This window comes from Carcharhinus amblyrhynchos, chromosome 7, assembly GCF_965287045.1.
Source record: "Carcharhinus amblyrhynchos chromosome 7, sCarAmb.v2.hapA, whole genome shotgun sequence".
Taxonomy (NCBI): domain Eukaryota; kingdom Metazoa; phylum Chordata; class Chondrichthyes; order Carcharhiniformes; family Carcharhinidae; genus Carcharhinus; species Carcharhinus amblyrhynchos.
Genome location: NC_137330.1, coordinates 87,827,148 through 87,949,043, shown reverse-complemented (window position 1 = coordinate 87,949,043; position 121,896 = coordinate 87,827,148). Strand labels below are relative to the sequence as shown.

The 121,896-nt window shown below is 42.2% G+C and overlaps 1 protein-coding gene across 5 annotated transcripts; it reads right to left on the bottom strand.

The window, feature by feature from the left end:
• Window positions 1–8,944: 8,944 nt before the first annotated feature.
• On the bottom strand, window positions 8,945–95,760 carry sgk1 (serum/glucocorticoid regulated kinase 1). 5 transcript variants are annotated; one of them, XM_080192736.1, is made up of 16 exons: window positions 95,636–95,760; window positions 86,533–86,748; window positions 66,700–66,900; window positions 43,201–43,273; window positions 14,124–14,202; window positions 13,668–13,740; window positions 13,513–13,562; window positions 13,331–13,388; window positions 13,146–13,229; window positions 12,850–12,981; window positions 12,456–12,568; window positions 11,714–11,837; window positions 11,054–11,149; window positions 10,806–10,961; window positions 10,358–10,447; window positions 8,945–10,198 (listed from the first exon to the last, which is right to left on the bottom strand). In XM_080192736.1, exons 1-16 carry the CDS (start codon window positions 95,702–95,704, stop codon window positions 10,031–10,033), a joined length of 1,782 nt encoding a protein of 593 aa, XP_080048862.1. In that variant the 5' UTR covers window positions 95,705–95,760; the 3' UTR covers window positions 8,945–10,030. The 5 variants fall into 5 exon arrangements, with proteins under 5 accessions (XP_080048862.1, XP_080048863.1, XP_080048860.1 ...); XM_080192737.1 differs by lacking the exon at window positions 86,533–86,748 and having other exon boundaries at window positions 95,636–95,731; XM_080192734.1 differs by lacking the exons at window positions 43,201–43,273; window positions 66,700–66,900; window positions 86,533–86,748; window positions 95,636–95,760 and adding an exon at window positions 16,394–16,639.
• Window positions 95,761–121,896: the final 26,136 nt, after the last annotated feature.

Below are 121,896 nucleotides of genomic sequence, written 5' to 3'. Positions count from 1 at the left end.
GTGGTGGAGGCAGGCAGCTTTCAAAAGGGGATTTCATCATTCTCCAAAATGGAACGTTTAACAGCGTTATGTGGAAAAAGCAGAGGAGTGGCACCAGATCATTTCCTCCTTCAGAGGGCCAGAACAGGCATGACAAGCTGGGTGGCCTCCTTCTTTTCTATGTAGGAGCATAGAAGATAGGAGCAGGAGGAGGCCATTTGGCCCTTCGAGCCTGCTCCACCATTCATTACAACCATGGCTGATCATCCAACTCAATAGCCTATCCTGGTTTCTCCCTATAAACTTTGATCCCGTTCACCCCAAGTGCTATATCTGGCCATCTCTTGAATCTGTCGCCAATCTATAATTTAAGGAAACTGAGAGCAATGGAGGTAGAGCAGGAAGGTGAATCTTATTGAATGAGCGAACATGTTCGAGGGATCAAAAGACCCACTCCTGTCTCTATTTGTCGTGTTCTCAAGTTCTCCTGCTCACCAATCCATCCTCACACCCTCCCCTCAGTATATTCATTGAAAGGGACATCCTGTTGCATGAGTGGCTGAATGGCTGTCAGTCAAATAGTTTTTATTTGCAAGATTTTTTTAGTACCCTTTTTGTCTTTTTCTCTGTGTTGCTTACAGTGGAATCTAAGACATTAATCTTTGATTTCTGAAGGCTTTATTCAGGGCAATCCTAGGGGGTTGGAAGTTAGTGCTGCAGGTACTAAGTTTGCCCCCCTGACACTCATCTCTAAAAGGGTAAACCTTTTAGAACTGAGATAAGGAGCAATATTTTCACCCAGAGAATGTGTGGAATTCACTACCACAGAAAGTAGTTAAGGACAAACATTGTGTGATTTCAAGAATAAATTAGATATAGCCCTTGGGGTTAAAGGGATCAAGGCACATGGAGGAAGGGGAGATCAAGATATTGAATTCAATGATCAGCCATGATCAAAATGCATGACAGAGCAGACTCGAAGGGCTGAATGGCCTACCCCTGCTTCTAGTTTCTATGTCCCCATCTGCTCCATTTGTGCACTGCTACCTCACCATGCAAGGGACCCGGGTTCAATTCCGGCCTCAGATGACTGTCTGTTTCAAGGCTGTACGTTTTCCCTGTGTCTGGTTGGGTTTCCTCCGGGTGCTCCACTTTCCTCCCACAATCCAAAGATGTGTGAGTTAAGTTGATTGGCCACGCTAAATTGCCACTTGGTGTCAGGGAGTTTGGGGGAGTAAATGCATGGAGTTAAGGGGATAGGGCCTGGGCAGGATTGTTGTTGGTGCAGACTCAATGACCAAGTGACCTCTTTCTGCACTATAGGGATTTTATGATTCTATTTGATGGAACTGCGCTCACCAATGAAGCCTACCATGTCCTGAGGATTGTGGAGGGGTAAATGACAAGAACTGTCCTGTCAAGAGATGAAATGAACCAGTAGGCACAATTTTCTTACTTTCTCCCTTTTTCTAAACACCCAACCTTATACTAGGATATAATTCCGTGACAACCTTTTGCACTCTTCATACATATCCAAACACTCATCATTGGTAGTTGATGTGATCATAAGAGCCAACCTTATCTTGTCATCACAGGATGCCTTTTAGGGAAAGAAACCTCTTGTCCGTAGCTGCCCTGGTCTGTGGATGACTTCAGGTGCACACCGACATAATTACTTCTTAACTGAGAGATATTGAATGGCCCAGGAAGCCACCCAATTTTTTCAACCCCTGTTCAGCAGCTAAAAAAGCTACATCATCAACCTCTCAGGACAGCCAAGCGTGGACAATAAAAGTTAGTCACCCACATCCAAGAATGAATTTTTAATAACCTATAAGAGTGAATTTGATTTTTGGTGGTAGAGTAATACTGGTGATAGCAAAACTGTTTTCCATGTTTCCCAGTATTGAGTTGGCTGCTGATTCACTATCACACATATTCGGCTACAAGGATATACAACACAGAAAAAAGCCACTTCGCCCAACCAAGCCTTGTCAGTATTTATCGTATCATAGAATCCCTACAGTACAGAAGGAAGCCATTTGGCCCAATGAGACTGTACCGACCACAATTCCACCCAGGCCCTATTCCGGTAATCCTCATCTACTCTGCTAACCCCCTGACACTAGGGTCAATTTAGCATGGCCAATCAACCTAACTCACACATCTTTGGCGTATGGAAGGAAACCAGAGCACCCAGAGGAAACGCATGCACGCAGGCAGGGGGAGAAAGTGCAAACTTCATACAGGTAGTCACCCTAGGCTGGAATTGAACCTGGGTCCCTAGCACTCTGAGGCAGCAATGCTAACCACTGCACCATCATGTAACCCACTTGAGTTTCCTCTCATTGTTCCTTATTTAAATCTAACAGTGTAACCCTTGATTCCCCTCCCTCTCATATGCTTGTCTGGCTTTCGTTTTAATATATCCATACTATTCGCCTCAGTCACTTCCTGTCTTAGCCAGTTCTATATTCCTGATTTTCTCTGAGTTCTATATTAGATTTGTGTGACTATCTTCAATGACATCTAGTTTTGCTCTTTCCCACAAGAGCATACAGTCTCTTCAAATTGTCACTATCGAAACCTTTCATAATTTTAAATATCTCTACCATGTTACTCCACAGCCCTTTGTTTCCAAGAGTGACCTGCTAGTCATTTCCTGATATGTAACCCACACATTCCTGGTATCATCCTTGTAAATCTACTTTGCACCCTCTCCAATATTTCTGTACCCTTTTCATAATATGGTGAATACAGCACCCTGAGTATGGTCTACCCAAGGTTTGATACACGATTAGCATTCCCTACTTTTCAATTCTATCCCACTCAAATTAAAACCTTGGATGGAATGTTACGGCCCCGCCTGCCAGCAGGATCTTCCAGTCCCACAGAAGTCAATGGAATTATAAATGGTTCAGAACTTTTTCCAGTCCTGCCACTACCCCATAATGTTCCGTCCTTAGTTTGCTTTTCTGAATGGCATAACTAATAATAATTTGTGCATTTGGAATTTTTGTTCCTCTATCCCAACAAACTTGTGCTTTCTGAACAATAAGTAACCTCACTATTCTTCCTACCAACATGTACTATCTCATACATTTATCTGTGTTGAACTTCAATGGCCAATTATTTGTCATTTTGGCTGGTTTATTAATGCCCTCCTATAATTTCATAGAATTATAGCATCCCTTCACTGCAGAAGAAGGCCATTTGGCCCATCAAGACTACATTTGTTGTACTCCTCCTTAGTATCCTTGACTATACTCCTCCCCTCAGTTCGATGTCATTTGAAAATGTAGAGATTGTATTTTTGCTTCTGAAGTTCAAATCATTCATGTAAATCGTGGCCCCAGCTCTGATCCTTGTGGGACACCATTTTATAAGAATATAAGACCTAAGAGCAGAAGTAGGCCATCTGGCCCCTCGCGCCTGCTCTGCCATTCAATAAGATCATAACTGACCTTTTCGTGGACTCAGCTCCACTTACTGCCTGCTCACCATAACCCTTAATTCCTTTACTGTTCAAAAATGTATCTATCCTTGCCTTAAAATCATTCAATGAGGTTGTCTCAACCGCTTCACTGGGCAGGGAATTCCACAGATTCATTACCCTTTGTTTGAAGAAGTTCCTCCTCAACTCAGTCCTAAATCTGCTTCCCCTTATTTTGAGGCCAACTTCTGGCCTTCTTATATAGGTCCATTTGCTCCTCCATTCTGCTTTCCTTCTTGAAGCCTACTAGCAACTTTGTTAATTAAATGTTTAAATCTGCTTCTTGTCCCCTGACTCCACAGGCTCTAACTTCATTCAGTAGTCTATTAGGGGGCACCATCCAAATCTGTTCCATCTGGATGTTGTCAGATAGTGTTCAGAAGTCACTACCTAGCCGAGAAATGTTGCGGCACTCATTCCTGCTGCTAATTCCTCTAATTTATAAATTTCCTATTTCTGTGCAATCGTGATATAAATTCAACATTTCAGGAGATTTTTCTTGTTGTATCTGGAAGAACAATTTCCTACATCTAAAAGCAGAGGAGGAAACATTTATAATTAATTTTGTTATCTTTTGACTATCGGCCAGTGGCTCTGACATCCATCATTATAAGAACATAAGAACATAAGAAATAGGAGCAGGAGTAGGCCATCCAGCCCTTCGAGCCTGCCCCGCCATTCAATAAGATCATGGCTGATCTGTCGCTGCTCAGTTCCACTTTCCTGTCCTCTCCCCATAACCCTTAATCCCCTCTCCTATCAAAAACCCATCAACCCGCGTCTTAAAAATATTTAGCGAGGCAGCCTCCACCACTTCAACGGGCAGAGAATTCCAGAGATTCACCACCCTTTGAGTGAAGAAGTTCCTCCTCAACTCTGTTCTAAACCACCCCCCCTTTATCTTGAGGCTGTGCCCCCTAGTCCTACTGTCCTTTCTGAGCGGGAAGAGCCTCTCCACCTCTATCCTATCCATCCCATTCATCATCTTATATGTCTCAATGAGATCTCCCCTCATTCTTCTAAACTCTAACGAGTACAAGCCTAGTTTATTCAGCCTCTCCTCATAGCTCAACCCCCTCAACTCCGGTATCAGCCTAGTAAACCTCCTCTGCACTCCCTCCAAGGCCAAAATATCCTTGCGTAAGTGCGGCGACCAAAACTGCACACAGTACTCCAGCTGCGGCCTCACCAATGCCCTATACAGCTGCAGCAAGACCTCCCTACTTTTATATTCAATCCCCCTCGCTATGAAGGCCAGCATCCCATTCGCCTTCCTGACCACCTGCTGCACCTGCAAGCTGGGTTTTTGCGACTCATGCACAAGGACCCCGAGGTCCCTCTGCACCGTCGCCTGCTGCAGTTTTTTGCCACGTAAGTAATAGTCCTTCCTACCATAATTCCTACCAAAGTGGACCACCTCGCACTTGCCAACATTAAATTCCATTTGCCAGTTCCTGGCCCATTCGCCCAGCCTATCTAGATCCTTCTGCAGACTCTCCACACCCTCTGCGCAATTTGCCGTTCCACCAATCTTGGTGTCATCAGCAAATTTCGACACCATACACTCGGTTCCCTCCTCCAGATCATCTATATAAATGGTAAATAGCTGAGGCCCCAGCACCGACCCCTGGGGCAGTCCACTAGTCACCAACCGCCAATCCGAATAGCACCCATTAACCCCCACTCTCTGCCTCCTATTTGACAACCAATCCTCTATCCACGCTAACACCCTACCACCAACTCCATGCCCCCTAACCTTCTGCAATAACCTCTTGTGAGGTACCTTGTCAAATGCCTTATGCTGTGCTTCGAAAGGCTAGTCAGGGCATGAATCAATTCCAGCCTCCCAGACTCCCTAGGTCCACTACAGTTTGCCTACCACCATAACAGGTCCAAAGCAGAGGCCATCTCCCTGGCCCTGCACTCAACCCTGGAGCACCTAGATAAAAAGGGCACCTATGTCAGGCTCCAATTTATTGACTATAGCCCAGCCTTCAACACCATTATTCCCATGAAACTCTCCAAGCTCTGTGGCCTGGGCCTCATCACCTCCCTCTGCGACTGGTTCCTGAACTTCCTAACTCACAGACCGCAATCAGTAAGATAGGCAACAACATCTCCTTCACGATCATCCTCAACACCGGTGCCCCACAAAGTTGTGTTCTGATCTTCCTCTTATACCCCTTATACACCTATGACTGTGTGGCCAAATTTCCCTCCAATTCGATTTTGAAGTTTGCTGATGACACCACCGCAGTGGGTCGGATCTCAAACAATGACAAGACAGAATATAGGAATGAGATGGAGAATCTGGTGAACTGGTGCGGCAACTCTCCCTCAATGTCAACAAAACAAAGGAGATTGTCATCGACTTCAGGAAGCGTAAAGGAGAACATGCCCCTGTCTACATCAACGGGGATAAAGTAGAAAGGGTCAAAAGCTTCAAGTTTTAGGCATCCAGATCACCAACAACCTGTTTTGGTCCCCCCATGCTGATACTATAGTTAAGAAAGGCCACCAACGCCTCTACTTTCTCAGAAGACTAAGGAAATTTGGCATGTCAGCTATGACTCTCAGCAACTTCTACAGATGCATCACAGGAAGTATTCTTTCTAGTTGTATCACAGCTTGGTATGGCTCCTGCTCTGCCCAAGACTGCAAGGATCTACAAAAGGACATGAATGTAGCCCAATCCATCACGCAAACCAAACTCCCATCCATTGACTCTGTCTACACTTTCCGCTGCCTCAGCAAAACAGCCAGCATAATTAAGGACCCCACTCACCCTGGCCATTCTCACTTCCACCTTCTTCCTTCAGGAAAAAGATACAAAAGTCTGAGGTCACGTACCAACCAACTCAAGAACAGTTTCTTCCTTGCTGCCGTCAGATTTTTGAATGGACTTACCTTGCATTAAGTTAATCTTTCTCCACATCGTAGCAATGACTGTAACACTACATTCTGCATTCTCTCATCTCCTTCTCTATGAACGATATGCTTTGTATGTATAGCATGCAAGAAACAATACTTCTCACTGTACGTTAATACATGTGACAATAATAAATCAAATTAAATCAAATTCTACATATAATGTTGCTCCCCATCTATTGTTAGCAACACTGTCCATCCTGTTAATAAAATGTTTTAGTTGCATTGGCCTGTCCTCCTTAGTGTAATCTCATTAAGTGACTCTGTACAAATGATTTATTATTGGAAGGGATCTGTTATTATTTTCCAGTGTAAGATGCTGAAATAAGTTATGAGATTAAAGCTCAGCACAGAACTAATAAGGACCTTTCTTGAGGTGGAGCCTATTGAATAAAGAAGTTATTTTAAAACAAAATAATATTGAAATGTATCCCTTTTTACGTTAGCTACCAGTCTAAGTATTATTGCTTTTTCCTGTTGCAAGTAACAAGCCAATTTCCTAAACTCACACTTACCTGATGGTAAGTTTTAATGGACTTATCCAAATTTCAGATTCAAGTATAGAGTTTTCTGCAGTATGCAAACCTTTTTCTTTTCTCCATTTTCACACCTCTGAGAGGCAGATCTATTGAAACCTTACACGTTTCTCAAATAATCAAAAAAATGATTATGCCTTCATGATACTCTTGGAACTCTGACTTATTCTAACTCTGATCTCTTTTGTAACTCTCAGTTGCCTCACTCCACCTTGGCTGTGTTCTCGCCTAAATCCTTTCTTTCTTTGTCACAAGTAAGGCTTACATTAACACTTCAATGAAGTTACTATGAATGTGGTGGTACAGTGGTTAGCACTGCTGCCTCACAGCACCAGGGACTGGGTTCAGTTCTGGCTTGGTTCACCGTCTGTGTGAAGTCTGTACATTCCCCTCATGTCTGCATGTGTTTCTTCTGGATACTCCAGGTTCCTCCCACAGTTGAAAAAAATGTGCTGGTTAAAACTCTCCCTCAGTGTACCCAAACAGGCACCAGAGTGTGGCAACTAGAGGATTTTCACAGTAACTTCTTAAACTCTGTTCTCCTCTATCGAAACCCTCATTAAACCGATTGTGTGGCCTGGCTTTCAGTTATTCCTCCCAATATCTCCTTCTTTATTCTGTGTCAATTTTTGCTTGAAAATCTTTTTGTAAAGTACCTTGGAATGTTATTTATACACTAATGGCACTAACAAAATGCAGACTATTGTATAACAAAGAAAGATTGAGGTAGCTGTGAATGTTATCAATGTAATGGATATAGCCTCCTGTACCCACAAAGAGTATGACCCAGTTCTTTCCTATAGTGTTGCAGCAGAGAAGTCATTCAAATATCTTCCACACAAGTTTCTGGAGCTAAACATGATATGAGTTGAACTAGATGTATTTCTTGGACCCTGACACAAAATATCCATTATCTCATTTCACCAATATAATTTACACTGAGGGTGTAAATTATGGACAAAGGAGAAACACAGAAGTGTGGAGAAAGTGTTGAAAGTTATTATGAAAGCCTGGAAAAGGCCCAGTTTATACAATGTGTGCTGTAGTGTGAAAGAATTGCATGATAAAACATTGGAGTTTTTGAGACATAGATTCCATCATAAGGTATGACTTGCATTTATAAAGTACCATTCACATCCATATGACCCAAAACTCTTTATAACAAATCAAGTACTTTTGAAATGCAGCACTGTCATAATGCAGGAAATAATATGCTATTGATGGCATGAGTGTGCTACTGTCAATAGTAAACTAAAGAGCAAACTGCTTCTCAATAAAGCATCAGTGTGGTGCTATGGCTCGTTCATTGATGGTGATTTGCTCAATTTACTTTGAGGTGGCCTTAGCACCTCACTAAACCTAATAAAAGGGCAGTTCAGAGCTCCAGCAATACCTAGAATCCAAAAACTCTTGAATTTCAATTGCAGAGACATGGAAAATTAACCTTTATCTTCCACTGAAAATCAACCATAATCACTAGTAACATACTGAGGAAGGTAAAAAGTACTGAGATTGTGGATTCTACTGTGTTAATGGCAAGGAAAATGAAGAAATGCCTGAAAAATGTTGGGAAGTTTAACAGATCTTCCATTGACTCATGATAAAGTGTGAATTTGGTGTCCAGTTAACTTGTCTTTGACTATGGCCAGGATTTTACGGCCTCGCTCGAGTCCAACAGAGAATTCTGTTCATACGGGGTGGTGGTTGCCTGGAATGTGCTGCCTAGTCAGGTGATGGAGGCAGATACATTAGCCATGTTTAAATTTATCTGGGTGGACAGATGAACAGATGAGGAATAGAGGGATACAAGTGTTTGGTCTCGATAGGATGTCATTGGCGCAGGCTTGGAGAGCCAAAGGGCCTCCTCCTGTGCTGTATTGTCCTTTGTTTTGCAAGCCTTGCCCTGACTCTGGGGCAGGTGTGCTGGTAAAATTCCAGTCTATGTCTCTATTGAAATTTGCAAAGCAGCAGTGCATTATTTTTGACTTAGTTACAAAACTTGGAGTAATTTATTTTTAAAATAGTTGCACATTTATTGCAAACTCAACCTTAGTTCAGGAATGTGTATATTTCAAAACAAATTAAAATTATAATCTATTATACAGAAAAAAACATTTACATTACTGGCAATGTCTTAAATATACACATTAAAACTAGTGCAGCAACAGATCACAACACACAGATTTCTTTACATATGCACAGCTAAAATGAGACGACCATTAAAATCTGGAATGTGATAGAAACAAAAAACAAAGTTACTTTATACATATGGGATTACTAGCACACAGAAGCCAGTTGGTAGTTTTAAGACAGACTGCACAATGGGGCATTTTGGTCCTAGAAACAAAAATTTATAGTTCTATCTATAGCAGCAATGCTTCAAGCATATTGTAGTGAACTATCTTAGGGATTAATTATATGTGTGTGTCTGTGTGTGTTTATGTGTGTGTGTGTGCGTGTGTGTGTATATATGTGTATGAGAGAGTGTATTGAAAAGGTGAGTTAAATTATACACAGATGGTATTGCAACATTTCATCTCACGGATGATGAATATATCCCACAGTGTAGTGCCTACTGTGTCGATCAAAATCTCTCCAGTCAATGTTTAAACCTCAGAGCAATCATCAAGTCCAATGGCCAAATTAAGCCACACATACTATTGTTCACATTTCTATATGTTGCATCACAATTCTTGCATGTGACCAATCCAATGCCTACAACCTTGCTGACAGCAAAAGGCATAAGTAGGTGAAACCACAGTCCTCAGACGATCATCCTTTTCTAGTCAGGTTTAAATTACAGATCTTCAGATGGTGGATGGATGACAAAAAGTTCTTTTCTCCGTCCCTTTGATTAATGGACTTTCTTCTGGCGTGCAGCAGCAGCACAGCACTACGGCTGCCGTCTCCCAGACCCACACGAGCAATAAATGCTCCTCGAACATTTCAGCACCACTTCAGAAATGGAGTTGAAGGCCAGGCAGCTGCCAATGAGATGTATTGTTTTCCTTCCAGCCAAGTCCCATTTCTTGGTAAACCGAACGCGGCGCTCAGTTAAGGTAAGCCCAATGAGACAATTCAGTTTAGTGATTCACTACAGGAAGGAGTCCATGGGCGGAGCATATGAAAATCCTAGGAAAGCTTCTGATGCTTCCTTAACACTGGCAGTAATCAGAGCATTATCGGGTGATCTGCCAATTGAGTTTGGAACTGGCTCCTCTGTGAACTCTGGGTCAAAGTGCTGCAGGTCAGAAGGTCCACTCTAAAAAAAAATTGTAATTCCAGTTTAGATTTTTGCTGTAATTTTAGACATAATTCCTCGAATAAAGAAAGGAGAGAAACAAAGGTGGGCTGCTTTGTTTGTGTTAACTGCACAAATTGGCTATTGTGAAGCAATTGTGTAAAGTAATGATTAACTTACCACATTTGGGTTAAATGGAGGTGTTAGCTTCTTGGCATTTAGATCAGCCCAGTTTATTGGGCTAAAGAAGATGTGAGCCTTGATATCCAACTGTAGAAAGAGGAATTATGGTCAAATGAAAAAGGACTTTAACTGATAAAAAAAGATTGATTTGCAAATGGTACTTAGGTAGTTCAACAATTAGGTTTAAGATGTAGGAACACAGTAACTGGTCATGTTTATACATAAAAAGAGTATATTTTGTTCAAATGGTCTATTGTGTGTACTTAAACAGTGATCCGAATGCATATATTAATAATTTTCCCAAATATTCATGACCTCAGTACAGAATATTTCAGAAATGCAAGGTTTGAGGCGTCTTAATTTTATCAATGTATTTACATTATACAAGCAACTACTCCATACAGTAGAAGGCAATAGGCAAAACTATTTAATCCTGTTTACTTACAAAGTCCTCCTTTGCACCCAGGCGTTTTGTTCTGTCTTTTTGCAGTAAGCCCTCCAACAGGTCTCTGGCAGCATTGGAGATGTTTGGTTTCAAAAGTAGTGGCTTGTTTACAATATTATCGTACATCTCAGCAGTGTTCCTGCTATAGAAGGGTGGCTGTATTAAAGCAAAAGATTCACAATTTAGAATAATATATTTGATGCTTTAAATTAAAGAAACATTTAGACTGCTTGTTTAGAAATGCTTACCAATCCATACAACATCTCGTAGAGAACTGCACCCAGGCACCACCAGTCAACTGTTCGGTCATAGGGCTGTTTATGTAAAACTTCAGGGGCCAAGTACTGTAACAGAATAAATTAAGAGACAATTTAAATCACACAGTGAGAAACAAACTCTGATACAGTAGACAACACTTTATAAAAATGTGATTATTGATACTATTATTGTTCATTGAAAAGTGCTACTTTACGTTGCACTTACTAGAGTTGGTTCTAAAAGGCTTGGTTCAGTGTATATTCTACATCCCAGACAGAAGCAAAAACAATGTACACTCAGGATTATCTGAGTACAGCTGTTGAAGCAGATCTTTCCTAATAGCTGGGGAGGATCCATGCATGGCATCAATAGGCTAACTCGATCAAGGTAGGCTGAGCGTTCAATGTGACCACAGCCAGAGAGAAATAAAACAAAAGGATCTGCTGCCTCTAGAGGCACTGAGGAACAGTGGTTCTTCAGAGGCGCATCTCTCTCTCTGATGGGACCAACATCAACTTGTTTACGTGACATGCAACTTCCAAAGTCAGCTGTGGTTCTGTGTGCTTCATGGTTTAAAATGTTTTCTGAAGGGGATAATGACTGGCCAGCAATAGAATGTAGAAAGGATTCAAGATAAATGCTTGACTTACCTCAGGTGTGCCACAGAAAGTGCATGTTGTGCCATTCGATTCGATGTTCTCTTTGCATAGGCCAAAATCAGTCAGAACTATGTGTCCTTGGCGATCAAGTAAAATATTCTCAGGCTTTAAATCTCTGTAAGATTTAAAAAAAAAACACAAGGGAGAGTTACTTCACAATCCACTCAAATCTACATCCAACACACAACACAAGAAACTATAAAGGGTCATGAACGAAGCCCAGCCCATCACGCAAACCAGCCTCCCATTCATTGACTCCATCTATGCTTCCCGCTGTCCAGGAAAAACAGTGAGTCTAAGGACCCCGTGCACCCCAGACATACTCTTTTCCACCTTCTTCCGTCAGGAAAAAGGTACAGAAGTCTGAGATCATGTACCCACCTATTGAAGACCAGAACAGTTTCTTCTCTGCTGCTATCAGACTTTGGAATGAATCTACTTTATATTAAGTTGATCTTTCTCGACACCCTAGCTAAGACTGCAACACTACATTCTGCACCCTCACCTTACCTCCACTATGTACTCTATGAACATAATGCTTTGTCTGTATAGCATGCAAGAAACAATACTTCTCACTATATACTAATACACGTGACAATAAAGCAAATTTCAGTAGTTTTGGTGTAGCACGATTTAAAAATTCTGCACTTTAATTTTGTTCCTTCTTCAGATTTTTAAGTAGCAGTTTACAGTTTAATCAAGCGGTTGGTTTCCTTAGTCGAGTCTCACTAACCTGTAAACAATGTTAAGAGAATGGAGGTAACCCAGAGCACTGGCAATCTCAGCTGCATAAAAGCGAGCTCGTGGTTCCAGGAAGCAACGCTCTCGTTGGAGGTGATAAAACAACTGTAAGCAGAGAGCAAACCAACAAATAAATAAACTAAAATCAATCGGAAAGCAAGCACAGCACCCATTTTTAAACTGTTACACAGCAATAGTAAAATGAAATGTCCTGTCAGAGACTCCCACCCTCCCCCAGGCCCAACTTTACATCTCTCACTCAGCAGCTAATTACAGTGCCGTCCGTGTCCGCTCCCAAATCTCCCCCTCTTACAATAAATAAGCCTTTCACCCGCTCTTACTTGGGACAGGAAACCCAATCCCGCAGTTAATCCCCTGCGATTTACCTCGCCTCCATTGATGTAGTCCAGGACAAAGTAGAGTTTGTCGGCCGTCTGAAAGGAGTAGTAGAGCCCCACCAGGAAAGGGTGTTTCACATTCTTCAGCAAGACATTACGCTCCGACATGATGTGCTTTTCCTGCAATGGGAGGGGAGAGTAAAAAGGGCTAAGTGAGTGACAAAACTCAAGAATATACGTTCATGTCAGAAAAAAGGCAAGCTTGATAACCTAATGTCAGTACAGCAGGAAGTTACAGAAAAAAGATTGATTTTTTAAAAAATTTAAGTAGTGTAAATTATTACCTCTTTCTTTTTCAAGATGGCCTTTTTCTGTAAAACTTTCACAGCATAGAATTGGTCATCAGCTTTGTGTTTTGCAAGTAGGACCTGTCCAAAAAAAGCCACATATTTAGAGAAACACATTAACCAGAAGGAAAGATGATTTTACAGTTTGCAATCGGAATATAGAACAATGTATAAACTGTTACCTTTCCAAAACTTCCTTTTCCAATGACCTTTAGGAAGTTGAAGTCACTTGGCTTGGCCCTAAGGATCAGAGAGTAAGACAAGTTAAAATGGAACAACATTCCTTGGGTGAAATTCACTCCAAGTAAACAGCAAAACAAAATCATTGTTTAAAGATCACTCACTAAAAATGAATGACACTCACTGTGGGTTAGAGGAAGGACCTAGGTTAATCTGTGCTGTTGTAGGGCTGGGCTGCAGGAGAAATCACAGGAAAAAAAAAGGCAAGTTAGTAGAGCTTGTGTGAAGAGTTTGGTTTTAAAAAGGGAATAATTAAATGCTGCTATCTTAGATACTCACTGGAGGAGACGCGCTTTCCCCATTCGCTTCCGTTTCTTTGGGACTGACATGTAACATAGCCGGGACTTCTGAGCTGTTTGAAAAGGGAGGGAAAAAATTTACAACCTGTTAGAAACGGAGGCCTGAAGTGGTTTCCAGAACCTGTCCACAAGCCGGTAACCCTGTTCTGAATCAGACTGTGATCCCAGTGAACACAGGGCTTTGTTCGAAGGGAAGAAATTAGCCGGCGATGTCTCGGCGCAGACAGACGCGCTATTGTGCCAGGATTACAAACTGGGGAAGGTGGACAGGCTCTGCTCAAAACCCAACAAATTCACCCCCTCCTCCCAATCCTGCCCCATTATCACCCTTAAAAAACGGCTGCGTCTCCAGCTGTGGTGACCGGCAGCTCCTGTACACTCTGCCCGGTGATCATGCACTAAGTAGTGAGTCAAAGTTAAAGCAGGGCATACTTACTGTCTACAGGAGTAGGACTGAGAGGCTGCTATTTTCTGGATAAGATCGTTTAGTCCCATTCGCCTTTGTTTCATGAAAGCTGCAAAAACAAAACACTCGATAAGGAGTCTTGGAAGGAACAACTCAATAAATTAAAATTACAAGACTCAAACAAGTCCCAAAAAAGTGCAATCGCCTTGATGCAGCTTTACAAGTTAAGAAGTAATTTATCGCCAGCACTTAAATCTCCACGATGAGCGATTTATAAAAGAAAATGCTAGCTGAGGAATTTTAAAATCTGAACATATACGATTGCAACTTGCAGCCTTTTGACATTATATATTTTTCTTGTGAAGTGATAAGATAAGTTACCAGTAAGTATCGCGACCACCCCTCTCATTTTGGAGTAGGTGACAGTAGATCCTGAGGAGCTGGATTTAACAGTCATGTTATCAAGTTGGTCACTTGATTAGAAATTGCAGCTTTGGGTGTCTGATAGTCCCTGTATTGTCCCTCGTACGATCCGTGCCCGGTAAGTGATTGCAAAAAAAAAGCACTGAGGGCGCTCTCTCTTGGATATCTATATATACACACACACAGAGGCAGGAGAGAGGGCTGGTGGGGGCGGTGGTATGTGAGTAATGCCGGGCGGTCCTGAGCTCCCTGAATCAGCCTGTCACTCTCATTTACCCTGGCTCTGCCGGAACGCCAGCGTCACACTATCCAAACAGCAGCAAGCAGCCAGTGCTTCGTCTAACCACTGGGGCGCATTCTCACCTGCCCCACTATCAGATCACATCACAGTACCCATATGGGCAGCTTTTCATCTGATGGGAACAGCTCCGGGCGAATTTAGTTAAATTTGCATACTTGTGTTATATACACGCGAGTCCTTCAGTAGTACTTAGCCACAAAATCAAACTTCAGGGACATCGGCATTAGGAGCAGACGTGGGCAAATTCAACCCATCTAACCTGCTCTGTCATTCAATCAGATCACAGGATCCCTACAGTGCAGAAGGCGGCCATTCGGCCCACCGAGTCTGTACCGACCACAATCCCACCCAGGCCCTATTCCCGTAACTCCACATATTTATCCTGCTAATCCCCTGACATTAGGGTCAATTTATCATGGCCAGTCAACCTAACCCGCACATCTTTGGACTGTGGGAGGAAACTGGAGCACTCTAAGGAAAACCTTGCAGACACGGGGAGAATGTGCAAACTCCACACAGACAGTGAGCCGAGGCCAGAATTGAACCCGGGTCCCTGGTGCTATGAGGCAGTAGTGCTAACCACTGTGTCACCCCTTAGCCACTTGATTGGGATCATGGCTGATCTCTCCCTGGTCTCAAATCCACCTCCCTACCTGTTCCCCTTATCCCTTTATCTTTTTAATATTAAAATATATCTATCTTCTTCTTGAAACCATTCAAGCTTTGCTGGAGTCTTTGTGTGTGTGTGTGTTGCAACTTTAGCTACCACACAAAAGTTCAGATGAGTTTAATCATTTCAGTTTCAACACAATTCAACCAAGCTGCTTTCTAGCTGAGAGATGAGTCACCAGCCCACCAGTAATGATGGGAGAATGCTTCATTTCACAACTTGGAAAGGATTTCTCATTGCAAATAAAAGCTGTTAGTGATTTTCTGTTTCCTACACCAACTAGTCAAATGATGACTCGGATCTGCTCCCACTCTACTTGCTGTGCGAGGTGGGGAGGGAATGCCAATCTTTCACCAACTAAAATGGAATAATTTAAAATACAAGCCGGTATCTCAGATAAATCGGCGTCAAACTGAGGTTCAGGGAGCGAGGAGGCTTGCATTCTGCATTCATTCAAACTGCAAAGCGCACCTATCACCGTAACTAAACCCTTGGGACGGGTTTTACTAAGGAGTTAAGCGGTCAAATTCTAGGAGGAGAAAAGATCAATTCGGCAAATCACGCGTGCCAAGCAAATATTTCTTTCCGCAACTTTCTCCCCTGCTGACTTTCGACGTGGCAATGTGGATTGGTCACTGGCTCAGTCTCTCTCTCTGCATCCCCCCCCCCCATACACTGAAACAACACAAACAGCTCCTTCACACAGCCAGCCCAAAACACCCACCCGGGGAAGTGTGTAACCGACCCCGGCTACAGATAGATGCTGCTCGGGTTTCACAAAGCGAGTCCTTCTTCCTCCGCCCCCACCTCCCCTCTCCTCCCCCGGCCATGGCCAAGGATCGCCTCTTACAGTCACAGTTAGAGAGTACAGTGGTCAACTCACCCCAGCAGGGAAAGATATCTAACCTGTGAAAGAAATCTTCTCTGTTTTCATGGTCGCCTGCACTTGTCAAGACTTGTGGAGCCAAACCATCCACTGACAACTGACGGAGAGTTCGCTGGCACAAAAGGGTTTAATTTATAGGCGAGGTGTATTTAATTAAACGATTTACATAGATAACTTATCACTGTGCGTGGCTTATAAATTCCACAACGTAAAGGGGCTGATTGCTTTACTAATGATTAAAAGCTTGGCTCTGGAATTATATGTACTTGACTTCCACTTGGCAATTATTGTTGCTTTTCTAAAAAAAACCCCACAAGTTAACGGTTGTTAGCAGACCCTGCTTTCAGTCTGACTCTTTTTACTTTGAGGAGGAAGTGAACTAACAGTGATTGAGGTGTGTGTATGCATGTCAGCAGTCACCACAGACAGGAGTTTCTGGTGGCGCCTGGACTCTCTCCTCTTCCTGGACATTGGGCACCGAGGCAATTGCGTGGACGGGACTTGTTGAGACTGCTTCCAAGGGACCGGATACCCCTAGGGCGGAGGAGGCGCCCCTTGCTAATTCCTGACATCCACCTCAGGTTTCCTCCAAGGAAGACAGTCCGGACAGAACTGGTGCTAAGTTCGGAGCAACAGTTTGTAAACTGCAGCTATCTTGTCTTCTTGTGCCTCCCCAGTGTCCGGTGCTAGGACTCCACATTGTGTAAACCAATGCAGAATGTTTCTGTGATCAAGCATTCAAAGCAAAGAACTTGAATATACACACTGGTTCTTTATTGAGCCAGAGCAGTTAGTCACAGGAAATACTTGCATCTGCTTGGCAGTACGATATGCAGCAGTCAACTAGCTCCCCAGTAAATGAAGTGGAAATAATTTCTTGATAACTGCTTTAATGAGATGAGATTCATCTCCTGTGAACATCGTTTACAATGGTTCTTGCCACAAACATGAAATAAAATCATTGCATTAATTAAAGATATATTTTTAATAAAGAGATAACAAAAAAAATTAGATCGTCTGATCGCAGTGAACAAGCAGAATAGAATAAATCACCCAGGTTTGAGTTCTGGAATTGTTATATCATTGGAATCATTGGGCTCTAGGTCATAAGCTGCTATATTATCTTGTAATCACTGCAAGGCTTCTGCTTTCTGTACTTCTAAAAACACCTCGAGAAGTTCTCCTATATTTCATTGAAATAGTTGAAGTGTAGAAATGAACAGTAGTATTTGTTTAGCAGAGGCAATGATGATGGTATGCTGGCACAGTGGTTAGTACCATTCAATTCCAGCCTTGGGTGACTGTGTGGAATTTGTACATTTTCCTTGTGTCTGTGTGGGTTTCCTCCAGATGCCCCGGTTTCTCCCAAAAATGTATAGGTTAGGTGGATTGGCCATGTTAAATGAGCAGGATTATTGGGATAGGGTGGAGGGGAGAACTCCCCTCCCCTCCATATGGCTCTTTGCTCTTTGGAGAGTCGGTGCAGACTCGATGAACCAGATGACCTTCTTTAGTACTGTAGGGATCCTGTGATTGTATGATGCCTTTAAGTTCCTCTTGTTACTTACAACCCAGCATTCATGTAGAACCAGATTGGTTCTTTACCTTTAAGTATGAAAATAATAAAGGAATGTAAGAAGGGATATAGGCTTTTGAACCCCCTTCCACCATTAAAAAAGATCATGGGAGTTGGATGATCTGCCATTAACCTCATGTATCTGTCTTTGGCCCACATCCCCTAACGTATTTGATTAATAAAAAGCTATCAATCTCAATTTTAAAATTACCTATTGATGTGGCATCAATTGCTCTCAGCAGAACATTCCAAACTTCTATCGCCCAGTGTATCAATTCCTTTCCTAATTTCACCCCTGAAAGGTATGGCTCTAATTTTGAAATCATGTGCCTTAGTCCTAGACTCCCAAGACACTGCAAATAGTTTAGGTAGAGAGAAACTATCTCCCTTAATATCATGAAAACTTTGATCAAATCACCCCTTAATCTCCTAAACTGCAGGGAATGCAGCCCAAGTGTGTACCATCTCTCCTTGTAATTCATCATCCCGGTAAATCCAGGCTGCAGATTCTCCAGGGCCAATGTATCCTTGCTTAGCAATGTCACACAGCCTGCTTACCTTACTCTAGGTGTGGGCTAACCAGGCTGTTGTATAGGTGAAGCATGATTTCTACCCTCTTGTATTCTAATCTCTTCGATATAAAGGCAGGCATTCCATTCATCTTTCTGATTATATTCTCTACTGGACCTCCAAGTTTCTTTGGACTTCTACTGTTTCTAGCTTTTCACTTTATTTCATTATGTTCTACAGGGTTGTATATTCATTGTATTCTGCAAGGTTGTATATTCCATTATATTCCACAGGGTTTGAACAATTTCAATAACGCTGCGGAAAGTGGATCTCATCCCAGACCTGTAGAATGTCATGTGGCTTTGTATGCAGAATATTTTGGACACTATCTATGCACACAGCTTCTTCCTGGTTCTAGAGAAAGTTGGAAATTCAAGGAATGTTACTTATTCCAGGGCTAATAAACCAGGAAAAGCTTGAATAATTGATTTGCCCAGTGGCATGCTGCAACTTGAAAGCCAATCTAACCTGCGTTACCTGCTGTGATTCTATAGGGGGAGTGAAAGAGAAAGGGAACCGTTGTACTAAACCGTTTCCAGCAGGTTTTATTGTTGGCAACAGATGTCCCTCAGTGATGGTAACAATTACATTTTTTTTAAATGAGCGTTATGTTATTTTATATTGCAACTTGTATTGCTGTGTTTTATTTGCTGTGTTTTACAAAGAAACTCTAAACCTTGGCTCATTGAATCATAGAATCCTTGCAGTGCAGAAGGAGGCCATTTGGCCTATCGAGTCTGCACTGACCACAATCCTACCCAGGTCCTATCCCCGTCACCCTCACATATTCAACCTGCTAATTCCCTTTACACTAAGAGGCAATTTAGAATGGCCAATTACCCTAACCCACATATCTTTGGCATGTGGGAGGAAACTGGTGCAGTCAGAGGAAACCCACGCAGACACAAGGAGAATGTGCAAACTACACACAGACAGTGAGCCAAGGCTAGAATTGAACCTGGGTCCCTGGCACTGAGGCAGCACTGTGCCACTATGCAGCCCATAATTAGATTAAAATAAATAAAGCTACCTGGGAGTGGTTAACAGTAATCTCATTCAATTGATTCCATTAGCTAAATGAGTGAAAGTTCCTTAGGTGGCTTTAGTGGGTAAATGCATCACCCTTTATGGTAAAACAAAAATCAAGGTAGCGTAAACAACAAATGAGATGAGTGATCAGCTAATCTGTTTTCTTTTATTCTTTCAAGAGATGTGGTCATATCACTGGCAGGGCCAGCATTTGTTGCCCATCCCTAATTGCCCTTCACTAAGTGGCTTACCATTTCAGGGTTAGTCATATTACTATGGGTCTGGAGTCATATGTAGGTAAAGGTGACAGATTTCCATCCCCAAAGAACATTAACGAACCAGGTGGGACTTTAATGGTTTCATGGTCTCCATTACAGAGACAAGCATTTTTATATTCCAGATTTATCAAACAAATTTAAATTTCACCAGCCCCATCATGATGGGATCTCAGCATGTCTCCAGAGCGTCAAACTCAACCTTTGGGTTACTAGTCCAGTGACATTACCAATGCAATCTTCCCTGAATGACATTCAGCGAGAGCAAAACACTAGTCAGGACACCAGGGAGAGCTTTTTCTGCCTAGATCCTGTATTTACATTCATAGTGAGCTTAAATTCATTATCTCTATCTCAGACAGGAGAATATTATCAACAGAATCAAGACAACACTTCATATCCTGAACCATTTAGACTGGAATGATTTAGCTTCCTGAGGATTTAGCCAAACTCAGTTAGAGCTTTAGAGTGGGTGCTAAAAAGGGCAAAGAAAAACTTGGATTATCCTGTGACACCTTGTCGGAAGTGAATGCATATGGATTGTGACTGGGAACAAAATCAAGCTGAACTTGGATGATTCAAAATGCTCATTCCTCAGGCTCAAATAAAGAAGGGCCACCCGATCATACTTTCTCCGCCCAGAACTTTACCCCAAAACCAACCACTATTTTCAAGAGAAAAGAAAGCAAGAGGAGAATATTTGGAGAGAAGTTTCAAGAGAAATGTAATCCCTGAAGCCCAAATGAAATTACAGTCTTCGTACGACTCATATCAGTTAATCTTTTACCATATATTCTGTAGAGTTTATGCTGATTGTTCTTTTTATGTTAGCACTGAGTGTCATAGACACAGATTGACAACGTGTTCCATTAAGTTAATGAGTGATGACATGGAATAGCCTTCTAAAGAAATCAGTCTATTTTTCACTAAGTTGCGGAACACCCATAGAAAGCATTGAACAGAAGACTTTTAGAATGATAAGATTCAATTTTACCCAATAAACTCTTATGTTTGGCCCAATCCAAGGGAGAAGCTTATCAAATAGTAAATTAAGATTAGTTTCCACAAAATAGCACAATGGTTATCTTTCTAATAGCACTTTGTGGATTTTTCATTATCATCAGCAAAACCTTGACAATGGAGTTTGTCCTCAATGTTCTTGTCCTAATTGGTTAAGCATGTTTCTCTCATTTTTAAATTCAATATTTTGGCTAGTTTTTACTTTTGTTATTCATCAATTATATTCCTTCTCTCTGATTTCATTTCTCTCCCATCAAAGTGGCACAGTGGCTGGCATTGCTGTCTCACAGAGGCAGGGATCCAGGTTCAATTCCGGTGTTGGGTGACTATCTATGTTTGCTCCAAGTGCTCCGGTTTCCTCCCACAGAGCAAAGATGTGGCATTTTTGTTGATTGGCTATGCTTATTTGCCCTTAGTGTCAGGGAGATTAGCAGGGCAAACACGTGGGGTTTGGGGATAGGGCCTGGATAGGTGCAGACTTAATGGGCTGAATGGCCACTTTCTGCATTGTAGGGATTCTATGGTTCTACAATGGTCCAGCAGGAAGAAAGCTGTTTCAAAGACCATTGATGATTTGTCATGACAATTCCTCACCTGCTCTGGTGTTTCCATAAAAATCCCTTCTCAAGGGCAGTTAGCGATGGGCAATAAATGCTGGCCTTGCCAATGATGCTCACATCCCAACAGCAAGTAAACAAAATCTGTTATGCAACAAGCACATTAAAAAAAACATTAAAAAATAACAAACTAGCCCCCAACTATTTGCAATGTTCCCTGTACCCTAAAAACACAGTGCACTGACAAGGTTCCATGGATCTTTGCCTGCTCCCTTCATTTCCATGTGTATGAGTGCAGACTGAAAACAATTAATATTGTAATAAATTAAACTATTCTTCAGTGGGGTTATCAAATTATATAGCATACACTTGTACCACAAGCAGATAAACTGTTGAATGCAGATTTTACTGCCAGTGGTCAGTGAGTGGGACCCAAACTCACCTGCATTTACTCTATAGTGTTCCTCTGCCCAATTACAAGACTAATTCTGCATTCAGTTGGCATTTCTGCCAAATATCCTCTATGTACAATAGTCTCAAATGTTTACATTGATTCTTATTGTTGCGTGACCCAAGTATGCAACAGCATGCCTCTGGAGTGCTTGCTGTGTTTTATTAAAAACACAAGCTCAGACCAAGATGTGTGACAGATAGTAGACAAAATCCTCTGCTTTCCAGCAACAATGTGCATTTATATAGCACCTTTAACAGAAAAGCAGCACACTAGAGCACTCCATCGAGTTACAATTACAATAGGTAAATAATAGATTATCCTTCAACTAACATCATTAAAATTATTCCTTCAGCATGTTGTTGATCTGAAAACATTTCTTCAATGGTCTTTAAGGGATACCAGCAGTGACCTCTCTGGGAAGACTGGCAGCAGTGATCAGTCTGGACGTGGTGGGGTAGCGGTGGCTGGCAAAATCCTGCTTTCTCAGCTTTACATTCGGGTAGGTGCATTTTAAATATCTACTTCATTGATTGTGGCCTGCAGCAGTCTCTATGGGGGTTATTTGGAGACCTGAGTGCAACCAGCATTGGCCGGGTGCTGCGTACTGATTTCGTGATTTTCACAAAAATAATGGACAGCACACTTCTGACTCCACTTCTTGGGGGAGGTGGTGGCATAACGGTATTGTCACTGACTAGTAATCCAGAGACCCAGGATAATGTTCTGTGGGACCCAGGTTCAAATCCCACCATGGCAGATGGTGGAATTTGAATTCAGTAAAAACCTGGAATTAAAAATCTAATGATGACCATCAAACCATTGTCAATTATCACAAAAACCCATCTGGTTCACCAATGTCCTTTAGGGAAGGAAATTTGTTGTGCTTACCTGGTCTGGCCCACATGTGACTCCAGAATCACAGCAATGTAGTTGACTTTCAAATGCTCTCAGGGATGGGCAATAAATGCTGGTCCAGCCAGCAATGCCTACGTCCCATGAACAAATAATATAAAAATCATATCAAGCACGCCTCTTCCTAACCACCAAACTGGCAGCTGAGGATGCCACTTAGTGTCCGAAGAATGGGAAATAAATGGATAAATTTGTAGATCCAAAATTTATGTTTTTATTTTAAACAGTAGAGCCTCACCTTTCAGTTCAATTCTGTACCTTATGATTAGCCAATGTAATTCCTGATATTTTTAACTGAACATTTATTGGCAGCAAATTAAACTTGAGAACTTAAACTATAAGTCAATCCCTTGTTTTACATGCTGCTGACTCCAGATTGTAATTTGGAACTGCCGCACTTGTATTCAGGTCACAGGAAATGCTAGTACAGAGGCGATTTGACCAACCATACATTTGATTCGTTTACACCCTTTAGATCAAAGTGAAATTATGTGAAATAATGTCCCTTCCCTTAATATGCCTGATCAAGCGCACAGCCTAGGCTGGCACCACAGCGTGGTGCCACAGAGTTGCTACATTGTTGAAGGTGTCGACATTTGAATGTGCTCTTAAATTGACACCCCCCCCCATCCTCTCAGTTGGATGTTAAAAACACATCTCTAAACACCGTGGCCTGGGCCTCAGCACCTCCCTCTGCAACTAGACCCTGAACTTCCTAACTCACAGACCACAATCAGTAAGGATAGGCAGCAACACCTCCTCCATGATAATCCTCAACACAAGGCTGTGTTCTCAGCCCCCTACTATACTCCGTGTACACCTATGACAGTGTGGCCAAATTCCCTTCCAATTCAATTTTCAAGTTTGCTGATGACACCACCATTGGTGTCCAACTATAGTGGGTAGGATCTCAAACAATGATGAGACAGAGTACAGGAATGAGATGGAGAATCTGGTGAACTGATGTGGCAACAATAATCTTTCCCTCAATGTCAACAAAACGAAAGCGATTGTCATCGACTTCAGGAAGCATAAAGGAGAACATGCCCCTGTCTACATTAATGGGACGAAGTAGAAAGAGTTGAGAGCTCCAAATTTTTAGGTGTCCCGATCATCAAAAACCTATCCTGGTCCCTCCATGCTGACATTATAGTTAACAGAGCCCACCAACTCCTCTACTTTCTCAGAAGTCTAAGGAAATATTTCATGTCAGCTATGACTCTCACCAGCTTTTACAGATGCACCATAGAAAGCATTCTTTCTGGTTGTATCACAGCTCAGTTTGGCTCCTGCTCTGCCCAAGACTGCAAGAAACTACAAAGGTTCATGAATATAGCCCAATCCATCACGCAAACTAGTCTTCCATCCATTGACTCTGTCTACACTTCTCTCTGCCTCGGCAAAGCAGCCAGCATAATTAAGGACCTCACGCACTCCAGACATTCTCACTTCCACCTTTTTCTTTTGGGAAAAGAGATACTAAAGTCTGAGGTCACGTACCAACCAACTCAAGAACAGCTTCTTCCTTGCTGCTGTCAGACTTTTGAATGGACTTACTTTGCATTAAGTTGATCTTTCTCTACACCTTAACTATGACTGTAATACTACATTCTGTACTCTCTCGCTTCCTTCTCTATCAATGGTATGTTTTGTCTGTATAGCGCGCAAGAAACAATACTTTTCACTGTATGTTAATACATGTGACAATAATAAATCAAATCAAGAAAATCTAAAGTAAATAAAGGAAAGAAGCAGGGAAAACTGAACAGGAGGAATGAGGGAATTGATATAGTTTATTGCCTGGACATTTGTTTCTGGAGTTCAGAGGAGCTGGACACACCCTGGGCTGGAAGGAAAATTCTATTATCCTGGTTAAAATGAATGCTGAGAAAATATACAATGTGGAGAATTGAAAGAGGGGGAAAGAGAACTGTGGTGCTGTTCCAGTGGGGGACATTATCTACCCCAATCCACTTGGTTTCGGCTCACGTAATTTGTCCAACAAATTGCACTTTGGGGCTAGCTGCTTCCCATGCCTGCATTCATAATTTTGAAAAGTAACTTTGGGCCTGTGCCGTGGCATTTCTGGGCTGTTCTAGCAATTCTCACTTTGAGTACATTGCTTGGTATCAAGGTCAGCTGAAGCATGGGCTCTGTTAGCCTATTGAACGTTCGAAGAAGTAGAAAAATTGTCTTTCCATTCTCTAATAAACACCCTCAGTTCCTTGAGGGGTACCGTCAAGTTTAAGACTATTTTTCCAGTTCAATTGGTGTCTGGTGCCCTTCTCAGAATGGCCAGAGCTGCTAAAGCTTCCACCCCCTCATCAAGGCAAGTGGCTCTGATTCATAATGACAGATTCCAGCATCTAAACTGAATATTCTAATGACCCCATCCCTGGGATTTGGAAAGGGATCAGCATCAAGTCAGAAAATAAATGGATGGAGGTCCTGGCCACTCTTCATTTTCTACGCTGTCAAATATCCACTCTGGGCAATTTCATACTGCTAGCTGGCTGAAATATACACACTTTATAAGAACCAAGCATTTTTATTTAGCAATTTTATTAGATAATGAAGAAAAAAAATAATCTGGCATATGTCCAAAGCTTCCATATGATATGGGAAAGTGTTAATGTGTCTATGAGACATGGGAAAGTGTCTGACCTGCCCATAGAGTGTGGGAAAGTGACGTATTGGCGAAGTGTGAGAATGTGTCTAAGAAAGTCTGTGGGTTGTGGGAAAATAAGTGTCTGCCGTGTATGTAGGGCACAGAGTATGCTGGCTGATTCAAGTTTCACATTCTCTGTCAAGCAACGAATCAAAATCACCAGACATCAATAAAAAGCTCTCACCTCCTAATTCGCTTAAACAATTCAACCAATGACCCAAGCAGCCAATCAGAAGTCTGAAGAAAGAATTCCAAGCTTTCCAATCCACCCTATTAAACACTTTACAAGTTTGGAACAATATCAGCTAATAATATTATATCCAATTATTTCATGTGGAAGGCACAGTGACACAATGGTTAGTACTGCTGCCTCATTGTGCCAGGGCCTGGGTTCGATCCTCAGTTTAGGTCACTGTATGTGCAGAGTTTATACATGCTCTCCATGTCTGCGTGGGTTTCCTCCGGGTGCTCTGGTTTCTTCCACAGTCCAAAAGATGTGCTGGTTAGGTGGATTGGCCATGCTAAATTCTCCCTCATTTTCCTTGATTGGTTGGCGCAACATCGAGGCCGAAGGGCCTGTACTGCACTGTTCTATGTTTTATGTTCTATGTTCTGAACAGGCGTCAGAGTATGGCGACTAGGGGATTTTCACAGTAGCTTCTTTGCAGTGTTAATGTAAACCCACTTGTAACTAATAAATAAACTTTAGCTTTAACTTTTCTTTTTCGAAACTTGTTTAGAAAATTTGAATCTTTGACAAAAATAACTCACAGCTTACCTTCCTGCACCTTGCCCTTGGATGTGCCTCCCTGAACTCAGTGACTGAGGATTATCATCTGCACCAACACACATATACTCTGGGAGCTGAGCTTTTGCTCCCTTCTATGTCTCTGATCTCAGTGTAACTCCAGCCCTATTTATGTACAAAATTTTGGACTTCCACACAAATTCTCCTATCCATGCCATCACAATCACTATAGTTGCTCTCTCTAGTCTACCAGAACACCCAGTGCAGCTGCTCCCTTTGATTCTTATAGAGCAGCTCATTCACCTGTACGTTTGACATCTCTCTCTGTTGCCAGTGTAGCTTCTCAATTCCTTGCCCTGAAAATGTATTCATTGTAAAGAAGTAATCATATCAATGTGACACTGATTTCTAGTCAATCTGCTTTTATATTGCCAGCTCCTGCAAAATTGTTTCCACTCCTTAAACTAGTGCTCATAGACTCCGATACCCTGTGTTTCTACGCTCCAGTTCCCTCAGTTGTCTGTTTGGCCCAAATGCTTATAGATTCCAGTTACACCAAGTACCTGTAAAGTGCAATCCACCCCATGTTCACATACTGTAACCTGATCACCATTCTTCAAAATAATCCGTCCATCACTCCAGTCCCCAAATTTCAAATCATTGCAGATCCTAAACTGTAGCAACTGGAGATACGTTCATACCAATACAAATATTCCCAGCCTTTCCCTGAATAATCACTGATCCAAAATTTCAGTCTCCTTCTTGCTCAATGTCTCACAGCTGATCTCTCCACACTGCCCAACACTGATAGTTGAACCTGGTTATGTGTCCCCAGTTGTCAGATACAAGTTTTACCACACCCCACCTCCCTTCTGATGCCAAAGTCCCCAATCTGCCTAGCATTCTCTGAGATTGCACAATACACACCCATGATTCTGACTTGTCACCCTCTGTCTCAGCCTCCTGGCCTTTACACAGTACCATTTCCCTCCCTTCCCCACCTCCATCCTAACCACTGCTTTTAACCCATCACTTTCTATCTTGCCAGCATGTCCATTCCACCCCCACAGATTTTCCACACCATATTCCAACCAGCAAATTGCTGATCTCTGTCTTACAATAAACAGTAAGCTCTCACAAAGTCAGGAGATAGTTAAAGAGCAGAACAAGGTATTATGAGTTATGTGGAAGGGATGAGACCCACAGCAAATGTCAGACATAGACAAAGCGTGAGAAAAGGAATGTACAGTGAATGGACAGATAGATACACACACCATGTGTGACACTCAGCAGAGAGCGAATCATGAAAAACAAACACTGAGACAACTAAAGCGCTTTTCTATTTAAAAATCACAGTGAAACAAATGAAAAACATAATTCTTCCTGACTGCATTCAGAAATATAAATGATCTGGTTTTCCTACTGCATTGGAGATGTACTTTCTCTTGGCTCCTTGAATATGTGTGTGAGTTCTCTGGATGTGATTATTATCTGCAAAGCCACATTTACTACCCATTATGAGCGGTGAGATTTCTTCTTGAATGGCTGAGGTGCATGTGGTACAGTAGAAGAGTGGTTATGTTGTTGGGATACTAATCCAGAGGTCCAAATTAATGATCAAATTCCAATATGATAGGTAGGAATTTTAAATTCAATTAATATAGGTTCTGAAATTTTAAAAATGCAGCATCAATGCTGGTGATTTAGATTGTCTTAACAGCTCATTTGGTTCACAGATGCCTGTTTAGGAAAGAAAATCTGCCATCCTTACCTGACCTGGCTGACATGTGGTTCTAGATCCACAGCAATATGGTTGATTTTAAAGTGACAAAGCAAACTATGCAGTTATTTGGGGATGGAAAACAAATACTGGCCTTCCCATTAACATTCACATTGCATAAATGAATTGAAAAAGCTGCACTAGGTATTGGGTTGATGAAGGTTGGCACAGTGATTAGCACTGCTGCCTCATAGTGCCAGGTACCTGGCTTCGATTCCCAGCTTGGGTCACTGTCTGTGCAGAGACTGCACGTTCTCCCCATGTCTGCATGGGTTTCCTTTGGGTGCTCCGGTTTCTTCCCACAATCCGAAAGACGTGCTGGTTAGGTGCATTGGCCATGTTAAATTCTCTCTGTGTACCCAAACAGGTGCCGGAATGTGGTGACTAGGGGATTTTCACAGTAAGTTCATTGCAATGTTAATGTCAGCCTATTTGTGACACTAACGAATAAAGTTAAACTAACTGGAGTCATTTGGGGACAAGGGTTTGGATTTTTGGTCAAGTACCCCACTGCCAGGGTCAAATCAAGGTCCCAACACCTCACTGTAGACAACAGTTACCTGACATTAATTGGCTGATCGAGGCAAAATCAGTCATCAAAAGTTTGTCATCCAATTAAGCCATGCCAAAGGAGCTGTAACCTGGCATTGTGGATGAAGGGAGTGAGAGGATGCTTCTATTCTCTCTCATGGAGGCCCTCTCAGCAAATTTACAAAATCTGAAATAAAGCTGCAGGACCACCATTAGGAGATCGGACCCCCACCCACCCTCCACCCCACAACCCCCACCCCCTCACCCTGGCATAAATTTACATGCCAGCCTGTTTCCATTCCTGCTGGTGGATTGGGATGAAAATGCTGCGCTTGCTAAAAGCAGCAGGTTTCCTTCACTAAAGGAGACTTTCCCATTCTGTGGCACACGCCACAATCAGCACTAACCATGCTAGACTTTTGTTGATAACTGAATGCATGGGATTTGAACTCACGTCATTCGACTTGTCAGCAGGCCGAGTCGCAGCAGAGATAGTGCCGCCTCCTTGAATGATACATTTTCCATGGGCAGGTGGAACTGCTCAACTCAAATAGGTGGGTGCTTTGTTGAAATATTGGGATATGTCTGTGTCCTGAAAGCTGCTTTCTCCTGTTGCGGTGTTCAGGAAATCCAGGTAAACAGGACCCATTTGAAATGGAGCATTCAGTTACTAGGCCGAAAAATATATCACAGAAGTAATGCAGCAACTTAAAGGTCAGAACCTTTTTCTCTTTTCACCTTAGTGGCATGTGAAGCTTTTTGTAAGTTGCAGCAAGTTGTTTCTATCCCCCCCTCAGCTCCATTCCTCACACCAATGGGTTTGCCAGTGTTTGGAAGAGGAGGAGCATGGAAAGATGCCAGACATGTCAGCCTGTGTCACAACAAACACCCTCTGCCTGCTGGCACCCACACCTGCTTGCAGACATACACTCAAACACAGTTTTCCATCTTCGTACTCTGCTGTTTGTGAGAAGGCAAGTCAGGTTACTCACAGGCCGCCGCAGCCTGATTAGCCGCACCTACCAAAATACCAGTAGCCGCTGGCACAACACATCTACTTGACAAATATCCAGTGTGAACTATGGCTTCAGGTTCTGGGTCAGCAGTGAGGGGGCTGCAGCGCTCTGCCATCTACTACAGGTACTCCTGTTACTACCATGCAGCATTAGGGTTGATACATCCAATGAAAGTAAGTCTTTGCTGCAGCCTCTTAAATGCTTCCTGTACCCTTTATTCTAGGTCAGCTCCAACCTTTACATATGGCTCCATGTAGTGGCACAAGAGAACTGTTCTCCTGCTAATCATGGGGCCGCATGGTGTCACAGTGGTTAGCACTGCTGCCTCACAGTGCCAGGGACCTGGGTTCAGGTCCAGCCTTGGGTCACTATCTGTGTGGAGTTTGCATGTTCTGCCCATCTGAGGTTTCCTCCGGGCACTCCGGTTTCCTCCCACACTCCCAAAATTGTGCAAGATAGGTGGATTGGCCATGCTAAATTACGCCTTAGTGTCCCACAAAGTGTAGGTTATATGGAATAGCCATGGTAAATGCATGAGTTTAGGGCGATAAGGCAGAGGAGAGGTAAAATACTCTGTCAGAGAGTCAGTGTAGACACAATAGGTCAAATAGTCTTCTTCTGCACTGCAGGGATTCCATGAACTTATGCAGCACCATCCATACTTCAGCAGTAAACAAGGAGGACTTCAGGCATTGCACAGCATCTTAACTTGCCTTGAATTTAGATTTCTTTCCTCTCTATTTTTAATTTTCTTTTCTTATTTTCCTTACTCTTCAGTCTCAACAATGTTTGATAAAGAAACCTTTCCAGGTTCTCTCATGTCTTTGAATACTTCTATCATCCTCATGCAACATCCCATTAAGCTTCATTTACATCCCATCTTCCTCCCCCAAAATTAATGTGTTTCCTAGACCTATCAGGACCTGCACCTGGCCAGGTGGGGCAATGGCAAAGGTCCAGCATGAGGGGCCTGGCTTCCAACCAAAGCTAAGGATGGAAGTTTCCTTTGTCTGCTGCCCAGATGGTGGGATAAAGGAAGTGTGCTATGGTAGTCAAGGTGGGTGATCTTATCAAAGCCCCTACTGCCTATCGCCCTTTATCACAAACTTGGTAATTTAATACAAATTGGAAGTTTCGCTCAGAGAGACCACAAAATGTCAGTAAAGGAACAGTGACATATTTCCAAGTTTGGATGGTTTATAACCCAGAGGGCAACTTGCAGGTGGTAGTATTCTTCGACAGCCTTTGCCCTTCTAGGTGGTAAAGGTCCCAAGTTTGGAAAGTGCTGTCCATGAAGTTTTGGCGAGTTGCTGCAATGTATCTTGTAGATGGTACACATGGCAGTCATGATGCACCAGTGAAAGAGGGAGTGAATATTAAAGACAGTGGATGGGGTGTCGATCAAATGGGCTGCTATACCTTGGATGGGAGTCAAGCTTCTTGATTATGTTTACAGTTGCACTCAAGCAGGCAAGTGGAGAGTATTCCATCACAAAACTTTGGGGAGTAAAGAGGGGAGTCAATGCCTGGCACTTGTGTGGCATGAATAATACTTGCTACTTATGAACCCAAACCTAAATGTTGTACAGATCCTCCTGTATGTGGCCACATATACCATTCCTTCATCAATGCTGGGTCAAAATCCTAGAATTCCCTCCTGAGCTGAATTGTGGGAGTACTGTCACCACAAGGACAGGCGCAGTTTATGAAGACAACTCACCACCACATGCTCGAGGGTAATTATGGATGGATAATATATCCTGGCCTTGCCCATAATGACCACATCCTGTGAGCGAATCAAAAGAAAAATCACCAGAATAAACACTACAATTGGATTGAATTGGAATATATGCTAATTTGCACTCGATCTCAAAGGCCAGTGCTTTCCTTGGAACTACACCTCAACCCAAGACCGTGACATCACAGAAAATTGGAATAAGTAAAGATAAAGAGGATTACTCATTTCTTTTTAGTGGCATCTTTTTTTCACTGCAGTGGCGTTCAAAACAAAATGATCTCACCATGTGACAGGCATGACTAACGGTCATGATCGCTTACTAAGAGCCTGTTATTAAAATCACACCCACTAACTTATCAATAAAAAAAGCAGGAAAGGTACCTCTTTTTAGCATGACAAATATAAAATCCAGCTGTCCAAGCCACAGCAGATCTTCAATACAAATTGTTCTTCTTTGCTATCTCCAACCTGATATTTCTGATCACCAAATACACACTGATCCTTCAGATGAAATTATGTAACTGCAGGCCGGATAAATGTGCTGCCATAGCAACCAACAAACTTGTAAACAAGCCCTCTCCAAAATAAGTGTCATTATATAATGTGATTAGTTAATTACAAAACGTATCCAATTTCATAAATGTGGGCAGGATATGATCAAACTCGTTGCGTAAAATAAAGAGTTTATTCATATCATTTGATCTTCTCTGTAGGTTTTCTTTCTATGAACAACATTCCTAAATAATTGAATATATTTCAAATTGTTCTCAAACTTGTTAAAGGTTAATCTGGGTGCACATTTGTAGTTCAATTGGTGAAAATAGGCCTTTTCAAAAATCACCTTTGGTAAACCAAAGGAAGGAAGAAGAAACATTAACTAGAACCTTTCCGAACATTAGAATGTCCAAAAATACTTCAAAGCCACTGGAAAACCTTTGAAGGATAGCCACTGTTTTCCCCTGATATCTGACTTCGTGTCTATATCAAACATGTTCTATCAGAAGCTTCCCATCCACTGAGTCTGTCTACACTTCCCCTTGCCTTGGAAAAGCAGCCAGCAGAATCAAGGATCTCACGCACCCTGGGCATACTCTCTTCCACCTTCTTCCATCAGGAAAAAGGATGTAAGAGTCTGGGGACATATACCAACCTACTCTCACTTGCTGCCATCAGATTTTTGAATGGACTGACCTGATATTAATCTTTCTCTACCACCCCAGCTATGACTGTTGGACATGTAAAAGATGGAGAAGAGGCCCATAGTGCAGCAATAAAGGTGGGGCGGGGTGGGGGGGTTGTGGGGATATGGTGGCTGAACAAGACAAAGTGGATCAGTCAGAGATTTAACAGGAAGACAAACAGCAATTATCCATTGAACATGGCTTCCAGTAGATCCAAAGTCTGCACAAATATTGCAAATGTATGAAACATCATTTCATCCTTCCAAAAATAATGGGCAGGATTTTTCGGTATTGCATGGCCCAAGATCAGAAATTTCTGGCCAAGCTCAACGTTAAATACTCCCGCTGAACTTTCTATCTCTGGAAATTTTTGACCAATGGGTACAATTTCATGCTGGCAATGGAAGCCGTGCTCACTGGCTGGAAAAACAATGGGAGCCCGATCTTGTTTTTAATGGGAAGGGCCCACCAGAATTACATCCTCATCAGGTGCTTTAAGAAAAGACAGTAGTGCAGTGGTAATATCACTTAATTTTAATTTCGCCCATTGCATCTCACATACACCTTGCAAAACCACTTTCCTAGTCCTACCTATGTCGCTGGTACCCACGTGGACCACGACAACTGGATCCTTCCCCACCCTCTACAAGCTCCTCCCCAACTCTGTGCGGGTATTCTAAACTTTGGCACAGGACAAGCGACACACCGGGTGGTGTGTCGCTCGTCCCAAAACTGTAAAGTCCTGCCCGAGGTCAATGCACCTATCCATTGTCCACCCCTTGCCTGCTCCGATTCCCATGGTGGGCTAGATGGTAAAATTCCAGCAACAGCCTTCAGGACTCACTAACTATATTGCTCCTTTTTCCTACTACATTCATATTTCCTCCACAAATTGAATGGGTCCCTGCACAGTGCTGCCATGCTCAGAAGTAACAAAATAATCTGTTTTCCTGCTGCCCTGTAAAAGGGGTGAATTTTCAGAGTCTGCTGAATTACCTGGTTCAAAACAGAGAAAGCTGCCCTAACATGTACATACTTATGGGGTAGAAATCAGTATGCATTGTGCCAGCTCTTTGGGGCATAACATGGGCAAAGCATCCCAGGTAAGAAGTCACACAACACCAGGTTAGAGTCCAATCACTTTATTTGACAGTAATCCAACAAGCTTTCGGAAATGGTGTTCCTTCGTCAGGTGTGTGGAAGATTCATCCCAATGCAGTGGAACAGTTTTGTTCCAAACTTCACTAGCTTCAAACACGACCTTGAATGTTATTGTACTTATTCTGTTTTGCCTTTAGAACAGGAAAATTACCCTCTGATTAGCTGATTGCTCCCAACAATCATTTTTTCAGGCAAGGGAGTACCTGAACTGAAAGATTGATGTAATCTGTCACAGACAAAAACAGATCAGTCTCTAACAGATTTAAAAGGTTAAAAATAGACTTGTTCTACAGGATTATTTCATCCACTGTGCTACAATTGTCCTCAATGATGAATTAACAAAGGGATGAGTCATAGAGGTTTACAGCATGGAAACAGGCCCTTTGGCCCAACTTGTCCATGCCACTTCTGTTTTAAACCCCTAAGCTAATCCAGTTGCCTACAATTGGCCCATATCCCTCTATACCCATTTTACCCATGTAACTGTTTAAATGCTTTTCAAAGGACAAAATTGTACCCGCCTCTACTACTACCTCTGGCAGCTTGTTCCAGACATTCACCACCCTCTGTGGGAAAACATTGTCCCTCTGCACACTTTTGTATTTCTCCCCTCTCACCTTAAACCTAAGCCCTCTGGTTTTAGACTCCCCTACCTTTGGAAAAGATGTTGACTATCTAGCTGATACAAGCTCTCATTATTTTATAGACCTCTATCAGATCACCCCTCAGCCTTCTACGCTCCAGAGAAAAATGTCCCAGTCTACCCAGCCTCTCCTTATAACTCAAACCATCAAGTCCTGGTAGTATCTTAGTAAATGGTCCAATGGATGAAGGTCCACCAAGTTTATAGATTGTTCTGCAATGACTTTTGTTAGAAAGGGTGTATGTGTGGTTGTCTGGTTCAGTGTCTGTTGTGAAGCCTTCACAGTCAGAAGGCCGACATGTAAGCATTACCTCAGTCCATGCATGAGGTAGCACAGGGTGGCTGTAACCCTTAAAACCATTCACTTAAGTAGATTATTCCCCACTCCTCACATAAGATAATTATGAATATTAAAAATGTGTATGTATATTATTATTGAAATTATAGTTCAACTTTCATTCAGCAATACTATTATGTGTAGTGACTATTGACTTAACCTTTGGTCTGCAGAACTATTTTAGGAACCAAATCGATTGGGCTGAAAACATTAAATGTCGCTCAGGATATTACGAAGTAAAAGCTCTTCAGGAAGAACGAGAATACAAAACCCTATTTTTGATTATTAAATCAGGGGAGAGCGTGAACACAGTCTCCCACTACCACAAATTTTGCAGTTGAGTATCTGCAGAGGCTCCGTAAATCTTTGCAATAGCTTTTAACCTTTGAACTCCCAAAAGATTGGAAAAGGCATTATGTGGCACTGCGTGATAAGTAGACTAATCTGCCACCAAAAACATTGGATTTAGTAGGTGAGGTAGGTGAATGTGACAAGTTTATTTCCAGAGTGTGCTTTGGTCCATACCTTACTTAATAGTACACAATACAACCAAGATGACAAAAAACAGATTAAATGCTTGATCATCTCATTTGCTGTTTGTGGGACATTGCTATGCAAAAATTGGCTACAGTGACTATGCCTCAAATGTAATTTAATGATTGTGAAGAAGTACGGGATGTGTCTACATGTGTTTTGCATGCTGCACATCTGATTGAAGAGGTATAAGGTTCTCCAGACTTTAAGCCTCAGATGACAGTCAGAATTTTGTCAAGACCACAAGACCATAAGACATCGGAGCAGAATTAGGCCACTTGGCCCATCAAGTCTGCTCCATCAATCATGGCTGATATCTTTCTCATCCTCATTTTCCTGCCTTTTCCCCATAACCCCTGATCCCCTTATTAATCAAGAACCTATCAATCTCTGTCTTAAAGACACTCAATGACCTGGCCTCAAAAGCCTTCTGCGGTAAAGAGTTCAACAGATTCACCACCCTCTGGCTAAAGAAATTCCTCCTCATCTGTTTTAAAGGATCGTCCCTTTAGCCTGAGGTTGTGCCGTCTAGTTCTAGTTTTTCCTACTAGTGGAAACATCCTCTCCACATCCACCCTATCCAGGCCTCACAGTGTCCTGTAAGTTTCAATAAGATCCCCCCTTATTTTCCTAAATTCCAGCGAGTACAGACCCAGAGTCCTCAACCATTCCTCATATGACAAGCTCTTCATTCCAGGGATCATTCTTGTGAACCTCCTCTGGACTCTTTCCAAGGCCAGCACATCCTTCCTTAGATATGGGGCCCAAAACTGCTCACAATGCTCTAAATGGGGTCTGACCAGAGCCTTATACAGCCTCAGAAGTACATCCCTGTTGTTGTATTCTAGCCCTCTCAACATGAATGCTAATATTGCATTTATCTTCCTAACTGCCAACTGAATCTGCATGTTAACCTGAAGAGAATCTTGAACAAGGACTCCCAAGTCTCTGATTTCTTAAGCATTTCCCCATTTAGGAAATAGTCTATGCCTCCATTCCTCCTTCCAAATTACACAACCTCACACTTCTCTACATTGTATTCCATCTGCCACTTCTTTGCCCAAACTCCTAACCTGTCCAAGTCTCCCCTGCTTCCTCAATACTATCTGTTCTTCTACATATCTTCGTTTCATTTGCAAACTTAGCAACAGTGTGTTCAGTTCCTTCTTCCAAAGTGTTAATGTATATTGTGAAATGTTGTGGTCCCAGCACCGAACTCGGAGACACACCACTAGTCACTGGCTGCCATCCTAAAAAAGATTCCTTTCTCCCCACTCTCTGCCTTCTGCCAGTCAGCCAATCCTCTATCCATGCGAGGATCTTACCCTTAACACCATTATCTAACAGTGTCCTATGCAACACCTTGTCAAAGGTCTTTTGGAAATCTAAATAAATCACATCCACTGGTTCTCCTTTATCTAACTTCCTTGTTACCTACTCAAAGAACTGTAACAGATTAGTCAGACATGATCTCCCCTTGACAGAGCTGGGCTTATTCAGTCCTATTTTATCATGCGCTTCCAAGTATTCTGCAAATAGACTCTAATATCTTGCCAAAGACCGAAGTCAGGCTAACCGGCTTATAATTTCCCATTTGCTGCCTTACTCCCTTCTTAAGCAGCGGTGTTACATTAGCTACTTTCCAGTCCTCTGGTACCCTCCCTGCCTCCAGTGACTCCTGAAAGATCATCACACTAAAGTTAAGAAAGCCCACCAATGTCTCTACTTTCTCAGAAGACTAAGGACATTTGGCATGTCCGCTACGACTCTCACCAATTTTTATAGATGTACCATAGAAAGCATTCTTTCTAGTTGTAGCACAGCTTGGTATGGCTCCTGCCCAAGACCACAAGGATTTACAAAAGATCATGAATGTAGCCCAATCCACCATGCAAACCAGCCTCCCATCCATTGATTTTGTCTACACTCCCTGTTGCCTCGCAAAACAACCACCATAATTAAGGACCCCACTCATCCCAGACATTCTCTCTTCCACCTTCATCTGTCAGGAAAAAGATACAAAAGTCTACGGTCATGTACCAACCAACTCAAGAACAGCATCTTCCCTGCTGCTGTCAGACTTTTGAATGGACTTATCTTGCATTAAGTAGATCTCTCTCTTCACCCTAGGTACGAGTATAACACTACATCCTGCACTCTCTCATTTCCTTCTCTATGAACAGTATGTTTTGTCTGTATTGTGTGCAAGAAATAACGCTTTTCACTGTATGTTAATACATGTGACAATAATAAATCAACTCAAATCAAACCAATGCCTCCACAATTTTCTCAGCTATCTCTTTTAGAATCGTGGGACGTAGACCATCCAGTCCAGGTGATTTATCCACCTTCAGACCTTTCTGTTTCTCTAGAACCTTCTCCTTAGTGATGGCCGCTACACTCACCTGTGCCTCCTGATTCTCCTGGAGCTCCGGTGCCTTTTAGGTAAAGACTGATGCAAAGAAACTATTCAGTTTCTCTGCTATTTCCTAGCATTCATTCTCCAGCCTCATTTTCCAGTGGTCCAATGTCTATTTTTGCCTCTCCCTTGCCTTTTATATATTGAAAAAACCTCTTCCTATCTTCTTTTATATTACTTGTCAGCTCACACTCACATTTCATCTTCTCCTCCTTATTGCTTTTTTAGTTGTCCTTTGCTTGCTTTTAAAGGCTTTCCAATCCTTCCCACTAATTCTTGCCACTTCTTATGCTTTTTCTTTTGCTTTTATGCTGTCCTTGACTTCCCTCATCAGCCATGGATGCCTCATTCTCCCCTTAGTATGTTTCCTCCTCCTTGGGATGAATTTCTTTGTGCCTCCCAAATAATCCCCCAAAAGCTCCTGCCATTGCTGTTCCACTGCTTTCCCTGCTAGGCTCCCTTTCCAATCAACTCTGGCCAGCCCCTCCCTCATGTCTTTGTAGTTATCTTTATTTAATTGTAATACCATTATATCTGATTCCAGCTTCTCCCTCTCAAACTGCAGTGTAAATTCTATCATATTGTGGTCACTGCTCCCTAAGTGTTCCTTCATCTTAAGTTCCCTAATCAAGTCTGCCTCATTACACATTACATGTCAACAGAATGTCATCTCTGACATTTTAACTGGAACTTTCACTCTATCTTTTTCCCATTTCCCATGTGATTGAAATTCAAGTGCGATGCAGCAGTTTGTAGGGAAAAAGTATTTGGGGTGGGATTTTCTGGTTGCACTTGACCTGAGACTGGAAAACCCTGCCTGAGGTCAACAGACATTTCCATTGTCCGCCCCTCACCTGTTCCACGGCGGGGGGCCAGTAGATCTGCGGTGTTGGTTCAGAGGCAGGGATATCTTTTCAGTGGTGAAACCTGCCATTAGCTGGCAGTGCAGCAGGTAGGGGTGGGCTAGGAAAGAGCCTCCTGGTCAAATAGGGAGACTCTGCATCACAGTGAATACATCCCTGCCGAACTCCAGCATTGTATTTGTCACACTCTTAGGACATTGTTGAACTCGCAGGTTCAGCTGCCCTCCGCTCTGTGCATCACAAAGAATATTACCTCGGAGAAATCTCAGTAGGGATAATTGAAATGTCGTATGAGAATTCAAAACATTATAAGGACCCTGCCAGCTAATAATGGGGAGGCACGGTGGCACAGTGGTTAGAACATAAGAACATAAGAAATAGGAGCAGGAGTAGGCCATCTAGCCCCTCGAGCCTGCCCTGCCATTCAATAAGATCATGGCTGATCTGTCGTGGCTCAGTTCCACATTCCCACGCTCTCCCCATAACCCTTAATCTCCTTGCCTATCAAAAACCTATCAACCCGCGTCTTAAAAATATTGAGCGAGGCAGCCTCCACCACTTCAACAGGCAGAGAATTCCAGAGATTCACCACCCTTTGAGTGAAGAAGTTCCTCCTCAACTCCGTTCTAAACTGCCCCCCCTTTATCTTGAGGCTGTGCCCCCTGGTCCTACTGTCCTTTCTGAGCGGGAAGAGCCTCTCCACCTCTATCCTATCCATCCCATTCATCATCTTATATGTCTCAATGAGATCTCCCCTCATTCTTCTAAACTCTAACGAGTACAAGCCTAGTTTATTCAGCCTCTCCTCATAGCTCAACCCCCTCAACTCCGGAATCAGCCTAGTAAACCTCCTCTGCACTCCCTCCAAGGCCAAAATATCCTTGCAAAATATCCTTAGTACTGCTGCCTCACAACTTCAGGGACTCATGTTCGATTCCAGGCTTGGGTGACTGTTTGTGTGGAGTCTGCACATTCACCCCCTGTCTGCGAGGGTTTCCTCTGGGTGCTCCAGTTTCCTCCCACAGTCCAAAAAGACATGCTGTTTAGGTGCATTGGCCATGTTAAATTCTCCCTCAGTGTACCCGAATAAGTCCTGGAATGTGGCAACTAGGGGATTTTCACAGTAACTTAATTGTACTGTTAATGGAAACCTACAATAACAAATAAACTTTTAACCTGACTCGGATACACATTTGCACATTACTGATGCCATCCATTAGGCCCCTCATTTTCTTAGCTAAGCTGACTGTTCCCAATACCTCAAGATACCAGGCCCTTCCCACTTCACTGTTCCATGCCTCTGACCCCAACCTCAGCCTTCCCCATCATCCTCCTTTCACCATGGATTCACCCTATCAGGACCTGAGTCACTGTGCAAGAGTTCCTTCCCTTATACTGCAGAGTTAAACCATTGACCTTACACACAACTGCACAAAGCCAACTGGTGCTCACCACCTTTAAACAGACATGTCTCGGATGCCACGAGATTCTTATGCGGCAATGGCTTCCACTTGAAAGTACGATGTTACATTTTAGAAGTGCTACATTAATGAGCAATGTACTACAGGAAGGAACCTGCCACAGGCTGGTGTAATGCTCAACACGCCACAACCCCGCTCCTGGCTTTATCTCGGCATCTCAACCAACCATTAGCTATTGAGGATCAGTGACTGGATTGGGGACCATGGTGATGGCTAAAAGTTGGATGTTGGAGTCTGCATCAGAGATTGTGGGGCTCTGAGTTGGGGATTGCAGGAATCGGGCTCGGAATTCCGAAGGTGGCAGTGATGTGGAAGTATTGGTATTGTTAAATGTGGGGTTGGGAGGAACGCCTATGCTCTTTCCAGATACACACTCAAGTAAAGTAACTTACTTTCCGTGATGCATGCTATCCCTAAGGCTGGTTTCCCTGAGTTGCAAATGTTACATCAATTTTCAGGAAAGGTGAGCGAGAGAAAGCGGTGAGCTACAGGACAGTCAGCCTAACATAATTCAAGAACCCATCATTCAGGAACCATGCATTTAGAAAAACACAATATAATTAGAAGAAGTCAACAAGGCTTTACTAAAGGGGAGTTTAATTTGACAAGTTTATTAGATTTTCTGGAGGATGTAACCAGTAGAGTAGATTAAATTGAACCGGCAGCTATATCATACTTGAATCTCCAAAAGGCATACAATAATGTACCACATAAAGGCAAAATAAGGGCCGATGGGGTTCGATGCTATATATTAGCACGGTTAGAGGATTGGTTAACAGATAGAAAATACATTGGGCTTTTTCAAGTTGGCAGGGAGTGAATAATGGAGTGTCACAAGGATCAGTTCCAGAGACTCAGCTTTTTACAATCAATATTAATGCCTTGGAAAAAAGAGGCAGAAAGAAATGTATCGAAGTTTGCTGATGGCACCAAGCTAAATGAAAGGTAAGTTGTGAGAAGGACAAAGAGAGATAGAGATGAGTTAGGTGATTGAGCAGATGGAGTATAATATAGGGAAATGTGAAGTTATTCATTTTGATCAAACAAATAAAAAAAAGCAGAATTTTTTTAAAAGCTGAAAAACCTGTAAGTGATGATGTTCAAAGAGATATGAGTGTGCTTGGACAAGGAAAGCAGAAAGTTACCATATGGGTGAAGTAAGGAGGAAGGCAAGTGGCATTTTATTAGAAAGGGATTGGAGTACAGGAATAAATAAGTTATGCTACAGCTGTACAGGGTTTTGGTGAGATCACATCTGGAATGATTGTACTGAATGATGGGGCAGTCTCGATGGGCTGTGTTGTCTCCTCCTGCTCCTATTTGTTGTTATGTTCAGCTGCTTTGGTGCTGGTTGCTTCAGGCAAACCAATTATAGAGAAACAGGCCTGAACGAGCCTGATGTCTGTTTCAGCACTGTTGAAGGATGTTTCCTTTTTTGTCCTTACCCAATGTGAACGATAAACATCCTGAGGCCAAAATGTATGCACGCTTCCTGCGCCCACCATATTGGGGCCATTGTAATCGCTAACAAGTGCTGTACATGTGCCAATTTCTAGGCCACAGAGTTAGGCACTGTCTTGATGCAGGCATGCATTGCAAATTGGTCCAAATGTCCAAAGTATCTTCAGGCAACTTGGGAAGGTTTATTAGGAGGAAAACATCATGCTGCAATAATGTTCACTTCTACAGGAAGAGAGTCATTGTTTGAAACTTCATTTGCAGTCCATCATATGAAATAATGAATGAAGCCGGCAAACAATAAAGGACGAGGCTTTTGACTATTCCTAAAAAATGAAAATCTGGAATGCTACCTAACAAGTGAATTAATGCATGGAGAAAAATAAAATTGAAAATATTAAGTAAAAACATCCGGTTAACCAGCAATTGAAGCATTTGAAGTTATTTGAATAGCCGAAGCCCAAAATTCCTCACATACCTGGAAATAGGAGGTTCCGTGTGAGACACAACTCTAATTATTTGACTTCAGTGCATGGCCTGCAATCGTGTTTTCTCCCATTATGTCTCATCTCTGAAAATTGGGCATCATTCAACACCACAGGTTGGAAAGTTGACTACTGGTTGACCCCAGCCCACCATCAGCCAGACTCACACTGTGAAAAGCACCCCAGAAAACCAGGGCTATGTTTAAACCTATAAACAGGACATTGGAGTAAAGTGGAGTGATAGTCCCGAGAGGTGGAAGTCTGGATCTTTTTTTCTGTCAGGACTCAAGCTGCGCTTTGACTCTGGATTCACACTGCCACGTCTTAGCATTGAAACCCTTCCCCATTGATGCTATGGTCAGACTGTAAGAGCAGCTTCAGCTTTCATTCGTGTCAATTAGGGGGAGGTGATGGCCTTGTGATTGCTAGACTATTAATCCAGAAACTCAGCTGATATTTTGTGGACCTGGGTTCGAATCCCACTGCGGCAGATGGGGGAATTTGAATTCAATTTTAAAAATCTGAAATTAAAAATCTACTGATGACCATGAAACCATTGTTGATTGTCAGAAAAACCCATCCAGTTCGCTGATGTTCTTTAGGGAAAGAAATCTGCCATCTATACCTGGTCTGACCTACATGTGACTCCAGAGCCACAACAATGTAGTTGACTTTCAACTGCCCTCGGGCAAATAGAGATGGGCAATAAATGCTGGCCAGCCTGTGATTCCCATGTGCCACAGATGAATTTTTAAAAAAATTCCAAATCTTCCTACAGGACGTAATCCTGATTTTATATAAAGAAAATCCAACCAGCATCACTACTGGCAGCAAGAGACTCTTGAACTCCTGAGAAACCAGTTCACCTTTGCTAACTGATACATTCAGAGTTTTGCAACGATTAGGGCTTCCTCAGGTAACCTTACTTTGACAGCTGAAAGCAGATATAATATGAATCACTCCCTAAGGTTTCTCATACTCATGCTAATTCTCACATTTGACAGGGTTCATTTCCTGTGTACAGATAGGACAGAAGTAATGTTCACTGATGTACAAAGCGATCCACTGAGTTCAAAAAAGCACGCCTGTACCCCACGATTTCCAATAACAACCTATATTTAAATAGCGCCTTTAACATAGTGAAACATCCCAAGGCATTTTATAGGAGTGTGACTACTGAGAGATTCACACTGAGTCACATTGAAATATTAGGACAAAAGCTTTAAAAGAGAGTGGCTGTTTGAATCCATTGATAACCAATACAACGGCTGGAGATAATAAACAAGGCTCTAAATTAGAACATTTCTTTAGAGTTGCTGGAAATTAATCTTTAAAAATACTTCTTGATTTAATGTTTGAGAGGAGGTCAGTATGCTTTAATTAAATAGTACCTGGAGTACAGTTGTTTGTGGCGGGTTTCTCTGAGGGATGTTTCTGAAGTTCACCTTGACACTGCTTCTTTGCCTGTAGTAATATTAATTGCATTAGTTGTCATTTTATGCCATTTACCCTCCCAGTTCACCGAAGAATATGACATTGTAGATTATCAGGCAATCAGTAAGAAGCACCTCATCATTTTTCATTTTATCTGTGCCATATTCAGAGCACAAATGCATGCAGTCACCCGGCTGCCGCTACAAGCCAGGGTGGAGAATTTGGTGCTCAGTCAAATTTCCGTTCATTGCAGTGGGACTGGAGAATCCCGCTGGCGTGAACAGCCAGAAAACTCTGGCCAAAATTTTGCTTCCAATGTATGAACTGTCACTCCTGATTGAAGAGACGGAGGAAAGGTAGATATCTGACACCTATATTGAGGGAAAGGAAACCATTCTGAAGGCCTCTAGCCCCACGCACCCAACTTCTGGCAGTTCTTGGGTTCAGCAGAGAGGGTGACAATAAAGTTGGAAAATGAGGTGGCCTGCCAGGTGTGAGGAAAGGAAATGATAATCTGATGTGGCATTCATTGTCTGATTTTCCCACAGGTATTCCACCCAATTTTCCACCTAAATGCTGCCTACAGATGTAGTGGGACCTGTCTCTACAGAAGTCGATTACGTTCCAATACATTTATTACATCAAAAATACAGGAAGTATTATTTGATTATGAATGAGTCTTGCCCAAATATATCAAGTGATATGAAAAGCATCTTATATCTACTTTACAAACACTCAAAAAAAACAAGAAGAAAGAAAAAGGAAACTACCAGAAACATGAGTGGCTGGTGTTGGAATGTCAGGTTATAGATGGTTAGCCATTTGAATTGAAATCTAAATCAGAATATTTGCAGGGATAATTTTATCCTTCAATAACAATAAAATAAAAAGGACTGCTTAAACAGCACCTCTTTTAAGTGCTCTCCACACAGAAAGGCCTGGTCTGACTTAAAGAGGAGACAGGGTTCTGGCTAACTGAAGCATATCTCCTGTATACAATATCACAGAAATCTTTTGAAACTGTCCAAAATAAAGCCTCCCTTCACTACCAACAAATAAACTCCATGTTCTCCAGACAACCCATTAAATTCTACAGATGGTTTTGTCATTAAAACACCTCCTCCTGTACATGCAAGACCAGGAACGTCACTTTTCATCATTTCAATTTGAAACCTGATGTTATTTTGCCTTATGATGGAAAGATTCTATTCTAAGGATTTAAATAACATGGTGGATTATATCAATATCTATTTTCATTCATACATATTTAATGGAAGGACAGTAACAGAGAAATAATACAGAAGCTGAGATTTGTGAATATATTCCTTACTAGATGCTGCTTTGCTTTCATTGTTCAACTGTGACTTATAGTCTGGTGTCTCTACTTATGTAATTAAGAAAAAACTGTAAACTATGTTTGTGCATCTAGAAAGAATGTAATGGCCTATTACTAAAATGTTAAGCTTTACAAACACAGTCATCTACTTGTGGATCTGGGTCCAGCCCAGAGAAAAGTCAATTCTGATGTTCATAATCATAGAGCCAGAATTGCAGAGTAAAGGTCAGTGATATGAGTACAGAATCATACTTGACACAAACTATTCCCCTGTGGCCATAGTGAAGTGTTTCAGTTGAGAAGTTATATGGAGATACTTCAGGAAATGCTGCCAGTTGTAAACCTTCCCAGTGTGTCATCTTCCAGAATTGCGCAAACTTTGAGGGAAGACGGAATTTGTGTGTTTGCAGTAAAATGTTCATGCAATGCCATCAGAGACTTGTAAGCTAAACATCGCCTGTACTTGATTAGCTTGACTGCTAAACTAACGCTTTGAATAAATGTTTATCTTGGCCACATCTTATATGCGATTATGGTTTGTGTTCTGAGAGGGAGAACGAGAAGCAATATGTTTTCTGGGTGACTTTTCTAGAAATAAGCCAAATGTACAAAATTAGCCATGAAGTAGTCTCCTGAACTATCAGTATAAAGCTGTGCACTGTCTACAAATCTGGCTTGCTATCAGGAATAGGCAACACATGTTGGTTAGTAACCTTCCCATTACTTTGTAGTGGTGCTCCTGAAAGAGCTGAGGGACTGTAGTATAAGGGTTTGGCATATATAAGGTCCATGTGGGACTGAGAACAGTACCGCCACATGTTGATGTAAATCAGTCGAGTGTTGGATCGAGTCATGTGTACCAGCAAGCATGGAGACAACTCCTAGCTTGTACCCTTTACTGTATATTTGTAAATAGTCCTAAGGCTCAGCAAAGACACCCTACATAAGAACATAAGAAATAGGAGCAGGAGTAGGCCATCTAGCCCTTCAAGCCTGCCCTGCCATTCAACAAGATCATGGCTGATCTGAAGTGGATTAGTTCCACTTTCCCGCTTTCTCCCCATAATCCTTAATTCCCTTGTCTATCAGAAACCTATCTACCTGTGACTTAAATATATTTAGCGAGGTAGCCTCCACCACTTCAACAGGCAGAGAATTCCAGAGATTCACCACCCTTTGAGTGAAGAAGTTCCTCCTCAACTCCAATCTAAACTGCACCCCCCTTATCTTGAGGCTGTGCCCTCTAGTCCTGCTATCCTTTCTAAGTGGGAAGAATCTCTCTACCTCTACCCTATCCATCCCCTTCATTATCTTATACATCTCTATGAGATCCCCCCTCATCCTTCTAAACTCCAACGAGTACAGACCCAGTCTATTTAGCGTCTCTTCATAGGCCAACCCCCTCATCTTCGGTATCAGCTTAGTGAACTTCCTCTGCATTCCCTCCAAGGCCAATATATCCTTCTGCAAGTGCGGCGACCAAAACTGCACACAGTACTCCAGCTGTGGCCTCACCAGTACCCTGTGCAGTTGCAGCAAGACCTCCCTACTTTTATATTCTATCCCCCTCGCTATAAAGGCCAACGTTCCATTCGCCTTCTTGATCACCTGCTGCACCTGCAGATTGGGTTTTTGCGACTCGTGCGCAAGGACCCCCAGGTCCCTCCACACCGTAGCATGTTGCAGCTTTTCGCCTTTTAAATAATAATCCCTCCTACTATTATTCCTGCCAAAGTGGATAACCTCACACTTGCTAACATTATACTCCATCTGCCAGGTCCTCGCCCACTCGTTCAGCCTATCCAGATCTTTCTGCAGACTTTCCACACTTCCACGGAATTTGTTTTTCCACTTATCTTCGTGTCATCAGCAAATTTTGTCACCCTACACTCAGCCCCCTCCTCCAGATCATCTATATAAATGGTAAATAGCTGAGGCCCCAGCACCGATCCCTGCGGCACTCCACTAGTCACCAACTGCCAACCAGAATAGCACCCATAGATTCCAACTCTTTGCTTCCTATTAGACAGCCAATCCTCTATCCATGCTAACACCTTACCCCCAACTCCATGCACCCTAACCATCTGTAGCAACCTTTTGTGAGACACCTTATCAAATGCCTTCTGGAAATCTAACATGGTGGTAGTTTGTGGAACAACTCAAAACCACCTAGAAAATGTAAATAAAATTTAAAAAGCTGGAAGACTGAAAAAAATCAGAAAAGCAGTCTGACCTGAAAAGGAGCTCCAGAGGCAAAGAGGAAAACTCAACAGGGAAAAAGCTCCTTAGAAAGGCTTGGGAGCTGGAGACAGAAATTTAAAATTCTCGGCCTTTTGGCTAAGATCAAATGTAGTATCGACATGCTGCACTTGGTTGAAGTCATTAGGTTACATTTCAGCTTCATTTGAAGCAATTTTTTAAAGCGGCATCTTAGCCTTTTGGCTAATATGCAAATGAGATCAAGCCTTGGAGGAGGAGCTATACCTACTCCAATCAGCTTGGATCATGTAGATCAAGCCCAAGACAGGTGGTGAGAGCCCTGTCTTGTCAGCTTGGATTGGGAATGTCCCAATTTGCTGGGACTGTGAATTGGATTGGATTTGACTTGATTGGATTGGAATAAAGTTTTAAAAAATTTTTAAAAATTCCTTTCTACAGTAGAAAACTCCATTGAATCTCCAATGGAATTCCTGCTTCTAATCACAGAGATATTGATGGACAATCCTTTTGTCTCCAAGTGAATAGTGATACCACCTTGAAATTCAGAAAGTTCTCAAAACAGAGCCTACACTTTTAAAAATGTAACTGTGGATCAGAATGTCACATTTCCAAAGCTACTCAGTCTAACCCAAGGCTCAGATCTATCACATAACTGCGGGCTTTAAAAAAAATTCCTGAAGCACAACATCACTTAAGGTACGGAAAGAAATCAGAAGTAGAGAAGGTTAACACATTGTGGCAAACTGCAAGACAAGCACTCAGAAATGCACAGAAAGCTTGCAGATCATCCGGGAGGTCCAGACTGCAAGCCTGGAAAGCATACGTCCATGCTTCTTGGGTGAGGTTAAAGGTCTTCCTTACTTTTTTTGGAATGCGGACATTTCAGTCAGTGGCCATTTGATAAATGTTAAATTAAACATGCAACACAGTGTAACAGTCCTGTCAGGCAAAGGACCATTACTAATAGACCTCTGGCTTCAAACACCACACACAACACCTCATGAATTAGTCATAGGCGTGATTCGGGAACCATTATGGCAGGAAACAAATCTTTGAGCTGATTTATGTCACCCATAACTAGCCTCTCTGTCTGTTGAGCAGAGATGCCTGTGTAGACTAGGGTCTCCTCAAAATGGCAGAAGATGTCTTGACATCTTGGGCAGCATGGTCGGTGCAGGCTTGGAGGGCTGAAGGGCCTGTTCCTGTGCTGTAATTTTTCTTTGTTCTTTGGCAATCACTGTCCTTAATCATACAGGACTGCAAGTTTCCAAATATTCAAACAAAAAAAAAAATATCCTGACTGAGACTTCAGCTCTGAACTGACCTCTCTCTTTGCAGAACAGGTTTGTCCATTCTTGTTACAGGAGCTGGAAAACTTACAACGGTCAGAGCAGCCAACCACCCCGTGGTAACCAAAATGCCTCCAGTGGAGGATGTAAAAGAGAGCGACCAGCAGTCTGTGAGGCAGTGAGGCAGGCAGTGAGCCTCGACCTCCTGCTCTGATGACAGTTCATCAGGTAAAGATGCAACCACCAAACAACAGCCGCAACTCCCAGTCGGTATATCAAAGCCACAAAAGATGTTGGAAGCTGGTAGCAGCTGTCCTTTGTGAAAAGCAGAGGTAAGCGTACAACAAACTCTCATTCTAGCCACAGGAATGCTCACCCTCAGTCAGAGCATCGCCATGATCCACACGACAAGTGAAAGAAATGACAAGGAGACAAATCCAAAGTTCGTTCACACCATAAGTAATGAGATAGGTAGCCACCACTGACCGGCAGAACAGCCAAAATGACTAAGTATGGTTCAACATTAAAGACAGGAAGAAATGGATGAAAACATACCCAGATATCAGAACAATCTCCAAACCTAAAGAAAGAAATGGCAGTGATGGAGCCCACTGTTCTCACAATAGTGCAAAAGGAGATATGGAAGGGTTATAAGGCTTCAGACTGCCTGGACATTTGAAGTTAAGGAGTTGATAGGGAGAGATGGAGTAATGATAATGTAGTAATGACAATATAAATGTATAATAGCAATAACAATGTAAGGCATAAAGAAAATTCTAATCACTTAAAATACCTTGGTTAAAGACATGGGGAATGTGTATTATAAGGGCCTGGCACAAATAGGGTTAATATAGGACTGAGCACAGCGCAGTGATGTAAGAAAGCATACCACCTGTAGCCAAGGTCAGTACAGTGTTGGACAGAGCCGTGTGTACCAACAAGCATGGAGACATTGTTTACTGTATACTTTCTCAAAAAATGATGAAGTGTCAGGTTCTGACTGAAAACCAGTGTGAAACAGCCAAATTCTCTCTCCAGAACACACTGCCATCCACCATCCCTGACAACTCCACCACCCCACCCCCAACCATCATCTCTGGCAATCACCGCCCTCCCCCCCATTAATAATTACCAGCAAACCATCCCCCCCATCTTGGTCCCAACATGGCACTTGTGGGAAATCACTCCAGGATGCCAGGGGCAGTTTGAGGGCAGTTCCCTGCCAGGTCGCTGAGCACCTGGGGGCTACACTGACCCCAGCGTGGTCATCTTGGCTGCTGCAAAGCAGTGGTGACTCCTGCCAGCATAACATCACACCACTGACGTCTCCGGAAGGTATGACATTGTGCCGTTTTGGCATATTTAAATCCATTTAAGTTTATGGTAACCAGGTTCATGCCCTCGCTGGGCATAAACCTAATTACATCACGGGCGGGGGGGGGAGCGGTCAGGGGGCCGTGTGCAGCAGGGAGCAGGGAACATCTCAGTCTTTTATCTCCGTAGCACAAATCCCATCATGACCCTCTCAAAGGGAATCAGCAGCCATAATGGGATTTGTCTCTTGGCGAACGGGGCTGGATAATCACTCCCTTTGTAAATACATTGAAGAGTCAATAAAGACTCATAGTTAACATATATCTGACTATGACAACATCTTTGGATGTACTGAACTGTAATCAACACCTCACAATAGAGACCACATGCATTCTGGGGCCAACTTTACTTCATCAGTGACTCGTGACAAACTTACTATTACCGGATGTACCAGCAGCCTCCATTTGGGGCCTGGCTGACGGTGAGACAATGGCTAAGTTGAAGCTCAATTCTTCTACCTTTATTTGATCACCAGCAAGAGCATGTTATTAGAAAGCAGGGTTACTCTTATACCGTGTGAAATTAAAGCATTTAACCCTGAATTTGTCCTCATCGAATATCAGCTGGTGCTTGTTTTCCAACCAGAGTGCCACTAGAAACATTTGTCCTTTTTCTCACACTGTTTGGACATGTTTGAACCCTTTCATTCCTTTATCAGCAGCCTCCATTCTCACAGTAATTCCCACTGCTGCTTCCAAGGTCAGGTTTGCCTCAGTCACAAGCCTCTGTCTTATGGTGTATAACCTGAGGCCATGGAGCAACGTGCTTTGAGAGTGTCTTATAGAAACTTCCCAACTCTACAATCCTTGGATCTCCCTAACAAGGCAAAACAAAATAAACAATTTCCCTGTTATTTAATCCTTCTGATTTTTGATATACTTCAAAATGTTAAGAAAAGGCAATTATTTTAGACTGACGTGATCTATTTTAAGAGTATGAAATTGCTTTTATAGGTTTTATTGCATGTAACTCCGTTTCTTATCAGAATGTAATTCTAACTTTCAAGGTCCATCAGACAGATAGCACTATCACCAACCTTAAATTGCTCCTCTGAATTGTAATTTTCCAGACATAATTTGCCGTCAATGTAACTTCTTTCCTTTAACTGCCTCAGAACTTTCCACAACTCCCCATTGTTATGTCTTTATGCCACTAATCTGAGAGAAAATAAAGTATTTTTTATCAAACAGAACCTCCCAGAACATCACTGTTCCATGTACATCATTCTGTTCAAAACCAAACGATCCCTCTGTCTCACAGTGCCAGAGTCCCAAGTTCAATTCTGGCCTCGGGTTATTCTGTGTGTGGAGTTTGTATGAGGTGTCTCTGGGTTCCTCCCACAGTCCAAAGATATGCTGGTTATGTGGATTGGCCATGCTAAATTGACTCTAGTGTCAGGGAGGAATAGCAGGCTAAATGTGTGGGATTATGGGAGTAAGCCTGGGTGGTATTATGGTTGGCACAGATTCGATGGGCTGAATGGCCTCCTTCTGTACTGTAGAAATTCTATTCTATTCTGCTGTAAAGAGCAGGTGGTCAGTGTGGTGTCAAATCTGAGGTGTGCAAAACAAGTGTCTGCAAACAGCCACTACATGTTCCAGGGATATCCAGACCAGCAGTTAGTGCTGGCCTGGATAAAAAAATTGAAATAATTTTCTCAGCTAATGCTGAATCCCGAATCCCTACAGCGCAGGTGGAGGCCATTCGGCCCATTAAGTCTGCACCAACTCTCCAAAAGAGCATCTTACCCACAATTCTATTGCTGCTTTGGGGTTTGGTTTACCTCAGTTGGCTGGACAGCTGGCTCATGATGTGGACTAAAGCCAACAGCGTGGGTTCAGTTCCCACACCGACTGAGGTTATTCATGAAAGATCTGCTTTCTCACCCTTGTCCTTCACCTGACGTGTGGTGACCCTTAGGTTAAGCCACTTGCAGTCAGATCTCCTCCTCAAAGGAAAAAGCAGCCTATGGTCATCTGGGACTTTATCTTTTACTTTTTACTGCTGTTGTATATAATATAGAGTTTAGATTGGACATCACTCCGGTACGCTGACCAGCCAGCCCTTGACTTGTCCAAAAGATTCCAAACCAAATTAGATTGGGTTTTTTCAGAATGCCCAGCAGTTACCTAACATCACAGACTAGCCAGTGTGATATCCTGAATGCCATTTAGTAATCCACACAGTGAAGGCCAGAAACTGCCGCCAATATCAGTTATGGTGAAACTCAGCCCGTGTACCGGCAGAAACAACACATTGCAAAGATTCACCACACCAACCGCTAAAACTCAGACTGTGAGCTGGAGTCTAGATCATCTGCCAGTCATGTTCATCTTTAAGCTTGGAAGTAAGGAACACTGGTGGGACAAGGGGAAGGGAGAACCATCCGGTCCAACAGTCAAGTATCAGCCAAATGAAAAAGATTGAAATAATTCTTCTGAATTAAACGTTCCACAAGAAAGAAACAATTACTTCCCAAGCTGTGCATGACAGGGAAAACTGCTTTTAATCTAAAAACATCTGAAACATAGAAGATAGGAGCAGGAGGAGGCCATTTGGCCCTTTGAGCCTGCAGACTTGAAATGCAGGCCGTTCATACTGAAAAAGCTAAACAGGTATCTACTGTCAACAGACACAGGGATCGTAATGTGCAATTAAGTGCCGTTTAATTCAGTTTAGTATGGGCAGCATGCCCATTTTCTGCTGCCCATTAATTGTTATCGTTGCGGAGTCCAGCTGCTAGTAGCTTCAGCAGGTCTGACACGTGTTACACTATGAAAGCTAGTCTGCAGTCTTGAAGTGGAGGTGCCTGGAGTAGGTGCTGGCAGGCAGTGCAGAAATCATTCTGATTTCATTAGCAGATAGTGTGGACTGGCGCAACAAGGGAGAGGGTGGACACCTTCTGGGTGATGTACTGGATGTCTTGGTGGAGGAAGAAGATGGAAAGGAGGAAAGATGTATCCACAGGGGAAAGCAGCCACCATCCACCTGCTTGGGAAGCAGTGGGAGCAGGTAGCAGTGGCTTAGGGTTTTACACAGAGCTTGGAGCCCATACTTTCCAACATGCAAGTGGTAGTCAACTATATCAGCACATTTATAAACTAAATCATGACGCAACAGTTCAGTACAAACTTGAGGTTCAGCATTTTACTGTTAGCCTGCAAATTTCACAGTCTTTTAGACTAGAATGAAGGAAAATCCTAAATTGTTTTACACGTACATGAAGGATGAAAGGATAACTAAAGAAAGAGTAGGCCCATTAAGGACTACAGTGGGAATTTGTGTACGGAGCTTGAATATGGAGACAGGATTCTACTTGTGGTTCGCGAGGGGAAATGTGGGTATAGAAATTGGGGAGAAGGATTTGATACAATTAAATAAATTAACATAGACAGAGAGGAGGTTCTGAGTGGTCGGACAGACTTAAAAGTAGATAAACTCCATGGCCGGATGAAATGTATCCCATGCTTTTGAATGAGTCAAGGGAGAAAATAAGAGGCGCACTGGCCATTTTCAATTCCTCTCTGGTCAGAGGATAGGTGCTGGGGGGCTGGAGGACAGCCAATGTGGTACCATTATTTGAGAAGGGAGGGAGGGATAAACTGGAAACTACAGGCCAGTCAGTCTAACCTCAGTGTTGGGGAAGTTATTGGAAGCAATTCTGAGGGACAGAATTAATCTAAGTTTGGAGAGGCAGAGATTAATCAAAGACAATCAGCATGGTTTTGTAAAGGGGAGATCATGTCTGACCAACTTAGAATCATAGAATCATTACAGTGCACAAGGAGGACATCTTGGTAATGGACAGAATTGATATGCAAAGCAATGCAAGTATAACCAATGACAGATTGCACCTTGGGGAAGCTTGCAAATCCCATGAAGCTGCATGCATGCCCCGTCTGCTTTTCTCTGGAAAGGAAGAATGAATTGTTTTTCACTCTCATGGAATTGAGAATATCGGTGACTGTCCCAATGCAGCAACAGAAGGCAAACTGTGAAATACAGCAAATAACTCAGGCTCCAACCTGGAAAGGGCCAGACCCCAAGGTGACTTACACAACCACTGGCAACGCCCTTGCCCCGCTCTGAGATTGGCTGAGGCGCGTGGCAGATATCAGTGACAATATCCTGACTGAAGCACAAACATTACACACAATGTTCTTTTTGAGGATCAGGTGTAAGAGTCACTTCCTGAACACCCTGGGCAAAGACAGCTTCCTGTCAAGAGCCCTTCCCTCCCCTCATTCCCGCCAGACCCTCGTGCCATCTGTTTATTCTCCAATTCGTGCTGTATTCCAAGAAGAATGCTCATTAGTACTCCCATATGTGGGAGCAACTGATCTGTGCAGAAGCCTGAAAAAAACCTCCTCCACCACCTGCCACACTACTCCCTGTGGACTTTGGTAAGGTTAAACTGTTGGAGGCACCAAACAATTAAAGCAACAGCCAGGAGAATTCGACCAGCAACCAAATTATATGTGATGGATTGGCACTTTAAATATTATGATGAGTCTGTGAGCCTCATTGTTATTCATTATTTTGATTTACCAATCAACAGATGGGTTTACTGAGTCTCAGGAAAACCAGCAGCTAAACAAGATGAGGACTCCTCAGCTCCAGGAGATAAGTGCCCTTCCATTTACCTGCCAGACCAAACCGTACCAGTCTCAACAACCCAATTCCTCCACAATCAGATCCCCCCATGCCTGGCCCTTTCAATCCCTCCCCTAGAGGCTTCTGATTACCTTCCCAGAATTCCATCCATCTCCTTGAAGGCCCTCATCATCTCTTCAAACCTCCAATCCATCTCCTGAGGTCCACCATCTCTTCCCAGAGCCTCTAAACCCCTTCTAATTCTTTCCTTCCCTAGGTTTCTGAGTCCCTGTCCTCAGTCACCCTGCTGTGGGTTCAATGGCAGATGTGGGAGGGTATGGGGTAGAATTTGGCTGGAATGCAGAAATGGGTTCCACCATCTGAATTTCCCATGAAATTTTCTGCTGCTGTCCACCATGGTGGATTGGGGAACCTGCTGGAAGCTGGCATGAAACAGAATTTCATCCCACTAATGGGAAAGAAATGAAGGCCTGGCCAGAATCTTCCACTCACATCCAATTCTTCGCGACACCAGTGGGGATGCCTAGAACAACATGGCATGAAGATGTTGGGGCTCACTTGAACAATGTCAGGGGCTGCCTCTGGGGTGTGGGATGGAGGCTGCCAATGACCCCGGACACCGGAACAACACAGCAGTGTGCAGAGGAAGCATCTACAGGTGGATATTCCAGATTGAGTGTTATTGAGGAGATCCATCTTCCATCCTTAGAGATCCATCTTCCCTTTCAGGAAATCCATAATCTTTCTTCAATAGTGCAGTAAGAAGTCTCACAACACCAGGTTAAAGTCCAACAGGTTTATTTAGCATCACAAGCTTTCAGAGCACTGCTCCTTCATCAGGTGAATCTTTAATAGTAGGTTGGTGATGTTGGATGCTTTTTCAATATGGTGCCTAGATACAATGGTGGTCTCTGTACCATCAGGCCTGTGCCACCCTGGAATGTGGCACAAAGCACCCAGTTGCATAATTAATGATGGGGGAACTGGAAGACATAGCGTGGTTTCCTGCTGACATCCATAGCGGGAAACATTCCATGTTCCTGCCCTTGCCACAGGACTTGGTCTCAGATGAGAGAATTCTGCCCAATAGGTTTTAGAATAATCAGATAATTATTTGAATAAAAGAGATTTAAAAGCTCTGTCAGAAAGGCCTTCCTTAATGCTGTAGCATTAGATGATTCTAACCTAACATATATGACAGCAGATTCACAAAGCATGGTACCAGTGCGCCCATATCATTTCACCCATTGTTCCATCATTCGCAATTCCTCGGATAATGAGGTAGACCCTGTTTGCACGCAGCGAGACTGAGACAGCTTTGGGTGTTCTTGCCACACAAGTATTCAGTGATGGCCACTTCCAACAGAGCCTAACTACCTCCCCTTGATATTTTACAGAATTCCTATCATCAAATCTCCAACCATCAATATCCTGGGGGATCCATTGACTAGAAATGTAATTGGACGAGCCACATAAATAATGAGGCTGATAGAGCAAGTCAGAGGCTGGTAGAGCAGGAGAGAAGTGGGGAATTCTGAACGTTGACCCACCTCCTGACTCCTCAAAGTCTGTCCACCATCAACGAGGCCCCATTCAGGAATGTGATGGAATACTTCCCTCTTTCCTGGATGAGTGCAACTCCGACAATACTTAAGCCTGATACTATCCAGGACAAAATTGCTTATTTGATTTGCACCCTTACGCCGTTGGCACACCATGGCTGCAAAGTATGCAGCAACTTACCGAGGCTCCTATAACAGCACCTCAGAAGCTTGTACTTCTGCTACTTAGAAGGGCAAGGGTAGAAGCACATGGGAACACCACCAACTGCATATTGCCACCCCCACCCCCTGCAGCATCGCCCACCCTTCTCCCTCCAAGTAATAGATGGTGGCACAGTGGTTAGCACTGCTGCCTCTCAAAGTCAGGGATCTAGGTTCAGTTCCCATGGTGGGTCACTGCCTGTGTGGAGTCTGCACATTCTCCCTGTGTCTCCATGGGTTTCCTCCGGGTGCTCTGGTTTCCTCCCACAGTCTGAAAGGTATGCTGGTTATATGCGTTGGTCTTGCTAAATTCTCTCTGTGTACCCAAACAGGCACCAGAGTAAGAACATAAGAACATAAGAAATAGGAGCAGGAGTAGGCCATCTAGCCCTTCGAGCCTGCCCCGCCATTCAATAAGATCATGGCTGATCTGAAGTGGATCAGTTCCACTTTCCCGCTTTCTCTCCATAACCCTTAATTCCCCTTTCTATCAGAAACCTATCTACCCGTGACTTAAATATATTTAGCGAGGTAGCCTCCACCACTTCAATGGGCAGAGATTCCAGAGATTCATCACCCTTTCAGTGAAGTATATCCTCCTCAACTCCGAGTGTGGCAGCTAGGGGATTTTCACAATTACTTCATTGCTGTGTTAATGTAAGCCTACTTGTGACATCAATAAATAAACTTTAAAAACTTTAAACATCCTAATTTGAAACTCTATCACCATTCCTTCATCATTATTGGGTCAAAATCCTGGAACTCTCTCATATAACAACACTGTGGGTGTACCTGCACGGCATAGAGTTCAGTGTTCAAAGAAATGGCTCACCACTACCTTCTCAAAGTCTAGTAGGATGGATAATAAACTCTAGCCTCACTCATGACACTGATATCCAGCAAATGAGTCGAAAATAAATTGAGTTCAGATAGTTCAGCAAAGATTTAGGTTTGGACTTGAAACAGTCCTGGTCTTAATGGCTTTGTGCTTACTTGATGAGTCACTTTTAGTTTGTGAGTTAATTGGCTCTTTTGTGTCCTGCTTGACGTGATTGTTATCAACATTTTGTTCTAGCTTAAAAATTAGGATGTGACTAGTTTCAAAATGCATGACCTGCAGGAGACTGTACGTGTAGCGGCAAGCGAACAGTGTGATTGTTAAAAACTCTGCTAGCTTCTTCATCCTAATTAAGGATTCAACATCAATCAATCTGTAATGAATCATTTCAGAAATGAACTCACTTAGCATTTCTTTTAACCTGATGGCTCTGTTATGAAACCAACTAATGGACTTCAAACAGCTCTCTTTCAACAACTCAAAGTGAAGCTTCCTTTCAACTGTTTTGTTTGAAGTCACTTTCTCCGTAACAATGAATGTTCAGTTGATGTGCTGTGTGATTTTTGTTCAACTAATAAAATTTGGTGTTGTCACATAAAACAGAAACATTAAATCAGCTAATTGTTTTAAAGCATCAGTGACATTTAAGGATGAATGTGAAGATGGCTCTTTAACTATGATATAGGGATAAATCAAAGGTGAATATTTAAATATTAATTGCTTCTGGCATTGTTAGGAGATTTTTCAAAGGGCTCTAGATACCACCTTCACTAACAGTGTCCTTTGCCTGTTCTCTGAATCTCAATATTAGCTCCTTTCTTTGGCCATTCATAGGAAAAAGCTTTCTGTGGGTTCATCTCCCTACCCACATCCCCTTCATGGCTTTACCTATTCTGGGATCCAATTTAATTAAGGACACACCCCAGACAGCTTTATAAATTACTTAGATGGTTTAGTTTGAAGTTTTAGATTGAAGGATCATCTTTTTAACCCTATGTATTAAATACTGCCACATCTCGTTAGTTGTATTGACCTGAACAGGCACCAGAGTGTGGTGACTAGGGGGATTTCACGGTAATTTCATTGCAGTGTTAAATGTAAACCTTACTTGTGACTAATAAATAAATTTTTACTTTGTTATGAGAAGCTCTACCAATAACCAGAATGAGTAATGATACTAACTTGTGTTCTACTAACTCACAGAGGAAGATGTTCTAGCTTCAAATCCTTGCTCTGAGCTAACTGCTGGCTGATTTCAGTCACAGTAAGAAGTTTCACAACACCAGGTTACAGTCCAACCAGTTTATTTGATAGTAATCTCACAAGCTTTCGGGAACGGTGTTCCTTTGTCAGGTATGTGGAAGGTGTGGCACTTTCTTTCACTTTCTGGCCTGTCAGTGAGGCTCTTACTCTTGGTAAATACAAAAGTAAGGGCCTGATGATATTAATCAGGGCCACTGAATTCAGACCATAATTCCTAATTTAACACTTGTTTGTTGCACCTAGCTTACATGTAGGAACAGGCCCAAAAAGAGGATGTCTTTATGGTGTCCAGAAGAGTACACCTTGTTCGCAAGAAATCTTTTAATGGGGGGGAGGGGAAGGGATTGGTGTTGGGTTTTCGCTCCCCTGAAGGATATCATTTACTGTCCTCTCCACTATCTCCCACCTCACCAGCTCTTACCAAACTGCCAGACAGCTCGAAAGCAATTCTTGTCATATTCTCCCTCGCTGGTCTGACGTCGGATGGAAGTCAGAACTGATTAACTTAAATCATTCCTGGGAGGCAGTACTAGGCTTCGTATTGGAGATTATGCTCAGCTGAAGCCCATGCTTATCCCTCACCCCCAGTAGCTAAGACTATAGATCTCAGTTGAAAGAAACTTGGTTCAAGGTTATTTTTGAATAGCAAATATTTCATTGGAACCATTAATACAAGGCTCTTTTGTGATTATTAATTCCACCTTCCCTAGACCCAGGACTACACAGTTACCTTACTTGATTTTACTGCAAGCAGACAATTCTGTAGTTTGCTTCTCTCCCTTACTTGATTTTACTGCAAGCAGACAATTCTGTAGTTTGCTTCTCTCCCCTTGCGTTAATATTTTGTTCTTACTGGTTAGTTCAGAAAAAAAAAACTGAGCTGGTCTACAGTCAAAACATTTCATTTCTTTGGAATACTTCTAATGTTGTCTGGTTCAGTCTGTCTCTTTGTTTGGATCTAAAGTAACACCTGTCCATTAAACTCTGATCTGAACAAAGTGTTCCCGGACTGACAGTATAAGGAACTAAACTGGCCTAAACCAGAAAATTAAAACCCAGATGTAAGTTACGTTTATTACAGTTGGATTCAAGATTACAAGTGAAAATGTGGCTGAGTTCCAAGTGTTTTTTTCACTTTGACTCCAATCCAATGTGAACCTAAACCTAGACAAGCTGGGGGAATGGGCAGCATACTGGTAGATGCAGCTCAATGCAGAGTAATGGGAAGTGATTCATTTTGGTAGGAGAGATGGGGAGAGGCAATAAAAAGGGTACGTTCTAAAAGGAAGTACAAGAAAATGGAGACCTGGTGATAGATGTGCACAAATTATTGAAGGTAGCAGGGCAGGTTGAGGGTGTGGTTAAAAAGGCATACAACATTCTAGGCTTTATAAATGGAGGCAGAGTGTACAAAAACAAGGAAATAATGATGATGTTTTTAAAAGTGTGGTTCAGCATCACCTGTGGTACTTTGTCCAATTCCGGGCATAGCACTTTAGGAAGGATGTGAAGGATGGTACAGAAAAGATTTACAAAAATTGTTCCAGTGACAAGGGATTTCAGTTACGTGGATCGATTGGAGAAACGACGGTTGATCTCCTTAGAGAAGAGAAAATTGAGAGAGGATTCTATTTATGTTCAAAACCATGAGGCGATTGGACAGAGTAGACAGGGAGAAAATTCTCCCAGTGACATAGGTGGTTGGCAAAAGGACCAAAGATGACATGAAGACGACATTTTCTGTGCAGTGAATGGTTAGGATCTGGAATGCACTGCCTGACAGGGAGATGGAGGAAAATTCAACTGTGGTTTTCAGAAGGGAATTGAATTGAGGGGCTGTGGAGCAAGGGCTGGAGAGTGGGACTAGCTGAATTACTCTTGCAGAGAGTCAGAACAAACTCGACAGCCATATGCCCTACTCCTCTGCTATAATCACTCTTAAATTCTATGAGGATTCATCATTTAGCATCAATGTATTGGCCAGTTCAAAATCACACTTGTCTTTCAACAAACAATGGCATATTAGTATAAGTGTGGTTAAGCAGGGTAAGCTCCCAAGCCCGAATGGATGTGCTATAGTTTCATTCAAAATTAGGCCTCGGATGTCATTATGAAGCTGGAACATATGTGACACTTACAGGATTCAGGAAGGTATCTTGTCCATCAGAAAAGACATTGCTTTAAAATCTGCCTTGGGCTGGAACAGAGGGGAACAGGACATGGCCATTCTTTCTAAAACTAATTTCCACTGGATGGGGAGGATTAAAATTTCTCTGATGATTCTGATTTCATGTACCACTTTGTTCATTTACAGATATTTTTGTCCATTTACAGAAGAACAATGTAAAGCAGTGACGCCTAGCCTAAGGACTGCATATACTGTTCACACAGAACATGAATGGACCTACCTTGCATGAAGTTAATCTTTCTCTACACCCTAGCTATGACTGTAACAGTATGTTTTGTCTGCAATACTGTACACTAATATATGTGACAATAATAAATTAAATCAAATTAAACAAATGGAGAGAGATGAAATAAGAATGCGTCAGTGGGTAGCACTCCCACATGTTACTCTTTCATTGCAAGTCACCAGCATTTTCATGCCTTTCAGATCTTTAGAATTCTGCGGAGAGAGAACTTTAACTCCAATTAAATGTTTCAAATTAAATTTATGGATCATTTATGCACTGCTTTGTGATAATATCAGCTGCACAGTTTGTGAGTCCAAGGCAGCATTGTCTTTAGTTGAGGTAGAAAGAAGGTGAGTGACACCGTCAGTCTTGTCAGGATGGGAGGATAGTGGGATGTTGCGGGGGGGCGGAAGGGGTACTTACATGTCTTGTCTAGGAATCAAATAGGATTAGCTACCAAACAATATATATATATAACATATATAAAAGTGTTTTGCAATGCAGAATATAATTTCTTGATGAGAAAGGATTAATAAGTTTACGGAGGATAGCAGCACAGAAACAAGTCAATTTGACCATGCCCAATCCATGCCAGCATCTATGCTGTACTTGAGACTTCTTCTGTCTTTCCTCATCTAATTCCATCAGTGTAATCCTCTCTAATTCCATCAGTGTAACCCTCTACTCCCTTCTCCCCCATGTTACCTGTTGAAACTCCCCTTAAACGCATTTAAACTATTCACTTCAGCGACTCACTATGGTAGTGAACTCTACATTCTCACCACTCTCAGTGCCTCAGTTGGTAACACTCTGACATCTGAACCACAAAGTCCAGGATTCAACTCCGATTCCAGCAGTTGGGCACAGAAATCACAACTGATATCAGAAATCAGATAAATCTAGATTATAATACATCGATTACATTATCCCAACTGGCAAAAGATGACTAAAAAAGAGAGATTGGAGTACGACAGAAAACTGGCAACAAATATAAAACAGACAGTAAAAGCTACAAATATATAAAAAGGAAGAACATAGCTAAGTATTGGTCCCTTAGATGTTGAGACTGGGGAATTAACAATGCCAGAGAATTTGAACAAATATTTTGTATCTGTCCTTACAGTAGAAAGCACAAAAAAACCTCAGAATGGTAGAAAATCAAAAGGCAAAAGGGAGAGAGGAACTTAAACCAATCATCATTAGAGAAAAAAATAATACGAAAACTAATTGGTTGGCAAGTCCCCTGAACGATGGTCTGCATCCTAGGGTTTTCAAATAAGTGGCTGCAGAGATAGTGATGCATTGTTTGAATTCTTCCAAAATTTCCTAGATTCTGGAAATGTCTGAGAGATTGGAAAACCGCAAATGGACACCTGTGTTCAAATATGGAGGGCAACAGAAAGCAGGAAACTGACCCTCAGAGATGATATTCACTTAGCCTCACGTTTGTCATAGGGAACAATGCTAGGATCCATTATTAGAGGTAATACTTGTGCAATTAGTAAACCACAAAGTAATCAGGTAGAGTCAACATAGTTTTGTGAAAAGAAAATTATGCTTGATTTTTTTTTAAGAAAAGTTCTTTGAGGACATAACAAACAGGAGGACGGGACCAAAAAATGAAGTGAGTCTTTCAAAAGTCCATTGACTTTGGCAAGACTGGAAGATCTCTCTGGTGGGAGGGGCTGTAAAATTCCACCCATTTGGATTTCCAAAAGGTATTTAATAAGATGTCACATAAAAGCACAAGATAAGAGCCTGTTGGGGAAACATATTATAACATATGAGCTCTTTACCTCTGAGGAAGAGTTGGGTTGGACTTGAAATGTTAACCCTGTTTCTCTCTCCACAGATGCTGCCAGACCTGCTGCTTTTTCCAGCATTTTTTGTTTTTATTTTAGATTTCCAGCATCTACAGAGTTTTGCTTTCATTATAGCATGATCAGTGACCTGGCTAACTAACAAGAAAAAGGGTCAGGATAAATGGGTCATTTTCAGGTTGAGTGGAGTACTGCAGGGATCAGCGCTGGGGCCTCAAAAATTTATATTAGTATCTTGGATGAATTACAGGCTGTATTGTAGCCAACTTTGTTAACAAATAGGTAGGAAAATAGTTTGTGGGGAGGATACAAGGAGCTATAGACAGGCCAGTGTGGGCAGCAAATTGACAGGTGGAGTAAATTGTGGGAAAATGTGAGGTTATCCAATTTGGCAGGAAGGATAGAAAAATGGGATATTATTTAAATGGTTAGAGAATACAGAGTGGTGTGGAATAAAGGGATCAGGGAGTCCTTGTACATGAATCTCGAAAGATTAGCAAGTACTGCAAATTTGGGAAGCAAGTTGATTATTGGTCTTTATTGTAAAGAAGATGGAATATAAAAGAGTGATTTCTTGCTGCAGCTGTACAGGGCATTGTGAGGCACTGTGTACAGTTTTTGCCTTCTTACTTAAGGAGGGATATACTTGCATTGGAAGCAATTCAGAGATGGTTAACTAGGCTGATTCCTATGATGAAGGGGTTGGTTTTCTTGTGAGGAAAGCTGAGCAAGTTGGGCACTTAGAAGAAAGAAAGGTGATCTTATTGAACTATATCAGATCCTGAGGAGCCTTGACAGGGTGGATGCTGAGAGTATACTTCCCCTTGTGGAGGAAATCTAGAAATAGAGGGTACAGTTAAAATAAGTGGTTTCCCATTTCATTCAGAGACGAGGAGGAATATCATGTCTCAGCGGGTCAGTAGTCTTTGGAATTATCTTTCACAGAGAACAGTAGAGTCTGGGTCGTTGAATTTATTCAAGGCTGAATTTGATTGGAAAGGCACATGGGGGTATAGGAAAGTGGAGTTAATAAAATCAGCCATGACCTTATTGAGCAGGCTCGAGGGGCAGAATGGCCTCCTATATTTTATTACCTTATAATCTATGTGATACATAAATCACCAAAAGTTTGTATCCAGGTACAGATTAGAAAGGCACATGGAATATTGGTGTTTATTACAATGGGAATTGAATATTAAAGTAGAGAGGTATTGCTACAGCAGTACAACATTTTAGTGAAACTGCCACTGGAATAATTGGTCTCCCTTAAGAAAGGATATAATTGCATTAGAAACAGTTCAGTGAAAGTTCACCCAGCTGATTCCTGTTACAAAGAGGTTAGCTAATGAGGAAACGTTGAGTAGGTTGGACCTATACTCATTAATCTAGATGAATGAAAGGTAATCTTTTTGAAATATATAAGCTCCTGAGGGAACTTAACAGGGTAGATGCTGAAAGCGCGTATTCCTTACAGAAGAGCTTAGAAATAGGGTGCACAGCTTAGAAATTTCAGGCCTGCCTTTCAAGATTGTGATGCAGAGAATATTTTTCTCTCAGAGAATCAATTGTCTGGAATTCTCTTCCCCAGAAAGCAATGGTGGCTCAAGGAATTAATGATTTAATCCTGGTCCTAATTCTTGTGTTCTTCTGTACTCACTATTACCTCTTTGAAAAATTCAATGGGTGGGATTTTCTCACCGAGGTCAACAGACCTTTTGCTTCACCATCCAATTCTTCATCCTGTCCATGACAATCCCTGTGGCATGAGGGACTGGAAGATTTAGGTCAATATATTTGGTTAAACAAGACTTCCCCTTTTGAAATCCATGCTGAATATTCAATGTGGATTCCATTATTTTCTCCTATTCCCAGTGTTAAGTTAACTGATTTACAGTTGCTTGGATGAGTTCTATACCCTTCTTAATAATAAGTATACCATTAGCTATCTTCCAGTCTTCTGGCACTGCACCTTTCTCTAAAACATTATTAAATACATGTAGCAACACCCCTGCTATCTCTTCCCTAAATTCTTGTAAAATGCAGATGTAAGCCATCTTTTGCAAAGGTTTTAACCCTTTTAAATTTGATTGGCTTATTTATTAATTTGCCTTCTTAAATATTAAATGCAGTTATCTCATTTCTAATCTCATCATTTGATGTCATGTCAATCTGGCCTGCTCCCTTGGTGAAATCTGAAGCACACCACGATTTCTCTGATGTGAATGATATTACTATGATGTAGATCTATTCTCATCTATTTCACTATTTTGTTTATGTTGCTTGATAATTTAATCCTATAGTTCTTCTTTGTCTCCTAATTGATTTTTCTTACCTGCCTATAATTTCTCCATATTCTCCCTTGTCATCGCCTCCCCTGTAGTCCATGTACATTAGAAATGCCTCTGTTCATATGCTCAACTTTTACTTTACATCCATTGTGAGTCATTAGCGCAGACCTTTCTGTTGTTCTTCAGCAGATTAAATTTTTACTGGACTTTATACAATTATAGGATAATAGAATCCCCACAGTGTGGAAGAGGCCATTTGGCCCATTGAGTCTGCACTGACTCTCAGAGAGCAACTTACCCAGGTCCTATCCCCTAACCTGACAATGTTTACCCCATTAATTCCCCTAAACTATACATCTTGAGACACTAAGCATGGCTAATCCACCTAACCTGCACTTCTTTAGACTGTGGGAGCAAACCAGAGAACCCGGAGGAAACACATGCAGAAACGGGAAGAATGTGCACATTTCACACAGTCATCCAAGGGTGGAATTGAACCTAGGTCCCTGGAGCTGTGAGGCAGCAGTGCTAACCATCATGCCACTGTACCGCCCTTACTGAACAACATTTTAAATTAGGGTGCCCACTGCTGTTCTACATCACTGTTTGCTAATATTATTTCCATTTTATTTTCTCAAGTTCTATATACAGCCCTCAAAATCAACTTCCCTCTAATCTGTTACTCTGTCCTTCTCAACAATGATGAGACTACAGATCCTGACAACAGCATGAATATATAACATTATGTTCACCATTGTCTTGATATTCACTTACTTTCACTTGCTTCTCTGCTCTAGTTCATTCACCATTATCAGAACCAACAGTGAATCTCACTTTTTGGGCTTTTTACATGTTGGGTTAGAAAGGAGTCTTTATACCATTGTAGAAATTTTGGTATTGCTGCTGTCAAAGCTTTTTGTCTTGGATTCATCAGGGGAGTTCCCAAGACTAGCAAAGGGAACAATAATTTATACTGCATAATAAGAGGGTGCTAATTGGTTGGTAAATGGACATTAGTTGTTAGAGGCCTTTCCATAGAGAATGCACCAGGGAACAGTTAAATGCCAAAACTTTGTTCAAATTCAACCAGGCAGGTGACTCTGATTGGTCCTGTAGACTACATCTATTAATATGATTGATCCTTTAGACTGACCCTACCAACTACAGCTGTTTATGTGATTGATCCTTTATTATACTTTATCTCTCCACATATGGATTCTATTTATATCTTGCTAATAGCTGCACCATTTTTTTTTCTACTATGATTATGTTTTCCCTATTCCCATGTTTTCTAGTTGCTTCTGCACTGGACACCTAGTGCTGGTCTTAGAAGATTTAGTGGCGGACTAGGAATGCCCTTTCTAACCTTATATGTTAGCCCTCATGAGGCAGCAACAGCCACAGGCTCCAAGAAAGCTCTGTCATTCCTCAACTAAAAAAGAAACAGTGATCTGACAAACTAGGTGCAGGTACATAGGCTGGGTAAATTGAGCCTAAATGGCCCAAATTAACCAAAGAAAGCATAAATCATGATAATTGTACTTCTGATGTAAATTACTTAGAGACTGTGTGGTTGCTGCAAAGAACATTATACATATGCAAATCTTCTTATTTTACTCAGGTGCTGCTGCAATTCTGGGATGCTATCTTTTAACTACAATATTAAACTGAAACCCTGTATGACTAACTGCTCAGGTGAACATCAAAGTGCCCAGGTTTGAAGAAGTGCAGGAAGATCTCCTTAGGGGTAACTTTGACTTTGGATCAGACTATGAAATGGGGATTATCTTCAACTTAGAAATTTTTCCTGATTCCTGGGAGAGATGTATAACAGGCAACAAAATCAATGTGACCTAAAAATCTATTTTGTGGTGTCCTGACTCACAGTCTCCCTCTGACAACACCACCAAAATGGATCATTAGGTCACCAAAATTGGTCATTTATCTCATTTGTTATTTATGGGATTCTGCCATGATTAGATTGGTGCATATGTCTATGAATCAACAGTGACTGCACTTCAAATCTAATTGATTGCCGAAGAACATAGTTCTTTCTTGTTCACAAACCCATGACACCAAGAGGTAAGTGGCAGCAACACATAGAATGGCATCAGTTGCAATTAGCACCATGATGGAAATTTTATGAAGCTCTTCTTCCCCAAACAAAAGGAAGTCTTACACTTCTGATAAAGACAATTGCTCTTTAAATTAGTTACACACAACTTTAACTGCTATACCTTGAAGCTCTTTCTGGTTTCCAATGATCCATCAGATTTATGGGTTATATTCGTTTGGCAACAGTGACATTCCATTATGGATGACTGAGCTGCTAACTTAGGAACTTTGCCCATCTTCGATGCACAGGACCCTGGACTGTCTGACTTTGTTGGCGGCAATTCATCTGGGTTGAATCGGTCACTCTTCTTCCATCTTCTGACCTGTCCAAAGAGAAAAGTAACAATTTAATGGTGATTGCATGGCCACCAGACTGAGCTTCAGTTGACTTCAGCCCAAAGAACAAACAAGGATAAATAATTACACCAGACTCAGATAGTTCAACATCTTGCAGGAGAACACAATGGATTCCCACATGACTAGGTATTGCAAGGCAAAGTTAATTGCTAATTTTGGGTGTGCTAACTTCTATATGTTATGGAAATATGCTCAGGAACAACAGCACTTAAAAGTTACCCTCCAGGTCACACACTGTCCTACCTTGTAACTATATTTCTTTTCATTAATTTATGGAAACAGTGAAAATTGGATCGACTTCAAGTTAGCATTATTTTCAAATGTGTGTTTGTGTGCATCATGCCTGTGACATTCACAATTTGCCTCCTTTTTCCTACTGATCGAAATTGTATCAGCTGGAAATGGGAATGGGCCATCAGCATCTGATCCTGCCACCCATTTCTAAAAGACCTGAATCTTCAACATTTGACCAAAGGACTTATTTTATAGGCCTCCCCAATATCAGGATTTCTATCAGTGTATCAAAACCATAGGGGCTTTTTGCACTGACTAGGCCATCATTTGTTGCCCATCCCTAAATGCCCTTGAGAATGTGGTGGTGAGCTGCCCTCTTAAACTGCTGCTGTCCATGTGGTGTAAATATACCCTCAGTGCTGTTAGAGAGGAAGTTCCTCCACTGTCGCTGGGTCAAAGTCCCGGAATACCCATCCTAACGGCACTGCGGGAGTATCTACATCACATGGAGCGCAGCAGTTCAAAAAGGCATCCCACCATCATCTTCTCTAGGATAATTAGAGGTGGCAGAAAATTGTTTAAAAGGGATCTGAGAGCATTAGGCTGATTGTTAGCGCAAAAAGTCCTTATGGTTTTGATACATTGATAGAAATCCTGATATTGGGGAGACCTACAAAAAAGTCCTTTAGTCAGATTTTGAGAATTCAGGGCTTTTAGAAATGGGTGGTAGGATCAGACGCTGATGGCCTATCCCCATTTCCAGCTGATACAGTTTCGATCAGTAGGGAAAAGGGGGCAAATTGTGAATCTCACAGGCATGATGCACACAAACACACATTTGAAAATAATGCTAACTTTAAATAGATCCCATTTTCACTGTTCCAAGAGTCTTAATCCACAGTGTGGGGAGTCATGAATTTGTAAAGGAGCCATAATCTTGAAAGATTGATAATATCTGAAGTGTCATTGAAACTCCCAACATTTTAAAGATGAAAAACTAGATGCAGCTGTCAGAGTAAAAAAAACACATGCTGTGGAAGTACATTGGTTGGGCAGGCCATTCAATGTAATTTAGCATCTGTTCCATGTAGCTTCTATAGACCTGACAACCCCAGTCATTACAGAAAAGCCAATTCTCAGTACTTGGCTGAGTTTCAAAATGTTCATACCCATTTACCTCAGCAGGGGTACTAAGCTTACATTTTGGTTGACAGTTTTAAGAGGCTATGAAACAATTATAGAAGTTTGTTTGTCTAGATAATAGATTGACCACGAGTGGATTTCAACTCTTTGGATGGCTTTCAATGAAAGAGATTTTCGTTGTGTATCAGTGTGTATGAGTGAAAGCTGCATTAGATTGTTTGGAGTTTTATTTCTCAATTGTGATTCCCAAGGTCCACTCACAGTGGATACTGGGTGAGGAACAATAGAGGGGGCATGTAATATGAGGTGACATGGAAATTTGAAGTGGTTTGGGGCTGTGTTGCTAGCACAATGGAGGACAGGATGGGTATGAGTATGAGGGCTGAGAATTATAGGGGTGAATAGCCTCTTATCAAACAGGGCCAAAGTCTCAGAATTGAGGCAGGCTTGCCTTGGCATTTGCCTGCCTCTGCATTGCCTTTGGAAGCAGCAGACTCAACTCAATCCAGCCTCTGCTTTTCCAGTGTAAAAGTTACATGTGTTGGGACCCTTTATATTTCTTCAGCCTGCCAAGTCAGGAAATCTGCCAAGTGGATTGCCTCAAATGCCTTATTCTGCTTGCAGTGAAGTTTTGACATTTTTTTTCCAGGCTGTCAAAGCATGACTGAAACGTGAAACTAAACTTTTTTTTAAAAGAAGTACTAATGGAGTAGATTTTCCTGTAAATGTGATAGCTGTGTTTTTGGATCGTGTGGGTGCAGGACAGAGTGCAGAAGCAGACAAACAAAGAGAACAAAGAAAATTACAGCACAGGAACAGGCCCTTCAGCCCTCCAAGCCTTCACCGACCATGCTGCCTGACTGAACTAAAAGCCCGACCCTTCCGGAGACCATATCCCTCTATTCCCATCCTATTTATGTATTTGTCAAGATGCCCCTTAAAAAGTCGCTATTGTATCTGCTTCCACTACCTCCCCCCAGCAGCGATTTCCAGGCACCTGCCACCTCTTCATAAAAAACTTGCCTCGTACATCTCCTTTAAACATTGCCCTTCACACCTGAAGCCAATGCCCCCTAGTAATTTACTCTTGCACCTTGGGAAAAAGCTGACTATCCGCTCTGCCTATGCCCCTCATAATCTTGTAGAATTCTATCAGGTTGCCCCTCAACCTTCGTCATTCCAGTGAAAACAAACAAGTTTCTCCAACCTCTCCTCATAGCTAATGCCCTCCATATCAGGCAACATCCTGGTAAATCTTTTCTGTACCCTCTCCAAAGCCTCTGGATTGCACACTGACAAAATAACCTGCTGGTGGATGAATGTCCGCCTGACTTTCTACATCCAGCTTTGCTCAGATTGATCCATTATGCCCTGGTACAATGACAAGAAAATGTGCCACATAATATTAACACACTCAACATAACAGCGTAGTTTAAAATCTCAAGCTGAGAAATGCTCCTATATAATAACACATTCTTGTGGAAGTAAGGTGAATACAGCTGCCCAAAAGTATAGGTTCAGCATATTATGGCCAGGAATTCCATCCAAACTTCTTTTGCTCCCAGCATCAACTTAGCTGGAGGTGCGACAAGAATCCCCTGTATACAGGTAAATAGAGTCCCGCTGGATGTTCAAAGTTATAGCAGTTTGAACAGCTATGAGGAAACCTTATGCCTCTGTTCCTCTTCCCATGAAATCATAGTATGTTCCAGCACAAAAGGAAGTTCAGCCCACCCTACTGTGCCAGCTCTCTGAAAGAGCTAGCTGCTTATTCCCAATGCCCTGTGCATTCCACAAAGCTCTGGGATTTCTTTTACACCTTTAAAATATTGTACACCGCTTTTTTAACAAATGACTTTGGATTGGATTCTGCTTTCAACTTTGGCCCTGTGGACAGAATTTTATGCTCCACCACTTCCGCATCCACTAACCTCCCTCCCGCTCAGTGTCAGGGATGGCACTGCAGTACCTCTTCCAGCCACTGCAGTGCTGTGCCTGGATGGACTGGAGAGCTGTCAGCCAGTCTGATTGGCCTGTCAGCTCTCCAAGATGAGACTCCCATCCAGCATGGAAAGATGTCTCACCTGCTGCCAATCGAGGGCATCAGTGCCAGGTGCCAGCAGGCAGTGCAGTGTTAGCAAGACAAGGCACGCAGCCTGAAGGGAGGCTGAATGGGGGATTATGAAGGGGGAGGGGAGCCAAAGGGTAGTCTGATTTGGTGGCGGGGGGGGGGGGGGTAGGTTGGGTGTTGGATATCCTTCATGTCGGCGTGGTGTGTGTGGTGTATGTGCACAGGCAGGAGGTGGGGGGGTGCTGGTTGTCACCCAGTATTTGTGGGTGAGAAGTGGATGCTCCACTTAGATGAGTGGTCTCCCCTGGTCAGTATGGGGAGGCACCATTTAACTTTGAGGGAAGAGGGGGCCTGTTTCCAAGCATGGAGATCATGTCGCCATTTAAAAATGGCAGCCCAGTCTCAGAACAGCAGACCTACTGAGCGAGTTGCTCAACATGGGCTCATCTGCTTCCTTCAGGAGGGTAACTCCCACTTGATAGACATTGCCAGTGCCAGTGGGAAACACTCCTGTTTTCTTGCCAATGTGGGCACTTAGCCTCAAAACAGGAGATGGAGTGTTTCTTCTCAGAGAGCTGATTTGATTTATTATTGTCACATGTATTAACATACAATGAAACATATTGTTTCTTACGTGCCACACAGACAAAACATACCGTTCATAGAGAAGGAAACAAGAGAGTGCAGAATGTAGTGTTACAGTCACAGCTAGGGTGTAGAGAAAGATCAACTTAATGCAAGATAAGTCTGTTCAAATGTCTGACAACAGCAGGGAAGAAGCTGTTCTTGACTTGGTTGATACGTGACCTCAGACTTCTGTATCTTTTTCCCAAAGGACGGTGGTGGAAGGGAGAATGTCCGGGGTGAGTGGGGTTCTTAATTATGCTGGCTGCTTTGCTGAGGCAGTGGGAAGTGCAGACAGAATCAATGGATGGGAGGCTCGTTTGCGTGATGTATCGGGCTACGTTCATGACCTTTTGTAGATCCTTACAGTCTTGGGCAGAGCAGGAGTCATACCAAGCTGTGATACAACCAAAAGGAATGCTTTCTATGGTGCATCTGTAAAAATTGGTGAGAGTCGTAGCTGACATGCCAAATTTCCTTCATCTTCTGAGAAAGTAGAAGCATTGGTGGGCTTTCGAAATGATGGTGTCGGCATGGGGGGGCCAGGACAGGTTGTTGATGTTCTTGACACCTAAAAACTTGAAGCTCTCGACCTTTCTACTTCATCCCCATTGATATAAACAGGGGCACGTTCTCCTTTACACTTCCTGAAGTCGATGACAATGTTCTTCATTTTGTTGACATTGAGGGAGAGATATTGTTGTCACACCAGTTCACCAGATTCTCTATCTCATTCCTGTACTCTGTCTCGTCATTGTTTGAAATCCAACCCACTACGGTGGTGTCATCAGCAAACTTGAACATCAAATTGGAGGGGTATTTAGCCACAAAGTCATAGGTGTATAAGGAGTATAGTAGGGGGCTGAGAATACAGCCTTGTGAGGCACCAGTGTTGAGGATGATTGTGGAGGAGATGTTGTTGCCTATCCTTACTGATTGCGGTCTGTAAGATAGGAAGTTCAGGATCCAGTCACAGAGGGAGGAGCTGAGGCCATGGAGTTTGGAGATGAGTTTCACGGGAATACTAGTGTTGAAGGCTGAGCTATATCAATAAATAGGAGACTGACATAGGTGTCCTTGTTACAATTCCTGTCCCCTCTCTCTCTCTCTCTCTGATGTGGAGATGCTGGCGTTGAACTGGGGTAAGTCCAGTAAGAAGTCTCACAACACCAGGTTAAGGTCCAACAGGTTTATTTGGTAGCACAAACTTCGAAGTGCCACTCCTTCTTCAGGTGAACAACACCCTGAAAGCTCGTGCTACCAAATAAATCTGTTGGACTTTAACCTGGTGTTGTGAGACTTCTTACTGCGCTCTCTCTCTGACTCACACTGACCTCGGCCCTCTGTGCTTATGTCATTTGACCACTATCACTAGGCAACATAAACTTTTTGTCTACCGCAGTTCCTCAGTCACTAAACTTTTGACCCTTTTTAACTCTTTTCTTAACTTCATGGGTTGTGATTCTTGATACTTTCCACCCACTGTGCTGAAGGGAATGGGTCAGGTGATCCTGGGTGTAGGGTTATCTGCCCAGAGAGAGCCCCCCCCCCCCAACTCCGCCCACTCCCCCACCCACCGGGAGGGCAGTTGTAATTTGGAGTGTGGAGCGAGAAAGACCTGCTATGAAAACCTGTGTTCCCCGACATCTGTCTGTGGAGTGAGTTATTGGGGATACACCACCTACTGCCTACAAAATACCCGCAGCAGCAGGAAAGTGGCAGGTATGCCACCCCCTGCCTTCCCATCTGATTTTCCGATCTCTTGCCTCCCAACCCATTCCTTGTGATCCTGTAAGATCCTAGCTTCTGTCATTCTATCTGTTATCAGTTGTTTTTCTATCACTGTCCTTCCATGTGTACCTCGATATTTTTTTCCTGCAGTACTGTCAATTTGAAATAAATTTTGACAGCCTAATCTTGTGTGCCTCCGTATGTCTGCGGCATTCATACGAATGATACAAAATAGCTTCCATAGCACCAGTGAGTAGAACAGCTAATGGCAAAAGTAAGTTACTGGGGCTCATCATTTTTCTGCCAGGATGATTTCCACTAAGAAAGATTCTGCAAATTTGGAAATATTCCATTATTAACCCACCCCCAATAAAATGTCACCTGCTACTTTGGAAAGCACTTTACAATAATGTGATAAAGGTCTGTTATAAGGTCAGTTCATCAAGTCATAAAAGCCAGTGGTGCTGAATCAACAGCGTGTGAAATCTATGCTGAACGCATTTATCTTTATAACACATCTTGTTGCTGCTGCTGTAATCTTTGACAGAAGACAGGGTAAAAAGAATGAACAAGAGCTTTGAACTCTCGGGTTTGAGTGTCATTGTCTCAGTTCTACATGGCTATACAACGTTTAGAGCACAGAACCTGGCTATTCAGCATAACAGGCCTAGGTTGCTGCTTATGCTCCATGCACACCTCCACCCACTAACACTACCAACACCCTCATTCCTCCCTATGTTTAATGTCTCCTTAAATACATGTAAGCTATTCCCTTCAACTACTCTCTGTGGTAGTGTGTTCCAACAGGTTAAAGATGTTAGACTGAGTCTGGTGGGCAGTTGGCTAATGGGATGTAAATATGGTCCAAATGTTAGAACAGTCTAGGTCTTAAATTGGAACCATTGGCACGGTAACACTGCTTCACAGCTCCAGGGACCTGGGTTCGATTCCCGGCTTGGGTCACTGTCTGTGTGGAGTTTGCACGTTCTCCTGGAGTCTGCGCAGTTTTCGTCCAGATGCTCCAGTTTCTTCCCACAATCATGCTAAAGTTGCCCCGTAGTGTCCTGAGATGCGTAGGTTAGAGGGATTAGGGGGTAAAATATGTAGGGATATGGGGGTAGGGCCTGGGTGGGATTGCGGTCGGTGCAGACGCGATAGGCCGAATGGCGTCTTTCTGCACTGTAGGGTTTCTATGATTCTATATCATCAAAAATGTATAGTAATTATCAGGAAATCCTGAGATGCATAGGTTAGAGGGATTAGCGGGTAAATGTATAGGGATATGGGGGAAGGGCCTGGCTGGGATCGTGCTCTGTGCAGATTCAATGGGCCAAATGGCCTCTTTCTGCACTGTAGGGTTTCTATGTCTCTACGTTTCACTGGGAGAGAGGCTGACAATCACCCTCCCCTCCCCTGAAACCTACCCAAAATCCACTTTCAGTTAAAATTTCACTAATGAGGCAAACATATTCAAAACTATCCCTTCCAGACCCACATAATTATCACAAAATAAATCAGGAAATAAGACATGTACTTGGAAATAGGACTGTTGTTTGGACTAAAAGGCCTGGATTGAGAGGGCTGGGGTGCTGTCTGCAACCTTGGCCCAGCTGAGACATCCCATTCCATTGCAATAACTCTGAGGTCTCAGTTGCTCAGGATCTGTACCAAGCACAGTGATATACCACGGTTACTAAAAATAATCAGCAGAACTTGTCACCACAAAAGTTAATTGTGCAACAGACATTGGAAATGCTTGGGCACATTCCATACTTTCACTTCACCCTATGCTCTTTCAAAACCTAGCATCGATGGAGCAAAGATCAGAGAAATAGGGAAGCAAGAAGCATGGCATTGCCAAGAGCTCTGTTATCAAACTCCATAAATCTTCTCAAGAGCTAATCCTGCCAGAGGTGACACACTATTATGGAATGAAAGATGCTTACCTAGCACCTGTATCACATATGCTGCAGATTCAAAGAGCAGTCAGTTTTGTAACTGGATTGCTATTAATCCAGAGGGCTGGGCTAAGTGATCCACGGGCATGTATACAGATTCTTCAGTGGCAGCTGCAGGATTTAAATATCTTTAATGAAATAAAACCTGGAATAAAAAAGGTAACACCAGTAATAGCAGCCATGGAATTACCAGGTTATCATCAAAAAGCATTTGGCTCTCTAATGGCCTTTAGGGAAGGACTTTGTTTGCCTGGTCTATGTATTTTTTTAATGATTTCATGGGATGTACATGTGACTGACAAGGCTGACATTTGATGCCATCATTAATTGCCTTTGGATTGAATGGTTTGACAGGTAGGAGTTAGCCACATTGAAACCACACGTAGGCCTGAAGATATTCTTTCCTGAAGAACATTACTGAACGAGATGGGTTCTTACAACAATCGATAATGGTTGTCCCGTTACAGAGACTCGCTTTCAATTCCAGACTGTAGGAATTGAATTTAAATTCCACCAGCTGCCATATAGAATTTGATCCCAAGTCCCTAGAGCATTAGTCTGGGTTTTTGGATTACCCATGTAGTGGCATTATCACTGGACCACCATCTCCCAATATGTGACTAAAACCAACGTGGTTAATACCCTCTGAATTGCAAAGAAGAAACAGTAAGAAGTCTTACAACCCAAGGTTAAAGCCCAACAGGTCTATATCAGGTGAGTGATGATAGAGTGGCACTCCGATACTCGTGCTACCAAACAAACCTGTTGGACTTTAACCTGGTGTTGTGAGACTTCTTACTGTGCCCACCCACGGCCACATTATGGCAAAGAAAAAATAAAGACCTTGGCAATGACACCCACAGAATACAAAGACGGCAGTTCCACTAATATCCCAAATATACCTTGAATGCCATTTCTGCAATGATGTACTGTGCTGAATCACTGTGTGTCTGACTACAATGTGCATACACAGCAATCTTTCAAATTACTCAAAATCAATGTTAGAAGTTCCAAAGGATGTATCACAATGTTTTTCAGTCCTTAATTTCTCAGATGAAATGTAGAATAGCATTTCCACTGCATCTTTCGGTTGTTGCCCTTCCCTTATGCAATCACTTAAGCAACCTTCAATTAATTTACACCTCTCCAACAGAACAGAGGAGGCAGCAGAGAGGCAGCTTGACTTTTCCAGGAGGTCCTGGGGCAGCCAAGTCCCACTTTTCACTTACAGGTCCCCGAGGGACACTTCTGACAAAATTGACACTAAGGCACCCACCTGCCTGTGGCAAGTGCTTCAAATCTCTCCAGAAATCCAAGGGATAAGTTGCCAGAAAGCAGGAGTGCAACACAAATAGAGGGCAAAGTACGCTACAATATTTTAACACCTGACATACCCCATTCTTGTTGGGTGCGAGTAACAAAGTAAGGTTTGAGTATTTTGCTCAGGTGAAACAAGGTGAGGTGCTGATCACTTCTTTCGAAAGAATGTTGGAAATGGAGAGGGATCAAGGAAAGCAGGCGGCAATTATGGGTTGTGATGATGCTCTGTTTAGAAGCATATAATGCATAGAATACCTACAGTACAGAAAGAAGGCACCTGGCCCATCCAATCTGCACCGACTCTCCAAAAGATCATTCTAGGTAGGTCGTCTCCTCCACCCGATCTCCAGAAACCCAAGTATTTATCATGATCAATCGACCTGACCTACTCATGTTTGGACACTAAGGGGCAACTTACCATGGCCAATCCACCTAACCTGCACATCTTTGGAGTGTGGGAGAAAACTGGGGCACCCTGATGAAACCCACACAGACACAGAAGATACAAATTTCACACAGTAGGAGATTTTCACAGTAACTTCATTGCAGTGTTAATGTAAGCCTACTTATGGCTAATAAACAAACAAACTTAAAATCCATCAGATGCAGGCCTCTGTATTCCAAGCTTCATTTCTTGAAACAAGACACAAATAGATCATTAAGCTTCTTGTCTCTCTCGCCTGATGAAGTACATTACAATTCAGGAGGTTAAAATGATATCAGTTTATGGTGTGAACTGGGCATGCCTTTTTCCATGTGTACCCGTATATCCCCCTAATTATTTGGAAGTGGGCTAAGAAAACAGTCAAACAAGGTGATCTATGAATTGTGAAGATGCTGTATTTCACAGCAAGAGTTCCCATTGGGCTCATCTAATTCAATGAGTGAAAGAATACAAAATGGCAAAGCTACAATGCTTCATCATATTAGTGATCTGCCGTGCTTGTGTTACAACTCTCAACTATCTCCCTACATTTTTTTTCTGTGTCTTGTAAAAGTGAACTGTGTCTGCTTCTGTTATAAAGATTTGCAGTCAAAACAAGACTTAGCTGCCAACTTGGATCTCTTCTCCCCCATCTTTTATTCCCTCCTCCCTACCCCGTGTTCTCAGGCTGCTGGGATGACTAACATTGCAAACCCAATACCTGCCCCTTAAGATCAAGAGTTTCCCAGCACAGAGGTGTATGAGGCATTTATTGATTACCAAGTCAGAACAGCACAAACAGCTCAGCCTGTTCCTACTTTCAAATGCATCCAAATAACTTGACCTGCATTCTGAGCAGTCAATGGGCAGACTCCCAAGTTGATTTGATTATATTGCGACATAGTGATGCAATCAAGGTAATGGGTGATAAAGCCACTAGATTCAATGGATTTGATTGGGTTTGTTTTAACTCAAGACCTCTCTGTTACTCTGTTCTAGTCACCAGTTTTTTCAAATCTGAATCAAACATTTGGAATTAGGCAGGAGTTAGGAGTTCAAGGGGGTGCCACAATGGTTAGCACTGCTGCCTCACAATGCTAGGTTTGATTCCCGGCTTGGGTTTCTGTGTGAAATCTTTACATTCTCCCCGTGTCTATGTGGGTTTCCGTCTGGATGCTCCAGTTTCCTCCCAAGATCAACTGCAGGCCTCTGGAGTCCAAAGATGTGCAGGTTGAGGAATTGACCTTGCTAAAATTGCCCCTTAGTGTCAGAGGGACTTGCTAGGGCAAATGCCTGGGGTTATGGAAATAGGACCTGGGTAGGATTGTGGTTGGTGCAGACCTGATGGGTTGAATGGCTTCATTCTGCACTGTAGGATCCTATGATTCTATGAACAGGCAGTGACATGATACTGGGTTGCTTCTGGCCACATCCAGTTCCTGAAAGAATAGATGACAGCAAGCTTCAAAAGCTTGTTTCAAACTGTTAAACTGTGTCATCCAGCAGATGCTTTACCTGCAGCAGGCTGAACTTGGGTAATGCGACTTGCTCCTGTTTGCACACAAGGCTAATAACATAGCCAGCTCGATGATAAAAATATATGGATTAAGTTACGAAGGAAAGAAGAGGCTTATGGTTTCACTGCCCAGTAAACATAGGAAACATCCAGCCCTGCCATGCCAAAAGCAGCATTATCTACTTTATTTACAAACTCAGGAAAAAGAATCTTGTAAAACATGTTAGGGAAATATTTTTTAGATCACGAAGCCTCAGTCTTGTCAGACTTGAACTAACCACCATTTAACACAGAGGTAGAAGTGTCAACCTGACAATCATTTTGGCTCATGTATGTATACTTGATTACAATAACCTCGAATCATTGCTGGCAATTGGTGAATGATTCTTAATGAATTCACCATTCCTCCCTTCCCTTGCTTTAGCAGAGGGAACAGTTCACCAAGCAGGCTTGCAGCTGCATTCAAAGAGTAGACAAAGTAACAGGTTAAACATGTGTCTACTAATATCACAAGCAGCAAGATTTAGGCTCGCGTGTTATTTGTAAGCATGTCAAGCAGTATTTATAAGGACTGCTGGAGGCTGTCGGCAAAATAGCAATTAAAATGTTTTCGCTTACCCAAGTGAGAAGCCAAGAGAAACAGGAATGCTTACCTTTGAACTATCTCATATAACCTAACCAAGTTATATTAATATTTTTGCAAGGCAATCACAACTAGAACACATTTAAGCAGATTTAACTCCTGCTTGCTAGAGTTATCACAAATGGAGTTGGATAAAATGATGCATTTATTAACACAACAAAGACAGAAAATGCTGGAGAAACTCAGCAGGCCTGATAACATCTGTGGAGAGAGAATGGAGCTCTGACAAGGGATCACCCAGACTCAAAACATTGGCTATTCTCTCTCCAGATGCTGTCACGCCTGCTGAGTTTCTCCAGCAATTTGCTGTTTTTGTTTCAGATTCCAGAATTCACCGTATTTTGCCTTTATCATTCATTAACACTATTTCTTGGTCAGCAGTGCTGGAATTTTACCATCTCGTCTGCCCCAGAAACGGGGTGGGTGAGGCATGCAGAACGGCATTCGCCGTCAGCCTCGGGTGGGACCCTACAATCCTCAGGCGGGCAAGAATTCCGGTACATATTTAACCCATGGCAAAGTTATTTGTCAAGATAGGTTTAAAGTCTAAAACAAAGATAAAGCAGGTATTTGCCTTACTAGGTTGGCTGCTGTTGGGTTGGGTTGTACAGTCTATCTCTATAATGCTCAGTTACTCCTCTGCAGGGCCACTGGCTTCTTCTTTCAGTTATCCTGCCTTTGTGCTTGGTTGATCTACCTTGCACATAGCTTATCTCTCAGTGGTTCTGGCTTTAACAGCTGTGATACACATTTCCTTCAGTTTAACCAAGGACTTAAGGGATTGAGATTAAACAAGATTTCTCCCCTTCAACTCTCATAACCTTGGTGGAACAGTTGCAAAATTCATCAGAAATGTCATTGAAATTGATAGAATGAACGTTGCGCGGATCCCTGAATAGGCTGTCGATCTGCCAGCTGAGGGGTCTGGCAGTGAAAGTAAAAATTTAACTTTGTAATCTGACCACTTTGTTGCCCACCCCATTTTCCTGTGATAGGGGTTTTGGTGGCACAGTCGTAGTGTCCTTGTCTGTCAACTAATCCTTGAACTAATAGCCCACAGGCACAAGGTAACACCCCTGGGTCATGTGTTCAAATTCCATCATGGTAGCTGGTGGAAACTAAATTCAATCAATTAATAAAAAAATTGAAAACATGGAACTATCATTGTTTGTCATAAAAACACATCTGGATCACCAATGCCCTTTAGGGAAGGAAATTTTGCGACTTTACCTGTTCTGGCCTACACGTGACTCCAGACCCACAGCAATGTGGTTGACTCCTAACTGCCCTCTGAAATGGCTGAGCAAGCCATTCAGTTGTGTCAAACTGCTACAAAAAATTGAAAAGGAATAAAACTGGATGGACCATCTGACATCAACTTATGTATCAGAAATGAAAATGATACACACAGCCCTGTAGATCCTGCAAAGTTTTCCCTACTAACATCTGGAGTCTTGTGCCAACATTGGGAGAACAGTGCTGCACAAGAACAGGCCCTTCAGCCCACCAAGCTTACACCAACATATAGTACCTTTCTAAACTAAAGACCTTTTGCCTCTACTAGGTCTATATTTCTCTGTTCTCATGCATCTGTCAAGAGGCTTCTTAAACATTGCTATTGTATCTGCTTTCACCACCTCCTCTGGCAGCACATTCCAGGCACTTACCATCCTCTGCGTAAAAAAAAATTTCTCTCATCTCCTTTGAACTTTCTCCCCTTTACCTTAAATGTCTGTCCTATAATTATTAACATTTCTACTCTAGCCCAGTCAAGATTAGTCTGGGCTAGTCTAGACAAGACCAGTCAATCACCAGCCCAATATAGTCATAATAATCACTGAATGACACCTTTCAGTCAATGCCCCAGACACTATGAGAGGTGGTGTCACAGTGGCATGCAGGTGAGAGGGAGTTGCCCTGGGAATCCTCAACAATGCTTGTGGACCCCATGAAGTCACACAACATCAAGTTAAGATATAAGGAAATTCCTACTGAATACCACCTATTGCCCTCTCTTACATGATAATTCAGTACTCCTCCATGTTGAACACCAGTTGCAGAAAGTACTGAGGGTAGCAAGGGCACAGATGTTACTTTAGGTGGGGGGCTTCAATGCCCATCAAGAGTTGCTCAATAAAATGTATATAGATTGGGTTAGCTGAGCCCTGAAGGACATTTCTGCCGAGTGGCCTGCGAAGTGTCAATCATCCAGACTCTTTAAAGTATCAATGACAAAAAACTCAAAATCTTGAAACCACTCAACTTATGTAAACAAATACCGTGAAACTGATAGCAGAAGTCAGAGACCCTGAACTCCCAATCAACCAATGTTTTCATTGGGTTGCAGGTATTTTTATAACAGTAAAGGTTGCCAGGGCTCTCAGCCATTACACTTGTTCAAACAACTGAGCTGCAGAGAAAACATTACTTGATTGAGAACGCAGATTTTGTAGTCAATTTCACAATGCTTATTTATAGAAGGTTAAGAGGTTTCAAGCTTTTGTAATGTTTTTTATTAAAATGTATGGGTGATTGACACTTTTTATTGCCTTTCAAGTGAAATTACGTTAACATATTAGAAAGATTTGAATGATTTACTTTCGTAAAAGGCTTTTTTTACACATCTTACTGCCAAAATAGGGTTCATTGGTTATATACAATATATAGTGAGTCAATGGATATAGAATGTCATAGCATATCACCGGTTAAATGAGGGGGCACAGGGAGGGTGTTTGGGGTGAGGGGAAGGGCAGAGCTAGATGATGGAAGCATGAGGCATGTTTGGTGGGGCAAATCTTGGTATTGGGACTTGAGGGGCATTGAGGGTGGGTGGAAAGGTAGAGCTTAGCATGGGATATGAGAGGCCATTGGGAGTGGTGGACAGGCATAGCCTAGCATGGAGGACATGAAGAAATATACTCTCCTGCAGACAAGGGTTTATAACTCCCCTGAGGAATGTGAACCGTGACTTTTTAAAACTTGGCCAACTCCAAAACCGTGGAGAACTAGGATATGCCCTTCTCCACATTGGAGCCAGCCAGGTCCAGATTGCCAGACCTTTTGATGGAAGTTAGATCGTATCCTGTAAAGGCACATGTGAAAAAAATCTGACACTTTGGGAAGGTGGTCAGGAATCCCGGAAGCAGGACCTACCTCCCAATTTTAAAGGATTCCCAAGTTATCGCAACTTGGTGAAAACTCAGGCCATAGATCAAGAACAATTTATTGGAAAAATGTAAATTTCAATGAAGTAAAAGTCCTCCCACCTCATGATGGTTCTCACTGGACATTTAATCCATAAATCACATATAGGAGGCTTGCAAGTTTCACATTATTGTAAAGCATTGTGCATCAGACTTTCATGAAAAACAAGCCATGATGATATTTATCCCAATACCATTTTGTGGGTCCATAGTAGAGAAAAGCCAGCTGAACATATTGTTAAAGAATATTATCACTGATTAATGTTGATGGTGTCAGAGAGGTGATAAACATTCGGCTGCCAATTAAACCCACACATTGTACATTCTGCCAGTTATACCTGCTGCATGTTGTATACCTGATCATTGTACGTGCTGTCCCACTTCCCACATTGAAGTTGGAAGTTTAAATCATTGCTTGCTGTTTGGTTCTGAATTTCACTGTACAAATGTTTCAGAAAATATCGATATTACCCTATGCGCAGAAAGACACAACTCCTATTTTGATAATGAAAATATAAGAAAGCATATGACTGCAGAGTGTATTGGAGTGCTAATGTATTATGCCATGTAGTTATTGGCTGTGGTCGTGTTTTGAAACTTATCTCTGGTTGATACAGTAGAGGGTATTAAATAGAGTTGTGATATATGGGTATCTATTGTATATTGTGATTTGGGGTATGGACTGCCTCTTTAAGAATATGGGTCAGGAGACCCCTGGCAATTCAGTCATCCCAGTGTGGGACTCTGTTGGGCCTGAGTCTGAATCAGCACACAGTTAAATAAAGGGCTCCCAGTGTTAAAGTTATCAAGCCTACCTTGTGATTCCATAGGGGAATACATAACAAGGGCATATATCTCACAGGGATGGCAATGAGGGTTAGGCAGAACTCATGCTTAGACTACTGTTGCCAACCTACTTGATGCCAAGCTCCCCACAGTGTTGCATGGTGTAAGGATTGAGGGGGATAAGAAGAAAACAGATATTTGAAAAGATTGTCATGTTACGGAGTCAAGCAGATAAAAGAAAACAGTGGAAAGGGTGAGGAGCCGATTCCCATTACAGTGTGCGAAACAGCCTTCATTCAATTCTTTCGCAAAGGGCAGTTTTGAGTTGTGTCCCAGCGCTAGCCTTTGAAATGTTCCCCAGCTGCAACAGAGCTGATTTCTGACTTAATTCCAATAAGCGCTCAGCAACAGGAATAGGTCAGGAAAATCTTACTCTGCAAAATATATTCCATATGTGTCCTTCAGCTTCAGAAAGATTTGCTTCCATGAGTCAAAATATCTTTTAGTGGTTTTGATTCCAGTGAAAGTGACTAATAAAGAAATGAAATGTGTCAACTGTTTTTAACCATTGCTTACAAGAGGACTGTTGAGGATATTGGGTTGATATTTGTCCTGGGAGGTCATGGAAATTAACTGATATACTGAATGAAATGGAACTGAAAACTGGAGATCAGGCAGGACATCTAACTGGTGGCCTGGCAAGCTCCAAACAGTGTTGCAGTTTAATAGAAAGTCAGATCTACAAGGATTGCAGACAATGCTTTAATGCATGAGAAACTATCAACCTGCAGAATTCAGTTTTATTCAACAAGCAAGGCATTCTTCACAGTGCCAGAGACTGGGGTTTAACTCTAGCCTTGGGTAACTGTCTGTGTGGAGTTGCACTTTCTCCCCGTGTCTGTGTGGGTTTCCTTTGGATGCTCTGGTTTCCTCCCACAGTCCAAAGATGATTGATTGGCATGATTAATTATCCTCAGTGTCAGGGTAAATACAGGGATAGGGCCTGGGTGGGAAAGTTGCCAGTGCAGGCTCAATGGGCTGAATGGCCTCCTTCTGTACTTATTGGTATTCTATGATTTCAAATCTGCTCATTTTCACACAGACACATTAAGGGAAGTTTGTGGCCTCTCTCTCGAGGTGGCGAAGTGGGTATTCATCCCTGGATATGCTTTTGTACCTGCTGACAGCCAGCTATAAGGGCCAATGCCAGTAGCCACAGCATCAGCCATGCTCCACCACTCTTTCAATCAAGTCTAAGACAAGGAATAAATTACAAGCAAAAAGTTTATACTTAAATAATAGATAAATATTTTGGATTGAGCCAATAGATAAAAAATAAATCGAAGTTGAAAAAATATAAGATAATGGACAGTTAATTAGGTGCTAATTTCACAGACGATTTATGGTTCAAATGGTACTATTTAATTATCTGCCTTCCTCCAATGCTTTGTTCTTGAATGATTTTATGTAAATTGAATAGATTGACCTCCTCCAGCCCCACAACCCTCTGAGATGTCTGCCTTCCTCTCATTCTCACTTCTTGCATTTCCCCAGTTTTAATTACATCACCTTCAGCTGCCCAGGCCCTAAGTTCTGTAATTTCCCCCTTAAACCTCTTCACCTTCCTACCTGCTTTTCTTCTCATAAGATATCTTAAAACTGCACCTTACCCAATATCTCCTTTTATGGCTCTGTCAATGTTTGAGTGATAAAGTTTTTGTGAAGCACTGAGATATTTCAATATGTTGAAGGTGTTATGCAAATTGTTGCCGTAATACGTTGGGGGAGTAATGGATAGTTTGGTGGGATGACTGAACTGCACCCTGAGAACAAAGAACATTATCTCCAATTTCATTTGGATCCGAAGGTGTGAACTGATTTCCTGATAATTACTATACATTTTTGATAACATGGAATCATAGAAACACTACAGTGCAGAAAGAGGCCATTCGGCCCATCGAGTCTGCACTGACCACAATCCCACCCAGGCCCTACCCCCATATCCCTTCATATTTTACCCCTAATCCCTCTAACCTACACATCTCAGGAGACTAAGGGACAATTTAACATGGCCAATCAACCTACCCTGCACATCTTTGGACTTTGGGAGGAAATCGGAGCACCTGGAGGAAACCCACACAGACACAAGGAGAATGTGCAAACTCCACACAGACTGTGACCCAAGCTGGGAATCAAACCTATGTCCCTGGAGCTGTGAAGCAGCAGTCCTAACCACTGTGCTACCGTGCCGTCCCTGGCACGGTACCTCCATTATCTCTATTTTCATTTGGATCCAAAGGTGTGAACTGACTTTCTGGTGATTTTTGATAATACATAAGTTGTTATAATGTAATATATAATATATTATGTAATATGTAAGTTGTTATAATGGAAGCAGCTCTACCTCTGTGCTGCTGCCAGCAGTTAACATACTACCTTCACTTGGTTTGTGATGATCTGAAGGATGGTATTGTCTATTGACATTGGCTAAAGATTATTCTATTGCTCTGCGATATACTACTGTTTAATACTCCTCACTATTTATAATACAATTACAGGAGGCAATGCGATAAATTACATTTGAAACACTTTTTTTGCAATGATCTATTAATTGTGCTTTAGTTTCTTTCCCAATGGATGGGTGGAGTTTAGCATAACCCACTGGATTAAGCATTGCTGATGGAACAGGAGGCTGGTAAAACTGGGGGAGGGAAGTCCCATTGCTGACAGTGGGAAAACTGGGTATTTAGAGGGAAGATTGAATAGTTCAATGTGGGAATCCCACCCATTGGTGATGGATGTTAATTAGACTCATTAGTGAGCCACTTTTTAGCAATTATGCCTGAGCCCACTTGGATTTAGTGGCAGCTCAGGGATTTAACAGGATTCGCACAGGTGTCCCATGACTCCCAAAAGCCTCAGGAACATTATGAGGGACAGGTGATCACTGAAAGTCACCACCTGACATTTCACCTGAATCTCCTCCCCCTCTACACAGGCATCTTCCTTCCTGCAACCCCTATCCTGTCCAAGATTCCAGGTGAAGGCCAAAGTGCATTACTGATAACAGCCACTGATCCTGGTGGCATTGGCTGTATTGGCTGGCTGTAATTACCTGGCAGCTTTTGAGGGTGGGATTTCTATCTGACTGAGGACTTAATCGATGGGAGACACGATATTATCCGCATAAGCTCGATTGCACTTAAATTGAGTTGGACTGCCAATGGTTTAAAGGTTATTTATTCGTGTCACAAGTAGGCTTTCATTAACACTGCAATGAGGTTACTGTGAAAATCCCTGGGAAAGGCAAGACTGGATTCCCACGGGTTCTTCAATGGGTTTGTGGGACCCCTATAATCACAACTAAATTCCACCTGAAAACCAGAATTCTCTGACCTCACCCAAGGCCAGGATTCACCATTCTCTCTGGCAACGGTGGTGGGGCATCCAACACTAGAGAATTTGGGCCACTGTCTTTGAAGACAACAGGCACAATACGGTAACGCTTGATAAAAATTGTGGAGCATAAGTAACAACATTAAACATCTACAGAATGTAGAACTTCAAATAGGAAGTAGTCCAAAGTGGTACAGCACTTTTTATAATGATGCAATCAGCATGTATGATACCCTTTACCAGAACATGGATATATCATTTAGTAATAAGGTGTTTTACACTCCAGAATAGCTCGGAGGGGTGGAAGAAACCCATCATTCAAATGGTTCAGTCATTAACTGGGTTTCGAAAGCTGCCAGGTTTCAGCTGGCATTCAAATTTAAAAAGCCAATCAAACCATCACATTTTCCAAAAGCCTGACGTTGCTTTTTAGTTGCTGGAGATAAATGTGGAACAGCTAGTGCTACAGGATAATAAGGATTAAACTAGTTGTGCTAACACTAGTTGTGTTTGAGTAAAATGTTAATTTATTCTGATTGACGGGCTTACTTTGCAGCTTCTGCCATTTGCTCGCGTTCCAACTTTGACATCCTGAGTGATAGCCATTACTTGAAAAACATGGCATTCTTGACATGTAGATTGACATCTTAACTGAGGATCTGCATCTTTTTGCGGTGTGGCCTTCACAAAGGCACCAGAATTGTTCAAATGTGTGTGCTGGTGTTTGTCCACATTGACCTTTGCGTTCCTGATCCATCTCCTCACCTGCATATGGCAATCACAGTCTCAGATACAATGTAGATTTAAAACATTCATAGAAATTATACCACAAAGCTGTGATATTTCATAGAAATTCACTATAGTATATTGTAGATTGTAATGTGCCAAGTTAATCTCCAACATTCAAGTGTAGGATACCAGCAAAAGTAAAATGGTAAAAATGGTAAAGACACTACTTGCACAGCTGTTTAGATTCACAATGTTCTAAGCTCCTTAGACAGCACTTTCCAAATCCATGACTGCTACCATCTAGAAGGACAAGGGCAGGAGATCATCGTAAGCTGGAAGCTCCCCTCAAGGACAAAGACTATCCTAACTTGCAAAAATATTGCTCATCCTTCACTGTCTCTAGGTTAAATCCCTGGAATTCCCTCCCTAATAACACTGTCTGTGTACCTACACCACAATTTTTTTTGAACACAAAGCTAATTTATTTGACTTTAATCCGGAATATTAACCCCTATAACAGGATTGGATTTCATCAACTCCAGCAGAAACAGATCTATTGAACACATTTAAGTCCTGAATGGACTGCAGTAGTTCAAGAACTCAATTCATCACCATCTTCTCAGGAGCAACAAAGGATGGACATAAGAACATAAGAAATAGGAGCAGGAGTAGGCCATCTAGCCCTTTGAGCCTGCCCCACCATTCAATAAGATCATGGCTGATCTGTCGTGGCTCAGTTCCACTTTCCCGCCTTCTCCCCATAACCCTTAATCCCCTTGTCTATCAAGAACCTATCTACCCGCGTCTTAAATATATTTAGCGAGGCAACCTCCACCACTTCAACAGGCGTCGGTCTAGCTAGCCACACCCATATCACATGAACAAAATAAAATACAATTTTTGGGATTTTTCTTAAATTTCCTTATAATTGGATGCCATAAAACATCCCAGAAAACCTCAACTAAACCATCAATCCCTTCACTTTCTTTTTGAATGAGGGAGATCACTTTGACTTTGGGCAATACCTTAAAGCCAGTTATGTTGCATTTGCTGCCTACTAGACATTTTAAGGTTCATTTCACCCTTTTCCATTTTTTAGGTTCCCCAGGGCACATACAATTAGAAGAGAAAATTGGCAACCCGCATTTATGTCTTTTGCAATGTTGTTTTCAATCTATTCATTGGGAGTTTTATGGGTGGCACAGTGGTTAGCACTGCTGCCTCACAGCTCCAGGGACCTGTGTTTGATTCCTGGCTTGGGTCACTGTGTGGAGTTTGCACATTCTCTTCGTGTCTGCATGGGTTTCCTCCGGACGCTCCGGTTTTTCTCCACATTCCAAAAATATGTGAGGTATGTGCACTGGCCACGCTAAATTGCCCCTTAGTGTGTCAGTATGCAGAGGATAGAGGACTAGTGGAGTAAATACATGGGATTACGGGGATAGGGCCTGGGTGGGACTGTTGTCAGTGGAGATATGGCCTCCTTCTGCACTGTAGGGTTTCTATGGTTTCTATAAAAGAAGGATCTTCCATTTACATAATGCCTTTCACAATCTCAGGAAATTCCAAAACACTTGTCAGTCAATGAGGTACATTGAAGTGGAGTATGTAGGAAACTCAACAAACAATTTGCACACAGCAAGGCTCCACTAACAGCATTGAGCTAATGGTCAGGTAATCTGTTATAATCTGTTTTTAGAAGAGAGCTCTCCTGCTAACAGCGCTGTTGTCTCTTTTACATCCACCTGGACTTAAATGAAAGTACATTACTTTCCTTTCTTCCTGTGGGGAAACACCTGGCCTCCACCTGGGGTTTCCCAAACTTTCCAATACAATGCAAAACAGGAACTTGCCATAATGCAACATCAAAGGTGCCACCTGGGTTCCTACTGCTATGTATTCTAGTGCAATTTAACATTGTCTGGTAATTTTCTTATACTAACGTATGGCGTGTAAGCAACAATTTGAATGGGTTGCAGTTTCAAATTTGACTTGGAAGTTCTGACATGGTAGCTGTTACTGAGGCATGAGTCGAAAACAGTCAGAACTAAGGACAGACTAGAAATGCTACAGGAAAGATAGGGAAAATGGTTAAGCAAGAGGAGTAGCCTTTGTGGCTAAGGATAAACTCATTTCAATAATAGAGGATATAGTGAGAGATAAGCAAATAGTGGAAATATTATGGGTCAAATTAAGAAAGAGAAAAAGATTTGAGATTCTTGGGGATGCTCTGTATAGGCCCCCACCTCTGGAACAGATATGAAGCAGTAGCTTGTCCAGTTAGACAGGTAGCAAAGGCAGAGTGGTTTCACTGGGAATTTTTAACTTTCAATTAGATCAGGGTAAGCAGGCTAGCATGTGTCAGGAAGGCAGGCCATTTTTTGAGAGCATTCAGAATAGTTTTCTACAATTACATGCTCTATACCCAACAAGGGAGCAAGTCATATTGGATTAAGCAATGAGTAATGAGCCAGATTTAATTAACAACTTAACGGTAAATTAATATTTATCTCACAGCAATCATAAAATGACCAAATTCAATATTGCTGTGAAAAGAGAGAAACACAAAACAATTACCAAGATTCTAGATCTTGTTAAGACTGACTTCAATGCAATGAGGTTGTCCACAGTAAACTGGACAAGTTTTAATGGGTTAAAAGACAGACCAATTGGTGTTGTTCAAAAAGTAATCTAATGTGATGCAGTTTAAACTTCCAAGGACCAAGAGGTCCACTTGCCGTATATGAAAAATGATGTAAGGGACAACATAAAGTTACAGAGAAAGCGTACAGAAATGTAAAAATTAACATAGATCCAGGTGAATGAGAGAGATGCAAACACCTGCAAAGAGTGTCAAAACAGATGATAGGAGCTGCAAAAGGGAATATGAAAAGCTTGGATGATACCAAATCAACACAATTTTTTTAAAAATTACATTAAAAATAGGGTGGCCAGCAGAAAAAGCACAAGATAGTGACAAATCCACAATACTAGATGGTTTCCATCTCATCGTTTTAAAGAAAGTAGGTAAGAACATTGTAGATGCTCTAACTATAATCATCTGATAGCCTCTCAATTCACAAATATTCATTGAGATTGGAAAATTGTGCACATCATTTAGCTCTTTAAGAAAAATGAGGGAGGAAAACTAGGGAATTATAGATCAGGAAACTACAAGAGTCTATAATCAGAGATACAGTGGCCAAACACCTTAAAAGATGGAACCATAAAATTGTAAAAATATTAATAGATTAAGTAAATAACCAATAGGTGGCAAGGTGGCACAGTGGTTAGCACTGCTACCTCACAGCGCCAGGGACCCGGGTTCAATTCCAGCCTCAGGTCACTGTCTGCGTGGAGTTTGCACATTCTCTCCTTGTCTGCGTGGGTTTCCTCTGGGTGCTCCGGTTTCCTCCCACAGTCCAAAGATGTGCAGGTTAAGTTGAATGGCCATTCTAAATTAGCCCTGGTGTCACGGGGATTAACAGGGTAAATATGAGGGATTATGGAAATAGGGCCTGGGTGGGATTGTGGTTGGTGTATTCAATGGGCCAAATGGCCTCCTTCTGCACTGTAGATTCTATGATTCTATGACCAAAATTGTGGTAAATAGATTTCAGTGCAGGCAAATGTGAAGTCATCCAGTTTGAATCTAAAAAGAATTGAACATTATACTTTCTAAATGTTGAAAAACTGGAAAGAGTAGAGATTAAAGAACATTAACATGGACCATTAACATGTCATAAAAGGTACAGGAAATAATCAGAAAAGGCCAATGGAACACTGGCCTTGGTATCTAGGGGACTAGAATATGAAGTATTAAAAGTTATGCCGCAGCTATCAAAAGCCTCTCTAGGCAAGCACCGAGAGTACTATGAATGATTCTAAGCACCACACTGTGGGAAGCACTTATTGGCCTTGGTTGGACTGCAAATTTACCACAATATCTGGACCCCAAAGGTTAAAATATGCTGAGCGATTACACAAGCTGTGGATTTATTCCCTGAAATTCAGAAGGTTGAGGGGTGATTTAATTGAAGCTTTCACTATGTTAAAGGGAGCAGGAAAGATTGGGGAATCGGGGGCCATGGGACATAGTCTAAACATTGGAGCCGCCTTTCAGGAATGAAATTAGAAAACACCTCAATACACATGGGGAATGATTTTACCTTCTTGTCCCACTGGTCAATGGGCAGGATGGGCCAGTAAGATCACAAGATAGGTGAAAAATCTGCTTCGCACCCAAATTCTCACCTTTTGTGACCTTACCAGCACCAGATATCCAGTGAGATCAGCCTTTGGGCACTTGCCTGGCACCCTAACAGTGCCAGCCTTGCACCATGGCACTTCCCACAGGGCTCCCTGGCTCTATCAGTCAAGCACACTGGCAGTGCCCACCAGGAACTGGGCAATGACAAGCGGGAAGGATTTGATGGGCCAGGGCCTAAACGGAGACAGACAATGGGGTGCTGTGCATCCTGTACCTGGGAATGGATGGGTCGGCTGGGAACACCGCGCACTCTGTAACCAGCCATCAACTAGGAGGGGCAGTGACAGACTGGGCCAGGATGGGAGGAACAGGGGCAATTGGTCAGTGCGTGCTGGGGGGAGGGGGGTGGGGGAAGCAGAGGGCAACGATAATGGGGATGGATATAGTGACAGATTTCCTCTTTTGCACTGTTGCATCAGAGAGATCTGCCCATGCACAATTGTTCCCTCTGTTATGAGCTGCCAGCTTTCAGGTGAGCTTCAACCCCTCCCTCCCCTTGCCCTGAATGTTTAGCAGCATTTTTTGCTCAGTGTGATAACATTGGATTTTTAACTTACCCAAAAAATCGGCACTTAGAATTTTTTTGGTAAGATCGTCTCTACAGAATGATAGAAGTTTGGAATTTTCTTTCACAGATGGCTAAAGATGCCATAAGACTATAGATGAAGTAACAGAAGTAAGCTATTCGGCCCATCGAGTTTGCTCTACCATTCAATGAGATCGTAGCTGAGCTGATATAATCCTCAGCTCCACTTTCTTGTCTTATCCCCGTAACACTTGATTTGATTTATTATTGTCACATTTATTCGGATACAGTGAAAAGTAGTGCTTCTTGTGCGCTATACAGAAAAAATATTCCATTCATAGAGTACATAGGGGAGAAGAGAAGGAGAGAGTTCAGAATATAGTGTTACGGTCATAGCTAGGGTGTAGAGAAAAATCAGCTTTATCTATTGGCAGGTTCACTCAAAAGTCTGATGGCAGCAAGGAAGAAGCTATTCTTGAGTCGGTTGGTATGTTATCTCAGACTTTTCTACCTTTGATTCCCTTACCAATTAAATGAATTTGAATGTTGAAGAAGGCGCAAGGGACTGTTCCTATATTGCTATCTTTTTAATTACTTGTGGATTCTCACCTTGACTGCAAATGACAGGTTCGCTTGTAGATTATTCACATTATTTTCCTTCCGAGATTTCGTATGAGATTGGGCTCTTAATATAAAAACACAATCCTTGCTCTTGAGAGTTTACCTAGTGGAAAAGTGCTTCTAATCAAGCTTAAAGTTTAAAGTTTATTTATTAGTGTCACAAATAGACTTACATTAACACTGCAATGAAGTTACTGTGAAAATCCCCCAGTTGCTACACTCTGGCGCTTGTTAGGTTTTACTAAGGAATACATTAGCGTGGCCAATTCATCTAACCAGCATATCTTTGGACTGTGGGAGGAACCGGAGCACCTGGAGGAAACCCATGCAGACATGGGGAGAATGTCCAGAATCTGCACAAACAGTCACCCAAGTCAGGAATTGAACCCAGGACCCTGGCTATGTGTCATCATGCCACCCAAAAGCCTGGCTGAGGTTGGCAGGCAGCGTAAATGATCTTGATATTTTCTTTATTATTTGTAATCAATGAATAATTGGTGGCTTAAATCTTTAAGTCAAAGACGTGTTTTTAGTCAGAAACATCAGAGAGGTTGAAGTACTCTTTAGCTGCTGCTGGCCACTTCAGGATTTGGAGAAATTGTGACCAGGCTACAGAAACCGTGCTTTAATAATCCTGGGAAGCAAATAAAATCAGGATGATACTTAGTGGTATGTGCAGCTGTTCCATTATTAAAGCATTCTATAATATGAAAAATGTTTTGTAATGTAAAATTCTTTGTTAAAGATGTAGCAATATCATATCATAACAATAATACAACATTACCTGGATTATCGTAACCATTTATAAATGTTACAAAGCCAGCTAAGATATACAAACATAGAAGCTAGAAGGAGGTGTAGGCCATTCAGCTTTTCGAGTCTGCACCACCATTTATTTTGATCATGGTTGATCATCAAATTCAATATCCTGATCTCCTTTCCTCCCATATCCCTTGATCCATTTAGCCCCAAGAACTATATCTAATTTCTCCTTAAATCAGAAACATTTTGGCTTCAACTACATTCTGTGGTAGTGAAATCCATATATTTACCACCCACCATCAGGGTGAAGAAATTTCTCCTCATCTCAGTCTGAAAAGGTTTACCTCTTATCCTCAAACTTTGATCTCTAGTTTTGGACTCCCCCACCATTGGGAACATTCTTTCTGCATCTAACTTGTTTAACCCTGTTAGAATTTTATAAATTTCTATGCGATTCCCTCTCACTCTTCTAAACTCCAGTGAATATAATCCTAACTGACTTAGTCTCTCCTCATTTGACGGACCTGCCATCCCAGGAATCAGCCTGGTAAACCTTTGCTGTACTCCCTCAATAGCGAGGACATCGTTCCTCAGATAAGATCACCAAAACTTCACATAATACTCCACGTGTGGGCTCACCAACATTCTATACAATTGCAGTATAACACCCCCATCCCAATACTCAAATCTTCTCTCTATGAAGGCCAACATACCATTTGCCTTCTTTACTGCCTGAAGTACCTGTGCGGTTACTTTCAGTGACTGAAACACAAAGAAACCAAAGTCTCGCTGAGTATTCACCTCTCCCAATTTACACCCATTCAAGTAATTATCTGTCTTCCTATTATTGCTACCAAAGTGGATAACCTCCCATTCATCCACATTGTACTGCATCTGCCATGGAAATGCCCAAACACTCAACCTGTCCAAATCATGCTGAAGCATCTCTGCATCCTCCTCACTGCTCAACCTTCAACCCAACTTTGTATCATCTACAAATTTGGTGATAATACATTCAGTTCCCTCTTCCAAATCATTAATATATGATGTGAACAGTTGGGGGTCCCAGATAGATCCCTGCGAAACTCCTATAGTCACTGGCTGCCAATCAGAAAAAGACCCATTTATGCCAACTATCTGTGGGTGGATTCTCCGACTTTGCTGGCAGCTGAGATTCTCCAGTCCTGCTGCTGGGCACAGAGATTTGGCTGTATGCCAAATTCTCCATTCTCGCTGTCAGCGGTGTGTGTGGGGGGGTTGGGGGGCGTTGTTGTTGGGGTGAACGGCCAGAGAATTCCAGCCATGACCTGAAATAATAGCGTTCTCAAGGGGAGGTTTTGTGATGTACTGGGTAGTGTCCCTGCCTCTGAAACTTAATGGCCTAGGTTCGAGTCCCATCCCAGGACCAAGGAAAGTGTGTTCACGGCATGGCCGACAGGTTGAATGTCAACCTGCAAAATCTTTCCGGCACTCCACTGGCAGAGTGACTGAGACTTCTGGTCAGCCATGCTTGATGCAGAGTGGTGCTCTTCAAGCAATAAACCTCTGGAGACAGGCTAGTGGTCTGTTCTGGAAAAAAACCTCACCATGAGAAGAGAAACAACAAACAACAGGGCCCTCATCCCCATTTTTGTTCTTAAATACTTGTACTGATGTCTGATTCTCTATTATTACTGGTGTAGCACAGTGCAGGGTGATTTATTGATTATGCACTGGACTGACTTCTTATCTCCAAGCGCCAAGTGCTATTTGACACTACGGCAAAGGTTCAGGTCAATAACAACAAGAAAGACCTACAGTGACTGACTGTAATCAGATTGGATATCATCCTGATAAGTCTTTACAACATTCATTCACAGAAACAAATTCAAGTGACAATGGTGCTTTCATCTGAAATATGAGTCAGTAGACTAGCAATGACATGAAAGTTCTCCCTCTAGAACAAACCATCTGAATATTTAATTCATAGGTTTGAGTGCAGCTAATTCATAGTTTATGAATATGAAGAGTGATCCAGTGGGTGTTCGTACATCGGGTGTCTTAAAAAAGATACAAATTAATTCTTGCAGTGATATCCACGCATTAGTCTGAAACTCAATCACATAAGCCTGAACGATCATTGAATATGTATAACATTAAAGAAGGACATGCAGAAATAAACTCTTTTGAATGCAACAGCGCGCCAGATGAGATCTTTTACACAAGTCATCAATCAGGTGATGCTCTAATAGTATGCTTCTGTTAAACAATGCACTAAAACAATTGACAGTCTAGAGGTTAATATTAAAATTCAGTTAATAGTCATTTTCATTTTTGCTGCAGTGAACACAGCATTGAGGTTTTGAAGTTATCACTAAAGCTGCAACTTAATTCTGACCTTAAAATCATAGTAAATAAATTATGTAAAATGAAGAGTTGTTGGCATTCAGAAGTTGTAACATAGAAGCTTTTTCCAAGGAAAATTATTCCCTCAAATCAAATTGTATAAAACATTGTTCCAAATAATATTGCAAACTGTTAGGGAGGTTTAATTTTTTTTCTATAAAAGCAGATCCTTAATTTTAAAAGACACTTGAGACTAATGGCTTTTGTAACTATATCCCTTGACATTTATATTTAACCCAGTTATTCTGATCCTGTGTCTTAGCTGTCAGATTAAAGCTGTGACATTGAGATAATTGCTCTTTCAAAGGGAGCTGCAGTATAATAGAGATGAATTGCAAAACAACATTAAACCTTCTTACCCGCTTCTTTAAAAACTGAAATGCAGAGCATTTGGTGACAGAAAAGCCAGCTATTGTCCTGTTTCTCATCTTCAGAATCCTGCAATGAAGCAGTACTCCGGCTCCAGCAGCCTGTTAAATCTGCTTAGTCAGTACATCTGCTTTTCTCCATTCTCCACACTAACAGTCATTTGTGAAATGAAGGGAAAGTGCTCAGCAGTTGGTAACGGTGGGACTCCCTGAAGCCCAGGTGATGTTTTCTGCCGTCTCACAGCTGTATTGCATCAGTTTCTCAATCCACTCCTCAGCCCCAGTGTAACAGCCTGTTAAGTCACAGCGCAGAGTTCATTATGAAATAAAATCACTGTGCATTCGGGTAGGTGCCAGCAAAGTGGTTTCTATCGCCGCACTTTTAGCAGGCAGTGCAAATGAAGGCAATTCAGGCTTTCTTGAGAACTGTATTGTTTATCTCATCACGCTGTGCCTTCACTGAGGATACAGCTCCTCAGCCTCCTTCGGGGCATCTTGTGAGCCTCAGAGGTGAACGAAAGCAAAAAAAACAATGAGTCGCCAAAGAGAGCATAACAAGATCATCATTAGTGGAAAATTCTAGGAAATGTTATCAGATTCGCTCAAACATTATTTGTAATCAGTCAGTGATGAATTCTAAATGCTCCTCACATTTAGCTGAATCTCTCTATTGTTCCTTCGAGAAATGTACTGCTGGGATAAGCTTAATGTTTCTTTGAGCTATGAGATAGTTTTAGCAGAAGATGTGTCTGAAGTATGACAACGGTAAATCGCCGGCCTCTTCTTCCAATCACAAACGCATCAGAAGGTCGGCTATACAGCCACAACTCTATTTCACACTGAACCTAATTTGTACTCTTGCAGCACTCAACCTTCAGCTCCTCTTTGTGGAATGATCAGAGATAATCAGTATAATACAGCTCTGCCTGTTAACACTGCCGGGGATAATGAGTTGTTTTGATAAAATGTACCATGATGGGTAACTGGAGCTTTAAAAGTGAGCATGTACAATTATTTTGGAACGACGTGCGCTTTTATTGGAAGCTTGGTGTGCATTGGAGTGTAAATTATAAACCCAAGATTAATTGAAAACCTTCAGAAATGGTCTGATTCAATCAGTTGCTGACTAAATAAGGTTCAGAATTGAATTTACGATTCTTTGGGTCAGTACATTCTAATCCTGGAAGAAAGTCGTTAATTTTTATTATATAATCCTCCATGGGATATGTGTGTCTTGATGGCAAAGCCAATATTTATTGCCCATCCCAAATTGCCACTCAGATATCCAGAATTTTGATCAAATGATAATAAAAGAATGCCATTAAAGTTCCAAGTCAGGATGATGTGTGACTTGGAAGAAAACTTGCAATGGTAGTGTTCCAATGCTGTCCTTGTCCTTCTAGGTAGGTAGATGTCACCAGTTTGGAAGATCGTGTTGAAAGAGATTTAGAGATTTGCTGTAGCACTCTTCGAGATGGTACATCTACATCATGGCGGGGAACACCACCACCTGGAAGTTTCCCTCCAAGCCACTCACTACTCTGACTTGGAAATATGTCACTGTTCCTTCAGTGTGACTGGGTCAAAATCCTAGAATTCCCTCCCTCACTGAACTTAAATTCAGGGACCCCAGTGAGTCTAGAAGGCAGCTCACCACCACCTTCTCAAGAGTAACTAGGGATGGGTAATGATGGCCTAGCTAGTGACATCCCACAACGTGCAAATGAAAATAAATAAATAAATAACACTGTGCACTACTGTGAATACGATGGGTATAATAGTAAGCTTACGATCTACGATTGAACACTGCAAGTGAAGGCTGAAACTGCTGGCGAGGATAAACGATACTCTGACAATGCTTCATGTGCTTTGTAGATCTGCTTCTTAATGAAGATATAAAGAGTAGGCAAGCTGGTGTACATGATGAACTCCACCATTAGCAGCATTCACAAGGCATGGTTATCTGCCTGGTTGCTGACCCATAATGGGTGGCTGATCCAGCCGGTGTCTTTCTCCTGGGTGATAAGTTTATAAATTCATATGATATCTAAGCAGAATTAGGCCATTCCTCACCCCCATTTTCCTCAGCCCCATTTTCCTGTCTTCCCCCATAACCGTTCAACCATTACCAATTAAAAATCTGTCTAACTCTTCCTTAAATTTACTCACTGTCCCAGCATCCACCCCACCTTGGGGTAGCAAATTCTACAGCTTCACAACCCTTTGGGAGAAGTAGTTTCTCCTCCACTCTGTTTTAAACTTGCTACCCCTTATCCTAAGACCTCTCATCCCAAAATGCCCCACTAGCGGAAGCATCTGCTCCATGTCTGCTTTATCCAAAGCCTTTTATCATCTTGTATATCTCAATTTGATCTCCCCTCATTTTTCTAAATTTCAGAGACTATAGACCTAAACTGTTCTATCTTCTTCATACGACAAACCCCTCATCTCAGGAATCAATCTAGCGAACCTTCTCTGAGCTGCCTCCAATGCCACTACATCCTTCCTCAAATAAGGAGACGAAAACTGTGTACAATATTCCATGTGCGGCTTCACCAATGCCTTGTATAGTTGCAACAATACTTCCTTACCTTTATATTCTATTCCTTTAGCCATAAATGCCAACATTCCATTCACTTTCTTTATTAACTGCTGTACCTGCATGCTAGTTTTCTGTGACTCATGAATGAGGACGCCCAGATCCCTCTGAACTGGAGCACCCTGAAGTCTCTCCTCATTTAGATAATAAGTTGCCTTCCCATTTTTCTGACCAAAATGAACGACCTCACACTTATCCATGTTAAACTCCATCTGCCACATTTTGGCTCACTTTCCTAACCTATCTATATCCATTTGTAAAGTTTTTATTTCCTCATTGCAATGTATTGTCTGACACTACAAAGAACAAAGAACAACACAGCACGGGAAACAGGCCCTTCGGCCCAACGAGCCCGCGCCGCCATTTCGACATTGCGAGTCCCCTCTCCACCCATGACCCTTGTCTATGCTTATGGAGCTCCACATTGGAAACCAGATTGAAGGGAGACTAATTCGGGGACAATTTGTTACACCAATCAGCCTAAGAGCACATCTTTGGGGTGTGGGAGGAAACCGGAGCACCCAGAGAAAACCCATGCAAGCACAGGGAGAATGCACAAACTCCCACAGACACTGGCCCAAATCCATATATCTGCACAGCAAACAGTGGTAGTCCCTATTTTTGTGTCTTCTGTAAATTTGGGTATAGGGCCTTCAATCCCTGTAGCCAAGTCATTAATATAGATTGTAAATAGCTGGGGCTAAAAGACTGAACCCTGTGCTGCCCCATTAGTTACTTCTTGCCACCCAGAAACAGAACCATTTATCCTGACTCTCTGCCTTCTGCCCATCAGCTAGTCGCCTATCCAAGCTAATAAATTACCATTTACCCATGTGATCTAACCTTGTAAATTAACCTTTTGTGCAGCACCATATCAAATACTTTCCAGAAGTCCAGATATTCTACATCTACAGGATCCGCATTGTCTACTTTGCTTGTTACATCCTCGAAGAACTCTAGCAAATCAGTCAAACATGATTTGCCTTTCATAAGACCATACTGACTCTGATGGATAGCATTTTGACTTTCCAAATGTCCTGATATTTCTTTATTGATAATTGATTCTAACACTTTCCCAATCAATGTTAAACTAACTGGCCTGAAATATCCCACATTTTGCCTCCTTCCCTTTTTGAATAAAAATATTACTTTAGCATTTTTCCAATCCACTTGAATCTTTCCTGTGTCCAGGGAATTTTAGTTTATTGTAACCAATGGATCCAGTATCTCTTCTGCCACTTCCTTTAATACCCTAGGATGTATGCCATCAGACCCAGGGCACTTATCTGCCCTCAATCCCCAATAGTTTGCAGAGTACCTTTTCCTTATCTAAGTTGATTGTTCTAAGTTTATCATTTCTATTACCTCTGACTTGCCTGTTCCTATACAAATGGTACTAGTGTCCTCCACCTTGAAAACTGAGGCAACATGTTGATTTAGGATTTCTGCCATTTCAGTATTCCCCACTATTAACTCTCCAATTTCATCTTCCAAGAGACCAATATTCACTCTAATGACTCTCTTCCCATTTATATACCTATAGAAGTTTTTGCTATCCTTCTTGATATTTTGAGTTAGTTTTCTTTCATAATTTACCTTAACTTTTTATTGCTTTTTTAGTATCCCTTTGTTTATCCTTGAAAGTTTCCCAATCTTCCAGCCTGCCACTGGCCTTTGCAACATGGTATAGCTTAGTTTTTTGTCTTGATATACTCCTTGATCTCCTTGTTTAGCCATAGATATTTTCTGCCCCCTTACCATCTTTCTTCCTCATGGGGATATATTTTAGTTGTGAGTATCTCCTTAAACAATTGCCACTACTCATCCGCCAACTTATCTTTTAGCCTTCTTGCCTACTCTACTCAGGCCAAATTTGTTCTCATGCTTATGTAATTCCTTTTTTTTAATTCAAGGATGCTAATGTGGGACTCCAGTTTCTCACCTGTAAACTGAATTTTGAATTCTATCATACTATGGCCACTACACCCCAGAGGATCCTAAACTATGAGGTCTTCAATTAATCCCTCCTCATTACACCATACCAAATCCAGAGTAACCTGCTCCCTGGTTGGTTGCACAATAGAATGTCCCAAGAAATAGTCTCTCATATGTTCAATGAACTCTGCCTCCAGGCTATCCCTTGCCAATTTGATTCTTCCAATCTATGTGCATATGAAAATCACCCATGATTATTGCCGTATCTTTCTTGCAAGGCCCAGTATTTCCTGGTTTATACTGTGTCTCACTGTGGAACTATTGATTTTGGACCAATAAATTATTCCTACTAAGTATTTCTTTCCTTTGCTATTTCTTATTTCTACCAAGAATGATTCCATTTCTAGATCTTGCGTGCTTGTGTCATTTCTCATTACAGCACTGATCCCTTTCTTCACCAGCAAAACTACACCACACCCTTTTCCTTTTGGCCTCTCTTTCCGAAATGCTGAGTTCCCTTGGATATTCAATTCTCAGACCCAGTCTCCTTGTAACTATATCTCAGTAATCACCACCAAATCATATGCGCCTGTTTCTATTTGCACCGTTAACTCATTAATTTTGTTCCAAATGCTTCATGCATTTAGGTACAAAGCTTTTAAATTTGTTCTCCTGGTAAATTTCCTTATTCTTTTATAATTCCTTGGTGTGTAAAGACATTCACCCATTCTGTCTCTCTTTTTTATTGCCTGGTAACCATCCACCACATCGTTAACCTGATGTCAAGCTTCTGAAGTGTTGCAGAAGCTTCACTCGTCTAAACAAATGGAGAATATTCCATCACATTCTTGACTGTTTCTTGCAGACAATGGAAAGGCCCTGAGGAATCAAGGGATGAGTTACTCACTGCAGAATTCCTAGGCCTTGGTTTGTTCTTATAGTCACAATACTCATGTCGCAGTTCCTTCTGACTAAGTTTCTGATTAATGACATTCAAGAAGTTGATGGTGGGCAATTCAGCAATGGTTAAACTATCGAATGTCAAGGTGAGATAATTAATGCTCTTATTGAAGATTGTCAAGCTAGCACTTGTGTGACATGAATATTACTCATTACTTTTTAGCTTAAGCCTATCTATTGTCCCTTGCTTCATGCAGGCAGGGACTGCTTCATTATCTAAGGAATTGCAGATGAAACTGAACTCTGTGGAAACATCAGTGAACATCCCCATTTTTAACCTTATGTCAAAGAGAAAATCATTGATGAAGTAACTGAAGAAAATTGGGCCTACTCTTGAGGAACTCCTGCTGCAATGTCCCAGGGCTGAGATGAGTGACCTCCAACAAATGCAACGTTTGTGCTATGCATGACTCCAAACAGAGGAGTTTTCCCTCTGATTCCCATTGACTTCAGGTATACTAGGGCCCGGCAGTTTCACACTCGGCTATCAAGGCTAAGTCACTCTCACCTCACCTTTGGTATTCAGCTCTTTTGTCCATGTTTGAATAATACTGTAAAGAGCGGTCCTGACAGAATAGGGTATCAGTGAACACGTTATTGTTATTCCTGAATAAGTGCCACTCCTGGTGAGTGAGAGTAGGTAGGGTGATATTAGGCAGCACGGTGGCACAGTGGTTAGCGCTGCTGCCTCACAGCATCAGGGACCCAGGTTTGATTTCCGGCTTGGGTCACTGTCTGTGCGGAGTTTGCACATTCTCCTCGTGTCTGCGTGGGTTTCCTCCAGGTGCTCCAGTTTCCTCCCACAGTCCAAAGATGTGTGGGTCAGATTGATTGGGCCTGTTAAATTGTCATTTAGTGTCAGGGAAATATGTGTGCTTAGGGGCTGGGTGGGATTTAGATCAGTGCTGACTCAGTGGGCTGAATGGCCTCCCTCTGCACGGTAGGGATTTGATTCTATGATTTGGCCTGATTGGATTTGTCCTGCTTTTTATGGGCAGGACATACCTGGGCAGCTTTCCACATTGATGGGTAGATGCCAGTTTATTACTGGAAAATCTTTTTCAAGACCAAGGCTATTTCTGGTGCACAAGCACCAGCTGAGCCCATTACCCCTGCTGTATCTAGTGTGCTCAGCTGTTTTCTGACATTATGTGGAGCCAACCAAGTTTGACATCTGTGATGGTGGGACCTTGAAGGCCAAATGGATCATGCACTTGACACTGCTTGTTGAAGGTGGTTGTGTGCACGCTTCAGCACTGCTTTTTGAACTAGTGTCCTGGGCTCCTGCATCATTGAGGACGGGGATATTTGTGGAGACTTCCCCTAGAATGAGTTGTTTAATTATCCACCACCATTCACAACTGGATGTAATAGGACTGCAGAGCTTTGATTTGATCCACTGATTGTGAGATTGCTCAGCCCTGTCTGGCATGTGACTTGGAGGGGAACCTGTATGTGGTGGTCTTCCTACATGCCTGCTGTCCTTGACTTCCAGCTAGTAAAAGTTAGGTCACTGGTGGTGAGGTCGAGCCACTCTTAGTTCTAGATATTGATGACCCTCACCCAGACTACATTCTGTGCCCTTGCCACCCTCAGTGCTTCTTCCAAGTGGTATTTAACAAGGAAGGGTACTTAGCATCAGCTGAGGGAGGGCAGCTAATTAACGATGGGTTCCCTTGCCCATGTTAAAGTAAAGTTTATTTATTAGTCACAAGTAAGGAGATCCAGAGTCAAGGACCTTCAAAGTCCTTCTTTCCTGATCCTATTCTTGTGGTGGGTCTGTACTGCTGGCTGGCCAGGCCACACCCAGAGATGATGATGGAGGAGTCTGAGCCATTTGCTAAATGGTCTGATACAGTGAGTATGACTATGTCAGAATGTTGCTTGACTCGATAGCAGGACTGTCCTCTCAATTTTGGCGCAAGCGCCCAGACAGTAGTGAGGAGGAATTTGCAAGGTCGACAGGCTCAGGTATGTCTTTATCCGGTGCCAAGGTCAATGCAGGCAATTTACCTGGCTTTCTTTTAATAGACTTTTTGTAGCAATTTGATACAGTTGAGTTGTTTGTTAGATCATGTCTGAAGCTGTTAAGAGTCAACCCCATTGCTGTCGCTCTGGAGTCACATACAGACCAGACCAGATAAGGATGGCAAATTTCCTGCCATAAAAGACATCAATGAACAAGGAAGGGGGTTTCAAACAATCGAATAGTTTCATAGTCACCACCATTGATATTTGCTTTTTACCCCCACTTCATTTAAATTCATTTCATATTAGCTTTTTATCCCCACTTCATTTATTGAAATTAAATTTCCCCAGTTTGAGATTTGAACTCGTATTTCTGGATCATTAATCAGTTTTCCAGATTGCTAGTGTAGTAACATAACCAGTCTGTTATCATACCTTATGCCACCATGCTCTATGCGTCAATAATTGCAAATGTGCATGCCTTACTAATGACCATTGGTGCTGCCTAAGCTTCATCAGAGATGACTGCAAATGCAGACAACTTAGCAATACAAAGGAAGTGGATGAGAAATTAATGCAACATCTGCTCCCCTGAACTTTTTACCAAAATGAGGTGCACATAATTGACATTTCATTTGGAGAGACAATGGCCTAGTAGTCTTATCACTGGACTATTAATTCAGAAACTTGGCTAATGTTCTGGTACCCAAGTTCAAATCCCGCCACAGCAGATGGTGGAATTCGTATTCAATCAAAAATATCTGGAATTAAGAATCTATTGATGACCAAGAAACCATTGTCGATTGTCAGAAAAAGCCATCTGGTTCACTAATGTCTTTAGGGAAGGAAATCTGCTGTCCTTACTAATCTAGCCTTCATGTGACTTCAAATCCACAGTAATTTGGCTGACTTTCTGTGGCCCTTGGGCAACTAGGGATAGGTAACAAATGATGGCTGGCCAACGACGCCCATGTCTCACAAATGAATAAAATAGAAGTATCATCACAGGGTATTCTGTCAGGTTATTTTACAGAAAGATCAATTGGATTGAAATTTTTGAAATGGGTAATGCAGTGAGTTGGGGACTGGGGGCAAAGTTTAGAGTTGAAGCCTGCTGCTTGACTGGCATTAAGGAAGCTTCACTTTGCAGTTGAGCATGTCACACTTGACCTGAAATTTCCTGCAAATAATGGATGCCCAGGCTGGGAAAAGCTGTCATTCTTAGCACTGGTTCCCTCAACTTGTCAATTACAGCAAAACAAAACATAATATTCATAGAATCATAGAACAGTGCAGAAGGGAACCATTCGGCCATCAAGTCTGCAGCGACAAAAATCCCACCCATACCCTATTCCGTAACCTCACACATTTACTCTGCTAATCTCCCTGACACTAGGCTCAATTTAACATGGCCAATCATGTAGCCCACGTGTCTTTGGACTGTGGGAGCACCTAAAGGAAACCACGCAGATACGGGGAGAAAGTGCAAAGGCTGGAATTGAACCTGGGTCTCTGGCGCTGTGAGACACCAGTGCTAACCACTGTGCCCCGTGCCCATCGAATTATTAAATTAGCTTGCTCTCCAGAAACACCAATACGATTGCTTTACATTGTTCTTTTGACAATTTACACAAGGATAACCTTCAAGGATGTTAAACCTAAAAAACTGGAAAGGATTTCATGGCAGGTAAATTTTCAGTCGTCCTACACCTGATGGCTCTGCATCCAGTATTAAAAAGTAAGCCTCATTTCAGTTCCAAATTTTACAGCTGGCAATTATGGTAATAAGACTGTACTTGACACTCTTCCATTTCAGGCAAGGTTCCACCAAATATGCTTACCTATATGTGATATAGACACACCTATTTGAAAATAGCCCTGGTCTACTTTGAAGTATGTTTTAAAACAGGCTTGTTGCATTTAGTTTATGATGCTTTAGATATTTTCTTTTTGACTAAGCTCTTCTGCCTTCTTGCATTGTCAGTGCAAAATTGCGATGATGGGACTTCTCTTGGGAGTTCCGATTTATCGTGTGACTTGGTGAAATGGATGAATGTATAAGGTCACATGCCATGAGGATGCAATTTGCCCTATTGTATAAGTCTTTCCTGTAAGACTGCAAAGATGTCAGAATTATCCTTCTGTGCATTCATTGGCAGAAGTTTTGAGAACCTTCTGGTCATGTATTAGCATCCTTCTGAAGGCAAGTTCAGATAGATGCCACTTCTTCCTCTTGTTCCTTGAAAACAACATAGATTCCCAGATGGAATGGGTGCTCCTCTTGCCCTCTGGAAGTTCTACTTGCTGCCCTCCACTTGTATGTTGTGCTTCACCCAGCGTTTCTTCCGCGGACATTTCTCTTCTTCTGCTAGAACCTGTGTCACTGCTTGGACAACTGAATTGCATGTTGCACTGTCCTAACAAGATCTTGACTGGTTATGCCATTACTTCTGCCCTTAAGATTCATATTAATGCTATCACTATAATCACCTATTCATAACATCGGTCAACTTCATCCCTGTCTCAGCTCATCTGCTGCCGAAATCCTTACTCATGCCTTTATTATCTCTAGATTTGACCATTCCAACACAACCACATTTTACCCTCCCATAGACTTGAGGTTATCTGCTGTCTGTATTTTAACTTGGAACAAGTCCTTGTCAATTATCAGTGCTAGACTTGCTAAACTACATTGAATTATAATCAAGCAGTGCCTTGACCTTAAAATTCTCATCTTTGTTTTCAAATCCGTCCATGACCTCCCTGTAATGTCCCCCAACCCCACAACCCCCTGCGATGTCGGTACTCCTCTAGTTCTGAACTCCTGTGCACGTCCAATTACAATTCCTCCGCTATTGGTGACCGTGTCTTCATTTGTTTAGGCCCCAAGATCTGTAATTCTTTCTGTAAAGCTCCTCAGCTCTACCTCAATTCTTCCTTTGAGACAAATCTTAAGACTTATTTCTATGAACAGAGTCTTGGTCTCATTGTGTGCTTGGTCTCTTCATTTTATGCAGCTCCTACGAAATGCCGTTAGACATTTCATTACATTAAATGAGCAATATAAATACATGTTGTTGCTTTCATCATGAATCTCAACTTTTATGAAGTTGTTCGCTGTGCTCTTTGACCTACATTAGTCCCTGGTTAAGCCTCACTTTGATTTAAAAATTCCTATCCTTATTTTCATATCATTCCTCGGCTTTGCCCCTCTATAATTCTGTAATCTCCTCCTGCCCTGCGGTGATTTTCCAGCTTGAGCCTTTTGCTCATCCCTGGTTTAATTTGCTCCAACATGGCTGGCTGTGCTTTTAGTCGCAGAGGTCCTAAGTGTTGGAATGTTCTTCCTAAACCTCTCCATTTCTGCACCTAATTTTAATAATTTAAGGCAGTCCTTAAAATCCACCTTTTTGATCAAACTTTTGATCATCTGCTCTAATATCTCCTTATGTCGCCCTGCGTTAAACACTCTTTAATAACACTACTGTGAAGCACCATGGAATATTTTACTATTTAAAGGTTTTATATAAATGCAATTTTTTGCTGATGTCCTATAAAACAAAGACATAGCAACAAACTGATCATGCAGTGATCTTAATAGCATTGTGGGTGTACTTACACCTCAGGAACTGCAGTGGCTCAAGAAGGTAGCTCAGCATCACCTTCTCAAAGGAAATTAGGGATGGACAATAAATGCCTGCTTAGCCAGTGATGCCCACATCCCACAAAAGAATGAATACAGGAACTCTCACCTTGGTACAACAAATGGACAATTATATTGGGATCATGGCTTAGGTGAAGCAGAAATGCTTATCTTGGCATCTTGGGTCCAACAGAATTTATTTTCTTAATTTGCTTTCAGATCTGCCTTATGGTGTTAACTTGTGAAGCAATTTTTTCCCATACAGCTTGAATGTCTATTTTTAGATTGCAGTTTTCTGCCATGAAGAGGGGATATCTTACTTTGCACATTTCTCTTATCAAGACCTCCAACACATGGGAATATTGAACACACAAGACAGGAAAGGATAATTTGGTCAATTTGACCAGTGACAGGATATTAAAAAGAAAGTATGGTCTATTATCTGTATCCCTCAAATCATTTTCTTACCAAATCACTTTTCAACTCCTTACAATTAATGATATTGTCAAACTAGACCTCTTTGGGAAAGCCGTTCTAAATATTCATAATTCTCTAAATGAAACACTAGCATGTGAGATTATTATTCACATTCAGTTATCCAGTACTAATTCCGAAAATCCCATGCACATTTTCCAAAGATCTCTTTCTAATGAAATGGAGTCATAAATTCTTCTTCTGTAGCAACATTATTCACTATGAGCATGCAGACCCCTGAACCTCTTGGACTCAGGAAATCAGAGCTGGAGTGTGGGGGGAACGAGGGGTGGCCATATAGAGATTTATAAAATCACAAGGGGCAGGTAAGGTGAATAGCCAAGGTCTTTCCCCTGGATAGGGGAGTCCAAAACTAGAGGACATAGGTTTAAAGTGAGAGGGAAAAGGGACCTGAGGGGCAACTTTTTCACGTAAAGGGGGTGTGTATATGGAATGAGCTGCCAGAGGAGGTGGGTACAATTACAACAGTTGAAAGACATTTGGACAGGTACATGGATAGGAAAGGTTTACAGGGATATGGGCCAAATGCAGGCAAATGGGACTAGTTGTGGACTGGGACTGGGGGACTGGGGGAGCGCGTTGGAGGGAGGGTCTGTTGAGGAGCAGTGGAGGATCTTTAAGGAGATCTTTCTTGGTGCTCAGCAGAAATTTATTCCGATGGTCTAAAAGGATAGTAGGAGGAGAGGTAATAAGCCGTGGATAACGAAGGAGGTGAAGGAAAGTGTTAAATTAAAAGCGGAGGAATTTAGAGTAGCTAAGAGTAGTGGGCGAGAAGAGGATTAGGAGAGGTTTAAATGTCAACAAAGATTGACAAAGAAGTTGATAAAGAAGGGTAGGAGAAACTATGAAGCTGGGCTAGCACTTAATATAAAAAAGGATAGCAAGAGTTTTTATAAATATATAAAAAGGAAGAGGCTGGCTAGGGTGAACGTTGGTCCTTTAGAGGATGAGAAAGGGGACCTAGTGGTAGGGGATGGGGATATGGCTAAAGTATTGAATAAATTTTTTGTTTCTGTCTTCACAGAGGAGGACGTGAATAATTTGCCGGGTGTTAGCGATGGAAAGGTGGTAGGACTGGAGGGTCTTAATGACATTACTGTTACTAGAGAGGTGGTGCTCGACAGACTGGAGGGGCTGATTGTGGACAAGTCCCCAGGACCGGATGGAATGCATCCGAGGGTTCTGAAAGAAATGGCGGAGGTTATAGTGGATGCCTTGGTGGTTATTTTCCAGACGTCGCTGGATTCCGGGGAAGTGCCGGATGATTGGAAAACGGCTAATGTTACGCCGTTGTTTAAGAAGGGTGCCAGGCAAAAGGCGGGGAATTATAGGCCGGTTAGTTTAACGTCTGTGGTAGGTAAAATGTTAGAATCTGTCATTAAGGAGGAAATTGCGAGGCATCTTGAAGGGAATTGCTTGATAGAGCAGACGCAGCACGGTTTCATTAAAGGGAAGTCGTGTCTGACAAATTTACTGGAGTTCTATGAGGATGTGTCTAGGGCGGTGGATAGAGGAGAGCCGGTGGATGTGGTCTTTCTAGATTTTCAGAAGGCGTTTGACAAAGTACCTCACAAGAGGTTATTGCAGAAGGTCGAGGGACGTGGAGTTGGGGGTAGGGTGTTAGCGTGGATAGAGGATTGGTTGTCAAATAGGAGGCAGAGAGTGGGGGTCAACGGGTGCTATTCGGATTGGCGGATGGTGACTAGTGGAGTGCCCCAGGGGTCGGTGCTGGGGCCTCAGCTTTTTACCATTTATATAGATGATCTGGAGGAGGGAACCGAGTGTAGGGTGTCGAAATTTGCTGATGACGCCAAGATTGGGGGAACGGCAAATTGTGCGGAGGGTGTGGAGAGTCTGCAAAAGGATCTAGATAGGCTGGGCGAATGGGCCAGTAAATGGCAAATGGAATTTAATGTTGGCAAGTGTGAGGTGTTCCACTTTGGTAGGAAGAATGGTAGGAAGGACTATTACTTACGGGGCGAAAAACTGCAGCAGGCGACAGTGCAGAGGGACCTCGGGGTCCTTGTGCATGAGTCGCAAAAACCCAGCTTGCAGGTGCAGCAGGTGGTCAGGAAGGCGAATGGGATGCTGGCCTTCATAGCGAGGGGGATTGAATATAAAAGTAGGGAGGTCTTGCTGCAGCTGTATAGGGCATTGGTGAGGCCGCAGCTGGAGTACTGTGTGCAGTTTTGGGCGCCGCACCTGCACAAAGATATTTTGGCCTTGGAGGGAGTGCAGAGGAGGTTTACTAGGCTGATACCGGAGTTGAGGGGGTTGAGCTATGAGGAGAGGCTGAATAAACTAGGCTTGTACTCGTTAGAGTTTAGAAGAATGAGGGGAGATCTCATTGAGACATATAAGATGATGAATGGGATGGATAGGATAGAGGTGGAGAGACTCTTCCCGCTCAAAAAAGACAGTAGGACTAAGGGGCACAGCCTCAAGATAAAAGGGGGGCGGTTTAGAACGGAGTTGAGGAGGAACTTCTTCACTCAAAGGGTGGTGAATCTCTGGAATTCTCTGCCCGTTGAAGTGGTGGAGACTGCCTCGCTAAATATTTTTAAGACGCGGATTGATGGGTTTTTGATAAGAGAGGGGATTAAGGGTTATGGGGAGAGGGCGGGAAAGTGGAACTGAGCAGCGACAGATCAGCCATGATCTTATTGAATGGCGGGGCAGGCTCGAAGGGCTAGATGGCCTACTCCTGCTCCTATTTCTTATGTTCTTATGTTCTTATGTTCAGTTTAGGAAACCTAGTCAGCATGCACGAGTTGTCCGAAAGCCCTGTTTCAGGGCTGTATATCTCTATGAGTCTCTGTTTGTCAGGATTATGGGGAGAAACTTCTGATCCTTCAGTATTTAGCATTTTCTTTTGGGCATCTTTTTCTTGGCTGAGCAGAAGAAGGATGCTCACTGTTTCAGTTAGCTGCATTAACAAATTTCCTGAAACGATGTTGCACAGGACATTAGGCAGATCAGTGCAATTTTAATAATAGCTCTCAAGCAGCCTCTACATATCAGGGGAGTGAAACATAACTTTCTTCCAAATAAACAGCAAGCTCATATTTTACTTTTCTGCACTCCTGTCCAACGTATCTGAGTCACCATCATTACTAAATCCAAGTGCCTTGCTGTACCCATTAATACTTTTCACTATTTTAATGAATGTTTTCAATTGTTGTCTCAGCATGTATGAGATCATAAAGGAAATACACATCTGATTAATGAAGTCATGTATTAAATGTATACTAATATGTTTTCAACCTCATTATCCTTTGAGTCCTGATGAGCTACAAGGCTAAATAATTTGGTTATTGGTATAAATAAATGCTGGAATCATGAGTGTTTCTCAGAGTGGCAGGGTAAGGCAGATGCCAGGGATAATCTTAATCAGTATAAATTCTGCTTGGGGTTTACCTTAGAAAATGTGTTCAAACCGATACCCAGAAAAACCCAGACTTGGAAGCGAAGGGCTGTTTTGTCTTTTTTTATGATTCTTTCACAGGATGTGGATGCTCATCCCTAACTGCCCTTGAACTGAATGACTTACCGATTCAGAGGGAACCGCCTGTTAACTACCAGCCAGATTACCAGGGATCTGGAGTCACATGTAGGCCCGACAAGTTAAGGGTGGCAGATTTCTTTCTGGGACTGAAGGTTTGGACTGATGGACATTAGTGAACCGAATGGGTACTTACAACAATCATTAATAAGTGTCATTATTGATTACTGATCCAATTTTATTATTAATTCAATTTAAATTCCAACAGATGCCATGTTGAGATTTGAATTTGCATCTCCACAGCATTCGCCTAGGCCTCTGAATTACTGGTTTGGTGACAATCCCACTACACCAACATCCCCTCTCAGTGACTTGTAGCAATTCCAGAAGTGCAGTTCATCTACATATCTCTATCAATCATAAGAAGTGACCAAAGCCTTTTTGAACTTTAATTTTCACTATTGGTTAGAGGAAATCAGGATTGAAGAATCTTAATTTTAATGATTAAGGTCCCTTCAATCCTGATTTCCTCCAACTAATGGTAAAAAGTAACGTTCAAAAGAACACTCATAATTCCAGACGGTAGTATTATCAGTATCTGCATAACATTGGTTCTATATTTGTAAAATGACACCACCTCACTACTAATCTTATCTTAATGTTACGGACGGGACGTGGTTGAATGCAACTTGATACAGTGTCGGCTCAAGTATGGCACGAGAGCCGACAAAGCTTGCTACAAACTGAGGAATATTCCAGAAGCATGGAAACATCTACCAATGCCATCATCCATTCTTATCTACTGCAAACAACACCCCCCCACACCCCCCTGTACAATTGCCAGATCCTCATGCCATCTACCAGTCCTGCCAATGTCTATGTGTTCTGTGTGGTTCGCCCATTCCACCACTGGGGACCCCGCCAGTGGGAAAGGCTGGAAAATTCTGTCCTGAGTACCCAATCAGTGCAGCCTACTTCATAGACTCTGCCTCATTTGTATTCGTGCCAATGCTTTTTACTAACAAGCCTGCAGCAATTGTATTCAAATGAGACCAAAATTGGACAATGTTAGGACTAAGGGGAATATCACCAAGTCTGTGTTTGTCTGACACAAGAAACAAGTTTCAAATCTTTATTGAGAGCCACTTTAAATTTAAAAAGACTGATTTGGTAATCTTTAGCTTTTTTCCCTTATTCTATTGGTGCTGTGGTGACAGTACAATAAACATACCCTCAAGATGTTTCATGTATTGTATTTTGATTTATTATTTAGTATCCTGAAAATAAAGTAATTGTTCCTAAATAACCTAAGCATGTCTCATCCTCTTCCCAAATGACGCTAATCCAGAGGAGAATTTTAGCCTCCAGTGTTGGTGGGTGTGGGTTGCAGGAGTTTCATGTTCACAGCCGTAAGCCACTTCCGACATATGTGTTTAACAGAGGTGAGTTTGGTTGCATCTGACTAACCTGCTCACCAGAGTCTACACAATCATTAAGGCAGAAGGAATGGCAATTAGCATAGCTATTTATCTCATTAACATGTGGCAATGGAGGAGTTTTATATTGAATTAAACAGAGAATTGAATATTAATACCTCCAGCATGGATTTTCTAGGGTCTGGGGAAGTCTGGCAGTGAACTGAATGTGAGATTGCACAACAGTCCATGGGGATGTTTAGAGTTCAGATTACCCAATGCGTACAGGTTTAGAACAGAGTTGAGGAGGAACTTCTTCACTCAAAGGGTGGTGAATCTCTGGAATTCTCTGCCCGTTGAAGTGGTGGAGGCTGCCTCGCTAAATATTTTTAAGACGCGGGTTGATGGGTTTTTGATGAGAGAGGGGATTAAGGGTTATGGGGAGAGGGCGGGAATGTGGAACTGAGCCACGACAGATCAGCCATGATCTTATTGAATGGCAGGGCAGGCTCGAAGGGCTAGTTGGCCTACTCCTGCTCCTATTTCTTATGTTCTTATGTTCTAACACAAGTTTTTTTTACGAGGATTGGAAGCTTTCAAATGGACAAAGTGCAAGTGCATGGGCGTTGCCATGGTTATTTTTGAGAGGATATCAAATAAGGAAGACAAGATCATGGCCAAAGTTCATACCAGTGGGATTCTCTGGTCCCATTGGCTCAGCGCCAAATTCTCTGCCCTTGCTTTCAGCAGTGGCAAGGTGTGAATGGCCAGAAAATAACCTCATTTTCTGACAAGTTTGATTGAATTTTTCAAGGAGATGACTAGGTATGTAGGTGATGGTAGTGCAGTTGATGTAGTTGACGTTGATTTCAGTAAGGCTTTTGACATGGTCCCACATAGGAGGCTGATGAAGAAGGTAAGAGCCCATGTGATCCAGAACAATTTGGCAAACTGGATCCAAAATTGGCTGAATGGCAGGAGACTGATGGTCGAAGGTTATTCTTGTGATTGGAAGCCTGTGTCCGGGGGTGTTCTGCAGGGATCGTTGCTAGGTCCTTTGCTGTTTGTAGTGTACATTAATGATCTGGATGTATATGTAGGAGGTATATAAGTAAGTTTGCAGATGACACAAACATCAGTGGTGTGGTAAACAGTGAGGTGCAAAGATTACAGGATGATAGAGATGGGTTTGTTAGATGGGTAGGACATTAGCAAATGGAATTTAACCATGAAAAGTGTGAGGTGATGCATTTTGGAAGGACTAACAAAACATGGGAATACACAATGAATGGTCAGACCCTAGGAAGCGCAGAGGATCAAAGCGGGACCTTGGCATGCATGTCCATAGATCTCTGATGACACCTGGACTGGTAAATAAGGTTGTTAAGAAGGCATATGGGATGCTTGCCTTTATTAATCAAGGCGTTGAATGTAAGAGCAGGAAGGTCATGATAGGGATGCATAGAAGGCTGGTTAGGCCACAGCTGGAGTACCATGCGCAAGTCAAGACACCACTATATAGGAAGAAAGTGCAGAGGAGATTCACCAGGATGTTGCCTGAGCTAGACCGTTTCAGCTATCAAGACAGACTGGATAGGCTGGAGTTGGTTTCCTTGCAGCTAAAAAGGCTGAGGGGCGACCTGATTGAAAGATATAAAATTATAAAAAGATATTTGAAAAATCACCATTTTTTAATGGTGATGTGATATTATGATGGATGTGGGGATAGGAAGGAACTTTTCTCCTTAGATGAGGGGTCAATAACCTGGCGAGGTAGATTTAAGGTAAGGGGAAGGAAGTTTATAGGAGATTCGAGAAATAATCTTTTTACCCAGAGGGTGGTGGGAATCTGGAACACTCTGCCTGAAAGGGTGGTGGATCTGGGAACCCTGGCAGCATTTTAAAAATATTTTGATGAGCACATGGAAAACCATAGCATGCAAAGTTACGGGTCAAGTGCTGGAAAATGTGATCAGAATTGCTAAGTGCTTGATGGGCAGTGTGGACATGTTGGGCTGAAGGGCCTCTTTTCCATGCTGTAAAATGCTATTACTCTATGACATGGAGAATAGCAGACTGGCGAGCAACAAAGGGGCCAAAGGTTATAGGAGACACCAGGAAGTCACTGACAAGAGCTCAGTTTCTTTAGTCTATCTAAAGTATAATGTTTTCATAGGCTCAGGTGGTGACAGCAGATGGTCAGAGTCCTGCAGTCTCCTACAAGAAGGGGGACTTGGTCTTGCTGGATCTAAGGGCAACCAGGCAATAAATGCTGGCTAGCCAGTGACACCCACGTCCCACTAATGAAAAAAAAACCTTTAGATTCATTACCCAATCCACTACTATTCAATAACAAAATAAAAAGTTTCACAGGTCTGACAGTATTGTGGAGAGAGAATAGAGCTAATGTTTCAAGTCTGGATGACTCTTCATCAAAGTCTGCTGTGAACTCCTATCATTCAGCTTCTCTGTGGTGGCCCTATGTGTGAAACCTAGCAGCGTTTGAAGAGGATTGCTGTGCTGGATGGAGGCTCTCCAGAGCTCTCTTTGCCACTAGTGTCTCCATGTGCTAACTTGTGAATCATGGATCACTGGGTGAAATCCCAGCCAAAACCATAACTGGAGCTACCAAAGCATGAGCACATGTGCTAATGCGTGTCCTGTACCTCCACACTCTCAGGAGAACTGAGCATCTCTGAAGAGTTTTTCTCCTCTATCCCCTCCAATAATTCTTGCTGTACACTTGAGATTATAGGGGATAAAAGAAAAATATTCTTGATAAAAAAACTTTCTTGATAATTGCGCTCAGGCTTCTCATGATTCAATCATTTACAAAGTAAAGCCAGCATGTTGTCAAAGATATTTTTACTTCTGTCACCAGGCATTTGCGAGTTGCCAATCTCTCCATTTCTGATGAAGTGGGATGCTGATGTCTCACATATCTCCATGGCATCCTCCTCTGCAACTGTAAACTGAACAATTTACAAAGGGTCACCTTCAGTTCTTTCCCTCTCACTAGTGTTTTTGCATTGCCTTTACCTAAAAGCTGTGAGAAAACAGATCAATGAGTGAGAGAAAATCACGTATTCACTCAGTACGTCCAGTGAGGTGATTGCGAGACAGATGGATCACATTATATCAGGTCTGGGGTGAGTGGAAGTGGCTGGACACATGAGTTAGTGTTGAAAAACATAGACAGTGAAGGATGGATTCTGAGTGATGTGACAAAGTACACATGATAAAACAGAGTGAAAGCAGTGGGGGTTTTACACAACAGGACGGTGAATCAACAAATATACACCTTTTTGCTTACTTTGTTTTTATTCCTTTGTGGGACATGGGCATTGCTGGCTGGCCAGCATTTATTGCCCATCCCTAGTTGCCCTTGGAGGACAGTTGAGAGTTGACCATATTTCTGTAGTTTTGAAGTCACACATCAGCCAGACCATGTAAGGATGGCAGATTTCCTTTCCTAAAGGACATTAGTGAGCTGGATGGGTTTTTCCGACAATTGACAATGGTTCCATGGTCATCAGTAGACTCTTAATGCTAGATTTTTTTTATTGATTTCAAATTCCACTACCTGCTGTCTTGGGATTCGAAGCCAGATCCCCAGAATATCAGCTGAGTTTCTGGATTAAAGGCCTGGCAATAATACCATTAGGCCATCACCTCCCCTTCCTGGTGAGATCATCAAACTGCTTCCTTGTCCAAATCCAATCCCCCCCTTCCCCCCACCCCCCAACTTCACCCCCCCCCACCCCGCCTCCAATTCCCCCATCACTTCCAATCATGACTTCTCGGTGCCTGCTATAAGTTTCTTTTTCCCATTGTCAGGGAAAGTTACTCTTCCTGCTCCTGGTTGTAAGTCTCATTAAATCTGTGTGCTGGCCTTGCATTTTTTTCTCATGAGCTTTGAACTCGATTTTTGCATTGACGCTGTAAACTATAGATTTCAGGTCATGTCACGTGGGGGCACATCAACTCCGTTGTGCAGCTTGGGAGTCGCGCTACTTGGAAGGAAAAAAATGAGTAATACATAACAAGAATGTTCTAGTTGAAGATCAAGAGCCTTAGGAATTAATAGATTCCTATCGGCTGTCCAACAAATTTTAAGGCTCACCTGTTTCTTACGTTGGAGCTATTGGGGATCTTGTTTATTTTATGTTTATTGATGTCTCTTTTTTACATCCACAGGTGATTCGGTCCGCCTTGTTGGCCAACAAGGGGCGTACACACAGTGGGTCGTGCGAGGGCTGCTCTTGGATGTTGCTTCAGGAGTTGCCTAGTGCTTCATGTCGTTAGTATACGCTTAAACTGGACCAACTGACGGGCAACACGACAGCTCAGTGACTATCACTGTTTGCTGTTCAGTTACAGGGACCCGGGCCGGATCTCCAGCTTGGGTCGGTGTCTGTGGGAGTTTGTACATTCTCCCTGTGCTTGCGTGGGTTTTCTCCGGGTGCGTCGGTTTCCTCCCACACCCCAAAAATGTGCTTTTAGGGTGATTGGTGTTAATAAATTGTCCCTGAATTGGATCTCCCTTAATCTGGCGCACATATAATTTCCTAAATTTGCACCCCTTTATTGTGGAGTCCATGAGATGTAGGTAAAAGTCGTAGGTAGAAGAAGGATTGGAATAAGGCACTCACTGAGCGTTAAAATGGGTGGCGCGGGCTTGTAGGGCCAAAGGGCCTGTTTCCTGTGCTGTGCAGTTCTTTGTTCTACAGTCAGGTCAGAGTTAGAAAATCTGACCTGTTAATTTTACTTCTGGGTTTCATAGGAGCAATCCCCCCACCACCACCACCCCCCCACCCCCAAAGCCCGTGTACACTTATCTGGCATGCCCCTATGTATGCAGCTTAGCAGAGTTTAGATCTTTGCTTCAATATCAAGTCCCAAATTCAATATAGAATCCCTTCAGTACGTAAAGAGGCCATTCGGCCCCTCACGTCTGTACTGACCACAATCCCAAGGCCTTATTCCCATAACCCTCATTTACCCTGCTAATCCATCCTGATACTATGGTCAATTTAGCGTGGCCAATCAACCTAATCCGCACATCTTTGGATTGTGGGAAGAAACCGGAGCACCCGGAGGAAACTCATGCAGACAAAGGGGGAGTGTGCAAACTCCACACAGTAACTGAGGCCAGGTTCAAGCGCTGTGAGGCTGCAGTGCTAGCCACTGTACCACTGTGCCACCCACACACAACAACCCTCAACAGCCATGTAACCCTTCCATAAATGGAGTTGAACATCAAGCATGAATGTAAACATGTATTCAGGCAGTTAATTGGGACTCCAGATGTAGCTAATTGATTAACAAACAAAGAAAAGAATATTAGACACTATCATTGGAAACGTGAATTTATTCTTACCATATATGCTGGGCACTTAGCCATTTTAGTTACATGATAAGATGAAAAGTAATGGTTTTTAATCGCTGTGTATACTTAATTTCTTGGTAATTGCTTATTGATTATCTGCTAAAGTAATGGTTGGCACAGAGGAAAGATTTTAGCATCACGGAAACACCAAACTCTATGGAAAGGGAAGCTGTAATCATTATTAGTTCAAACAATTGGAATAACCATACCAGATCATCAGCAAAAAATAAGCCCGGCAAATCCTGCAAAAATCCAACCGGGCACCAGATGTCAAAGCACAAGCAGCAGTCACCATGTTCAGATGGAAGGCAGGGGCAGATCTGGTGCATCTCATTGAAGAAGTCAACATTTTCAGCCTTCAAAATACAGATCACAACTGCTGCGTACAAACCTAAAAGCTGCACCAAAGTGTTCTTTAATAAAAAAAGGTATTCTCGTGCATCAGTCACTGAAAGTAAGCATGCAGGCAGCATCATCGAATCCCTACAGTGTTGTGGGAGGCTATTTGACCCATCAAGCCTGCACCGACAACAACCCCATACAAGCCTTATCCCCGTAATGCCACATATTTACCCTACTAGTCCCCCTGATTCTAAGGGACAATTTATCATGGCCAATCCGCCTAACTCACACATCTTTGGAGGAAACTAGAGCACCCTGAGGAAACTCAGGGAGAACATGCAAACTCCACACAGACAGTCACCCGAGCCTGGAATTGAATCTGGGTCCCTGGCGTTGTGAGGCAGCAAAGCTAACCACTGTGCCACAATGCCAGCAAGAGGATTTGAATATAGGAATAGGGATGTTTTACTGCAATTGTATAGGGCATTAGTGAGGCCACACCTGGAGTATTGTGTACAATTTTGGGGTCCTTATATGTGGAAGGATTTCCTTGCTATAGGAGGAGTGCAATGAACGTTTACCAAGCTGATTCCTGGGTCTTTCATATGAGAAGAGACTAAATTGGTTTGGATTGTATTCATTGGAGTTAGGAGAGTGAGAGAGGATCCCATAGGAACTTATAAAATTCTAACAGGATTAGAGAGGGTAGATTCAGAAAGAATGTTCCTCAATGGTGGGGGAATACAGAACTAGGGGTCATAGTTTGAAAATAGGGGGTAAACTTTTTAGGACTGAGGTGAGGAGAAATTTCTTCACCCGGAGAGGAGTGAATGTGTGGAATGCACTACCACAAAAAGTAGTTGAGGCTAAAACATTGTGTAATTTCAATAAGAAATTAGATATAGCTTTTGGGGTTAAAGGGATCAAGTGATTTGGGTGGAAGGCGGGATCAGGATATTAATTTTAATGATCAACCATGATCAAAATGAATGGCATAACAGGCTGGAAAGGCTGAATGGCCTACTCCTGCTTCTATTTTCTATGTTTCTATACGTTTCCAAGTTCCAAACTTTGGCAAAAGAGAGTCTGCAAAGTTTTGTACTGAATGGTGGTAAATGGTCATTAAGTAAAATCAATACATTTAGCTGCATAAGGCTATTTTTTATGAAGATTAGCATATGTGGCAAATGCAAAGTCATTATAGCCATGCTGGTGAGTAGTCAACAATTTCTATTGAACAGCACTGAATTAAGATGCTTTTTTTGGGTCAGATCAGAATAGACAGTGAGAAAAACACATTCCCTTTGAAATTCCAGCCAACCTCATCGGGGGTGTGTAATCAGAATTGAAGCAGGATGGGAAATTATTCCCCAGATACACAATCGCTTTTAACCTACATGAAAGAATTTGTCTTGGAGCTATGTGGGATTACAGATTTTGAGGGAGGAGGCGGAGAAGATGCCCAAAGGATGTACAAACCAGCTACCTGACTCACTGAACAGCAGTCTGTACAATAGTTTTATCTCATCAGGGATGAATCATTGACATCTATCAAATGTACTGAATCTGATCGCCATTCCTGATAGGCACAGCCCTGTTATTAACAGTGCTCTTTATGCCTCTTCTGTTGAAGTTTATGCTATTACATTCAGCACTGTCCAATCAAATTGATGATGTGAAGCAGGGGTCTCCAAACTACAGCCCGCGGGCCCGCAGTGGGCTGCATCCGGATTGGAGTTTGGAGACCGCTGATGTAAAGGGTACACTTTTACTGAGATGTCGAGAGAAAGAGAGAGAGAGAGAAAAGATCAGCAGAGATATGTGTTGCCAACTGACACTGTTTCTATATGTTGCTGGGTCCCTGTGTTTTTGGATTTGTTGACCTGTTAGGATCACAGAATTGCTGCAGAACCTGCTTTCTGTATGATGCACAAAAAATAATACTTCTCACTCTATACTAATACTAATGTGACAATAATAAATCAAATCAAATCAGAAATTTAAATAGGTGAGGAGATTCCATTCCAGAGGTTAGGCTATAGAAGGATCAGCTACTGTGAGCCAAATCATTTCAAATTCCATGCTAACTATTTTCAAGCTAAAGTTTATTGACCTGGAAAGTCTATGACAAGATTCCAAGGTTCTGCAATAGATGATCAGACTTTGTCTGTTCACAGCCTTGTGCACTACCCATTGTAAACACAGCATCTGCAGATTTCTGTGGACTTTTATTTTGGTCTGAACTTGTTGATAGGATAGGATGTTATTCTTATTGTTTTCATATATTCGAAACTGGAACTTGAGGCTAGGAATAGTTTGAAGGCATGGTTGCAACACCTATCCACAGCCTCAGGTGAAATCAAGTACAGTGAAGCACATCTGGCAATGCAAATCAACATTTGAGAAAATATTTATCACCATAACAATTCTATTGTTTCAACCAACATTCACACCTATCAATAGGGAAAGGGTAAAAATGCTTCAGCACTCAGAAATCCAGTCCCAGGAATCCAAATACCAATATTATTGAGAAATACTTTGGTAAAAAGCACTATTAAGTTTCTTAAGTCTCTTATCATGGAAGCTAATTCTAATTCTATCACAAAACATGGAAAATTGTCAGAGCCAATGTAGATTAAGCAACAGTTTACACCCGAAGAGAAAACAGCTCCATTTATTTCAACCACTTAAGAGAAGCCCTCCGGGACTGTAACAAGAAACCTGGTTATTGTTGTCAGAACAAAAATAAGACTGCACCCTGCTATTCAGAAACTGCACCCTGCCTGCTGATGCCTTGCAAGTCTTCACAACAAGCAAAACAAGCAGGCAACTAACGCTTTCAGGCAAACTGTAACAGACCCAAGTCAGACAATTGAGTACCTGATCTCATGTGACCAAGTCGTGGAGCTGCTGAAATTTGCACTAGGATATTTTAGGCAAAACTGGACATCTTGCTACCAGCAATATGCAACCTCACTGTGGCATGTAAATAATATTGTCCCTTGCTTAAATCCCATCTTCCAGCAAAACTCCACTCACAACATCACAACTAGCCGGCTCAGTTTTAACATTCATTAATGGGATGTGAGCATCGCTGGTTAAGACAGCATTTTAAGCTCCATAGAACAAAGTAAAAGTTCTGTTCAAGGTAATTTGATTCTGCTTTAGGTATTACTTGTCTTTTCAGCATGTGCACCCAATTTTCTTTCTTGAGAGGTTTTCAATGCATATAAATCAGCATTCTTGATTGCTAATGGCGTTCAAATTGCACAATTTATGGAGGATGTGTGGTGGATAAGGTATCAATCAAGCGGCTGCTTTGCCCTGATAGTGTGAAGTTTCTTGGGGATTGCTGCAGCCTGCACTTAGCCAGGCAATTGGAGAGCATTCCACCACATTCGTGATTTATGCCTTGTAGATTCTGGACAGGCTTTGGGGAGTCAGGAAGTGAGTTATTTGCACAAAGCATATGAAATAGCAGCAAAAGAAGGCCATTCAATCCTTCAAGCCTGCTCCACCATTCAGTAAGATTATGCATGATCTTCTATTTCAATAACATTTTCCAGCACCATCCTTTGATGTTTTTAACTCAGTCTTGAACATACTCAATGACTGGGACTTAACAGCTTTCTGGGGCAAAGAATTGTGAAGATTCACAGCCCACTGAATGAAGAAATTCCTTTTTAGCTCTGTCCTAAATGGCTTGCCCCTTATTCTGAGACAGTGGCTGAAACTTTTGGCCATTCCTGCTGGTGAGATCTTCTGGATCACCAATGGGTGGAGGGTGCAAACAATGGTAAAACCCGTTGACACTGGCCAAGGGGAACACCCTTTTGCATCTCCCTATCAAGCCCTATAGGAATTTACCATTTCTTTTAATTCATTCTGGGGATGTGAGTGCTGCTGGCTGGGCCAGCATTTATTGCCCATCCCTAATTTCTCTTTAACTGAGTGGTTTGCTAGGCCATTTCAGAGAGCACTTAAAAGTTAACCACATTGCTGTG

Coding starts and splice junctions, on each gene's coding strand:
- sgk1 (XM_080192736.1), bottom strand. CDS start 95,704: ATGAGAAACAGGACAATAGCTGGCTTTTCTGTCACCAAATGCTCTGCA. Junction 66,901..86,532: donor CAAATGGCAGAAGCTGCAAA/GTAAGCCCGTCA, acceptor CTCTTTGGACAG/GTCAGAAGATGGAAGAAGAG. Junction 13,563..13,667: donor GGGAAAGCGCGTCTCCTCCA/GTGAGTATCTAA, acceptor TTTCTCCTGCAG/CCCAGCCCTACAACAGCACA.